At 46.0% G+C, this 140891-nt stretch overlaps 6 protein-coding genes, 3 long non-coding RNA genes and 7 other non-coding genes across 20 annotated transcripts; 5 read left to right on the plus strand and 11 right to left on the minus strand.

Moving 5' to 3' along the window:
- Positions 1–21896: 21896 nt before the first annotated feature.
- On the minus strand, positions 21897–23825 carry LOC148107080 (ribonuclease K3-like). The gene is made up of 2 exons (XM_087859083.1): positions 23669–23825; positions 21897–22681 (listed from the first exon to the last, which is right to left on the minus strand). Exon 2 carries the CDS (start codon positions 22679–22681, stop codon positions 22226–22228), a length of 456 nt encoding a protein of 151 aa, XP_087715209.1. The 5' UTR covers positions 23669–23825; the 3' UTR covers positions 21897–22225.
- A 3-nt stretch (positions 23826–23828) lies between these two features.
- Positions 23829–27439, minus strand: LOC148107081 (uncharacterized). The gene is made up of 3 exons (XR_015723094.1): positions 26987–27439; positions 24770–25034; positions 23829–23894 (listed from the first exon to the last, which is right to left on the minus strand). It is a non-coding gene; the product is annotated as an uncharacterized LOC148107081 (long non-coding RNA).
- Positions 27440–27771: 332 nt separating this feature from the next.
- Positions 27772–28512, minus strand: LOC123783928 (epididymal secretory protein E3-beta-like). The gene has a single exon (XM_045784926.2). The coding sequence runs from the start codon at positions 28422–28424 to the stop codon at positions 27936–27938; it is 489 nt and encodes a 162-aa protein (XP_045640882.1). The 5' UTR covers positions 28425–28512; the 3' UTR covers positions 27772–27935.
- An 11504-nt stretch (positions 28513–40016) lies between these two features.
- Positions 40017–54040, minus strand: LOC148107082 (uncharacterized). The gene is made up of 3 exons (XR_015722988.1): positions 53894–54040; positions 40865–41096; positions 40017–40481 (listed from the first exon to the last, which is right to left on the minus strand). It is a non-coding gene; the product is annotated as an uncharacterized LOC148107082 (long non-coding RNA).
- Positions 49384–50687, minus strand: LOC123783915 (ribonuclease K3-like). Its single transcript, XM_087858982.1, has 2 exons — positions 50553–50687; positions 49384–50170 (listed from the first exon to the last, which is right to left on the minus strand). Exon 2 carries the CDS (start codon positions 50163–50165, stop codon positions 49710–49712), a length of 456 nt encoding a protein of 151 aa, XP_087715108.1. The 5' UTR covers positions 50166–50170; positions 50553–50687; the 3' UTR covers positions 49384–49709.
- A 436-nt stretch (positions 54041–54476) lies between the features above and the next one.
- LOC148107083 (epididymal secretory protein E3-beta-like) lies at positions 54477–57991 on the minus strand. Its single transcript, XM_087858981.1, has 2 exons — positions 57661–57991; positions 54477–55298 (listed from the first exon to the last, which is right to left on the minus strand). Exon 2 carries the CDS (start codon positions 55278–55280, stop codon positions 54843–54845), a length of 438 nt encoding a protein of 145 aa, XP_087715107.1. The 5' UTR covers positions 55281–55298; positions 57661–57991; the 3' UTR covers positions 54477–54842.
- A 7575-nt stretch (positions 57992–65566) lies between these two features.
- Positions 65567–83733, minus strand: RNASE4 (ribonuclease A family member 4). Of its 3 annotated transcripts, none has more exons than XM_045784877.2 (2): positions 83597–83733; positions 65567–66813 (listed from the first exon to the last, which is right to left on the minus strand). In XM_045784877.2, the coding sequence occupies exon 2, from the start codon at positions 66794–66796 to the stop codon at positions 66353–66355; it is 444 nt and encodes a 147-aa protein (XP_045640833.1). In that variant the 5' UTR covers positions 66797–66813; positions 83597–83733; the 3' UTR covers positions 65567–66352. The 3 variants fall into 3 exon arrangements, with proteins under 3 accessions (XP_045640833.1, XP_045640835.1, XP_045640832.1); XM_045784879.2 differs by having other exon boundaries at positions 83539–83669; XM_045784876.2 differs by lacking the exon at positions 83597–83733 and adding an exon at positions 77458–77541.
- ANG (angiogenin) lies at positions 71375–83701 on the minus strand. 3 transcript variants are annotated; one of them, XM_087859036.1, is made up of 2 exons: positions 83597–83701; positions 71375–71992 (listed from the first exon to the last, which is right to left on the minus strand). In XM_087859036.1, exon 2 carries the CDS (start codon positions 71972–71974, stop codon positions 71534–71536), a length of 441 nt encoding a protein of 146 aa, XP_087715162.1. In that variant the 5' UTR covers positions 71975–71992; positions 83597–83701; the 3' UTR covers positions 71375–71533. The 3 variants fall into 3 exon arrangements, with proteins under 3 accessions (XP_087715162.1, XP_045640837.1, XP_045640836.1); XM_045784881.2 differs by having other exon boundaries at positions 83539–83672; XM_045784880.2 differs by lacking the exon at positions 83597–83701 and adding an exon at positions 77458–77591.
- Positions 80438–81428, plus strand: LOC123783900 (uncharacterized). The gene is made up of 2 exons (XR_006777319.2): positions 80438–80995; positions 81339–81428. It is a non-coding gene; the product is annotated as an uncharacterized LOC123783900 (long non-coding RNA).
- Positions 83734–84139: 406 nt separating the features above from the next.
- On the minus strand, positions 84140–84211 carry TRNAP-UGG (transfer RNA proline (anticodon UGG)). The gene has a single exon. It is a non-coding gene; the product is annotated as a tRNA-Pro (tRNA).
- A 1187-nt stretch (positions 84212–85398) lies between these two features.
- Positions 85399–85489, minus strand: TRNAY-GUA (transfer RNA tyrosine (anticodon GUA)). Its single transcript is given in 2 exon segments — positions 85399–85434; positions 85453–85489. It is a non-coding gene; the product is annotated as a tRNA-Tyr (tRNA).
- Positions 85490–86597: 1108 nt separating this feature from the next.
- TRNAT-UGU (transfer RNA threonine (anticodon UGU)) lies at positions 86598–86670 on the minus strand. The gene has a single exon. It is a non-coding gene; the product is annotated as a tRNA-Thr (tRNA).
- Positions 86671–92399: 5729 nt separating this feature from the next.
- TRNAL-UAG (transfer RNA leucine (anticodon UAG)) lies at positions 92400–92481 on the plus strand. Its single transcript has one exon. It is a non-coding gene; the product is annotated as a tRNA-Leu (tRNA).
- A 5386-nt stretch (positions 92482–97867) lies between these two features.
- TRNAL-AAG (transfer RNA leucine (anticodon AAG)) lies at positions 97868–97949 on the plus strand. Its single transcript has one exon. It is a non-coding gene; the product is annotated as a tRNA-Leu (tRNA).
- A 5892-nt stretch (positions 97950–103841) lies between these two features.
- Positions 103842–103931, plus strand: TRNAY-GUA (transfer RNA tyrosine (anticodon GUA)). Its single transcript is given in 2 exon segments — positions 103842–103878; positions 103896–103931. It is a non-coding gene; the product is annotated as a tRNA-Tyr (tRNA).
- Positions 103932–107040: 3109 nt separating this feature from the next.
- TRNAY-GUA (transfer RNA tyrosine (anticodon GUA)) lies at positions 107041–107130 on the plus strand. The gene is given in 2 exon segments: positions 107041–107077; positions 107095–107130. It is a non-coding gene; the product is annotated as a tRNA-Tyr (tRNA).
- The last annotated feature ends 33761 nt before the right edge of the window (positions 107131–140891 follow it).

Genomic DNA, 140891 nt, shown 5'->3' on the forward strand with positions numbered 1-140891 from the left:
ACAGCAGTTATGACAACAACTATCAGCCATATTGAGAGAACACTCCCTCTTTCCTGGTCACTGAGGTCTTCTGTGTCAGGCATCTGACGAGTGAGTGGTCAGAACAGGGAGTCAGAGACGGATGCTACGTGATGAGCTCCACGTTCCTTTGTGAGGTTTCGTTTCATTGTTTCTGCAGAGCTACTGACCTGCCTGTCAAAATGGCTCCCAACCATTGGTCAATTCGAGCATGCAATGTCTTTTTCTTTTTATCCAATTGCTCGGTCAGACTATATCTTATGACTTCCTTCTTCTTTCCACACCAGTCAAAAGAAACTCCAAATGTTTTCCTGTATGAGCAGTAAGTTTTCCATATCTACGGAGGGGAAAACTGTCCAAGACCTGGAAATGGACCAGAGATTATAGTGCGTCCCTTCACTGGGGTGCTGGGGTTGTTTAGCAGATCCCCGGGGGACGGACAGACACTACAGAAGTGTATACCTTGGCTTGACTTGCAAGATACAAAGGAAATTGTCCAAAACTGGTGATAAGGCCTATGTTTCCTCTTCACCGCAGTACAAATGAATTTTGTCCAGCAGAGAATAGAAATTTCTATAAACCAAGATCACATTTGAATTTTTCCCCATGTTCCTGATTTCCTCATTAATTAATGAGCCAAATAAAAGTGATTTATTTCTGAGGTTATTCAATTACATGGATTTATTTTATAAACTTTCATGATAGCCATGTTTTTTTTCCTTTTAGAAAAAATTTTATTTTAACCCTTCACACTTTTACAGGTCTTGTTTCTTTGCCCGGAATACTCTTTCTAAGCTCGTCTGCTTGCTTACTTAGCCGTCTTTCCAGGCTGTGCTCAGACGTCCCCTCCTCTGAGCTGTCCCCTCTCTAGGCTCAGAGCCCCTGTTTCAGCCTTCCTTTGTCCAGATCTTACTAGCTCCCGCTGCAGTCTGCTCTAATTATTACATTATCATATACCAAAGTATAATTGAAGGGTAAATTCAGCTAGAAAACTTCAGATCTGGAACGCCTTAAGTGACCAACTAACTCTTGGCTTGGGTTCAGGCCTTGATCTCAGGGTTGTGAGATCGAGTCCTGAGTGGGGCTCTGGGCTCAGTGTGGAGTCCGCTTGGAATTCTCCCTCCCTCTCCCTCTGCTCCTCTTGCTTGTACTCTCTCTCTCTCTCTCTAAAACAAAAAATAAATAACTCTTAAAAAGAAAAAGCAAAAAGTTCAGATCTGCCGTCTCCCGCTCTGCTCTGTTCTGCAGCCCCTCGAGGCGGCGTGGCTTTTACCACCCACACGTTCACACAGCGGCTCCCCTCCTTCTTCTGATTGGGCTCGAATTCCCCCAGTAAGCAGATTGACCTCTGACCTCGGCCCTCAGCTTTCCTATAGTCAGACTACTGGGGGAGACACGAGCGTGTGCCCCCGTGTCTGGAATGGAAATCGAGGAACGTGACAAGAGCACCAGAAGCCCCAGGTAGAGTCATTGTTGCTACGAGCGGTCACCGAGCTGGGGCTTCGCACCGACCAAGCTGCGCTTCGACCTCCCCGCGCAGTGTCGTCTCAGCCGATCGGTCAGGAAACGTCTGGTCAGCGCCAAGGAGATAATGTGCCACTTGCGTTCTTAACGTTCCTCAAAGGAAGAGGAGGTCAGCGGCATGATAAGCCCCCCAGTTCTTCCCCCTAAAGGAAGGTGACCTTGCCTCAAACAATCCTTTCTTTTGCTAAGATGTCCTTACCCCACAGCCCTGCCTATAGAAGCCTTCCCTTTTCTACAGCTCCTCTGAGCTCCTTTCCACCTGTTTGGTGGGATGCGGTCCCGTTCATGAATCACTGGATAAAGGGAATTAATCTTGAAATTTGCTCAGTTGAATTTTTGTTCTATAATTTTGAATTTTGATGAGGGAGTAGGACACTTGGTTCCTGGACCTGTTTTGAGAGCATAAGCAGCACTAAACTTAATTCGTTATATTACGAACTTACCTTCACATTCTGTTTTGGTCCCTGCTTAACTATGTTTTATGCACCTCTGAAGCCCTGTGCATGATTAATCATTAACTTTGCCCTTTTCACTCTACCCTTTGTTTGGACACTGATTGGAATCTGATGGGAGGGGCGCCTGGGTGGCTCAGCGGGTTAGGCGTCTGCCTTCAGCTCAGGTCATGATCCCAGGGTCCTGGGATGGAGCTCTGCATTGGTTTCCCTGCTCAGTGGGGACTTTGCTTCTTCCTGTCTCTCTGCTCCTCCCCCTGCTTGTGCTCGCTCTCTCTCACTCGCTCCATCTCTAATAAGTAAATACAAATCTTTAAAAAAAAAAAAAGATTTTTTTTGGTTGCAAGCACCACAAATTGAGCTACCACTATTTGAGTTATCCTAGGGAAAATTTTTTTTAAGTCGTGGTAGGAATGGACTAGGGATATTTTGAAGGAATCTGGGAGATATTACATTATGAAAAAATAGAGAAGGATCAGTCTTTGGAAATAGCTGGATCCTGGGTGAGCTGGAGTCCAGGGCCTAATGGGCATGAATCCATTTTAACTCTTTTTTTTTTTTTCGTAAAATCCTTGAGGTGTGGCAATTGGTTGGGGTTTGGGCCAACAGCCAAGAAACAATTCTCGAGGCGTCTTTGGTGTAAAAAGGTGGTTTTATGAAAGCAGGGGGACAGGACCCGTGGGCAGGAAGAGCTGCACTGGGGTCATGAGGGGTGGCCTATTACATACTTTCAGGTTGGGAGGAGGTTAGAGACAGTGTTCGTTCCTAGGGAATTTGGAAGCAAGGTTTCCAGGACTTTCAGAGGGCTAGCTATTGTTAGGAAAAGGTCATTTATTGTAAGAGTATCTCCCTTTTAGTACCAAAAAGAGAGATGACACTATAAATCACAAGAAACTGTTTTTTTTTTATTAAATTCAATTAGCCATCACATAGGACGTCTTTAGTTTTAGATGTAGAGTTCGCTAATTCATCAGTTGCCAATAACACCCAGTGCTCATCACATCACGTGCCCTCCTTAATGCCTGGCACCCTGTTACCCCGTACCCCCACCCACTTCCCTACCAGCAACCCTCAATTTGTTTCCTATAGTTAAAAGTCTTTTATGGTGTGTCTCCCTCTCTGCTTTCTTCATATTCAGTTTTCCCTCCCTTCCCCTATAATCCTCTGTGCTATTTCTTATACTCCACATATGAGGAAACCATTTGATAATTGTCTTCCTCTGATTGACTTATTTTGCTCAGCACAATATCCTCCAGTTCCATCTACGTCGATGTAAATGGTAAGATTTCATCCTTTATGATGCCTGAGTAATATTCTGTGTGTATGTGTGTGTGTGTGTGTGTGTGTGTGTGTATAAATACCATATCTTCTTTATCCATTCATCTGTCAATGGACATCTAGGCTCTTTCCATAGTTTGACAATTGGGGACATTGCTGGCATATGCATTGGGGTACAAGGGCTCCTTCAGGTCACTACAATTGCATCTTGGGGTAGATACCCAGTAGTGCAATTGCTGGGTCATAGGGTGGCGCTATTTTTAACTTCTTGAGGACCCTCCATCCTGTCTTCCAGAGCAGCTGCACCAGCTTGCATTCCCACCAACAGTGAGGAGGGTGCCCCCTTCTCCGCATCCTCGCCAACACCTGTTGTTTCCTGACTTGTTAATTTTAGCCATTCTGACAGGTGTGAGGTGGTATCTCATTGTGGTTTTGATTTGTATTTCCCTGATGCCAAATGATGTGGAGCATTTTTTCATGTGTCTGTTGGCCATTTGTATGTCTTCTTTGGAGAAATGTTCACAAGAAACTCGTATCAATGAAAAGAGAAAAAAATCCTCATTTCAATAGAGAAGACACAAACTTAAACATGCATAACAAACCTTACCATGTTTTAAAAGATAGTATTTATTTATTTGAGAGACAGAGTGAGAGCACGAGAGGGGGAAGGGGCAGAGGGAGAAGCAGACTCCCCTCTGAGCTGGGAGCCGGATGCAGAGCCCTATCCTGGGACTCCAGGTTCATGATCTCAGAGGTAGGCAGACACTTAACTGACTGAGCCACCCAGGCGCCCCAAACCTTACCATTGTTTGCTGGGCTTTTTTCTGGTAATGTCCCATAATTGGCCTTCCCACCCCCATTCCAACATCCTTCTTTTGTCCTTAGCTAAAGGTGGTCTTCAAGGGGGGTCCTGAACCATTCTGGGGCATTTGACTCAGTTTTCCTGGATATCTCCCACATATACAGGAGCTATACGTGCTGTTGAACTTCGGTTTGCTTTTCCTTGTCAATCTCTTTTTATTATAGAGATAATAAAAGAACCTAGAAGGTGTCCACCAAAAATTGTAATGAAGCAATAGTTAAGCAAAAGCGTTTATTTGGGATCAAGGTTTGTAATTTGGGGTATACTGATTACACAAGCCAGAGAGTGTCCCACCACACAGCAAAAATCAGGGGTTTTCAGACGCAAAAGGGGAATTTTTTTTTTTTTAAGATTTTATTTAACTATTTTAAGAGAGAGAAAGACAGGGCAAGCACGAGTGGGGGGAGGGGCAGAGGGAAAAGCAGACAAACCACTGAGCAGGGAGCCCGACTTCAGGCTCCATCCCAGGACCCAAAGGCAGACCCTTAACTGCGTGAGCCACCCAGGCGCCCCAAGGGGAATGCTTCTACACCTTGTTTACAGAGAAGTTTGACTGTGTTGGTGGCAGAAAACTAATCTGGTCTGCACATCACTGGTTGCTGCGGGGATCGCTGCGCAAAGGCCCGTAGCTACTGCAGCAAGTTGCGGGGGTTCCACAGTCGTTAGAGTCTTTTTGGTTTGGCCCAGTTCAGAATCCTGACTCCACCCAGTGAGGGTGTGCGGAAGGGCCACCTCCTCAATCGCCTCCCTGCTCCATTTTAAACCCCCTGGACATAAGTGACTTTATTTATTTTTCTTTTGGAGTAAACTCTGCCCCCAACGTGGGGCTCGAACTCATGACCCTGAGATCAGGAGTCACCTGCTCTACCAGCTGCGCCATCAGATGTCCCGTACGTGACTCCGTCTCACTACACCTTCACGGGGCGGGGGGAATTGTTCTTTTCTGTTTTATTCCGAATGTTCAGTTTACACCCAGAACTTCTCTTCAAATGTGTATTAGAGGCAATGCATCCTGGCGTCTAGTCTCCTGATTCTCTCGTTGATGGGAACTAGTCATCAGGATTAGATGGAGAAATACTGGCATTTATAGAAACTCGTTGGTGATTCTGTACAAAACTCTGGTGCTCCTCAAAGCCCAGCTCATGTCAAGCATTTCTTGAATAATAAGGAATCACATGCTGATGGACTGAAGGGGGTCGTGTCACGAGCCGGCTATGAAGGGGTCACATTAGTTGTGTCTTTCCACAACGTCAGCTTTAGTCATTCATAGAGCAAAGTTAAATCATAATTTTAAAGCAGGTTCAGGATTCCAAACTCAATAACATTTCACCATTGATTCAACTTGGCTTCTTACGCAGCACACAGAGCAGGACAGAAGAAAAGCCACACAACAACGCAGATAACAGACGGATGTAGCAAGTTAACGAACCAAACTTGAAGTGAATCTGTGGACACACAGTTGAGATAAGGTCCGGGTCGGCTCTTGGCAATGAATCAGTCTCCAGCCGCTGTAGACCTCCTCTGGTTCTGGTCGTTATGAGTTCTGGGGTGCCAGCTAACGTTGCTCCCGGCAATATCTCCCAGCTGCGGTACCTTTTTTTTTTTTTTTTTTTTTTAGAATTTATTTATTTGACAAAGAGAGAGACAGCCAGCGAGAGAGGGAACACAAGCAGGGGGAGTGGGAGAGGAAGAAGCAGGCTCACAGCGGAGGAGCCTGATGTGGGGCTCGATCCCATAACGCCGGGATCACGCCCTGAGCCGAAGGCAGACGCTTAACCGCTGTGCCACCCAGGCGCCCCCGCTGCGGTACCTTTACCTACAGTGTCACTCATGGCTTGACACAGGCCTCTGTTTGACGTAGGGTCCTACTTGACACAAGACACTCCATTTGGCTCTCTAATGGTTGTCTCAGATCGTGTTCTGTAAATTCAACTACTCTCTGGTATTTCGGGGTGAAGAAGGAAAGTAAAAAGACAGGAATGCTGGGCACCTGGGTCTGGACGACTTGAAAGGCGACTGGGAGAAAAATCAAGATGGCCGTCCCGTGGTCGTATATGCACAGCCCTTCCTAACAAGTTCACGTGACCCCCTGAAGACCTGAATCAGGTAGTGACTCAGTGAATGCAGAGAGAGGCGGCGGGGGAAGCTAGGAGGGCTGACAGGTGAAGGGACAAGCTCAGAGACAGAGCCACAGGTTTCCAAGGCACCCTGTCTTACAGAATAGTATAGGACTTCAGTGAGGAATTTTGAGAATGTAGGAAGCAATGCATGTGAAAGTAGTTTGTTAAACAATCAAGGGTTAATGTTGATCTGAATTGTTGACAATATCATCATCACGTTGTTCTACCCCAGTCATTGCCAGTTTTAACCAGTTAATCCAGTGTTTCTGAAAGAAATGTGATATTCCACTTTTGATATGGAAGAAAAATTATTGTGAAACCAAAGCATCCATACCCATACATTCAATCGTGAGCTAAGCCATAAGCTCTCAGGCTCCTCTGAAATGAAGCCGTTAGGAAGCACCCTAGACTGACCTGTGGGAACATATCCCTTCATATCCGCAGGAATCAGGCACCAAAGCAGCCCGGGCAAGTCCGGTAACCATTGCTTCTGAGAGCCGTTCAGTCGGTGTGCTTCCTCGAGCCCGTCTACCAGCTTCTGTAACAGAAGCCGCTTGGGTTGCGGCTTCTCATTTGAGTTCCTAAAGAGATAGTATCCCTTGAATATCCATTTAAAATCATGTGTTAATTATATTCTTTCTGTAAACATTTTCCTTGACTTTAACTCCTTTCTACTAATTCCTTGATATTGCCTTTTGTTCACCATCAATTTTTTCAGTGTTTTGGGACAACGGCTTCTCAAAACCACATCGGTGATGCATTTCCTCATGCAGATGACGATAATGTCTTAGGGTGTCTCAACCTGGAATCCATGGTCTCCCAAGGACTCCATGGATGGAATTTACAGGGTCATGGACTGGGATGGGCTGTTAACTTCAAAAAATGAAAAACTACCAGTTATTTTACCAGCAAAAAATGGAATATTCAGGAATAGCAGAGAATTGTAACCAGGGACAAGCAAGCTACAGCAAAACGATAGGCAACTCCCTGAGCAAAGGAGACAAGCACTTTCTTCTAGAAGAAAGGAAGTTTGGAAGGTGTTGTAAACAGAAAGTGCCCAACCTGGAAGCTGAAGTTTAGTAGCTTTGCTTGGCTGGGTTGTGACGGTCTAAACTGGCTGGACTGTTCAGGAGCAGAGTGGAGAAGCCCATCTTCTGCGGGGCTAGTGGAGCAGTTTGCCTTGCAAAGTAGTCCTTTCCTGTTGGAGCTGTAATGGGTGGGAGTGGTAGGGCACGAGCGCGCCCCCTGCTGGCCGCCACAGCCATTCTAAACCAGGTTTCCTTTTATTAATTTTCACAGGGGAAAAAATTAACATCTTTCTTTTCACTAACCTGCCACTGAAAATTAGCAATTCCTTCACTTCTGGGGGCACCTGGCTGGCTCAGTCGGAAGAGTATGAGACTCTTGATTGTGGGGTATGTGTTCATACTCCACATTGGGTATAGAGGTGACTTAAATAAATACAACTTTAAAAAAAAAAAAGATTTCTTTCTGTTGATGGTCTTTTTGGTTATTTCCCTATCTTGCTACTGTGAACGATGCTGCAATGAACGTAGGGGCGTGGATATCTCTTTGAGATCTTGACTTGAATTCCTTTGTATAAACACCCAGAAGTGGGATTCCTGGATCCTATGGTAGTTCAATTTTTTAAAAAGATTTATGTATTTATTTGGGGGATAGGGGCTGAGAGGGAGGGGGAGGGAGGGAGGGAGGGAGGGAGGGAGGGAGGGAGGGAGGGAGGGAATTGTGAGCAGACTCCCTGATGAGCAGGGAGTGCAATGTGGGGCTTGATCTCCCAACCTTGAGAACAGGACGTGAGCCAAAATCAAGAGTCAGACACTTAACCGACTGAGCCACCCAGGTGCCCCCCAGTAGTTCTCTTTTTAATTTTTGGAGGAATCTCCATACCGTTTTGCATAATGGCTGCACCAGTGTACATTCCCACCAAGAGTGTACCAGGGTCCCTTTTCTCCGTGTCCTCACTGTCTCGTGTTGGTCTCAGCTATTGGAGAGTCATGCCATCCACTAGGGATGCCTGGAGGCATGTACATTGCCCGCGCTATTTGAGGTCAGCCCCCACAGACATTTCCCATCCAGAGCCGATCTCTTGGCTGGACTGGCCCTTGTGGCTCTTATGATGATTGCAAGATACGCCTCAGCCACGACCATCAGGGGGCTTAGAAAAAACAAGAGTTACTACTCATATGTTCTGGAAGGTACTTGGTCCACCCAAAGCCACACAGCAAGGCCTTGTGTAGAGAAAGAGTGCACAGACTTGAGGCCCCGCTTTTATTGGAGTCAGGGGTGGGATGCTCAGCATTTTGAGGTTTCCCTTTTTATTGGTGAATTTGAAACATAAGAGTGGGGATGAAAGCATGGGAAAGGAGAAGCGGGGTCACACAAATGGTCAGTTATCTAGGGTCACCCAGGGCTAAAGGGGGAGCTTCACGGGTGGGATGGTGTGGCTGCTTATCTGGCTGTACAGCTGGCAATGTGTGTCTTTGAAACGGATGCCTTGGCAATCACAAGCTTATTGCCAGGCACTAACTCTAAGATCACACCACTTGGCTTGTTTTTGTTTTTGTTTGTTTGTTTTAATACTAGCCATCCTGTAACAGGTGCGTGGTGGGAACTCACTGCGGTCTGATTTGCGTTTCCCTGATGGCTAGTGATGGTGGGTGGATGAAGAAAACATGGTATAAACATGCAATGGGATGCTATTCAGACTTAAAAGGAGAGGAAATCCTGTGATATTTGACAACACGGTGGACCTGGTGGACATGTGTTGAGTGAAATAAAGCAGACACAGAGAGCCAAAGACTGTATGATCTCACTTCTGTGTGGGATCTACAACAGTCAGACTCCTAGAAGCCGAGTACAGTGGTGGTTACTAGGGGCTTGGGAGGTAGGGGGAATGGGGGGACATGTTGGTCAAATTTTTTTTTTAAGATTTTATTTATTTATTTGTCAGAGAGAGACAGCCAGCAAGAGAGGGAACACAAGCAGGGGGAGTGGGAGAGGAAGAAGCAGGTTCCTAGCGGGGGAGCCTGATGTGGGGCTCAATCCCAGAATGCCGGGATCACGCCCTGAGCCGAAGGCAGACGCTTAACGACTGTGCCACCCAGGCATCCCTGTTGGTCAAATTTCAGTTTTGCAACTGAATAAATCCTGGAGATGTGATGTATAGCATAGTGACTATAGGTATGTTAAAACTCAAAATGGAGTTGCTTCTGCCAAGCCCCACATCAGGAAATTGAGCCTTCACTACAGTTTTGATTCTTCCAGAAATCAGGACCTGCTTGTTCAGCACTAGTTAATGTGCGTGATAGATCCCTGCCATTCCCTAAAGGAAAGTAACTTTGCAATAACTGACCTGCTTTTTCGCCTGGTATGACATCCTTGTTCCTGCTTCCTCCTGCCTGTAAAAGTCTTTCGTTCTGTACAGCTCCTTCCCTCTGTTAGATTGGATGCTGCATGACCCCTGAATCATTGAATAAACCCAATAAGCTCTTAAAAATTTACTCAGTTAAGGGGTGCCTGGCTGGCTCAGTCAGAGGAGTGTGTGACCCTTGATCTCGGGTTGTGGGTTTGAGCCCCACGTTGGGTATAGAGATTACTAAAAATCAATAAGCTTAAAAAAAAAAGAAAGTTATTTTAAAAAAATTTACTCAGTTAAATTCTTTTAACAGGTGGCAATACAGTACTATAAACTTAGAAATGTGCTGACAGGGTAAATCCTAAGTGTTCTTACCACACACACAAAGGGATCCCTATGTGAGATAATAGATTTGTTAACTGGCCTGATTGTAGGGAGAATTTCACAATGTATATGTATACCAAATCAATTTTAAAACAGATTTCTTTCTGTCTCTGCTGTAACTCAACTGATTTCAGTTTGGTCCTTACACACACACACACACACACACACACACACACACACACACACACACGGCTCCTTTCCTTTGCAGCTAGTGTCTGCATACATCTCTGCTACCCAATTTGTTTAAAATAGTCAAAGGGTGAGGGAACATATTTTAATATCATAAAATCCATCTGCAAAAAGCCCACAGAGAATATCATTCTCTTGGGGAAAAACTGCGAGCTTTTCCCTTAAGGTCAGGAACACAACAGGGATGCCCGCTCTCACCACATTTGTTCAACATAGTACTAGAAGTCCTAGCCTCAGCAATCAGAAAATGAAAAGAAATAAAAAGCATTCCAATTGGCAAAGAAGAAGTCAAACTCTCTCTTTGCAGATGACATGATACTTTATGTGGAAAACCCAAAAAGACTCCACTCCCAAATTACTAGAACTCATACAGCAGTTCAGCAACATGGCAGGATATGAAATCAATGCACAGAAGCCAGTTGCATTTCTACACACTAACGATGTAACTGAAGAAAGAGAAATTAAGGAATCAATTCCATTTTCAATAGCACCAAAAACCGTAAGATACCTAGGAATAAACCTAACCAAAGAGGCAAAGGATCTATACTCTAGAAACTATAGAACACTTATGAAAGAAATTGAAGAAGACACAAAAAGATAGAAAAACAGTCCATGCTCATGGACTGGAAGAGTAAACTTTGTGAATATATCTATGCTGCCCAGAGCAATCTACACTTTCAACGCAATCCCTATCAAAATATCATCGACATTTTTCACAGAGCTAAAACAAACAACCCTAAAATTTGTATGGAACCAGAAAAGACCCCGAATCACCAGGGGATTGTTGGGAAAGAAAACCAAAGCTGGGGGCATCACGGTGCCTGACCTCAGGCTATATTACAAAGCTAAGATCATCAAGACAGCATGGTACTGGCACGAACACAGACCCATAGATCAGTAAATGGACCCTCAACTCTATGGTCAACTAATCTTCAGGAAAGAATATCCAATGGAAAAAAGACAGTCTCTTCAATAAATGGTGCTGGGAAAACTGGACAGCCACATGCACAAGAATGAACCCAGCCCATTCTCTTACACCATCCACAAAAATAGACTCAAAATGGATGAAAGACCTAAATGTGAGACAGAAATGCATCAAAATCTTAGAGGAGAACATAGGCAGTAACCTCTTCAACATTGACCACAATGACCTCTTTCAAGACATGTCTCTAAAGGCAAGGGAAACAAAAGCAAAAATGAACTTTTGGGACTTCAAAAGATAAAAAGCTTTTGCACAGCAAAGGAAGCAGTCAACAAAACTACAGGGAACCCACGGAATGGGAGAAGATATTTGCAAATGACAGTACAGATAAAGGGCTGGTATCCAAGATCTATAAGGAACTTATCAAACTCAACACCCAAGGAACAAATAATCCAGTCAATAAATGGGCAGAAGAAATAAACAGACATTTCTGCAAAGAAGATATCCAAAAACCAACAGACACGTGAAAAAGTGCTCAACACCCTTGGCATCAGGGAAATACAAATCAAAACCGCAATGAGATACCACCTCACACCAGTCAGAATGGCTGAAATTAACAAGTCAGGAAATGACAGATGTTGGCAAGGATGTGGAGAAAGGGGAACCCTCCTCACTGTTGGTGGGAATGCAAGCTGGTGCAGATGATCTGGAAGACGGTATGGAGGGTCCTCAAAAAGTCGAAAATAGAGCTACCCAGCAATTGCATTACTGGGTATTTACCCCAAAGATACAAATGTAGTGATCCGAAGGGGCACCTGCACCCCAACGTTTATAGCAGCAACGTCCACAATATCCAAACTATGGAGAGAGCCCAGATGTCCGTCGACAGATGAATGGATAAAGAAGAAGTGGTGTGTATATATTTATATATGTATATATATAAGCATATATAAACTATATTTTTATATATATTACATAAATTATATATGTTTATATATTATATATAATATATTATATATTTTATGATATATATAATTATATATAAAAATAATGGAATATTATTCAGCCATCAAAAAATGAAATCTTGCCATTTGCAACGATGTGGATGGAACTAGAGGGTATTATGTTAAGCAAACTAAGTAAATCAGAGAAAGACAATTATCGTATGATCTCACTCATAATGTGGAATTTAGGAAGCAAGGCAGAGGATCATAGGGGAAAAAGGAAAACATGAAACAAGACAAACCCAGAGAGGGAGAAAACCCATAAGAGACTCTTAATCTCGGGAAACAAACCAAGGGTTGCTGAAATGGAAGGGGGTGGGGGGATGGGGTGGCTGGGTGATAGACATTGGGGTGGGTATGTGTCTTGGAGAGTGCTGTGTATTGTGTAAGACTGATGAATCACAGACCTGCACCCCTGAAACAAATAATACATTATATGCTAATATATAATACATTATATGCTAATAATAATACATTATATGCTAATATAATAATTATATGCTAATAATAATTTAAAGAACCCAGAATGAATGAATGAATGAATGAATGAATAAATAAATAAATAAATAAATAGTCCAAGGGAGAAGGGACGGGTGTGAGCACTGAGAGCGTTCATTCCTCTGGAGTAAATGAGACAAGAGTTTCTGTGTCGTGGTCATGGACAGGTGGGCATTAGTCTCTGACCAGAGTGTATGGGGATATTCAGGTGTGTGCCTGCTTATAAAGTGAAGAATTGAAAGAGGGTAGGAGGAAAAAAATCGCCCCACAAGAACCATAGCACAGCCTTCTCCGATACCTGCAGTTTAAGTCCTTTATTAGAAGGAAAACATGGAAGATGTTTCCGTCAGGAAGAGTGACTGAGTCTTCAATGATCTAGAACAGTTTTAATATTCTGACTTACTAGTGTGATTCAAAAGTCTGGGAAGACAGAAAGAAAATCTCTTGGATCGTTGCTTGGACCCGTTAGACCCCAGCGCAACAAGGGAGCCAGATTGTCCAGATAGAGCTGTCATTTTGCCAGCATGCATTTCCAAATTCCTCATGCTTCTCCCAACGGCTGACTGATTTTGGGAATAACTAAAAGCAGTTACTTTCAAAACGCTGCTTGTGATGACGTGGGAAAAGGCCCGGATAGGATCCAGTTCAACTGGATTTTTGTCTCAGCTTTTCTGCTATTTATCCGACAGTCAGACAAATAGACAAATACGCTGTCCGTCACTAACTGCGAACAGCTGTCTGGCTGTGGTGGAGGAGACCCCGGGGCGGTGAGGCGCTGGGAGAGAGAAGGCCACACACCTGAACCGATTGTGAGGATTAATGAGAAGGCAGGCGAAGAGGATGGTAAGGTCACCCCAGAGAGGGAACTGTGTGTGAAGACAAGGCCGGACACATGCTTCCTGGACCTATTTTGAAAGCATAGGCAAAACCATTATTAACTTAGGTCTATGTTGTTTTGTTCCCTACTTTATTATGTTTTTATGTACCTCTTTTTTCTTCAAAAGATTTATTTATTTATTTATTTATTTATTTATTTATTTATTTATCTGAGAGAGAGAATGAGAGAGAGAGAGAGCACGAGTGGGTGGAGGGACATAGGGAGAGAATCCCCAGGCAGACTCCCCACCAAGCATGTAGCTGGTTTAGGGCTCCATCCCGCCACCCATGACATCATACCTGAGCTGAAAGCAAGAGGCCGGAGCTCCACTGACTAAGCCACAGGCGCCCCTGATTTACTTACCTCCAAACCTCATGCACGATCAATCGTTACTGTTGCCTTTTTACTCCTACTCCGAGTTTACCCACGGATCGTAAAAACGTAATGGAGACTGGACAGTAACATCTGTCTTGATGTATCTGATCCCAGGTCCCAAATGACACTTCATGGGCCACAAGAATGCAGACCTCCAGATTGTTTCAGGGTGCCCCCACCGCCATCGATATTTCAACATCGCGCTTACCCTCCTCTCGTGTGTTCATCTCCTTCTTCAAACCTGTGTAAGCTGTTCCAAGTCTCAACCGGGCAGAGCAACGTTGGGAGTGATCCCCTGCCTTTTGTTGGGCCGCCCTTCTGACGATAAAAAAGCTTTCTTTGCTTTCAAACCAGTGTCTCACACATGAGCTCACTGCACGTGGGGGCACAGACAAGTTTGAGCTCGGTACCGAAGGTTGACCTAGGAGCTACTGGTAAAACCAGGATTCTTCAAGATTTGAGAGGATGGATTCGAGGGTTATAAAATGCAGGGGCACCTGGACGGCTCAGCCAGGTAAGCATCTGAGTCTTGATCTCAGCTCAGGTCTTGATCTCAGGGTCATGAGTTCAAGCCCCTCTGGAAAAAAAAAATCTTAGAATTATGAAATGCAGAACGTTGAATGTGTAGGTGACCGCATGTCCGGCTTAGTTAGATGTGGTCACTGGACGCTTGGCTAAAGCCGCTATTTGGAATTTTACATCAATGGAGGTAAGACCTGTAACGAATATGGCTAAGGGAGAAGACCACCAGGAAGCCCTCCTTGTTTGAGATCTAGCTTTATTTTTTTTAAAGATTTTATTTACTTATTTGACAGAGACAGCCAGCGAGAGAGGGAACACAAGCAGGGGGAGTGGGAGAGGAAGAAGCAGGCTCCCAGCGGAGGAGCCTGATGTGGGGCTCGATCCCAGAATGCCGGGATCACGCCCTGAGCTGAAGGCAGACGCTTAACGACTGCGCCACCCAGGCGCCCCTGAGATCTAGCTTTAACAACATCCTCATTCCGAGGAATCACTGGCAAGTGGGACAAGCCTTGTCTCTGGAAATAAGGGCATTCCCAAGTGCATCATCTAATCCAGTCATAGAAAGGGGGGTCATCCGTTATCTCCACAGAATAACAAGCAGTGAGATTGCCTATACATGAGCTATTGTGGCAATTTCTCCGAAGTTTACCTCAAATCGTCTGTCTTACACAAACAACAAATACTCAAAGACAATCAGCAGCAGAATGTAACACCCATGAAGGAGGGTTAGTGAAACATAATTTTTCTCTCTAATATTGTTATTTCCAGAGATAGCCAGATCAAGACACATCCAGACTTGTTTGCAAAACAAGTCCAGTTCAACAAACTTGTCCTGAGTATTTACTTCTGCTCAGCAGGAGCAGTGATGAGCCATATAGATCTTTTAAAATCGGCTTTGCTGGAACTTTTCATAAGGAATCTAGATTGAACTTTTAGTAGCCTCTCTGGGCCAGAAGCCCCACCAAATTCTTCAAAACGGACATGCCTGCAAGACCTGTAGATTTGGGTTAATTCCTCTTCACGGGGTCCCCACAGTATCCGGAGGTTCCTGCACCTGGCCGGAAGTGACATTCTTCATTCACCTGGTAGGGCTACTGGGAACTGTGTGAGCAAGGTATCGGGCCAACATTCCTAAGGGGCTTTATGGCTCCGTGTTTCATGAAGTCCACCTCAGCTCCTTAAAACTGTTCAGTCGTATCTGAGTCTATGCATGTCTCTCTCAAATGGGACATTCCAGTCAAAGCCTTGGCAAAATAAGCAGTGTTTTTCATGGTGTCCTGTTAGAAGGAAAACAGATTCTTTTTTTTTTTTTTTTTTTTTTGGTGGGCAGCAAAGCAAAGTTTATTGGGCCATAGTACAAAGCACCCAAAAAGGGAGGGGACCCTGCCAGGGCTGCCCAGGAAAACAGATTCTTATTGAACTTACACAAATGACTTATTGCCTTGGACGAAAGCATACTTACTGAGACCTTTTGAATTTGAGGGTGCAGGTAGAGAGAGAAGTTAAATGCTTCAATTGGTTCACAAATGAATACTTTATTACATTTCTGTAGGTCATAGATTTCTTTTTTTAAGAGACAGAGAAAGTGAGAGTGTGTGATCAGTGGGGGAGGGGTAGAGGGAGATGAAGAGAGAGAATCCTAAGGAGATTCCATACTGAGCACAGAGCTTGACACGAGGCTCAAACTCACAACCTAAGAGCATGACCTGAGCCCATGTCAAGAGTTAGATGCTTAACCCAATGAGTCACCCAGGCACCCATAAATCATAGTTGTGTTATGAGAAAATTTCCTTAATCTGGAAGAGCAAACATTAGAGAACCAGCAACATTTCAAGTAAGAGTTATAAAAACTACAATCATTTTTCTCAATTCACTTAGTCCCACGTTACTAATTCTTGCTCAGTTTGAAGGCAGGTTTTTAGTCAGTTCAGGAAAGTCTTACCCATTTCGCGTTTATGATCTTAAAGATATTGAATACCTCTATTTGTCCTAAAAGTCCTTTTTATGAATCTCCATTTTGGAAGAACATCAGAACAAGTATAAATGACAAAAACTCAGAAGTGGACATTGTTAATAATCTGGTATGAGAGTTCATTTTGACACAACTGACAAGGAAATTTAGTTATTTCTGTGACTATAACACTTCAATAATCAGAATATCGAGTGATAACCTTACACCAGAAGGTAACATACCGCATAAACAAGCCGAGTTAGTCAAAGAGACTTTGTTTATGATTTAAACCTTGGGGAATAGTGAAAGTTTGAAACCACAGGCCTAAATAGGGTTACAGATCATTAAAGACCTGATAAAGACAAAACATAGAAACTGGTTTTTCTGGGCTAAGAAAAGAAAACAACATTGTTTACATATTCTTATCAAGAGCAGACCAACAATCCAAGAAAACTTTCTTTTGAACACACAGAGAGCAGAATACCAGTGTACTTTTTAAAATCCATTCATTGTAATCTTAGTCCCACCTGACCAAGAATAAAATTCTTTTCCAGGGGCAACTGGGCTGCGCAGTCTTTTAAGCGTCTGCCTTCAGCTTGGGTCATGATCCCAGGGTCCTGGGATCGAGTCCCCCATTAGGCTCCTTGCTCGGTGGGGAGTCTGCTTCTCCCTCTGTGTGCTGATCGCCCTGCTTGGGCTCTCTCTCTCTCTCTTTGACAAATGAATAAAATCTTAAAAAAAAAAATTGAGCTTTCCAAAGATTTCCCTTCACGAACCTTCTACAACTTTCCTTTGCATTCGGATTTTATCCCAAGCCATTTCTCTCCAGTTTCATTTAGAACAAAATTAATTCTTTTACCTTCAATAAAAGAGTATTTCCACTCCTTACATCTTTCTTACACAGAGTTGCTTCCCTTATTTCCATCAGTGGTAATTACATATAGCACAATTTTAACTCTTAGAAACCTTAGTCTCCAGTGAAAACTAAGTAGTAACCAAGTGTTACATCGGAAATCTTCAGATGGCAAAATTATGAATCAGTTAAGCACAAAGCAGTTTTCCAACAGACCCAAATATCTTTAGTTTGTCTGCAATAAAAAGTCAAAGGCGCAAACCTATAATCAGTAGCACTTTATCCTATTTTGAAAAGACCTAGATGCCCAATGAATTTGATCTGGTTTATATCCAAGCAAAGCTTTAAAGTTGCAAGCTACCAAAGACTTTGAAAGCTATTGTAACAATTACCCATGAAAACACTGAGACTGGCAAAATTAAACATCATTTTAAGTCATCTTTTTGCAAACAAATTCCAACAGAGATAACACGAGTGTATTTGACCTTCAGTAATCCTTGGTAGAATACAAGTTTCATATTTGATCCTATAACTCTAAAAACATGTCTATCTTAATTAAACTACCAAACTTAAATTAGTTTAAATGCTGAAATATGTTCTACCTGGTCCACTTAAAAGTCAATCAATTTGTTCCCCATTATCATTGCTTACCTGGGGCACTGGTGGAGAAATCTGAAGTGGGCAGTGTGAACTCCAAGAGAGTGTCTTTGCTCTTTGACAGGGGAGGAGGAAAAGCCATGGTAGGAGGAGGAGCCTGAGGCACTGAGGATGGTATAGGATGGTATAGGATCCAGTTATATAGGCAGCACGCAAGGTGGTGCAGAGGCAGGAGGACGGGGAGGCAGAAGAGGTGAGGTGCCTCCAGAAGGCAGAGAAAGAGGGTTCCCAGTTCTAAACCTTGTCAGCTTGGGCAGGTGAGCAGACACCATGGTTTTTTTTCCACCAAAGTAGAAATAAGCAGTCCATGATGGGCCAGAGAAGACAGGGAACTTCCTCAAAACAAAAGGAGTTTCGGCAGCTGCTTGGGAGGAATATTCCTTCAAGTCCCTGCCCCGAAGTAGACTAAACACAGTTGGCTCCAATTATAGACATTAACGTGGGATATGAGGGAGAAGTCCCACATTCTAGGAGGAGGAACCGTGTGAGAGATGGGGGGGTGTCAGTGTCCACTTCATTAGAGATGGCCTGTGCTTCCTCCAGCAACCTGAGTTCTATCAGGAGAAGGCCAATTCAGAGAATTATCATCCAACATGTCAGGAGGGAGTTTACTGGCCTGGTGAAGTGGCCAAACACATTCTGCAAGAGGCTCTTAGGTCAGGGTCCTGCTTTAGAGCCCCGAAGGCCTGGATCTAGGGTACCTCTCTGTCCATGTGCCCTGTTTCCTGCAGCAGAGATCTAATTGGTCGATCCTACGGAGGCCGTGCACTGTTGACAAGATCAGTCCTTTCTTAAATTTTGTGATCTGCATTGTTCCTGCTGCGTTAAAGGCATTCCAAGGGAGAGTCCTTGGGAACTGAAGAGAGAGAAGGCCCATTACCAAAACTCCCAACGCCCAGTGGCATCCCACACAGATATGTCAGAGGCTCCTGCTTTAGAAGCGACTGGATGCATCCCTCAAACAGAACATCGTTACTATTCACCATCTTGCCAGCCGTGAAGGCATTCCTGCCATAAAAGGCCCTGTAGGAGGGATGCTGACATTCCCCCCACCGCCCGTCCTCGTCGCATCCTAGGCTACAGACGGGGGTTGGCAAATGGACTGCAATATCGTGCCATGCCTTCCCGTGCCCTGAAGGCCGTGTTATTGCCCTGCCATGAAGGTTGTGCTGTGAAGAACTCACCATTTTTAACCATTGAAAACACTAGAAAGTTTTACTAGGGGAAATTACCCGATTGTGTGGTTTAAGTAATTAGTAGAGGGCATTGATTGAAAACAGTTAAGGTAGAAATCCATCATGGTCTAAGTGACATTCTAACCCATGTAGTTTTAAAGCCAACTTCTCTAGGAAACAGGCCCCAGTTGGGTTTTAATTCCATTGGTACTGGTTTCCGCGGGTCCAGTGGAGGTCTCGTGGCCAGAAGTGACTAGACCAGGGATGTTTAGGGAATCACCTTAGATCAATCAAGAGGTAACCACACAGGGGAGTCAAGATTGGCAGCTGTCCTCGTGACTTAGGTGGCTGTGCCAGGTCCCAAACAGACAACCTTGTATAAGGACAGGAATAAAGAGAGGGCATCAAGTTTCTGGTTTTTATTACTTTTCCAGCCAGTGTACTCTCTTCCAGCAAAAAGTCAGGCTTTCTCCTCTCTCTAGAGTAGCCACAGGCTAGAGGATTGCAGCCTGAGCTATAGGCATGAAAGTGTTCCAATAAGAGCCCCTGGAATGAAAGTAAAGGAAGAGAAGTAAAAGTACTCCCCAAGTTTGTACTGAAGCTCAGAGTCCAAAAAAGAAGATGAATCCCTTCATGGTCAAAAACTGGTGTAGGAATTGGTTGCGCTTCAGAGCCGATGGACAAAAAACAGTTTTTGAGACGTCTTCCATGCAAAAAGATGGCTTTATTCAAGCACAGGGACAGGATCCGTGAAAGAGCTGCCCTGGGGTCATGAGAAGTGGCCCAAGATATACCTTCAAGTTAGGAGGGGGTTAGAGATAGAGTAAGTCTCTAAGGAACTTTGGAAGGAAGGTTTCCAGGACCTTAAAGGGGCTAGATATTGTAAGGAAAAGGTCATTTATTACTGTCTAACAAAGCCCTAGTCATGAGACCCTTCAGATGTGTATCAGTGGGCCATATGTTCGGGGGATGATTGCCGTCATTTTTCTTGGGGGAGTGGGTAGAGATAAAGGAAGTTTCCAAAGGAATTTTTACAGGATCCTGGGGGGGTCTGGCTAAGATTGCCTTTTGCCCTTATCAAGGTATTAACACAAGACAGCTGAGTTCCCGACGAAGGTCACTCTGCCTCTCTCAAGGACTTGACAGTGGGCTGTAGGTAGTTCAGAAATTGTTCTTTTGCCTTTTTTCCCACATCATAGATGTGTTTGCCAACTTGGAAGTTCCTCAAACCCCATAACTTTGGGATTTTTATAGAGGCTGGATCAATTTTTACCTCCATTTCCAGCCCCTGTCCACTCTCTGGAGGATGGGGTGTGGCTGAAATTGCCAAACTTTTAATCTGGTGATCACCCCCTCCTCAGACCACCCAGGTTGTTTTCTTAGAACAAAAGATGTTTTCAGCTCTTATCACTTACGAATTTACAGGGGTTTCAGCAGCCTTATGCCAGGAATCAGAGGCAGAAATCAATATATATTTTCTACTATCTCACAAGGATCCAGTCACTGATTGATTAATAAAGGGTAACAGAATCTGCCACCCCAAACGATGCATTTTTGGCATAAGAATTATTTTCAGCTATTTATTTTGAGAAAGTGCAGACCAGGAGTTCTGAAAGCAGACTAGAAATCCGTAAGCCTCAGATGGCTAGCTGCCTTTAAGTCTCATATGTTTTTTACATACATACAGGGGCTACTGTATGTATGTACATAATTAAAATAGTTCTTGTCCTATTAATCCACCTTTTTCTAATGGGTTGGGGGAGTCTCAGCCAAGTTCCTAGAATGGTAGAGGGGAAATTATTTCTCCTACCTACACCTAGGACCTAAATTCTTAATCCCAGCCAAATTCTCTCTCTTTTTTTAAAGATTTTATTATTTACTTGAGAGAGACAGAGAAAGAGAGGGAGCAGGAAGGAGGAGGAGGGGCGGAGGGAGAAGGAAAAGCAGGCTGCCCTCTGAGCAGGGAGCCTAAAGGGGCTGGAACCCAGGACCCAGAGATCATGACCTGAGGCAAAGGCAGAGACTTAACAGCTAAACCCACTGGGCCACCCAGGCCCCAGTATTAACAAATACTTAATCCCTGTCCTGCAGTGTCTAAAACCACTACCTGTTCCGAAACACCATTACTTCAGTGATATTTCAGTATTTAGGTAAGGCAGGAATGTTTTTAGTTCCCCAGTGCTTTTTTTTCCCCCTTGATCTGCGCTTTCTCTTCCTGCATTCCAATAGATCATGGGAGAAGTGACTGTAAGGCTACAGTGGATTATTATCCCTACTACTCCTATATTTAAAACGTTATCTGGGGCACCTGGGTGGCTCAGTTGGTTAAGTGTCTGCCTCCGGCTTGGGTCATGATCCCAGGGTCCCGGGATCGAACTCTGCGTTGGGTTCCCTGCTCGGCGGGGAGCCTGCTTCTCTCTCCCTCTGCCTGCTGCTCCCCCTGCTTGTGCTCTCTTTCCCTCTCTGTCAAATAAATAAATAAAAATCATTTTTAAAAATCTGATGAAATACGGAATCCAATAGGAAAGGCATCGGTTGTCAGGGTTAGAACCTGTGTGTGAAAGTACTTTGCACACTCCATGAGCTCTCTGTGCCACCGCCAAATAAACATAGACCATGGTTTCAAGGGAGATATGTCGAAGCCATGAGCAGAGTTTGAAGGGACGGACACTCTTGCTCCAAAGTCCCAGGGACACCGTGAACCGTGAAGGGCAAGTGGCAGAAGACTTGGGTTGCTGAATAACCTCAAAGGTCACCTGGGCCCAACTAGTTCCCCTGAGAATGTCGGCAAATGCAGTGTAGATGGCCCCAGGCCGGCAAAGACATGCGAGCGATCCGAAACACACACACTCAAGGTCATTACGATGCAGCAGAAAGTGATTTTATTGCTGTGAACACAATGCAACAAAGCTTGGCAGAAGTTCCAAGGTTAACAATAGGGGGCTTGGGTCTTTCTTTGCCTCTTCCCTAGTGCCTTCCTTCAAAACGCGCAGAGCTCCAGAGCAGAAAAGAATCCTATTTGTTTTTGTGCCCAACTCTGGTCTTGCACCTTGGCCCTGTAATTCTCCCACTCCCCTCCTTCTTTCTTCTGTGGGAACCATGGAAGTCAACAAAGGAAAAAGAAAAGGCAGAAGAGATCATGAGAGAGCCTGCAGCGAGTAAGAAGGAACATAATGGAAACTTTAGTCTTAGTCTAAGTGTACAGGAAACAGACAATTGGGAGGGTAGCCTCGCTGACGGGGGTCACAGGCAACAATGTACAACCCGTGCTGGGGAGTAGTCCTGTAGCTGCAGTTGGGGAATCTCCCTCCAGTGAGATTGCAGTGAGTCTTGCCAACAGCGTATGTACTCTGGTGGCAGTTATTCTGGCCATTCCTGCAATTCCTATTGGGCCAACCACAGGTAACAGTCACATTTGGGAAGTTGTCGTGCAGAAATGTGTTTTGATCCTTACAGGTCTGGTTAAGATTATTGACAGCACGCATTGCAATGTTGCATTGGACAGGACCTGCACTTAAATGCTGAATTATAAACTTTTGAACCCTGGTGGGGGGTTGAGTCCAAGCACCAGGGGGAAGCAGTGCCGCCCATGATCCCAGCAGCAACAGGAGGACAGGAAAGGGTCCCAGAAGATCCAGCATCATCTGTGTAGGAAGAGGAAAGAAAATGAGAGAAGGGCAGTAGTAGAAACCATAAGAGCAAAATTATTCACACCTGATGAGGTTGTGGAATATAGGTGAGGTTCAGTGGGGTGGGGTCTGGAGCCGACGACCAAGAAAGAATTCTTGAGACGTCTTTGGTGCTAAATTGGTGGTTTATTAAAGCACGGGGACAGGACCCGTGGGCAGGAAGAGCTGCTGCCCCGGCTTGTGAGGGGTGGCTGATGAGAGACTATGGGGTTGGGGGAAGGGAAGGAAAAAGGGAGGTTGAGATAATACTTGCATATGTTAAAGAAGACTCCCAAGGTACAGAGGCCTTGCCATTGTCTAGGGAAGGTGGTTTTGACCTCTAGCAAGGCATGAACATTAAGACGGTTGGGAACTTCCTGGAGGCTGCAGATTAGAAGGATATTTCATTGTATCTACTTTCCCTTCAGGAAGCTAAGTAATTGATAGAAAGGCTTGGTTCTTGGAAAGTGCTAAGACATTGGGAAACTGAGGGAGACTTAAGTCTTGGCAGGATTGTGGTGTCTATAGGTGAACTATTTCTTTGCCCTTTAGGGCAGCCGGGACTGCCTGAGGAATGTCACGTCCACCCCATGGTGGGGGGTGGGTGTGGGGTGTCAGTTCCGGCTTTGTCCTCCTCAGCTAGCCTTCTCTTGCCTCATCAACAACCATTTAGATCTTTTAAGATTTCATTGGTCCTTTTCTACTTTTTCGCATCATCTTCTTTCTAACTTGAGTCTCACAATTCTCTGAAGGACCCGAAGCTCAGGGAGGAGGAATGTGAGGTAAGATGACTGTTCCTCCGACTGGCAGATCCCATTCTTCTCTTTGTCCTGTGCTTACTGGTCCAGAACCTCGTCTCTTCCCTCCTCCCTCCGGGAATATTTCTCCCCCGTCTATTTGACCTGGACCTTCTGGCCATCTTCACGGCTCTACCCTCCCCAGCCCCCAGGCTTCTGCTCTTACCAGGTCTCCTGCTGGGGCTCCCGCTGAGAACAGAGGCAGTGGTGAGTGCCAGGCTCAGAGGCTTTGGTCTGCTGTTCCTCTGCCAGGTAGGCCAGCGCCGCGTGCGGTGCGTGCAGCAGGGAAGGGTTCCAAGCCCCAGGACAGAGGACAGGGAACCTAGTGCACTGCTCGTGCCTGGTGTGGATGAGACCCACGCTCTCCAACTCACTGTTTAAAGCCAGTGTCCCTGCAGACACAGGAAGATCAAGTCTACTTATAGGCACAAAGAAGAAGCGATAACTTCCTCAAAGAAGTTGTGAGGAAATTATGACTTCCTGATACCCATTGAGTGCTTCCTTCCCTCAGGCTTTAGTGTTTCACGCTCCATGATTTCAGTTCTTTAGGAGAAAACACACCACAAACGCACAAGACTCCTCCAGTCCAGCTGCCAGTTGCAAGTCCAGCTGGTCCCCTGCGCTTCTGACTGCCTGGCTATGAATCTGACCTTCCGCCAACTCCCTTGCCCGCTCCATTACTTTGCTGGAGTGGCGCACAGAACTCAAGGAAACACTGATGGTTGACCAGTTTCCTACGGATATGATAAAGGAGACAGAGGAAGAGCCAGATAAGGAGCTCCCTAGGGTAAGGGGGTAGGCAAACTAGTGAAGGACCGTCTTTCTTCATGGTGTTGGGGTGCATCACCCTCCACGTAGATGACGTGGGAAAGATGTTAGTGTTTGAAACTGATGGCCAAGAAAGAAATCTTGAGACATGTTTGGTGCAAAAAGGTGGTTTTATGAAAGCAGGGGACAGGACCCGTGGGTAGAAAGAGCTGCACTGGGGTCATGAGGAGTGGCCCATGACCTACTTTCAAGTTGAGAGGGGGTTAGGGAGAGGGTAAGTCTCTAAGGAACTTTGGAAGGAAAGTTTCCAGGACCTTGAGGGGACTCACTAGTGTTATGAAAAGGTCATTTATTACTGTCTAATTGGTCCCTAGTCACGAGACCCTTCGGATGTACACCGGTGGGCCATATGCCTGGGGGATGATTGCCAATATATACCTTGGGGAGAAGAGACAAAGGAAGATTCCAAAGGAATTTTTGTATATGACGGTAGACTTACAGGATCCTGGGGGGTTGGGGTAATGTTGAGCTAAGATGGCCTTTTGTCCTTAACAAATTGTCAACATGGAGGCAGCTGAGATCCCACAGGAATGTCCCTCTAGCGGTTTCAAGCGCTGGTCAATGCACTGGAGGACGTACGGAAATTTAAGTTTTTCTTTGGCCTTGTTCCCACATCACTTGCATCACTGCTCGAGATTCAGACTCTAAGAAGAGTGAAGAGGAAGAAGCAATCTTTTTCTCTCTCCTTCCTTCTCAGCTATGGCCTTTACAACATAAGACAGATTAACAAGAGAAAAACCAACAGAAGTTTGTTAGCATGGATAGGTCATGTATGCATGGGAGCGATGCAGGGATTGGTGTGAAATGTGGGATGCTGGGGACCAGGACCGAACGGTCAAGAACGAATTCTAGAGTCGTCTTTGGTGCAAAAATGGTGATTTTATTAATATCCTGGGACAGGACCCGTGGGCAGAAAGAGCCGCAGTGCGGCTGTGAGGATTGGCTGATTCTACACTTTGAAGTTGGGGTGCGGTTAGGGATAGCCCAAGTCTCCAAGGAATTCGGAGGCAAGGGTTTTAGGACCTTGCAGGCCTAGCGGCGCTCAGATGAGCTCATTTACTACTGTCCAGTACAGCATGAGTCATGAGACCCTTCAGATGAATATCAGGGGGCCGCGGGCTTGGAGGATGCTTGCTAACCGATAACCTGGATGGGGCAGACATAAAGGAAGTGTCCAAAGGGATTTTTGTATGTTAAAGGGGACTGACAGGACCCTGGGGGTTGGGCTAATGTCAGGCTAAGGTTTCCTGTTTCCTCTAGCAAGATTTAACATTGAGGCAGCCGAGCTCTTAGAAGAAAGTCACTCTGCCTGTCCCAAGTGTTTGTCAGTGGGCTGCACGTCGTAAGGAAATTTAATTTTCTTTCTACATTACTTTTGATTTGTTCTTCACATCAGGAAGAGTCACTCAAAGAGATGGTGAGACCTTGGGCGAACAGACCATCCTCAGCTAAAGCAAAGGAAGGAGAGTGTGGGGAGGCAGGCTCCATCCTGGAAGGCGCGGTAAACAAAGGGAAGGTCCGTCATGCAGGGTTAGGGCTGTGCCTTCGCCATTGGTAAGAGTTTCTGGTGATTTACAGTCATCGTGATCTTGTCAGTAGACAGAGGGAAACACCCTTAGGAATAGAGATGTTCTCTATGATGATAAATGTCCCTTACTGGTAACTACGTAATTTATAGGCTGCTTTCAGAGCTTCTCCCTTGTCTTCTGTTTATCAAAATAATCACCCCAAAATCATGTTTGTGCCTAAGAGCCATCTTTTTAGGTAGTACATTCTGGTCTCCTACAGGAAAGAGTCTGGTTGGCCTAGCTTGAATCCCATGACCGTTAATTAACTTAGTAGAGGGGATTTGAAACCTTGATGGTTAATCCCACCAATACTGTACACAAGCGGGGAGGGATAGTTCCTGAAAGGAAAAGATCAGTCGCTATCCAAATGGGGAAAGTGGATGTGCGAAAACCCAAGCAGCACCACAAATCTATTCTATTCATTGTGCTTAAATCCATTTTCCTTCCCTATGGTATTCATACCATCTTTTAACCCTTTAATACAAGGAATTTTTAGACCGTTTAGAATGAAGTCGTTGTGAAAACTTACTGTGGGAGACCAGAATAGAGCACTCTGGAAAATAAGTATAGGCATCCACACTATGCTACCACAAGAGATGCCCCTACATTTTGGTTTTATTTGTTTGTTTGTTTTTGTTTTAATTGTTGTAGAGAGGGATAGACAGCATGTGAGAGTAGGGGGCAGGGGGCAGAGGGAGAAGCAAGCTCCACGCTCAGGACAGAGCGGGTTGTGGGCCTCGATCTCATGACCCTGAGATCATGACCTGAGCCAACATCCAGAGTCGACACTTAGACTGAGCCATCCAGGTGCCCCACGCCATACATTTTGAAGCAGCTTTTATGAACTGAGAAAAACAATCAGTATTGCTCATCTGTAAATTGATTAATGATACAGAACTGCTGGTTCAACACTAACCTCTTGTGTCTTTGGTTACTCACTATAGGTCCTCACCCCCCAGTGTCTGCTCGGCCCCAGGTGCACTGAGAAATTGCAAAGCTGAGCAGCTGCTCTTGGAACGTGCTGACCGACCCACATTCCTTGCTACTCTTTGGGCTAGACATCTGGGACTAGGAATGCAGCCACCTACCTGAAAATGTTGCGCCCTTGGACTTTTCTCCAACTGCTTCAAGACCGGAGTCATTCAACAGTGCAGGAGGCTAAAGAACACAAGGTACTTGAATGTTTCGCGTTCCTGCTCCCCATCCCTGCTCGAGGCGAAAGCCAAGGTTTATCTTTCTCTGTATCTCTCTTCCCCATTTAGCAAACCGAATTCTCATGGACGTTACTTACTTGTGTCCTCAACTTTTCCTTCTGCAATTTACTTCCTCTTTCCTCCAACAAAATATAAGTCTTTAGACCCATTCTTGAAGGTTCCATTTTAAAGCCCCATATCCCACTCTGTATCTCTGCCTAGTGAAAATTATTAATATCAGATAATCTCAGTTCTACCTTTATCTTGTACTTAGTTTATTATTCCTCGGGAAACATACTGCCTTCGCCTATCTAAAATGCGTGCGTTTGCTTAGAGACACGTTTAAGGAAGGAGACCAAGGACACGCACCTTAAACCTTACACTCTGCATACATCATATCCAAGCATAATCTGCATCACGCACCCTGGAACACCTGCACCAATCACACAACACATAACATACATGACTGTCATACACATTGGCATGATACCATTTATTTAGGGAAGCGGGGACCATTCTGCTCGGGTCGGTATAAGGAGAATGAATGTCAGGAACATCCCTGGTTCAGTAAACCAGAGAAGCCACAGAGAAGCCATAGAGCTTAATCTTACAAAACTGCAAGAGCAAATCAGATGAACGAGCGCACAAGGGAATTCGCGCAGAGAAACCATGCAGGTGGTTTTGACAGGAGGAAAGCGTGTGATGAGGCATGACTCTTACGTAGGCGGAAAACACGGGCACATCCATGCAAAGGAGAGAGTACAAGGGCTGTTGACGGAGGCAGGGGCTCCCACGTGGGCAGCACTGGACACCCTACTCGAGCCTGGGGGTGTGGGAAGACTTTCTATGTCTTGATGTCTAACACCTGGATGTCCTCTATGCCGTCCACGTGCCCGTCCCCGCCGCAGTGGAACTCCACGTAGCTGTAGCTGCTGTGCCCTCGGTAGCTCTTCCCGTTACCCTCCTGGTAGCACCGGAGTATTCTGAAGGGATGCTGGGCCCATACGTACACATTTCTGGAATGGTCTCTCCACTTCCTGAGGCAGATCTGCTCGATTTTGTGCCAAGAGGTATAGATGAAGACGTGGTGGTCCCTGTCTTGGGGAGCTTCTCTCTCCCGCATGAGCTCGTCGCATTTGTATTCGCTGAATTTCCAGCTTGCGCTCAGGAAGTGCTGTGTCCTGAATTCCCTCCAGGAAGGGCTGTGGCTGCGGACGAGCAGCCCGCCGAGGGGAACCAGCAGGGCCAAGAGAGGGCCTAGGACCTTTAGGGAGGACGCCATCTGAGTCAGCAGAGCCAGCTGCGGGGCCACGGGGAAGAGAGAGGAGAGCATTAGCTCGGCACTGCCTCGAGAGCTGACCTGCACCTTGAAATTCCTCTCCTGCCGACGTAGGCTCTTGGCCCAATTTGACCACTTTGTTCCCGGGCTCCAAGAGGCTTCCTATGTCGTTAGGAATCAGCTTTACAAGACCTGAAAACATGCTAGAGTCTGAGGGAGACAAACACAAAATGCCCCCAAATAGGTGAAGTTGATTTTGAGAAGTGGAGACAGCTGCCGCCTGCCCAATCTTCCACCCGCACTGAGGAGCCCGTCACCCTCTAGCTAACTGTTCAACAGTCCGGATCAAGTCTCCGAAGGCCGCGGCTCTAAAAGAAACTGGTAGGTCAAACTCTGTGGCCATGAAGTGGAAAGGGTTGGCCCCACGTAAGGGAATGAGGGTGTTAGGTGAAGACCTGGGTGATATTTTCCAAGCAAGAAGGCTTTGGTTCCCTCAAACCCCAGGCTACCGTTCCATTGATTCTGCAAAATGGTGTTTATCTGACCCTGATTTCCTTAGAACACTTCCCCAACGCCTGTGTGAAACCTGTTGTCACTTCTGACTACCCACATTCTTCTCAGCGGCCATTTACCTCATTCTCATAATCATAAATCATCTTGATTTGTGGTGCAGAATGCAGTCATACAGGATCTCCAGTTTTGAAATAGTGTTCTCTTCCATCAACAACAAGATTGAAACTACCCTCACAGCAGCTACTCTGGTCATAATGAGGGCATAGATCTGTTTGCAAAAGTCTCCCCTTAAACCAGCTCTCTGTCCTCATTGCACAAGGAGTGCAGCTGGTCCTATGGCATCTCTAACCTGGTTCTCAGCTCTCTGAGCACTGTGTTCACAAACGGGCCTGAGAATATCTGCCTCATGGACCCGTGACCATCTAATGAGAGATGTAAGTGAGAGCACTTCTGAGAATGTTGTAGGGACCCAGGACAGGCCGCCCCAAAAGGTGTCCCAGTGGCATATTTATTATGTTGAATTGAAGCTACTTGGAAAAGAGCCAGTGCGAGGACACCGAGACCCTCTTCTGTCCCCCAAAAGCAGAAATTGAGTCTCTCTTATGAATGATACCCTCCCTGCACTAAGAAATAAAAGACATCCTTATCACCAGAGATAGGGATTTTATTTTATTTTTTATCATTTTTAAGTAAGCTCTATGCCCAACATGGGGCTTGAACTCATAAACCAAGGATCAAGAGTTGCCTGTCCAGTAACGGAGTCAGCCAGGCACCCACAGGGATAGCGATTTTAAAGCCAGGAAAGCTGTATAAATTTTCTCTCATTTTTCTAATCTACTACTTCAGCCCAGATTCTGCTTGGAATTCCTTACTAATTAAAACACCCAGACATTTGTTTTCTCTGTCCTGTCAATTCCTCACAAATCTATTGTCTCATTGTTTAAAATGTATGAAAACTGCCTGCCTCGGTCACTTCTTTGGAACCTCAATTTTATGGTTGGGCCTCTATGTCCAGAAAACTTTGCTTATTTCCTCCTATTAAATCTGTCTTGTGTCACCTTTTTTTTTTTTTTAGATTAAATTTTTATTTTACAGAGAAAGAGATAGCCAGCGAGAGAGGGAACACAAGCAGGGGGAATGGGAGAGGAAGAAGCAGGCTCCCAGCAGAAGAGCCTGACATGGGGCTCGATCCCAGAACGCCGGGATCATGCCCTGAGCCGAAGGCAGACGCTTAGCTACTGAGCCACCCAGGCGCCCCTCTTGTGTCAACTTATATCTTAAACTAGGTGGAAGAATCCTGAAGGATAGAAGGAAATTTTTTCTGTCCTCTATCATGTCAGGTGCTCTATCAGTCACAGAAGACAGATAGGCACATTCACACCTGGGCCACCCTATACCTCACCCAAAGGTCCTAACCAGGATAGAAGACCAGGATTCAAGCTGCTTCAATGTATTATGCTTGTGAAGATGGGGAAGGAAGTGGGAGTAGGGGTGGAGGGGTTGTGGGGAGAGACTGTATCCCTGGTGTTAATCCACTGTTGAATTCAGGTCTTTGCTTCCTACAAATTGGTTCACTTTCCAGTCTTAACCCTGCCATCTAGAAATTCAGTGAGGCCCCTTCCAGTGTTTCTGGGCCTTTCCCCTCTAGCATCCTCAGCACCAACCCTGATTTGAACTCACCCCGTTCAGATCCAACACTCAGGTTTCACTGGTCGAGGACATCCGTATGTGGATCTGAAGAGCAGAGAGCCGGGCGGTCTGCGGCGGTGAAGAAGGGAAGAGTAGTGAGAGGTCCAGCACTCCAACTGATGCGGAGCCCGGGGGGTGGGGGACAGCCCTCCTACGTGAACCTGTTCCTGTGTCTTCTCATCCAGAACACCTAAAGTTCACTCTGAGAATAGCCCGGAGCAAAGGTGTCCTACATCAAAGACTCACTGCTGGGTACAGAGGAAAGTTAAGGCCCTGGGAGGGGTCACACTGGAGAAGGGTAATGTGAACTTACCAGGAGATGGTCAACTCTAGCCCCTAAATTCACCTTCTGAAAAACTTCCGGGACAAGTGCCCAGCCGGCTAGGCTATGCTCAATGAGAACTTCAGTGGAAAAAACAAAAAACACAACGACCCAGCTCTGGAGCTGTGGACTGTGGAATCTTCATGGAGAGGGGAGAGTGTGTTGTCAAAGGCGCAGGGTGTGGATAAAGTGAGAAGCTGAACGTGTTTCCATCAGCGCATTTCTTCAAAGCTGCTTCTAGCCAAGCCGCCTTGGGTGAGTCTCTCCCTGGGCCACCTTAGTATCGGAGAGGCAGGAAGGCGAGCAGAGTTTGCCACTGCAAATGTTACCTCTCAGGCAAAAGGATGATTTTGAAGAAACCACAAACACAGGAGAAGCTCTAAACCAGAGCGGAAGTTAGCCTCCTTAGAGGAACATTTACATTTATAAAGGAAATTTCCACTGGAAGTGTATCTCCCTCTTAGTGCCAGAAAGAGGAGGATGAGTCTACAAATCAGAAGAAACTCTTACCAAGGAAAGAAAGAAAGAAAGAAAGAAAGAAAGAAAGAAAGAAGAAAGAAAAAAAGAAAGAAAGAAAGAAAGAAAGAAAGAAAGAAAGAAAGAGAAAAAGAAACCCTTTTCAATGGGAAGGCATTGACTTAATTAGGGTATGCCTAACAAACCGAACCATCCTTTGCTGGGCTTTTCCTGGTAACCTCCCATAATTGGCCTCCCCACCCCCGTTCCAACACTTTACTTTTTCTTTAGCTGAAGATGGTATTCAAGATGGTGGCTTGAGCCATTTTGGGCCATTTGACTCAGTTTTTCTGTATATCTCCAAAATACCCGGGATATACGCTCTTAAACTTTTTTTTTTCTTTTCTCAAGCTCTTCTTTTACAGAGGTAATAAAAGAACCTAGAAGGTGTCAACCAAAAAGTGTAAGGAGACAATAATTAAGCAAATGCTTTTATTTGAGATCAAGAATTTTAATTTCCTGTATACCTATTACACAAGCCAAATAGTGTCCCACTAGAGACCAAAGAACAGGGTTTCTGGACAGAAAAGAGGAATGCTTTTTTCTTTCTTTCTTTCTTTCTTTCTTTCTTTCTTTCTTTCTTTCTTTCTTTTTTTTAGATTTTATTTATTTTAGAGAGAGAGAGAGCGCGCCAGTCTGACTGGGGGAGGGGCAGGGGGGAAGCAGACAAACCACTGAGCAGGGAGCCCGACTTCAGGCTCCATCCCAGGACCCAAAGGCAGACCCTTAACTGCGTGAGCCACCCAGGCGCCCCAAGGGGAATGCTTCTACACCTTGTTTACAGAGAAGTTTGATTGTGTTGGTGGCAGAAAACTAATCTGGTCTGCACATCACTGGTTGCTGTGGGGATCGCTGCGCAAAGGCCGGTAGTTAACGGCAGCAAGTTGCGGGGGTTCCGCAGTCGTTAGAGTCTTTTTGGTTTGGCCCAGTTCAGAATCCTGACTCCACCCAGTGAGGGTGTGCGGAAGGGCCACCTCCTCAATCGCCTCCCTGCTCCATTTTAAACCCCCTGGACATAAGTGACTTTATTTATTTTTCTTTTGGAGTAAACTCTGCCCCCAACGTGGGGCTCGAACTCATGACCCTTAGATCAGGATTCACCTGCTCTACCAGCTGCGCCATCAGATGCCCCGTACGTGACTCCGTCTCACTTCACCTTCACGGGGCGGGGGGGGGGGGGCGGGGGAATTGTTCTTTTCTGTTTTAGTCCGAATGTTCAGTTTACACCCAGAACTTCTCTTCAAACGTGTATTAGAGGCAGTGCATCCTGGCGTCTAGTCTCCTGATTCTCTCGTTGAATGGGAACTAGTCATCAGGATTAGATAGAGAAATACTGGCATTTATAGAAACTCGTTGGGATTTCCAAAAACTTTGGTGGTCCTCAAAGCTCAAGCTAAGAATTCCTGAATATCAAGGAATCATAGGCTGATGGACTGAAGGGCGGTTGTGTCATGAGCCTGCTATGAAGGGGTCACATTAGTTGTGTCTTTCCACAACGCCAGCTTTAGTCAATCATAGAGCAAAGTTAAAGCACAGTTATAAGCAGGTTCAGCATTCCAAACTCGATGACATTTCACCATGTGATTCAACTTGGCTTCTTACGCAGCACACAGAGCAGGACACCAGACAAACCACAGAACCACGCAGATAACAGAGGGTGTAGTAAGTTAACGACCAAACTTGAAGTCAGTCTGTGGGCGCACAGTTGAGATAAGGCCGCGGTCAGATCTGGGTCAGCTCTGGGCACTCACTTCTTATGTTCAAGCACGGAAGGATCTCGGTTCTGTTTGGAGATCAATGGGGCAGAGCCAATCGGGGGCAGTTGGCTTTTTAAGTGGTCCAACACAGAGGGTTAAGGTCTGAAGAGTCTGACAGTTTGCTGCCCAAGTCCTCCCCTTTCTAAAGGGAATGAGGGTCTCAGGCCCCTGCAGATCTCCCCTGGTTCTGCTCCTTCTCAGTTCTGGGGTGTCAGCTGACACTGGTCCCAGGGAATATCTCCTAGCTGCCGTGCCTTGAACTACTTGTCACGGCTTGACACAGGCCCCTGCTTGACACAGGGTCCCACTTGACGTGAGAGACTCCATTTTGCTCTCTACATTTCACCCCATGGTTCCTCATGGCAAATTCTGTGAGGGTCATGCAGGAATCGAATATGTCTTAGAGCAGGAGAGCTGTACTAGCTTGGGAACAGAAGAAGGACATCTTTAGGTAATTCAATCAAGTGTTCACTAGAAATCAAACACAAGCAATAAAATCCCAACCATGTAAGATAAAAATCACATCACAACAAGATGTGTGCATTAAACTGAATCAAGCAAACTTCAGTAAGGATTTAAGTACAGACTCCAACTCGAAGTCACATCTAATAAGAAGTCAATTAAGTCAAAAAGAAAGAAGATAAGTTAATAGGGTGTCTGACATCTTCTGAGGACTACCTTTTTCTAATCTGTCTCTTTGACTTTGCAAAAGTAAGCTACATCCAGGGCCTGTTGAAAACTTCCTTGCTTTTCTATCAGTCCTAATTCTCTTTCTAATGATCCATTCGCTCTCCCTATATATCCAGCGACTGTAGGGCTGTAAGCTAGATGGCGATTCCATCGTAAGTCCCATGGATCACAGAGCTTTGTAACCGAAGTGGCTGTAAAATGAGTTCCCGGATCACGTTCTGCTCTTCCTGGTGCTCCGAAGGGAGCTGCCCACGACTCGGGAGCCCCGATTGTTGCGTGAGCTGAAGGGCTAGAGGCAGCCAGCGCTATCCTAATGCTGTATGTATGTCTACCATGCTAGAGGCCTGTTTCTGTTGAGAGCTGTGATTTAGTAGTCCCACGACAGTCTCTTTGTACAGTGAAAGTGAACGTGGTGGGCTTGTGTGTCTGTTGGTGCTGTGTGCCTGCTTTTACCTACCATCTGTTTACGTGGGGGCATCCTGGGAACGCTCTTTTTATGTCCTGCCAACTGGCCCTACGATTTCTTTCAGGGAACCACTTATCTAAGGCATGTGTTCCTGTATGTGCTTTCTATGTATTCCCATAATTCTGTGTGTGGGGTTATTAGTCTTTCTGTTTTTTCCTTATTTCTGTGATATTGGTTTCCCTGCTTTTTTAATTTCAGTGGTGGTACTTTAGGTCCCTCTCATTTTCCATCCCTCTCTGTGTAATATTCTTGGTGGCCATGTGTGTCTCCATCCTTCCTTATCCCTTTTTAATTTTGATGACAATCCTTCCTTTTTTTCTATTGCCTTAGTATTTTCTGTCAATGCATCAACCTCATTATTATATTCTGAGACCTCTGTGTTATCTTTTATGTGCGAACAAGTGTGTAACACATGTTTCATTCTCACTGAGGCTGTATCTAATTGTTCCCATTATTCTCTTGACCATACTCTTTGCCATCTTTTTTAAATGGCAGAAGAAATTTCTTTCTTTAAAAAAAAAAGATATTTATTTGATGGGGCGGCAGATGGAGAGGAGAGAATCTCAAGCAGACTCCAGGTTAAGCACAGAGCCCCATGCAAGGCTCAGTTTCACGAACCTGGGATCATGGCTTGAGTTTACCCAACCACGAGTCCAACGCTTAGCCAACCAAGCCACCCAGGCACCCCTAAAATAATTTTTTTTCCATTTTCCAGACCCTAGGGCTATTCCATTTGTTACTGCCCAAGAGTCAGTAAGAATATATCTGGCGCCTGGTTCTCCTCTACTGCTTTTCTTACACCCAGTACTACTGGAAATAATTCCGCACGTTGTGTCCAATGAGTCTTACCTTTCTCTCTGAGGATCAGTTTGTCTCAGGGTCTCAACGCTGCAGCTGTCCATTCTGTTTTCCAGAGACTGTGGAGGCCAATCCGTTTGTAATCCAGGCATTTGATAGACCTTTAGAGCAGGGTGGGCCCCATTTCCCTAGGTTTCAAGTGTGCATTTGCCCTTCCCTCGGAATGAATTCCCACAAGTCTGTTTCAGTCTTACATATCTCCTTGGTGAGGTGTCCCTAGAAAGAGGCGTCCCTTCCTTGGATGTATCATTTCCAAGTTAGCAATTTCAAATCAATTTGAATTCCTGTCAATTCTTCCAGGCTCAGTTTTATCCAACGGAGCAAATGTATATGATTCTGCACTACTATTTTTGGTTTCCCATTAAAGCTTCATAGAGCAATCATATATATTTTTCAGGTATTGAATATTTAGGTTCTGAATATAGGAACGTTGTAGTCCAAAATCCTACCAGTAGAAAATTAGCCTTGTGTCTTTCTTTGTCTACGGGGACTGTGTACCGTATTCTCTACTCGTTGATATTTCTGTTCTTAATGGTGTTCCCGGTGCTGGGTAGCGTACGGTTTGAAATGTCTTAATGAAATCCTTTAACGTATTTAAAACCGGTTGTTGTTCTGTCCGTTCACAATCTGTGCTTTAGTAGTTATTTCGTATATGGGTTTAAAATCCCATTGAAGCACGGTACGTGCTTGCCTCCAAGATCCTAAATGGCTTATAAGTCTCTGTGCCTCTGCTTTATCTTTCGGTGGCCCTATTGCTTGTATTTCATCTCTTCCTTTATCTGGCACCTTCCTTCCTTCCGAAGACCACTGAATTCTTAGAAATTTGCAATGAGTGTTTGGGCCTGATGTTTTGCATCGTTAATAGTCCATCCCTGGTCCCTTAAATGCTGTATTAACTTTTCCTTTCCTTGTCTGAATTGCCCCTTATCATTATTTGTCGTTATTATATCATCGGTCCAGGATACTACTAGAGATTTGTACAATGACTGAGCTCCATGCATGGAGCAACCAGTCTACATCAGATAAATGTTTTTGACAGAAATGCGTTCTAACCTTCTGAAGCTCAGCACGAGTGTATTCTCTATCCTCTGCTACTTCCATGGGTTTTCCTTGTCCATTGCTATAATCAAATACTTTCGTCCTTATAATTATAGGTCTGCTGTGATAATCCCCCCCCAGGGGTTATCATATTCTCCTGAATCCTCAGGATGGGGATTCTGGGGTCTTAAGAGTTTGTTGTGTTTTAGACTTAAATTATTCATGGATTTGACCTTCCTTATTACTTTATTAGCTAGCCCTTTGCCTCTTGGCCTGTCCCGGTCTAGCTGCCAGATGGTTTCATCAGTAAGATGGGAACCTCTGTGATGGGCGCTCAGGTCGCTAAGGGCTTTCCATTTTTAAGATCCTCCAGATCCATGATTACATTTCCCAGGGTCCTGGTTGTGAACTTCTTTCTAACTTCAAACTCCAAGGGGTACCATGGGTCTTCTATATAAAGTATGGCGTCAGGACTGTGAGCCCTTTTCACCATCCTTTTGAGGCATTGACCTAGTGCCCATATCTTTCTTCCATTTTGGTAACCTACCAGCTGCTTTATACAATTCCTGAACTTTGTAGAGCTCTGTTTCTCACTTGCACCTGGGATATTTGTACAGATTTTCCCACAATTTTTGTTCACATCTTTCTGCCAAGTTAAGATTAGTTTGGTCAGTAGTGCGTGTATCATTGCAGTGTCCCCAGTGCTTTAATTTTTCTGAGCCTTCCAAGTACCTTTCTGAGGCGATCTTCCTTGGCGTCGGCTTTGGCTGGTTCCATCTCATGCCCCGCATGCAGAGGGGTAAGCCCCAGACGAGCTTCCACTGCCAACTGCCCCTTGCATAGAGCCGGTCTCGATGCACAGTACTGCCTGGCTGGAAGGGGATCAGGTCGAAGGCCTGCTATCCAGGCTGTTCCTTTCTCTAGACTTTTATATGCTTGCTGATTGCCAAAGGAATGGTGCCCAATTCATGTCACTGAAATAACAGAAGTTTAGTATCCTTACCCAAACGACAGTTATGACAACACTATCAACCATATTGAGAGAACAATCCTTCTTCCCTGGTTGCTGAGGTCTTTCTGTGTCAGGCATCTGACGAGTGAGTGGTCAGAACAGGGAGTCAGAGACAGCTGCTACGTGATGAGCTCCAAGTTTAGTTTTGTGACGTTTGTGAGGTTGCGTTTTATTGTTTCTACAGAGCTATGGACCTGGCTGTCAAAATGGCTCCCAACCCTTAGCCCATTGCTCAGTTCAAGCATGTAATGTCTTTTTCTTTTTGTCCAGTTGCTCGGTCAGACTATATCTTATGACTTCCTTCTTCTTTCCCTACTATTTATAAGGAACTCCAAATGTTTTCCTGTATGAGCAGTAAGTTTTCCATATCTGCTGAGGGGAAAACCATCCAAGACCTGGAAATGGACCAGAGATTATAGTGCGTCCCTTCACTGGGGTGCTGGGGTTGTTTAGCAGATCCCCGGGGGACGGACAGACACTACAGAGGTGTATACCTTTGCTTGACTTGCAGGATACAAAGGAAATTGTCCAAAACTGGTGATAATGCAGGTGTATCCTATTCACTGCACTGCAAATGAATATTGTCCAGCAGAGAATAGAATTTTCTATAAACCAAGATCATGTTTGAATTGTTTTTAACATGTTACCGATTTCCTCATTATTAACCAATGAGCTGAATAAAAGGGGTTTATTTATGAGTTTATTCAATGACATGGGTTTATTTTTTTTTATTTTTTATTTTTTTAAAGATTCTATTTATTCACTTGACACAGAGAGAGACAGCCAGTGAGAGAGGGAACACAGGCAGGGGGAGTGGGAGAGGAAGATGCAGGCTTCTAGCGGAGGAGCCTGATGTGGGGCTCGATCATAGAATGCTGGGATGACTCCCTGAGCCAAAGGCAGACGCTTAACGACTGCGCCACCCAGGCGCCCCATATTTTTTTAAGCTTTCATGATAGCCAGTTGTTTTAGTTTTAGAAAAATTATAATTTAACCCTTCACACTTTCAGGGTGTTGTTTCTTTGCCCGGAATACTCTTTCTAACTTCGTCTGCTTGCTTACTTAGCCATCTTTCCAGGCTGTGCTCAGATGTCCCCTCCTCTGAGCTGTCCCCTCTCTAGGCTCAGAGCTACTGCCTAAGCCTTCTTTTGTCCAGATCTTACTAGCACCCGCTGCATTCTGTTATAATTATTAATTACATTATCTTTATACCAAAGTGCACTTGAAGGGTAAATTCAGTTAGAAAACTTCAGATCTGGAGGCCTGGGTGGCACAGTCAGTGAAGCCACCAACTAACTCTTGGTTTCGGCTCAGGCCTTGATCTCAGGGTTGTGAGATCGAGTCCTGAGTGGGGCTCTGGGCTCAGCGTGGAGTCTGCTTGAAATTGTTCTTCCTCAGCCTCTGCCCCTCCTGCTCGTGCTCTCTCTCTCTCTCCCTCTAAAATAAAACTAAATCTTAAGTGAACAAAAAACTTCAGATCTGCTGTCTCACTGCTCTGCTCCTTACTGCAGCTTTTCAAGACAGCGTGGCTTTTACTAACCCCACCTGCCCACAGTGGCTTCCCTCCTTCCCTCTAACTCGGCTAGAATTCTTTCTTACGCAAACACAAGACCTAAATTCTTAATCCCAGCCAAATACCTTTTGTGTTAAGATTTTATTATTTATTTGAGAGATAGAGAGAGATGGAGCAGCAGGGAGGAGGAGGGGCAGAGGCAGAAGGAGAGGGAGAAGCAGGCTGCCCTCTGAGCAGGGACCCTAAAGGGGCGAGAACCCACGATCCAGAGATCATGACCTGAGTAAGGCAGAGGCCTAAGGGCTTAACCAATGAGCCATCCAGGTGCCCCCCAACTAAATACCCACTTCCTGTCCTTCAGGGTCTAAACCGACTGCCTGTTTCGAAACACGATTACTTCTGTATATTTTAATATTTAGGCAAGGCAGGAATGTTTTTAGTTCCCCAATGATTTTTTTTCCCCTTGATCTATGCCTTCTCTTCCTGTATTCCAATAGATCATGGGAGAACTGATTTTAAGGTGCAGTGGATTATTATCCCTACTATTACTTATATTTAAAACATTATCTGATGAAATACGGAATCCAATAGTAAAGATGTAGGAAGCATCGGTTGTCAGGCTTAGAACCCGTGTGTGAACGTACTATGCACACTCTGTGAGCTCTCCATGCCACCGCCAAATAAACAGAGACCATGGTTTCAAGGGAGGTATGTCAAAGCCTCAAGCAGAGTTTGAAGGACTGATGAACTCTCTTGATCCAACATCCCAAGGACGCAGGGGTGGGGGAAGTGGCAGAAGCCTTGGGTTACTGAATAACCTGTAAGGTCGCCTGGGCCCAACTAGTTCCCCTGAGAATGCTGGCAAATGCAATGTAGATGGCCCCAGGCCGGCAACGACCTGCAAGCGATCCCAAACGCACACACTCAAGGTCATTACGACGCAGCAGAAAGTGATTTTATTGCTGTGAACACAGTGCAACAAAGCTTGGCAGAAGTTCCAAGATTAACAATAGGGGGCCTGAGTCTTTCTTTGCCTCTTCCCTAGTGCCTTCCTTCAAAACGCGCAGAGCTCCAGAGCAGAAAAGAATCCTATTTGTTTTCATCCCCAACTCTGATCTCACATCTTGGCCCTGTAATTCTCCCACTCCCCTCCTTCTTTCTTCTATGGGAACCATGGAAGTCAACAAAGGAGAAGAAAGGCAGAAGAGATCATGAGAGAGCCTGCAGCGAGTGAACCTTGGTCTTAACCTAAGTGTAAGGGAACCACAGGAATGGTTAAATCTAAGTGGACAGGAACCAGAGGATAGGGAGGGTCCCGTGGCTGAGGAGGGTCGCAGGCAACAACGTAGAACCGGTGCTGGGGAGTGGTGCTGTAGCTGCAGTTGGGGAATCTCCCTCCAGTGAGATTGCAGTAGGTCATGCCGATAGGACTTGCACTCTGGTGACAGTTCGTCCGAGTACTATTCGTGCAGTTCATGCTGGGCAAAAGACAGGTAGCAGCCACATTGTTGAGAGAGTCATGCAGAAAGGTGTTTTGACCCTTACATCGCCGATTAAGAATGTTGACACGAGGCATTTCCCTGTTGCATTGGACAGGACCTGCTCTTAGATGCTTAATTATAAACGTTCGAAGAGTGGCGGAGGGTTGAGCCCTGTCACCCAATGGATGCACTGGCGCCCATGATCCCAGCAGCAACAGGAGGAGAGGAAAGGGTCCCAGAAGATCCAGCATCATGTCTTCTGTGCAGGAAGAGGGAAGAAAATGAGAGAAGGACAGTAATAGAAGCCATAAGAGCAAAATTATTACCCACAACCATATAGACCTTTAGTGTGTCTTTTAAGATTTCATTGGTCCTTTTTTTTGTTTTTTAAACCATCTTTCTGACTTGAGTCTCACAATTCTCTGAAGGACCCGAAGCCCAGGGAGGAGGAATGTGAGGTAAGATGACTGTTCCTCCGACTGGCAGATCCCATTCTTCTCTTTGTCCTGTACTTACTGGTCCAGAACCTCGTCTCTTCCCTCCTCCCTCCGGGAATATTTCTCCCCCATCTATTTGACCTGGACCTTCTGGCCATCTTCACAGCTCTACCCTCCCCAGTCCCCAGGCTTCTGCTTTTACCAGGTCTCCTGCTGGGGCTCCCGCTGAGAACAGAGGCAGTGGTGAGTGCCAGGCTCAGAGGCTTTGGTCTGCTGTTCCTCTGCCAGGTAGGCCAGCGCCGCGTGCGTGCAGCAGAGAAGGGTTCCGAGCCCTAGGAAAGAGGACAGGGAGCCTAGTGCTTGGAAGATGCACTGCTCGTGCCCGGTGTGGATGAGACCCACGCTCTCCAACTCACTGTTTAAAGCCCGTGTCCCTGCAGTTACAGGAAGATCAAGGCTACTTATAGGCACAAGGAAGTGATAACTTCCTCAAAGAAGTTGTGACAAAATGATTAATTTTCAGTATGGGTTGAGTGCTTCCTTCTCGATACGAAACTTCAGTGTTTTCAAGCTGTATGATTTCAATTCTTTAAGAAGAAACGCAGTATGTAAATGTGATATAATAGTAACCGTGTACGAGCTACTGTTGGGAGTCGCAACAGCGGACTTGAATGAATTATTCATTTACATGCACGTTTCTTGGGCCAGATACGGGGCTTCTCAGATTCAGAAGCTCATGATCTAATGAAAAAGACGGTGAGATAAATAGAGAATACACTGTATATTAATAACTGTAAACAACTCTTTCGGCTGTGGTAGGGGGCATACCAGGGTGTGTGAGGAGCTGGTGGAGAGAAGGCCACAACACCTGAACTGAAATCTGAGGAGCAATTAGAAGTTAGAGGATGGGAAGGGCATCCCAAGAGGGACCTGCGTGGGAGGAGGAGGCAAGACCCTTGCCTCCGGACTCATTTTGAAAGCATAAGCCAAACTATCGTGTATTAGTTGCACTATTAACTCAACTCTACGTTGTTTTGTCCCCTACTTAGTTATTTTATGTATCTCTGTTTTTCTTTGAAAGATTTATTTATTTATTTGGAGACAGAGAGAGAGCATGAGTGGGTGGAGGGGCAACGGGAGAGAATCCCCAGGCCGATTCCCCACCTACCACTTAGCCGGAAAGGGGCTCGGTCCCACCACCCATGAGATCAGGACCTGAGCTGAAACCAAGTGTCAGAGGTTCAATTGCCTGAGCCATCGATACCCTTGTTTTCCTTACCTCTTAACCTCATGCACGATCAATCATTAATGTTGCCTTTTTACTCCTACTCCCTGTTTACCCACTGATTGTAGAAACATAACGGGGACCAGACAGTAACATCTGTTTTCATGTATCTGATTCCAGGTCCCAGTAGCACCTCATTGTCCACAAGAATAATTACCTCTAGATTGTTTCAAGGACTCCCCAACGAGTTTCAGGAAACCCCTTACCTTCCTCTCAGGTGTATAAGTGGTCCCTGAGCTCACAGGGCAAGGCAGCTTTGGGAATGTTCCCCTGCTTTCTCCGTGGACTGCCCTCTTGGCTATAAAGCTTTCCTTGCTTTAAATGCAGTGTCTCAGAATTTGGCTTCCTGCACACTGGGTACGAGGACAAGTTGGAGTTTGGGAAGAAAGAGACCCAGAGGCGTGAAGGAGAAGGGCCACTTTAGGGTATTTGCCTCTTGAATCTGTCCTTACTCTTCCATTGGTGCGGTGATACACATATTTGGACTCTTACTGTCTCCTGGAGGGCTCACAGAAAAGCCTCCTACAGGGACTCCCTGCCTCTAGCCTCTTTTCCTTCTGCTCTGTCCTACATATCCCTTGCAGATTAGTACTCTTGAGCATAAATAGAATACTGGAACACTCTTGCTTTTAATGTCTTCAATTATCTACAGGATACAAATGATGTCTTTTTAGAGCAAAATCGCAAGATACAAGGTTAATATATGAAAATCAATTCCTTTCTTATATACCAGCAAGGAACAATTGATATTTGGGAAAAAATTACATTAGAACAAAGAAAAATGTGATACCTAGTTACGAATCTAATAAAAAATGAACAAGATCAATATAAAGAAAACTACAAAAGTCTGATGAAAGAAATTAAAGAAAATGTACAAAAAATGAGGAGGTATTCCTTGTTAGTGCTGAAGGAAACCAGACCATGTCACCCCAGACTATGGCTCTTTGACATAAAAATTATTTTGCACTAAAGGCAGTTAAGAATTAGTAAATGCAGGGGTGCCTGGGTGGCACAGTAGTTAAGCCTCTGCCTTCGGCTCAGGGCGTGATCCTGGAGTTCTGGGATCGGGCCCCGCGTCGGGCTCTTCCTCTGGGGGCCTGCTTGTGTTCCCTCTCTCGCTGGCTGTCTCTCTGTGTCAAATAAATAAATAAAATCTTTAAAAAAAAAAAAGAATTAGTAAATGCAGAAAAGTCTGTCCTTTTATGGACTAAAGGCAGGAAATAAATTTTTTTCCTGGTGACCATCTCTTACCAGCCAGAGGTGGTACCACAGGAATCTGCAAACAAACCTTGTTAAACTAACCCTTTTCTTTCTAGTTTCTTCTTCACCATTTACTACCCATAGACCAAACCTTTCTCTTGCCAGCTCTTCACAATACATTGTATCTTTGTCTAAAACGTATAAAAGCTTCCTGCTCTCGTCCCTTCTTCAGGTCTTCATTCTCTTGCAAAGGCTCCCTTGTACATGTAAAAAGTTAATCAAATTTGTATGCTTTTCTCCTACTCATCTCTGTCAGTTCCATTTTCAGACCCAGCCAGAGACCATAAGAGAGCTAAGGAAACCGTTTTCCTCTCCTACAATGCCATTATGCATTGTCAAAACCCCTAGAACCATTTAATGTGAAGAACTAATGCCAATTAAGTTGTGGACTTTAGGGGGCCTGGGTGGCTCAGTCAGTTAAGTGTCTGCCTCCCGTTCAGGTCATGATCTCAGAGCCCTGGGATTGAGCCCCACGTTGGGCTCCCTGCTCAGTGGAGAGCCTAATTCCCCCTCTTCCTCTGCCGTTCCCCCCGCTTGTGCTCTCTCACCTTCTTTCTCTGTCAAATAAACATATAAATCTTTAAAAAAAATTGTGGACTTTAGTTAATAATAATCAATATTGGCTCATCAGTTATACCAGAAGTCTCACACTAATGCAAGATGTTAATAACAGGAAAACTGTAGGCTGTGTGGGTAGGAAAGTGGGGAAGGGAGATGCCCATGAGAATTATCTATACATTCTTTTCTCTCTCTCTCTCTCTCTAGACTTCTGTATGCTTGCTGAGCCTGATGCAGAGCTCTGTCCTTGGACCCTGAGATCATGACCTGAGCCTTAGGCAGATGCTTAACCGACTGAGCCACCCAGGCGCCCCAAACCTTACCATCGTTTGCTGGGCTTTTTTCTGGTAACCTCCCATAATTGGCCTCCCCACCCCCATTTCAACATCCTTCTTTTGTCCATAGCTAAAGGTGGTCTTCAAGGGGGGGTCCTGAACCATTCTGGGGCATTTGACTCAGTTTTCCTGGATATCTCCCACATATACAGGAACTATACGTGCTGTTGAACTTCGGTTTGCTTTTCCTTGTCAATCTCTTTTTATTACAGAGATAATAAAAGAACCTAGAAGGTGTCCACCAAAAATTGTAAGGAGGCAATAATTAAGCAAAAGTGTTTATTTGAGATCAAGATTTGTAATTTGATGTAAACAGATTACACGAGGCAAATAGTGTCCCACTACAGAGCAAAGAATAGGGGTTTCCGGACAGAAAAGAGGAATGCTTTTATCTTTTTTTTTTTTAAGATTTTATTTATTTTAGAGAGAGAGAGAGAGAGAGCCAGTCTGACTGGGGGAGGGGCAGGGGGGAAGCAGACAAACCACTGAGCAGGGAGCCTGACTTCAGGCTCCATCCCAGGACCCAAAGGCAGACCCTTAACTGCGTGAGCCACCCAGGCGCCCCAAAGGGAATGCTTCTACACCTTGTTTACAGAGAAGTTTGACTGTGTTGGTGGCAGAAAACTAATCTGGCCTGCACATCACTGGTTGCTGCGGGGATCGCTGCGCAAAGGCCGGTAGCTACGGCAGCAAGTTCGGGGGTTCCGCAGTCGTTAGGGTCTTTTTGGTTTGGCCCAGTTCAGAATCCTGACTCCACCCAGTGAGGGTGTGCGGAAGGGCCACCTCCTCAATCGCCGCCATGCTCCATTTTATTTTTTATTTTATTTATTTATTTAGTCTTTTAGTTCCATTCTTTATTAATGTTTGAGGACTTCTTTTTTTTTTAATATTTTATTGTATTATGTTAGTCACCATACAGTACATCCCTAGTTTTTGATGTAAAGTTCCATGATTCATTACTTGCGTATAACACCCAGTGCACCATGCAATACGTGCCCTCCTTAATACCCATCACCGGTCTATCCCATTCCCCCACCCCCCTCCCCTCTGTAGCCCTCAGTTTGTTTCCCAGAGTCCACAGTCTCTCATGGTTCATTCCCCCTTCTGTTTACCCCCCCTTTCTTCTTCCCTTTCTTCTCCTACCGATCTTCCTAATTCTTATGTTCCATAAATGAGTGAAACCGTATGATAATTGTCTTTCTCTGCTTGACTTATTTCACTTAGCATTATCTCCTCCAGTGCCGTCCATGTTGTAGCAAATGTTGAGAACTCGTTCTTTCTGATAGCTAAGTAATATTCCGTTGTATATATGGACCACAGCTTCTTAATCCAGTCATCTGTTGAAGGGCATCTCGGCTCCTTCCACGATTTAGCTATTGTGGACAATACTGCTATGAACATTGGGGTGCATATGGCCCTTCTCTTCACTATGTCTGTATCTTTGGGGTAAACACCCAGTAGTGCAATGGCTGGATCATAGGGTAGCTCCATTTTTAACTTTTTAAGGGACCCCACACTGTTTTCCAGAGTGGCTGCACCAACCTGCATTCCCACCAACAATGTAGGAGGGATCCCCTTTCTCCACATCTTCTCCAGTAATTGCTGTTTCCTGCCTTGTTAATTTTTGCCATTCTAACTGGCGTAAGGTGGTATCTTAGTGTGGTTTCTATTTGAATTTCCCTGATGGCTAATGATTTTGAACATTTTTTCATGAGTCTGTTAGCCATTTGTATGTCTTTATTAGAAAAGTGTCTGTTCATATCTTCTGCCCATTCTGTGATTTGTTTATTTGTTTCTTGTGTATCGAGTTTGAGAAGTTCTTTGTAGATCTTGGATACCAGTCTTTTATATGTAGTGTCATTCGCAAATATCTTCTCCCATTCCGTGGCTCCCTGCTCCATGGACATAAGCGACTTTATTTATTTTTGTTTTGCAGTAAACTCTACCCTCAACGTGGGGTTCGAACTCATGACCCTAAGGTCAGGAGTGACCTGCTCTACCAGCTGCGCCATCAGATGCCCCGTACGTGACTCCGTCTCACTTCACCTTTCACGGGGGGGGGGGGGATTGATCTTTTGTTTTTTAGTCCGAATGTTCAGTTTACACCCAGAACTTCTCTTCAAACGTGTATTGGAAGCAATGCATCCTGGCGTCTAGTCTCCTGATTCTCTCCTTGAATGGGAACTAGTCATCAGGATTAGATGGAGAAATACTGGCATTTATAGAAACTCATTGGTGATTCTGTACAAAACTCTGGTGCTCCTCAAAGCCCAGCTCAAGCCAAGAATTCCTGAATATCAGGGCATCATAGGCTGAAGGACTGAAGGGCGGTGGTGTCGTGAGCCTGCTATGATGTTGTCTTTCCACAACGCCAGCTTTAGTCAATCATAGAGCAAAGTTAAAGCACAGTTATAAGCAGGTTCAGCATTCCAAACTCGATGACATTTCACCATGTCAGTCACTTGGCTTCTTACGCAGCACACAGAGCAGGACACCAGACAAACCACAGAACCACGCAGATAACAGAGGGTGTAGTAAGTTAACGACCAAACTTGAAATCAGTCTGTGGGCGCACAGTTGAGATAAGGCCGCGGTCAGATCTGGGTCAGCTCTGGGCACTCACTTCTTATGTTCAAGCACGGAAGGATCTCGGTTCTGTTTGGAGATCAATGGGGCAGAGCCATCGGGGGCTTTTTAAGTGGTCCGACATAGAGGATTAAGGTCTGAAGAGTCTGACAGTTTGCTGCCCAAGTCCTCCCCTTTCTAAAGGGATTGAATCAGTTTCAGGCCCCTGCAGATCTCCTCTGGTTCTGCTCCTTCTCAGTTCTGGGGTGTCAGCTGACACTGGTCCCGGGAAATATCTCCTAGCTGCCGTACCTTGAACTACTTGTCATGGCTTGACACAGGCCCCTGCTTGACACAGGGTCCCACTTGACATGATAGACTCCATTTTGCTCTCTACAGGTTGTCTCAGATCACACTGTGTAAACCCAACTACTGTCTAGCAATTTGGGATTAAAAAGGAAAGTAGAAACACAGGAATGCTGGGCACCTGGGTCTGGACGACTTGAAAGGCGACTGGGAGAAAAATCAAGATGGCCGTCCCGTGGCCGTATATGCACAGCCCTTCCTAACAAGTTCACGTGACCCCTGAAGACCTGAATCAGGTGACTCAGTGAATGCAGAGAGAGGCGGCGGGAGAAGCTAGGAGGGCTGACAGGTGAAGGGACAAGCTCAGAGACAGAGCCACAGGTTTCCAAGGCACCCTGTTTTACAGAATAGTATAGGACTTCAGTGAGGAATTTTGAGAATGTAGGAAGCAATGCATGTGAAAGTAGTTTGTTAAACAATTAAGGGTTAATGTTGATCTGAATTGTTGACAATATCATCATCACGTTGTTCTACTCCAGTCATTGCCAGTTTTAACCAGTTAATCCAGTGTTTCTGAAAGAAGTGTGATATTCCACTTTTGATATGGAAGAAAAATTATTGTGAAACCAAAGCATCCATACCCATACATTCAATCGTGAGCTAAGCCATAAGCTCTCAGGCGTCTCTGAAATGAAGCCGTTAGGAAGCACCCTAGACTGACCTGTGGGAACATATCCCTTCATATCCGCAGGAATCAAGCACCAAAGCAGCCCGGGCAAGTCCGGTAACCATTGCTTCTGAGAGCCGTTCAGTCGGTGTGCTTCCTCGAGCCCGTCTACCAGCTTCTGTAACAGAAGCCGCTTGGGTTGCGGCTTCTCATTTGAGTTCCTGAAGAGATAGTATCCCTTGAATATCCATTTAAAATCATGTGTTAATTATATTCTTTCTGTAAACATTTTCCTTGACTTTAACTCCTTTCTACTAATTCCTTGATATTGCCTTTTGTTCACCGTCAATTTTTTCAGTGTTTTGGGACAACGGCTTCTCAAAACCACATCGGTGATGCATTTCCTCATGCAGATGACGATAATGTCTTAGGGTGTCTCAACCTGGAATCCATGGTCTCCCAAGGACTCCATGGATGGAATTTACAGGGTCATGGACTGGGATGGGCTGTTAACTTCAAAAAATAAAAAACTATCAGTTATTTTACCAGCAAAAATGGAATATTCAGGAATAGCAGAGAATTGTAACCAGGGACAAGCAACCTGCACCAAAGCTATAGGCAACTCCCTGAGCAAAGGAGATGAGCACTTTCTTCTAGAAGAAAGGAAGTTTGGAAGGTGTTGTAAACAGAAAGTGCCCAGCCTGGGAGCTGGAAGTGTAGTAGCTTTGCTTGGCTAGGTTGTGACGGTCTAAACTGGCTGGACTGTTCAGGAGCAGAGTGGAGAAGCCCATCTTCTGCGGGGCTAGTGGAGCAGTTGGCCTTGCAAAGTAGTCCTTTCCCTTGGAGCTGTAATTGGTGAGAGTGGTAGGGCACGAGCGCGCCCCCTGCTGGCCGCCACAGCCATTCTAAACCAGGTTTCCTTTTATTAATTTTCACAGGGGAAAAAATTAACATCTTTCTTTTCACTAACCTGCCACTGAAAATTAACAATTCCTTCATTTCTGGGGGCACCTGGCTGGCTCAGTCGGAAGAGTATGAGACTCTTGATTTTGGGGTATGAGTTCATACTCCACATTGGGTGTAGAGGTGACTTAAATAAATACAACTTAAAAAAAAAAAAGATTTCTTTCTGTTGATGGTCTTTTTGGTTATTTCCCTATCTTGCTACTGTGAACGATGCTGCAATGAACGTAGGGGCGTGGATATCTCTTTTACATCTTGACTTGAATTCCTTTGTATAAACACCCAGAAGTGGGATTGCTGGATCCTATGGTAGTTCAATTTTTAAAAAGATTTATATATTTATTTGGGGGAGGGGAGAGGCAGAGGGAGACAGAGCGAATCCTGAGCACAGAATCTTGAGAGACCCCCGGCTATACCCTGTGCATTCACTGGGGTGCCCGGACCTATTTAGCAGATCCCCGGGTTGTCAGGGTTAGAACCGTGTGTGAACGTACTATGCACACTCCGTGAGCTCTCTGTGCCACCGCCAAATAAACAGAGACCATTTTTTCAAGGGAAATGTGTAAAAGCCTTGAGCAAAGTTTGAAGGACTGATGAACTTTCTTGCTCCTAAGTTCCAGAGACACCCTGAAGGGCAAGTGGCAGGAGCCTTGGGTTGCTGAATAACCTCAAAGGTCACCTGGGCCCAACTAGTTCCCCTGAGAATGTTGGCAAATGCAATGTAGATGGCCCCAGGCCGGCAACGACGTGCAAGCGATCCGAAACACACACACTCAAGGTCATTACGATGCAGCAGAAAGTGATTTTATTGCTGTGAACACAGTGCAACAAAGCTTGGCAGAAGTTCCAAGGTTAACAATAGGGGGCCTGGGTCTTTCTTTGCCTCTTCCCTAGTGCCTTCCTTCAAAACACGCAGAGCTCCAGAGCAGAAAAGAATCCTATTTGTTTTCATCCCCAACTCTGATCTCACATCTTGGCCCTGTAATTCTCCCACTCCCCTCCTTCTTTCTTCTATGGGAACCATGGAAGTCAACAAAGGAGAAGAAAGGCAGAAGAGATCATGAGAGAGCCTGCAGTGAGTGAGAGAGGAAGTAATGGAAACCTTAGTCTAATCTAAGTGGACAGGAACCAGAGGATAGGGAGGGTCCCCCGGCTGAGGACGGTTGCAGGCGACAGTGTAGAACTGGTTCTGGCGAGTGGTCCTGTAGCGGCAGTTGGGGAATCTCCCTCCAGTGAGATTGCAGAAGGTCATGCCGATAGGACGCGCACTCCGGTGACAGTTATTCTGACCATTCCTGCAGGGCCTGGTGGGCAAACGACAGGTAGCAGCCACGTTCCGGAAGGTGGTGTGCAAAAAGGTGTTCTGAGGTTTACAGCGCTGATTATTATTATTGACACGACGCATTGCATTGTTGCATTGGACAGGACCTCCACTTATATGCTGAATTGCAAACCATTGAGCCCTGGTGCGGGGTTGAGCCCAAGCACCAAGTGGATCCACCGGCCCCCATGATCCCAGCAGCAACAGGAGGAGAGGAAAGGGTCCGAGAAGATTCAGCATCATCTCTCCTGTGCAGGAAGAGGGAAGAAAATGAGAGAATGATAGTAGTAGAAGCCATAAGAGCAAAATTATTACCCACAACCATTTAGACCTTTAGTGTGCCTTTTAAGATTTCATTGGTCCTTTTCTAGTTTTTTGCATCATCTTCTTTTTGACTTGAGTCTCACAATTCTCTGAAGGACCCGAAGCTCAGGGAGGAGGAATGTGAGGTAAGATGACTGTTCCTCCGACTGGCAGATCCCATTCTTCTCTTTGTCCTGTACTTACTGGTCCAGAAACTTGTCTCTTCCCTCCTCCCTCCTGCAATATTTCTCCCCCATCTATTTGACCTGGACCTTCTGGCCATCTTCACGGCTCTACCCTCCCCAGCCCCCAGGCTTCCGCTCTTACCAGGTCTCCTGCTGGGGCTCCCGCTGAGAACAGAGGCAGTGGTGAGTGCCAGGCTCAGAGGCTTTGGTCTGCTGTTCCTCTGCCAGGTAGGCCAGTGCCGCGTGCGTGCAGCAGGGAAGGGTTCCAAGCCCCAGGACAGAGGACAGGGAACCTAGTGCTTGGAAGATGCACTGCTCGTGCCCGGTGTGGATGAGACCCACGCTCTCCAACTCACTGTTTAAAGCCAGTGTCCCTGCAGACACAGGAAGATCAAGTCTACTTATAGGCACAAAGAAGAAGCGATAACTTCCTCAAAGAAGTTGTGAGGAAATTATGACTTCCTGATACCCATTGAGTGCTTCCTTCCCTCAGGCTTTAGTGTTTCACGCTCCATGATTTCAGTTCTTTAGGAGAAAACACACCACAAACGCACAAGACTCCTCCAGTCCAGCTGCCAGTTGCAAGTCCAGCTGGTCCCCTGCGCTTCTGACTGCCTGGCTATGAATCTGACCTTCCGCCAACTCCCTTGCTCGCTCCATTACTTTGCTGGAGTGGTGCACAGAACTCAAGGAAACACTGATGGTTGACCAGTTTCCTACGGATATGATAAAGGAGACAGAGGAAGAGCCAGATAAGGAGCTCCCTAGGGTAAGGGGGTAGGCAAACTAGTGAAGGACCGTCTTGTTCATGGTGTTGGGGTGCATCACCCTCCACGTAGATGACGTGGGAAAGATGTTAGCATTTGAAACTGATAGCCAAGAAAGAAATCTTGACACATGTTTGGAGGAAAAAGGTGGTTTTATGAAAGCAGGGGACAGGACCCGTGGGTAGAAAGAGCTGCACTGGGGTCATGAGGAGTGGCCCATGACCTACTTTCAAGTTGAGAGGGGTTTAGGGAGAGGGTAAGTCTCTAAGGAACTTCGGAAGGAAAGTTTCCAGGACCTTGAGGGGACTCGCTAGTGTTAGGAAAAGGTCATTTATTCCTGTCTAATCGAACCCTAGTCACGAGACCCTTCGGATGTACATCGGTGGGCCATATGCCTGGGGGATGATTGCCAATATATACCTTGGGGAGAAGAGACAAAGGAAGATTCCAAAGGAATTTTTGTATATGACGGTAGACTTACAGGATCCTGGGGGCTTGGGGTAATGTTGAGCTAAGATGGCCTTTTGTCCTTAACAAATTGTCAACATGGAGGCAGCTGAGATCCCACAGGAATGTCCCTCTAGCGGTTTCAAGCGCTGGTCAATGCACTGGAGGACGTACGGAAATTTAAGTTTTTCTTAGGCCTTGTTCCCACATCACTGGCATCACTGCTCGAGATTCAGACTCTAAGAAGCGTGAAGAGGAAGAAGCAATCTTTTTCTCTCCCCTTCCTTCTCAGCTATGGCCTTTACAACATAAGACAGATTACCAAGAGAAAAACCAACAGAAGTTTGTTAGCATGGATATCTCATGTATGCATGGGAGTGATGCAGGGATTGGTGCGAAATGTGGGATGCTGGGGACCAGGACCGAACGGTCAAGAACAAATTCGTGAGTCGTCTTTGGTGCAAAAATGGTGATTTTATTAATGTCCTGGGACAGGACCCGTGGGCAGAAAGGGCCGCAGAGCGGTTGTGAGGATTGGCTGACTCTACACTTTGAAGTTGGGGTGCGGTTAGGGATAGCCCAAGTCTCCAAGGAATTCGGAGGCAAGAGTTTTAGGACCTTGCAGGCCTAGCGGCGCTCAGATGAGCTCATTTACTACTGTCTGATACAGCATGAGTCATGAGACTTTCAGATGAATATCAGGGGGCCGCGGGCTTGGAGGATGCTTGCTAACCGATAACCTGGATGGGGCAGACATAAAGGAAGTGTCCAAAGGGATTTTTGTATGTTAAAGGGGACTGACAGGACCCTGGGGGTTGGGCTAATGTCAGGCTAAGGTTTCCTGTTTCCTCTAGCAAATTTAACATTGAGGCAGCCGAGCTCTTAGAAGAAGGTCACTCTGCCTGTCCCAAGTGTTTGTCAGTGGGCTGCACGTCGTAAGGAAATTTAATTTTCTTTCTACATTACTTTTGATTTGTTCTTCACATCAGGAAGAGTCACTCAAAGAGGTGGTGAGACCGTGGGCGAACAGACCATCCTCAGCTAAAGCAAAGGAAGGAGAGTGTGGGGAGGCAGGCTCCATCCTGGAAGGTGCGGTAAACAAAGGGAAGGTCCGTCATGCAGGGTTAGGGCTGTGCCTTCACCATTGGTAAGAGTTTCTGGTGATTTACAGTCATCGTGATCTTGTCAGTAGACAGAGGGAAACACCCTTAGGAATAGAGATGTTCTCTATGATGATAAATGTCCCTTACTGGTAACTACGTAATTTATAGGCTGCTTTCAGAGCTTCTCCCTTGTCTTCTGTTTATCAAAATGATCACCCCAAAATCACGTTTGTGCCAAGGAGCCATCTTTTTAGGTAGTACATACTGGTCTCCTACAGGAAAGAGTCTGGTTGGCCTAGCTTGAATCCCATGACCATTAATTAACTTAGTAGAGGGGATTTGAAACCTCGATGGTTAATCCCACAAATACCGCACACCAGTGGGGGAGGGATAGTTATTGAAAGGAAAAGAATATTCACTACCCAAATGGGGAAAGTGGATGTGCGAAAACCCAAGCAGCACCACAAATCTATTCTATTCATTGTGCTTAAATCCATTTTCCTTCCCTATGGTATTCATACCATCTTTTAACCCTTTAATACAAGGAATTTTTAGAGCTTTTAGAATGAAGTAGTTGTGAAAACTTACTGTGGGAGACCAGAATAGAGCACTCTGGAAAATAAGTGTAGGCATCCACACTATGCTACCACAAAATAACCGCTACATTTTGGTTTTGTTTTGTTCGTTTGTTTTGTTTTCATTGTTGTAGAGAGGGATAGACAGCACGTGTGAGTAGGGGGCAGGTGGCAGAGGGAGAGGGAGAGAGAGAATCCCAAGCAGCTCCACGCTCAGGACAGAGCTGAATGTGGGCCTTGATCTCAATACCCTGAGATCATGACCTGAGTCAAAATCCAGGTCCAACACTTAAGAGACTGAGCCATCCAGGTGCCCCACGCCATACATTTTGAAGCAGCTTTTATGAACTGAGAAAAACAATCAGTATTGCTCATCTGTAAATTGGTTAATGATACAGAACTGCTGGTTCAACACTAAGCTCTTGTGTCTTTGGTTACTCACTATAGGTCCTCACCTCCCAGTGTCTGCTCGGCCCCAGGTGCACTGAGAAATTGCAAAGCTGAGCAGCTGCTCTTGGAACGTGCTGACCGACCCACATTCCTTGCTACTCATTGGGCTAGATATCTGGGACTAGGAATGCAGCCACCTACCTGAAAATGTTACGCCCTTGGACTTTTCTCCAACTGTTTCAAGACCGGAGTCATTCAACAGTGCAGGAGGCTAAAGAACAGAAGGTACTTGAATGTTTCGCGTTCCTGCTCCCCATCCCTGCTCGAGGCAAAAGCCAAGGTTTATCTTTCTGTGTATGTCTCTTCCCCATTTAGCAAACCGAATTCTCATGGACGTTACTTACTTGTGTCCTCAACTTTTCCTTCTGCAATTTACTTCCTCTTTCCTCCAACAAAATATAAGTCTTTAGACCCATTCTTGAAGGTTCCATTTTAAAGCCCCATATCCCACTCTGTATCTCTGCCTAGTGAAAATTATTAATATCAGATAACGTCAGTTCTACCTTTATCTTGTACTTAGTTTATTATTCCTCGGGAAACATACTGCCTTCGCCTATCTAAAATGCGTGCGTTTGCTTAGAGACACGTTTAAGGAAGGAGACCAAGGACACGCACCTTAAACCTTATACTCTGCACACATCATATCCAAGCATAACCTGCATCACACACCCTGGAACACCTGCACCAATCACACAACACGTAACATACATGACTGTCATACACATTGGCATGATACCATTTATTTAGGGAAGCGGGGACCATTCTGCTCGGGTCGGTATAAGGAGAATGAATGTCAGGAACATCCCTGGTTCAGTAAACCAGAGAAGCCACAGAGAAGCCATAGAGCTTAATCTTACAAAACTGCGAGAGCAAATCAGATGAACGAGCGCACAAGGGAATTCGCGCAGAGAAACCGTGCAGGTGGTTTTGACAGGAGGAAAGCGTGTGATGAGGCATGACTCTTACGTAGGCGGAAAACACGGGCACATCCATGCAAAGGAGAGAGTACAAGGGCTGTTGACGGAGGCAGGGGCTCCCACGTGGGCAGCACTGGACACCCTACTCGAGCCTGGGGGTGTGGGAAGACTTTCTATGTCTTGATGTCTAACACCTGGATGTCCTCTATGCCGTCCACGTGCCCGTCCCCGCCGCAGTGGAACTCCACGTAGCTGTAGCTGCCGTGCCCTCGGTAGCTCTTCCCGTTACCCTCCTGGTAGCACCGGAGTATTCTGAAGGGATGCTGGGCCCATACGTACACATTTCTGGAACGGTCTCTCCACTTCCTGAGGCAGATCTGCTCGATTTTGTGCCAAGAGGTATAGATGAAGACGTGGTGGTCCCTGTCTTGGGGAGCTTCTCTCTCCCGCATGAGCTCGTCGCATTTGTAGTCGCTGAATTTCCAGCTTGCGCTCAGGAAGTGCTGTGTCCTGAATTCCCTCCAGGAAGGGCTCTGGCTGCGGACGAGCAGGCCGCCGAGGGGAACCAGCAGGGCCAAGAGAGGGCCTAGGACCTTTAGGGAGGACGCCATCTGAGTCAGCAGAGCCAGCTGCGGGGCCACGGGGAAGAGAGAGGAGAGCATTAGCTCGGCACTGCCTCGAGAGCTGACCTGCACCTTGAAATTCCTCTCCTGCCGACGTAGGCTCTTGGCCCAATTTGACCACTTTGTTCCCGGGCTCCAAGAGGATCTATGTCGTTAGGAATCAGCTTTACCAGAACTGGAAACATGCTGGAGCCTGAGGGAGACAAACACAAAATGCCCCCAAATAGGTGAAGTTGATTTTGAGAAGTGGAGACAGCTGCCGCCTGCCCAATCTTCCACCCGCACTGAGGAGCCCGTCACCCTCTAGCTAACTGTTCAACAGTCCGGATCAAGTCTCCGAAGGCCGCGGCTCTAAAAGAAACTGGTAGGTCAAGCTCTGTGGCCGTGAAGTGGGAAGGGTTGGCCCCACGTAAGGGAATGAGGGTGTTAGGTGAAGACCTGGGTGATATTTTCCAAGCAAGAAGGCTTTGGTTTCCTCAAACCCCAGGCTACAGTTCCATTGATTCTGCAAAATGGTGTTTATCTGACCCTGATTTCCTTAGAACACTTCCCCAAAGCCTGTGTGAAACCTGTTGTCACTTCTGACTACCCACATACTTCTCAGCGGCCATTTACCTCATTCTCATAATCATAAATCATCTTGATTTGTGGTGCAGAATGCAGTCATACAGGATCTCCAGTTTTGAAATAGTGTTCTCATCCATCAACAACAAGATTGAAACTACCCTCACAGCAGCTACTCTGGTCATAATTAGGGCATAGATTTGTTTGCAAAAGTCTCCCCTTAAACCAGCTCTCTGTCCTCATTCCACAAGAAGTGCAGCTGGTCCTATGGCATCTCTAACCTGGTTCTCAGCTCTCTGAGCACTGTGTTCACAAACGGGCCTGAGAATATCTGCCTCATGGACCCGTGACCATCTAATGAGAGATGTAAGTGAGAGCACTTCTGAGAATGTTGTAGGGACCCAGGATAGGCCGCCCCAAAAGGTGTCCCAGTGGCATATTTATTATGTTGAATTGAAGCTACTTGGAAAACAGCCAGTGCGAGGACACCGAAACCCTCTTCTGTCCCCCAAAAGCAGAAATTGAGTCTGTCTTATGAATGATACCCGCCCTGCACTAAGAAATAAAAGACATTCTTATCACCAGAGATAGGGGTTTTTTTATTTTTTAAGTAAGCTCTATGACCAACATGGGGCTTGAACTCATAAACCTGATATCAAGAGTCACCTGTTCCAACATTTGCTGCAACATGGACGGACTGGAGGAAATAATGCTATGTGAAATAAGTCAAGCAGAGAAAGACAATTATCATATGGTTTCACTCATTTATGGAACATAAGAAATAGGAAGATTGGTAGGAGAAGAAAGGGAAGAAGAAAGAGGGGGTAAACAGAAGGGGGAATGAACCACGAGAGACTATGGACTCTGGGAAACAAACTGAGGGCCTCAGACGGGAGGGGGGTGGGGGAATGGGATAGGCTGGTGATGGTAGTAAGGAGGGCACGTATTGCATGGTGCACTGGGTGTCATATGCAACTAATGAATCATCGAGCCTTACATCAAAAACTAGGGATGTACTGTATGGTGACTAACATAATATAATAAAAAATATTATTTTAAAAAAAAGAAGAGTCGCCTGTTCCAGTAACTGATGTGACCAGGCACCCACAGGGATAGGGATTTTGAAGCCAGGAAAGCTGTATAAACAAACTTTCTTGCTTTTTTTTATCTACTACTTCAGCCCAGATTCTGCTTGGAATTCCTTACTAATTAAAACACCCAGACATTTGTTTTCTCTGTCCTGTCAATTCCTCACGAATCTATTGTCTCATTGTTTAAAATGTATGAAAACTGCCTGCCTCGGTCACTTCTTTGGGACCTCAACTTCATTGTTGGGCCTCTGTGAGCACAAAAAATCTTTGCCTTTTTCCTCCTATTAAATCTGTCTTGTGTCAACTTTAATCTGAAACTAGCTGGAAGAATCTGGAAGGATAGAAGGAAATTTTTTCGTCCTCTATCATGTCAAGTGCTTTGTCAGGCACAGAAGACAGATAGGCACATTCACACCTGGGCCACCCTATACCTCACCCAAAGGTCCTAACCAGGATAGAAGACCAGGATTCAAGCTGCTTCAATGTATTATGCTTGTGAAGATGGGGGAGGAAGTGGGAGTAGGGTGGAAGGGTTGTGGGGAGAGACTGTATCACTGGGATTAATCCTCTGTTGAATTCAGGTCTTTGCTTCTTACAGATTGGATCACTTTCCAGTCTTAACCCTTCCATGTAGAAATTCAGTGAGGCCCCTTCCAGTGTTTCTGGGCCTTTCCCCTCTAGCATCCTCAGCACCAACCCTGATTTGAACTCACCCCGTTCAGATCCAACACTCAGATGTCACTGGTCGAGGAAATCCATATGTGGACCTGAGGAGCAGAGAGCCGGGCGGTCTGCGGCGGTGAAGAAGGAAAGAGTAGTGAGAGGCCCAGCACTCCAACTGATGAGGAGCCCGGGGGGTGGGGGACAGCCCTCCTACGTGAACCTGTTCCTGTGTCTTCTCATCCAGAACACCTAAAGTTCACTCTGAGAATAGCCCAGAGCAAAGGTGTCCTACATCAAAGACTCACTGCTGGGTACAGAGGAAAGTTAAGGCCCTGGGAGGGGTCACACTGGAGAAAGGTAATGTGAACTTGCCAGGAGATGGTCGACTCTAGCCCCTAAATTCACCTTCTGAAAAACTTCCGGGACAAGTGCCCAGCCAGCTAGGCTATGCTCTATGAGAACTTCAGTGGAAAAAACAAAAAACACAACGACCCAGCTCTGGAGCTGTGGACTGTGGAATCTTCATGGAGAGGGGAGAGTGTGTTGTCAAAGGCGCAGGGTGTGGATAAAGTGAGAAGCTGAACGTGTTTCCATCAGCCCATTTCTTCAACAGCTGCTTCTAGCCAAGCCGCCTTGGGTGAGTCTCTCCCTGGGCCACCTTAGTATCGGAGAGGCAGGAAGGAGAGCAGAGTTTGCCACTGCAAATGTTACCTCTCGGGCAAAAGGATGAATTTGAAGAAACCAGAAACACAGGAGAAGCTCTAAACCAGAGCGGAAGTTAGCCTCCTTAGAGGAACATTTACATTTATAAAGGAAATTTCTACTGGAAGTGTATCTCCCTCTTAGTGCCAGAAAGAGGAGGATGAGTCTACAAATCAGAAGAAACTCTTACCAAGGAAAGAAAGAAAGAAAGAAAGAAAGAAAGAAAGAAAGAAAGAAAGAGAAAGAAAAGAAAGAAAGAAAGAAAGAAAGAAAGAAAGAAAGAAAGAAAGAAAGAAAGAAAGAAGAAAGAAAGAAAGGGAAAGAAAGTCATGGGGCGCCTGGGTGGCTCAGTCCTTAAGCGTCTGCCTTCATCTCAGGGCGTGATCCCAGCGTTATGGGATCGAGCCCCATATTGGGCTCCCTGCTCTGCTGGGAGCCTGCTTCTTCTTCTCCCACTCCCCCTGCTTGTGTTCTCTCTCTCTGGCTGTCTCTCTCTCTGTCAAATAAATAAATAAAATCTTTAAAAAAGAAAGAAAGAAACTCTTATCAATGGGGAAGGCACTGACTTAAATATGTCTAACAAACCCTACCATTGTTTGCTGGGCTTTTCCTGGTAACCTCCCATAATTGGCCTCCCCACCCCCATTCCAATATCTTTCCTTTTTCTTTAGCTGAAGATGGTATTCGAGGTGGTGGCTTGAGTCATTTTTGGCCATTTTACTCAGTTTTTCTGAATATCTCCAATATATCGGAGATATATGGTCTTAAACTTTGGTTTGTTTTTCTTTTCTCAACCTCTTTTTATTACAGAGATAATAAAAGAAACTAGAACGTGTACACCAAAAATTGTAAGGAAAAGAAAAGAGGAATGCTTTTCTTTTATCTTTTTTTAAAAGTATTTATTTATTTTAGACAAAGGGAGAGAGAGCCAGTCTGACTAGGGGAGGGGTAGAGGGAAAAGCAGACAAACCACTGAGCAGGGAGCAAGACTTGGGGCTCCATCCCAGTTAAGGCAGACCCTTAACTGCGTGAGCCACCCAGGCGCCCCAAGGGGAATGCTTCTACACATTGTTTACAGAGAAGTTTGACTGTGTTGGTGGCAGAAAACTAATCTGGTCTGCACATCACTGGTTGCTGCGGGGATCGCTGCGCAAAGGCCGGTAGTTACGGCGGCAAGTTGCGGGGGTTCCGCAGTCATTAGAGTCTTTATGGTTTGGCCCAGTTCAGAATCCTGACTCCACCCAGTGAGAGTGTGCGGAAGGGCCGCCTCCTCAATCACCTCCCTGCTCCATTTTATTTTTTATTTTATTTTATTTATTTATTTATTTATTTATTTAGTTTTTTAGTTCCATTCTTTATTAATGTTTGAGGACTTCTTTTTTTTTTAATTTTTTTTATTATATTATGTTAGTCACCATCCCTAGTTTTTGATGTAAAGTTCCATAATTCATTACTTGCATATAACACCCAGTGCACCATGCAATACATGCCCTCCTTAATACCCATCACCAGTCTATCCCATTCCCCCACCCCCCTCCCCTCTGAAGCCCTCAGTTTGTTTCCCAGAGTCCATAGTCTCTCATGGTTCATTCCCCCTTCTGTTTACCCCCCCTTTCTTCTTCCCTTTCTTCTCCTACTAATCTTCCTACTTCTTATGTTCCATAAATGAGTGAAACCATATGATAATTTTCCTTCTCTGCTTGACTTATTTCACTTAGCATTATCTCCTCCAGTGCCGTCCATGTTGCAGCAAATGTTGAGAACTCGTTCCTTCTGATAGCTTAGTAATAGTCCATTGTATATATGGACCACAGCTTCTTAATCCAGTCATCTGTTGAAGGGCATCTCAGCTCCTTCCATGATTTAGCTATTGTGGACAATGCTGCTATGAACATTGGGGTGCATATGGCCCTTCTCTTCACTACGTCTGTATCTTTGGGGTAAATACCCAGTAGTGCAATGGCTGGATCATAGGGTAGCTCCATTTTTAACTTTTTAAGGGACCTCCACACTGTTTTCCAGAGTGGCTGCACCAACCTGCATTCCCACCAACAATGTAGGAGGGATCCCCTTTCTCCACATCCTCTCCAGCAATTGCTGTTTCCTGCCTTGTCAATTTTTGCCATTCTAACTGGCGTAAGGTGGTATCTTAGTGTGGTTAATATTTGAATTTCCCTGATGGCTAAGGATTTTGAACATTTTTTCATGTGTCTGTTAGCCAGTTGTATGTCTTCATTAGAAAAGTGTCTGTTCATATCTTCTGCCCATTTTATGATTTGTTTATTTGTTTCTTGTGTATCGAGTTTGAGAAGTTCTTTGTAGATCTTGGATACCAGTCTTTTATATGCAGTGTCATTCGCAAATATCTTCTCCCATTCCGTGGCTCCCTGCTCCGTTTTAAACGCATTGACATAAGTGAACTTTATTTATTTTTGTTTTGGAGTAAACTCTACCCTCAACGTGGGGTTCGAACTCATGACCCTAAAATCAGGAGTCACCTGCTGTACTAGCTGCGCCATCAGATGCCCCGTACGTGACTCCGTCTCACTTCACCTTCACGGGGGGGGGGGGGGGGGCAAGGGAAATTGTTCTTTTCTGTTTTAGTCCGAATGTTCAGTTTACACCCAGAACTTCTCTTCAAACGTGTATTGGAAGCAATGCATCCTGGCGTCTAGTCTCCTGATTCTCTCCTTGAATGGGAACTAGTCATCAGGATTAGATGGAGAAATACTGGCATTTATAGAAACTCGTTGGTGATTCTGTACAAAACTCTGGTGCTCCTCAAAGCCCAGCTCAAGCCAAGAATTCCTGAATATCAGGGCATCATAGGCTGAAGGACTGAAGGGCGGTGGTGTCGTGAGCCTGCTATGATGTTGTCTTTCCACAACGCCAGCTTTAGTCAATCATAGAGCAAAGTTAAAGCACAGTTATAAGCAGGTTCAGCATTCCAAACTCGATGACATTTCACCATGTCAGTCACTTGACTTCTTACACAGCACACAGAGCAGGACACCAGACAAACCACAGAACCACGCAGATAACAGAGGGTGTAGTAAGTTAACGACCAAACTTGAAATCAGTCTGTGGGCGCACAGTTGAGATAAGGCCGCGGTCAGATCTGGGTCAGCTCTGGGCACTCACTTCTTATGTTCAAGCACGGAAGGATCTCAGTTCTGTTTGGAGATCAATGGGGCAGAGCCAATCGGGGGCAGTTGGCTTTTTAAGTGGTCCAACACAGAGGGTTAAGGTCTGAAGAGTCTGACAGTTTGCTGCCCAAGTCCTCCCCTTTCTAAAGGGATTGAATCGGTTTCAGGCCCCTGCAGATCTCCTCTGGTTCTGCTCCTTCTCAGTTCTGGGGTGTCAGCTGACACTGGTCCCAGGGAATAACTCCTAGCTGCCGTACCTTGAACTACTTGTCACGGCTTGACACAGGCCCCTGCTTGACACAGGCCCCTGAATGACACAGGGTCCCACTTGACTTGAGAGACTCCATTTTGCTCTCTACAGGTTGTCTCAGATCACACTGTGTAAACCCAACTACTGTCTAGCAATTTGGGATTAAAAAGGAAAGTAGAAACACAGGAATGCTGGGCACCTGGGTCTGGACGACTTGAAAGGCGACTGGGAGAAAAATCAAGATGGCCGTCCCGTGGCCGTATATGCACAGCCCTTCCTAACAAGTTCACGTGACCCCCTGAAGACCTGAATCAGGTGACTCAGTGAATGCAGAGAGAGGCGGCGGGAGAAGCTAGGAGGGCTGACAGGTGAAGGGACAAGCTCAGAGACAGAGCCACAGGTTTCCAAGGCACCCTGTTTTACAGAATAGTATAGGACTTCAGTGAGGAATTTTGAGAATGTAGGAAGCAATGCATGTGAAAGTAGTTTGTTAAACAATTAAGGGTTAATGTTGATCTGAATTGTTGACAATATCATCATCACGTTGTTCTACTCCAGTCATTGCCAGTTTTAACCAGTTAATCCAGTGTTTCTGAAAGAAGTGTGATATTCCACTTTTGATATGGAAGAAAAATTATTGTGAAACCAAAGCATCCATACCCATACATTCAATCGTGAGCTAAGCCATAAGCTCTCAGGCGTCTCTGAAATGAAGCCGTTAGGAAGCACCCTAGACTGACCTGTGGGAACATATCCCTTCATATCCGCAGGAATCAAGCACCAAAGCAGCCCGGGCAAGTCCGGTAACCATTGCTTCTGAGAGCCGTTCAGTCGGTGTGCTTCCTCGAGCCCGTCTACCAGCTTCTGTAACAGAAGCCGCTTGGGTTGCGGCTTCTCATTTGAGTTCCTGAAGAGATAGTATCCCTTGAATATCCATTAAAAATCATGTGTTAATTATATTCTTTCTGTAAACATTTTCCTTGACTTTAACTCCTTTCTACTAATTCCTTGATATTGCCTTTTGTTCACCGTCAATTTTTTCAGTGTTTTGGGACAACGGCTTCTCAAAACCACATCGGTGATGCATTTCCTCATGCAGATGACGATAATGTCTTAGGGTGTCTCAACCTGGAATCCATGGTCTCCCAAGGACTCCATGGATGGAATTTACAGGGTCATGGACTGGGATGGGCTGTTAACTTCAAAAAATAAAAAACTATCAGTTATTTTACCAGCAAAAATGGAATATTCAGGAATAGCAGAGAATTGTAACCAGGGACAAGCAACCTACACCAAAGCTATAGGCAACTCCCTGAGCAAAGGAGATGAGCACTTTCTTCTAGAAGAAAGGAAGTTTGGAAGGTGTTGTAAACAGAAAGTGCCCAGCCTGGGAGCTGGAAGTGTAGTAGCTTTGCTTGGCTAGGTTGTGACGGTCTAAACTGGCTGGACTGTTCAGGAGCAGAGTGGAGAAGCCCATCTTCTGCGGGGCTAGTGGAGCAGTTTGCCTTGCAAAGTAGTCCTTTCCCTTGGAGCTGTAATTGGTGAGAGTGGTAGGGCACGAGCGCGCCCCCTGCTGGCCGCCACAGCCATTCTAAACCAGGTTTCCTTTTATTAATTTTCACAGGGGAAAAAATTAACATCTTTCTTTTCACTAACCTGCCACTGAAAATTAACAATTCCTTCATTTCTGGGGGCACCTGGCTGGCTCAGTCGGAAGAGTATGAGACTCTTGATTTTGGGGTATGAGTTCATACTCCACATTGGGTGTAGAGGTGACATATAAATACAACTTAAAAAAAAAAGATTTCTTTCTGTTGATGATCTTTTTGGTTATTTCCTTATCTTGCTACTGTGAACGATGCTGCAATGAACGTAGGGGCGTGGATATCTCTTTGAGATCTTGACTTGAATTCCTTTGTATAAGCACCCAGAAGTGGGATTGCTGGATTCTATGGTAGTTCAATTTTTTAAAAAGATTTATGTATTTATTTGGGGGATAGGGGCTGAGAGGGAGGGAGGGAGGGAGAGAATTGTGAGCAGACTCCCTGATGAGCAGGGAGCGCAATGTGGGACTTGATCTCCCAATCTTGAGAACAGGACCTGAGCCAAAATCAAGAGTCAGACACTTAACCGACTGAGCCATCCAGCTGCCCCCCAGTAGTTCTCTTTTTAATTTTTGGAGGAATCTCCATACCGTTTTGCATAATGGCTGCACCAGTGTACATTCCCACCAAGAGTGTACCAGGGTCCCTTTTCTCCGTGTCCTCACTGTCTCGTGTTGGTCTCAGCTATTGGAGAGTCATGCCATCCACTAGGGATGCCTGGAGGCATGTACATTGCCCGCGCTATTTGAGGTCAGCCCCCACAGACATTTCCCATCCAGAGCCGATCTCTTGGCTGGACTGGCCCTTGTGGCTCTTATGATGATTGCAAGATACGCCTCAGCCACGACCATCAGGGGGCTTAGAAAAAATGAGAGTTACTACTCATATATTCTGGAAGGTACTTGTGGGAAAGGAGAAGCAGGGTCACACAAATGGTCATTTATCTAGGGTCACCCAGGGCTAAAGGGGGAGCTTCACCGGTGGGATGGCGTGGCTGCTTATCTGGCTGTACAGCTGGCAATGTGTGTCTTTGAAACGGATGCCTTGGCAATCACAAGCTTATTGCCAGGCACTAACTCTAAGATCACACCACTTGGCTTGTTTTTGTTTTTGTTTGTTTGTTTTAGTACTAGCCATCCTGTAACAGGTGCGTGGTGGGAACTCACTGCGGTCTGATTTGCGTTTCCCTGATGGCTAGTGATGGTGGGTGGATGAAGAAAACATGGTATAAACATGCAATGGGATGCTATTCAGACTTAAAAGGAGAGGAAATCCTGTGATATTTGACAACACGGTGGACCTGGTGGACATGTGTTGAGTGAAATAAAGCAGACACAGAGAGCCAAAGACTGTATGATCTCACTTCTGTGTGGGATCTACAACAGTCAGACTCCTAGAAGCCGAGTGCATCCTCTTCCTCCTGCCTATAAAAGTCTTTCATTCTGTACAGCTCCTTTCCTCTGCTAGACTGGATGCTGCCTGACCCATGAATCATTGAATAAACCCAATAAGCTCTTCAAAATTTACTCAGTTAAGGGGTGCCTGGCTGGCTCAGTCAGAGGAGTCTGTGACCCTTGATCTCAGGTTGTGGGTTTGAGCCCCACGTTGGGTATAGAGATTACTAAAAATCAATAAACTTAAAAAAAAAGAAAGTTATTTTTTTTAATTTACTCAGTTAAAATTTTTAACAGACAGCAATACGGTACTGTAAACTTGAAATATGCTGACAGGGTAAATCCTTAGTGTTCTTATGACACACACAAAGCGGTCCCTATGTGAGGTGATAGATTATTAGCCTGACTGTAGGGAGATTTTCACAATGTATATGTGTATACCAGATCAATGTTAAAACAGATTTCTTTCTGTATCTGTTGTAACTCAAATGATTTCAGTTTAGTCCTTACACACACACACACACACGCACACGCGCACACGCACACACGCGCGCACACACACACACACGCACACACACTTCCTTTCCTTAGCAGGCAGCATCTGCATACATTCTGTTCCCCAGTTTGTTTAAAATAGTCCAAGGGAGAAGGGACGGGTGTGAGCACTGAAAGCGTTCATTCCTCTGGAGTAAATGAGACAAGAGTTTCTGTGTCGTGGTCATGGACAGGTGGGCATTAGTCTCTGACCAGAGTGTATGGGGATATTCAGGTGTGTGCCTGCTTATAAAGTGAAGAATTGAAAGAGGGTAGGAGGAAAAAAATCGCCCCACAAGAACTATAGCACAGCCTTCTCCGATACCTGCAGTTTAAGTCCTTTATTAGAAGGAAAACATGGAAGATGTTTCCGTCAGGAAAAGTGACTGAGTCTTCAATGATCTAGAACATTTTTAATATTCTGACTTACTAGTGTGATTCAAAAGTCTGGGAAGACAGAAAGAAAATCTCTTGGATCGTTGCTTGGACCCGTTAGACCCCAGCGCAACAAGGGAGCCAGATTGTCCAGATAGAGCTGTCATTTTGCCAGCATGCATTTCCAAATTCCTCATGCTTCTCCCAACGGCTGACTCTTGGGAATAACCAAAAGCGGTTACTTTCAAAATGCTTCTTGTGATGAAGTGGGAAAAGGCCTGGATTAAGAGCCAGTTCAACTGGATTTTTGTCTCAGCTTTTCCACTAATGTCACGGTCTTAGCAAATCCATGAACTTTGGGCTCCTACATACAACAACAGCAGCATTCCATGAGTGCTGTGCTATTGAAATGGGACGATTTAGATGAAACACTTGAAATGCTTGAAATGCTATATAAATCCATATAATGACTAAATTCCAGAGGACAGGATCTGAGAGAGCTAAACTGACCGGTATTACAAAAGAAAGTCAAGAAGTTTACTACAGAAAGGCCCAGACTCATTATAAGTTTGTGTCTCCATTTCTCTTTGATACAATATACTTAACAGAATGGGTTATAAAAAGAGAAGGAGAAGCAGAGAAGACAGAGCCTGGGGCAGCTCAAATGCATTACTCACTGCTATTCGAGGAGTAAGTTAGAGGCCAACCGCCGGGCCGTAACCCCCGCAGGCTGGTGTCTATCTGTCAAAGTGCACAGGCAACTGTGGGTCACCCTCACAGGCAATGACCACATGCCTAGTGCTCGCCGATGCCCGATATCTGCAGTTGGGGGCCCTGGAACTTCCTGTCTCCCGGCAGTCTGTGACCTTCACGACACCCTCATGGCAGTTCATCTTGCCATTCTTGCACTGGATATTGGTGGTGCTGCAGATACTACGAATGTTCCAGATGTCTTCATGGACGAAGGTGTTGAAGCGCTTGCACTGACGCGTGGTCATCTTCCGTCTTTGCATCATCAAGTTGCAGTACGTGTCATTGCCACCTGTCCCCTCGGGGTCCACGTGCTGCCGCAGGAATCGTTGATACATGCGATCCTGGCCATAGGAGGGCTGCACCAGCCCCAGCCCCAGCAGGGTCAGCAGCAAGAGCAGAAGCAGTGAACGGGTCCTCTGGAGAGCCATCACTACTTTGGAGATGCCTACACGGAAACGCAAGGAGCAGAAGAAAGAAAGGTGAGATGCGGGCATTGGGGAGAGGTGCTGGGAATGGCAAATTGACACTGCCTCAACTCTAGTCTCCTCTCTCCTCCTTATCTGTACCAGTTCCCCACTCTTCTCTGCTCACAACTTTTCCCGTCTTGCTTTCCCTAGAGCACATCGTTTGCAAACATTCTTTTCCCTGAAAACAGGAGCCATTCTCTTTCATGGAGAGAGCTTGCTGTGGCGAGGACAGCGACCCAGGGCGGACACTGCCCGCGGGCCGTCCGGTGTATCTGGCCTCTGTGGTCAGACAGGGAATGGGAAGGAAAGGCAGATCTCAGTGAAACTGGAGTTGACCGTCTCTTGGGGTTATTCTCCGATCACAGGATCTTTGGAGATTTTAGTGCTCTGGACTCTGATTTCCAAAGATTTGGCTAGACTCATGATATGTCAGAGCAAGTTTATGAGCTGATTTTCATTCTTTACATCTGGAATTGAGGAAGGTGCAGAAAAGAGGCCACAGTAATGCTGCAGTTAGCCTTTCCTCTCCTGCAGCCATTCTTCCTGTCGTATTAAAATAAGGTCCTTTCGGGGGCGCCTGGGTGGCACAGCGGTTAAGCGTCTGCCTTCGGCTCAGGGCGTGATCCTGGCGTTATGGGATCGAGCCCCACATCAGGCTCTTCCGCTATGAGCCTGCTTCTTCCTCTCCCACTCCCCCTGCTTGTGTTCCCTCTCTCGCTGGCTGTCTCTCTCTCTGTCGAATAAATAAATAAAATCTTTAAAAAAAATAAAATAAAAAATAAAATAAAATCAGGTCCTTTCGGAAATCCTGTTCCTCCTCTATAAAGAAGCCCTATGAAGCAGAGTGCCCAGCCCCTGTGCTTTGAAGGTAGTGAATATTGGCCGAATAAAGAAATAAATGAGTGAGCTCATGAACACATGAGATGGAATGGAGGTACTGAGTGAAGGTGTTTTCCAGGCTCGTGGAACTGACCACTAAGCTAAGAAACGCTTAAAAAATAAATTTAAACAGCACAATCGCCACCAAAAAAAGGACGTGAATTGTGTCTTTTAGTTTGTTTGTTTGTTTCCTGTGTCTACGTACAACCCCCAAGACCCAGGCCCTGGTGAGCTAGTCTATTGTCATGCGTCCCCCCTGGACGCTCGGCCTGTCTTGTCCACAGCTGCTAGCAATCTCCATACTCTCTGGTGGCAAGACCTTTGTGTTGACCCCTTGAGGGTGGGAAATAAACACTTGTTTTACAGAGTTAAAAAACAAACAAACGGAGACCTCTGGAGCAACAGCAAAGAGAGCAGTTCCACGGATTGTAAAACACTGCCTTGGTTGACTAAAGAAAGAAACCCGGCTTACCTGGCTCTCATATCTGTACTCTTTCCACCGCCCCCTGACTGCTTCTTGCACCCCACTTCCTAAATACTCAAGATACCGACGATGGTGGTGCTCAGAGGTGCTTCTCTCTAGCAACGAAATTTCACCAGGGGTGGAAGAGGGTGGGAGCGGAGGCGGGACTCACTTAGCAACACTGACTAGCGGGATGCTCCTTCTGGCTGCCAGTCAGGGACCGACCTGGAGCCAAACCTTGAACTGCTTGACACTTGCCGTGGGGCAGGCAGGGCTGTCTCACTAAGGCAAAGAAAGGTCATCTCCCATTCAACAGGGAGTGAGCAACGCCAAGTAGCGAGGGCAACGTTTTGAGTCAGACAGGCCCACTGCTGCACGTACAGTCCACGTTCGGCCTCAGGGGACACCTGGGTTGCTATCTCTGGGTACTGCTGTCCTTTGTTTTCAGAGATGCCGCTTCATGGAGCCGGGTCACGCGTGTAAGGGACTGAAATGGCTGATGAGAGACCTGCAATCTGCTCCATCTAAGCCTACACTTCGGTTAGCGGTAAGGACCAGGATGAAACAGAACCATCACTCTTCTCCATGTCACCTCCTAGGTTCACAGCCGCCTCCCGCCTCTACGCAGAAAGTTACAAAGCTCTAGGCCATTTCTTGTGCCTGCAGCTGACAGGAGAAATGGAGTCAGGCAGAGAGGGATGCGAAGGAGCTGTGAGAGGAAGGGGTCAGGCAGAAACGGTGTTCAGTTTACTCCTCAGCCCAGCACTGAAGGCGCGCTTAGCACTTGGGTAATGGTTTCATCGCAAGGGTGTACTTTGGGTTGTTCTCCCCAGATCTAATCTTGGACCTCTCATCTTGCACAGTTCTGCCTACTTTCTCTCATCCTGCTTTTTTTGTGATTGAGATCATGGTTTAGCAAAATAACTGGCTAGAGAAAAGACTTTAACTATTCATGCAAGGGCAAACGCATGGCCTCAGCCACACCAACTGACTGATTTAACAAGACGGGGAAATCTTTGCCGACGGAAGTCCAATGTAAACATCGATGGGTACATCTCAAGGCTCTAGGTACAACAGAAAATCAAAAGATCCCCAAATCATCCCACCACGTACTTTTTGTTCAGAGCTTGCCTCAAAGGCTTTTTCTGCTGCACCAGATTAATTCTCACTAAGAACTAATTTTGATAGTGTGACCCCAAAGATCTGGCTTTGCCACATTGACTGTGTGAACTTGGGGAAATAACTCAAGCTCTCAGCATCTTTTCTCATAAGTAAAATGAGCATAATCACAATCCCTACGTCTTAGAGATGTTATGAAGAATAAATGATAAAATCAATGTAAAGTGCTTATCACAATGCCTAGCCCATGATACGTATTTAGTAAACGTTGGCAATGATTTTTTCACAATTTCCATTCTTCTTGGTTTCCTTTGCTTCCTTCAATCTGATAAAAAAAATAATGAATGGCTACAGCAAATTGCATATATTTTGGATCCCCTCTCCTTTATTTTGCAGAGTACTTATATTGCCAAGGAACTGTAAGGCTCTTTTTAAGGTGAACTATCTCACCTACTAGAATTTCTGCTGTGTCTCTAGAGAAATTTGTCCTCTCCAAATCGCATGGAATTCTCTTCCTTGAATGCCACCATTCCTTGAAGGACTTGACATTTTTGAGGTTTTTCTTCTCTTTCCCTTGCAAAGTCAATAAAGTACAGCTGACCAGCACTTTAATTCCTGAAATGATTCCCTTGAGATAAAATAGCCTGCCTGTGACTTGATATTTCATTCTAAACAGCTTTTGACGGTGCAAGAACAAGAGACCCAGCGCAGAAAGTGCTGGGATTGGTTCCATAGCCGCTAGCTGCACAGCAGGACAGGAAGCACCCCCAGCCCACTGCCACGCGATTCCCAGGAAACAGTCACGTGCCCTCACACTAGGGCAGAGCGTGCAGTGGTAATGCTCCAAGCAGATGTTTGGAGAAGACACCAGCTTTCACAAATATGGTGTGACCAATGTAATAACGGTCTATGCCTTTGACCTTCTCTACCGACAGCTCGAGTGGGGCAGTGATCTGTATGGAAGCCACTTTGTTTCATATCGGGGAGAGAGTACTGGTTGGAGAACCTGAGAAAGGGTCCAAATAGTCTACCAAAAACTGGAATTTTCTTACTCCTTATAAGGGTTTTTTGAGATTTTATAAGAAGGCAAATTTTCTAATAAGAAAGGTTTGGAAAACTCATCTCCCTAATTACAGACAGTGTTTTCAATTTTGAAATAGGTAACTCAAAGTGGACAGATTCAGGGGCTGAGTGTACACCAGTAACTTACTTCTCCACCACTTCTTTCCAAAATCTGAATATTTTCAGCAAGGCTGGGCTCTCCTGGGTGGCACCTAGGTACTGCTCTCTAACCTGAGTATTGCACAACCAGGGCCTTGGGCCCGTTTCAGGGCAATGTGGGCAGCAGGGGCGCCGCTGTTGGGAATACTGTGACCACAATAGTTATATATTCACAAGATAGCAAAACTGTGACTTATAACTGTAATTTATTAACTACTTTCCAAATAAAATATTGAGGCACCAGTTGATAGAAATTAGGCTAACAGGAAGTTAATCGCTAAACCTGTAGATCGATTAGTATATTTTACAAAGACGGTATCACCAACCTAAGTGTATGTTTACTTGAAAACCAAACGTAGTTGAAGAAGAATAAGGGATAATGTTTGGAATCTTTCTATGACTTCCCTAAGACCTCACAGTTGCCAGACATTGGTCGATAGAGTAAGAGATTAAGGAGAAAATAATGTAATAATGAATAAATAAGTAAATAATAAAATAATCACTTTTTGATCCTTATATAAAATAGCCATGAGAATATCCTAGGAACATTCCATTCAAAGCACAATATCAAAAAATTAACTTCTGCTTCAGACAAGGGGTGGCTGCCCTTTGGTATTCATGCAGGCGTACATGTACATGTGTGTAAAGGAGAGAAAGTGGAATGAATCTGTTGGTATTTAGTCCTACACTGTTCTCCTCAAGCTTTCACATTTGTAAAAGTAATATTGGCTAAGCTAAAGTCCACTTCCTTACTGACTGATAAGGAAAAGGGCATTTCTATTCTATCCAATCCTCTCAGGATCAGCTGAAGAGAGAAAATGGGGTACGATTAGTAGGCCAATAATTAGTGAGAAGACTTTGATTCTTACTGATTTCAGAGACATTTTTATTTATTAAACATGCTATAAAATGGAAAACGAGACCCAGGCATCTCATTCTCTGGGCCCCTGGCCATGAATGTCGGGGTGCGGAGGGAAATGCAAGGAAAGGAGAGCAGAGCCAGCTGAGGCCTCCGGTTACGGACGGAAAAAGGACTCATCAAAGTGGACAGGCAAGCCATGTTCACAGGCAACAACGATGTGCCTGAACCCTGGGGTAGCTCTGTACCGGCACGGAGGCCGCGGGGACCCTCCTACATGCCTGCAAGTGGTGACCTGGAAAGGAGACTTGCTTAGTCTTAAAGCTTCTCCGTAAGGGTTTCCATTCTTATTTCCACAGATGGCCTTGATGCTGCCCTTGTTGCCATGAATAAAGGTGTTGGTGTCTTTGCAGGGTGTGGTCAGGCCTCGTCTCTCCATCATGCTTTCACAGTATCTGTCATTCCGGCCCCTTGGTTTGGCGTCATAGTGCTGGGTCAGAAAGTGTTTGTACCTGGAGTCATCCTGAGCCCGGGCTGGTGGGGTCAGACCCAGAGCCAGCATGAAGACCAACAACAGCGGGCCCAGGCCCTTCACCATCTCTTCCAGCAAAGGCTCCTGCCAAGGGCAAAAGGAGGTGTGGTAGGGGCACAGAACAGCATTGCCCAATCAGGCTAAAAGGACAGGGACTTTCCTCTCTGACATGAATCGGGTATCTTCAGTCACCTAATTACATCTTTTCTTTTCCCTTCCTCATTAATCTCAAACTTTTCATCAATCCATTTATTTGAAAAGTCTATTTAAAAGTTTCCTGAGGGGCGCCTGGGTGCCTCAGTCGGTCAAGCGTCTGCCTTCGGCACAGGTCATGATCCCAGGGTCCCGCATCGGGCTCCTTGTTCAGCAAGGAGCCTGCTTCTCCCTCTGCCTCTGCCTGCCGCTCCCCCTGCTCCTGCTCTCTCTCCCTCTCTCTCCCCCTGTGTCTGAAAAATAAATAAATAAATAAATCTTAAAAAAAAAAAAGTTTCCTGAACACAACTTCCTGCCCCAACCACTCTTTCCTATCCCTCAGAATTGCTGACTATTTATTTACACTGCCATCAGTCATAGCATTACAGAATCCATTCACACTCTTTAATTCATTTATCAATTACTATAATAACAACCTTCGCACACGCCCCTGCAGGTATCAGACCACTGTGCTAGGTCCTGAACACGAAGACCATCAAGACACACCAAATGCCTCCCTAAGAGAGGATGTAGCATCATGGAGAAGGCACGGGGGCTCCCATTTCCTGAGATGAGACAGTAAGATAGGAGGTGAGAGTTATGAAGAAGGGGGACTTTCAGGGAACCCTGAGCCCAGGGAAGGGTCAATCGGAGGACAGTTGAAGACAGGATTCCAGGTACTCAAGTCAGTTAGTCGGCTGGCTGTAAGGAGAGCATTTGAGAGCAGTTTTATCCTCAGGCGAAGGGAGGCAGACCTAGTTCCCCAAGAGGTAGGTGTTTCACGGCCAAAGGTGGAATTATGATGTACCATTTAGAAAGAACAAGGAGCAACATGGAAGAACCCATGTAATGCTTGGAAGTGGTCTGGGGTCAACTCTTACAGAGAACTGGAAAAAGAAGAATAAAAGCTTATTCCTAGGTGCTTCTTGCATTGGAAACACTATGGATCGTTCTCAAAGAATATTGTCTAATTTTCCCCGCACGTAGACATACACTGTTACAGCACAGGTAAATGACCTTACCACGTGGTAAAAACAAAAACAAACCCCAAAACAACTCCTTAGGCCTTTTTTGTTTTGTTTTAAGTAAACTCCATGCACACATGGGGCTCAAACTCACAACCCTGAGATCAAGAGTCACGTGCTCTACCGACTGAGCCAGCCTGGCCCCCTCCTTAGATCTTTTCATCAAGTCAAAGGCCTCACAATTTGCTGCAATGAGTTCTCAAATCTTTCTCAAAAGAAGAAGAAAGAGAAGAGGATTGCTGCCATTATCTCTCAAGAACTGTCAGTCTCAAACTGTAGAACTCACACGTCCCAGGGGTGGTGTGTCAGACACTCAAACACACTCACAGGGTAAACACGGTACTTCTTCCCGGAGCATGATTTTAACTTAGTGATAGATAATTAAAAGTGGAATTAAACAAATATAGATTATAATGGAACAGAGAACAAATTTTTTATGAACTTTTAAGATTTTATTTCTCATGAAATTTGAAGATTTGAGAATTGAAAGATACTTGGTGTTTGAGCAGGTAGTTTCTGATTATACCTTTAGTGTTCTGGAGAAAATTTTAAAGAATATTCAGAGCCTTTAAAAACCACCATAGTCCATGCTCTCTTTGGCTGCACATATCCTAAAACTGGAATGATAAAAATCACCATAGTCCTACACATTATATCAAGTATATGTGAATACCCCACATCCAACAATAAAAATGATTTTCACTGTAAATTTGAAACTGATGTTATGGGTGCCTGGGTGGCTCAGTCAGTTCAGTGTCAGACTCTTGATTTTGGCTTAGGTCATGATCTCAGGGTTGTGAGATCAAGCCCCCATGTCACCTCAGCTCCAAGGTGAGTATGGAGTCTGCTTAAGATTTTCTCTCTCCTGGGGTGCCTGGGTGGCACAGCGGTTAAGCGTCTGCCTTTGGCTCAGGGCGAGATCCCGGCGTTGTGGGATCGAGCCCCATATCAGGCTCCTCTACTATGAGCCTGCTTCTTCCTCTCCCACTCCCCCTGCTTGTGTTCCCTCTCTCGCTGGCTGTCTCTATCTCTGTCGAATAAATAAATAAAATCTTAAAAAAAAAAAAAAAGATTTTCTCTCTCCCTCTGCCCCTAACCACCTAACTTTCAATAAATAAATAAATAAATAAATAAATAAAAACAAAGGAACTGATTTTTATAATTTTGTTTCTCAAATTGTGAGTAATTCATTTAATTTATAACTGGGTAGGGTGTTTCTTGGCAATCATCATACTTACTGAGAAATTCTTGCAATGGGAGAAAAATTTGACTTTCAAATTATTCTTACACATAATATGATTCCTATGAATACTAAATTTAAAAATAAATGGTACATTTTCATAGACATTAAATTATTAATATTTATTTTGTGCTTACTTGTGTGTAAGTCATAAACATGATTCTCATATCAAATAATTGTGTAGCCCTCACAGAGGCCATAGGTCCTAACACTAAGCCTGTAGTGTCCCTAAACAGCCCTGAGAGTATGACTGTGAATCCAGAAAAACAAGGGAGTCTGGGGTTTTGCTGGTTACATGGAAAGACATGTGACAAGAGGAAGCAAAGTGAACTCTCTCTCTCATCAACATTTGGCATTGATCCACCTTGTCTGTTTCATAATAACTAGAAACAAATTTGGTACACTGCTAAGAAATCTTTCGACTCGTCCACAATACTGATAGAAATAGCAGCTGAAAAGGTTTCCGTTAAGCACTTAGAGTATCATTTGTAACAGAATCAAGTGAAATTGCATTCTTGGGAGTTGAGCAAGAAGGTGGCACATAGGGGCACCTGGGTGGCTCAGTCGTTAAGCATCTGCCTTCAGCCCAGGGTGTGATCCCAGGGTCCTGGGATCGAGCCCCGCATTGGGCTCCCTGCTGTGTTGGGAGCCTGCTTCTTCCTCTCCCACTCCCCCTGCTTGTGTTCCCTCTCTCACTGGCTGTGTCTCTGTCTGTCAAATAAATAAATAAAATCTTAAAAAAAAAAAAAAAAGAATGTGACACATAGTTGCAGAGCGGAAAGTCTCCCCTAAGAGAATAACAAGTATTCCTACACGGCTGTTGCTCCGACACAGGGGCTCGGCTACCCGTTTGCCAAGCTCTGTACATTTATATTGTGCTTTTCAGTCTCCTGGGTGTGTCTTCTTTTTTTAGTTTTTTGGAGGACCTCATTCAAGTTTCATTGATTTGAAATCAACTAAGTTTCTTGCTCAGCGATGGACAAATATTGCCTTCTAAAGTCAGAGGTGGTTGTAGAATCATAGGAGCTCCAGAGAGGGGACCTTAGAGGTCACACAGTCAACACCTCTCTGGCAGAGTCAGAGTCCCAGAGTTAAAAAACCAGAGCTGGTAGTACCCAAAAGAGTCATTAGGGGGCAGTGGTGGATAGCATTCCAGGCTATGCAAGAGACCGCGGGTCCTTGCAGGAAGTGCCAGTATCGTACAGGTTGTGGGGATATTGCTACTCACAGAAGGAAGTGTGAGCCAGCAGGTTTGCCTAGGATCTCTGTCCAAACACTCTACGCTTTAGATATTAAGATCAAGGACACTTTACTAAATATAAGTGTCAAAGCAGAAGTCACAAAGCTGATCTGTCCACAAGGATATCATCAAATAAAGATTTACCTGTTGTCAGGTTTCATGGGTAACATTTCCAAGCCATTAGATCTATGCGGTCTTGGGCAAACAATGACCTATTTACTTGTCAGTGTTTCCCACTGGTGTGTAATCAATAGGAGGACAGAGCCCATGTTAGTCACCTTGAATCCCAGTGCCTGCCTCATGGTAGACCCTCAATAATTACGTTTTTAATGATTGACTTTACTTTCCTCCCCAGGCCTCAATCCGTTCATCTGTAAAAAGAGAGAGTTGCTAACTGTTAAGGCCTGAAGTTCTCATTAAGCATAAAAGAGGCTTTTCTTTTCCTTTCCTTTTCTTCCACTAGAATGGAATTGCAGAGACAAGTTCGTGTGTAAGTTTAGCTGGTGGCAAAAGGCATTAGCCGGAAGAAACAGCTAACAGGTTGACCGAGATGCATCACTCCTTAAGGCTCAGCAGGTAAGCCAAGCCCACAGAGCACCTCTAGTTAGGGCACTGGCCTGACACTACATAGGCACTTCACAGCCTAAAAAAGCATTTGCTTGTTGGAGGTTGAAGGTCCTCATGTCTATCTTAGAGCTCAAGGAATATCTTTGTTTCTGATTTGCAGAATTTACACATTCATTCTGTAACAACTCAGCTAGGTTTTCCCAGGCTTATTGTAATCTTAGTTCCCTAAAACATCCAGAAACCAAATCCCAGCAAGTATACACTAGGGTTACCAGTATCAACATCTGCTCTCCCACTCATAACTTCCTCACTTATATATTCCACACTAAATTTCCCCAAAATGGGGGTTGAAATGGAATTGGGAGAAAGCAAGTAAGAGATTATATGGGGTGCAGAAGTGAATCTGCCTAGGCCAAGTGTGCAGAGCCCCCCATCCGGTGGTCAAACTCATTCACACATATCCTTCTACACCCAAGCACATAACAGTCAACAGATTTTCGTCAGTGGAATTTGTCTCACAAATTGTTTTTTAGACTAACTTCACCTTCTGTCTCAAACTAATCCCTTAGTCTTCACAAAAATTAATATACTTCTCTCCCCACCGGCAATATTTTATATTCAAGAGCTCCACCAAACTTTATGCACCAGGGAGTTAACTTGACAGTTTATGATTGCAATTATGATTACAACTTCCATAAACATAGCCTCATGCTTTTATATGTTCTAGGGCAATAGTCTCCAAACTGGAAGCTTACCACCCAATGCGTATTCCTCTCTCTAGCTCCTTTCTTCTTTGTTCTCTTCAACCTGCCGGTATACCTTTTTCTGATCTTGGCATGTGTTGTTTAATTGTGCTTTCAGAGAGCATCCAAAACTTTCTTAAGACATTAGCAGGAAAGATTACAAGAAAACAGAGCTAAAAGTTTACTCATTCTCTGTTTCTTTCCTTGTTAAGCCACATATAATGTCGGGGCGGGGTGGAGTGGGGTGGGGGGCTCCAGATAATCCTTCAGCAGATGCTTTTCCTAGATCTTTGGGGACTTTATCACAATTTAGGAATCCCTTCTAAATCACCACTTGCTCCCAGTCTTACTAATTTCCCTTTATCCACATTTAGGCTATCCCAGAAGAAATCTGTTTGTATTTTAAACTTTAGAATCGAATTCATTTCCTTCTTAATTCATGAACTTGGGCCAAGAGTTTTTAAAAGGGAAAAAATGGTTTCATTGAAATGGATGGATGTCTAGAAATAGTATACATATAAACAAATAGAGAAATAGATTACCCAGGAGGAAGAGTCTCGCAAAAGTCTGGAAGTTTCCCTCCAACTGAAGATGGGTTCCAGCTGTTTGTTCCTGGAGATGGGTCCCAGTTGTGTGAACTTAGAGGCCCCTCTCGGTTCTGATTATATAGTGATCGGATGAACGGGGAGGGAAGACTAGGTCTAAAGATCCCGATCCTGGCAGAGACATGAAAACCAAGGACACTGCTCTTGGACAAACGAGGAGATTCACCTTTTCCCTGGGCATGACTGGGTCGAACATTAACCCACATGAATCAGAGATTTGTTCTGGGAGGCCAACTTTGATAAACATGGCCTTTTGTCCCGCAGTTGCGTTTTTCTGATGTTTGTGGTTCTGACTCTTGCCCACGACAGGACATGCAGTGCTCTCGATCTAGGAGGTGTTGCTTCTGATCTTATGGGCCATCTCCAAGAACCGTGTTGGAGGAGGCCTGCAGAGTAAAGGTGGCTTCTCAGCAGGATGCTGTCCCACTGTCCTTTGTTTTTACCCACATCATTTGTCTTCATGAAAAGATGAAAAGAGCTAAGTAGGCTCTTTCATAGATTCCACAGAACCAGGGAAGCATTCCTAGAGAAGGTTATGCGACAGCTCTTAGTACCTGCCCCTGACTTCAGCCTTCTAGCCGCTAACCCTCAGAAGTTTCCTTGTTGTATTTCCAGGGCTTCTCCTTCCTTTCATCCTTACCCGTTCACAAGAGATTAATCCTGAGCACTCAGTCTTCTGTTCTTTGTAGTGCAGTTGCAAAATTGATTATCCGCACCATCAATGCAACACTGAGACCGCGTCAACTCACAAAGTGGATTTGTCGCTTGAATAGAAACAAGCCAACTGGGTCAAAGTTTACTGGGATCTCTTTATAAAGATCCTATAGTCTCAAATATCAGGCAGCGCAGGATGCCAACTGTTTCGCAGACCCTCAGTAACCACCTCCACTGGCACTGAATCTCCAACAGTGCTATGTTTAAAAAGTCCTCAACCCTCGGTGGTCATCCCTCCACCTTCAAGTTTTCGGTCTGCCTGTCTCTGAGGTGTCAAGAAAGACAGGCTGCCTGCCGATAAAATTACTGCACTTGAAATCATCGTAATAATTGTAATCATAATAATAGTCCTTGCCTTTCATTTCACGAATCTCTCACACACATGATTATATTTGACTGTCACCAGGACTGTGTGAGGTAGGCATTACGTAAATCAGTTTTTCTTATGAAGGAAACTCCCAGATCAAACAGCAGAGGGATGGTGCAGTCAGACCTCAAACTCCTTATCTTCAGGGAAAGGATTTACTCGTCTTTCCAGACTTGGCATGAGCAATACCTCCTCCGAGTCTGACCGGCTCTCCTCAATCCCACCCCATCCCAGGAGAAGTTGCCCACATCTTCCTTTGGGGATTCTCTGTACCTGGTACACACCGTGCTCAGGCAAGCTTAGAGCGACAGTCCCAAGCTGACGGCTTAAGCTGCATTGACTCTAGACTTCGGATGTGTCCTGGTGTGTGTGAAAAGCTGAGTCAGCCTGGGTGAAGCCTATCTGTGTAAGAGTCTGTGATGTCCCAGGAAAGGATTCATCCATAGAGAAGAACATGATGAGAGAAGGGAGAAAGGTGCCAAGGCCATGGAGCAGTGCTGGGCAAGGCCTAGGTTGTGCTTCGTCCACACCCCCTCTGACCTGGCCTCCTGGGGCCGACAGCGAGGAGGGCACTGCAATACCAACTTTCATAAAAAGCAAGGTTGTTTCATTAAATCTCTCTAAGATTCAGAAAGCACACAGCAAGTCGGTGTGAAGAATTTCACTCCACGGCTGACCCGAGGTGGTATGGGGTGGGGTGGGAGGTAAAGTACCTTCCCCACCTGAGGATCCCATTGGGACAGATTCGAGGCAAGTCTGGACAAGAGCGAGAGCAACAGGCCAGACCATTTGCTCCATCAAAAAGGAAGAGGACACTGCATGTTGGCATCTTTAGACATTTTCAGCAGCATGGGCCCCTCTGTAGGGCTGGGATAGACCTCCCCCAGGGAGGTGGAGCAAGAAAGAAGTAAACTGGCAGCCTCACTGTCTAGGTTAAAGGGGCTAGTTTGCAAATACGGTCACACTCCCTGGGGACTCCAGGAACTCAGAGAAGAATGTGAGCTGATCTGGAGATCTCACAACATGGGGGGGGGGGGTGGATCTAGCTTTACTTTATGTAGGCAGACAGGCCATTAGCCATCATCCTTTGATGATTAACTAATCTTCTTGTGTCTCCATTCAATGGAACCCTTAGGAGAAGAATCATTGTGTCGTTCATCTCTGCATTCTTAGTATCTCAGAGAGTGACGGACTCCTAGGCCCCAAGTTCTTCTTGTTATCTCTCATTGCTTCTAGAAATGTACCATCTGATCTCACTTGGGAGATCCCAACCATACAAACTCTCGTGGCTTCTCTTCAGACTGACGGACACAACTGGGTTTGGCAACAGTTACCAAACAAGGTAGGCCCAGTTCCCAGGTAGAGCAGGAAGGCTTCCAAGTTCCCCAGAAAAACTCTGCAGGCATTACTGATAAATCCTGACCTTCATTTCTTAGGCATTGCTCCCTATTCTAATGCAAAAATCCCTAGGAGGATTAACTCCTCCAACAGCTGTCTGTGATGTGCAAGCATGTGTGCTTTAGAGGCTAGCTTGAGAACAGTTTTTGGTAGGGGGCGCCTGGGTGGCTTAGTTGGTTAAGCGGCTGCCTTAGCTCAGGTCATGATCCAGGGGTCTGGGGATCGAGCCCTGCATCAGGCTCCCTGCTTGGTGGGGAGTCTGCTTCTGCCCCTCCCTACTGACATACTCTCTCTCTCTCTAATAAGTAAATAAAATCCTAAAAAAAGAAGGCCTGAGGATTTGAGGAGGAAGAAAAGTGGGCAGCATGGTGAACCTGAAAAAGACAAACTTCACTGGCTTTTCAGCTATGGTGAGTCACAGTCCCACCTAAGCTTCACTTTTTTCCCCTGTCCTCCTCCCTTTTTCCTGCATCTCCACCCAAATTCCGAGCTAAAAGGAAAAAAGTCTGAGGAAGTGAGAAATGACCAAGCACACAGCCACCAACTGCGTCTCCCTCAGCACCTGGGGCCTCAGAGTTTCTGCAGTCTCTGGGAAGGAAGGGTTGGGCGTCCGCCCACACAACTGTTCCGCCAAATACCACCGTTCAAAGTCCTCCAGGTAGAGAGAGAATCGACAAGACATGGGGCTGGCAGAGTGGGGCCTCTGCTGGTATCTAACAGAGCGCCCTAATGCTGACTTTCCTTTTGTGGGCAAACCCACTACTTGAGTGGTACCTGTTTTAAATTAATCATATATCACTTTTTAAGTAGATGCTGAAGAACTGGGTTCTAAAGAGCTGTGAGCCAGTCATCTGGTGGGGACGACGCTGCCAGGCCCGTAAGGCTTCAGCAATCACGGACGACAGAAGCAGCAGCCAACTCCCACAGTCTGTGGGGGTCAAGATGACTTGATCGACAGGATCCTTCTCTGACAAATCACCTAAAGGAAGAGATAAGGTACGCCATTCCAACATCACTCACACTCACACACACACACACACACACACACACACACACACACACAGAGTCCCATGGCTTGAAACACCAGTTCAAACACCAACTCACACAAACAGATCAGCCTCTGATGGTAGCTTTGTGCTGTGGTGCCGGGGAGCAGCCTCTAGCCTCTGAACACAGCCAGGGCCCTTCCTCGGCTCTGGGATTTCACTTGACAACTTGGGGAGAATTCACAGCCTCCCCCCACATAGTTGACAAAGCAAAAAGCCAGTTAGGTGAATGGTGAGTGGTTGCTTTCATTTTAATAGTTGTTTTCTTTCTTTTTCTTTTCTTTTCTTTTCAGCTTGGCACAATGAGGTTTTGATGAAAGAGAAGATAAAGGTTTGGGGTAAAAAAAGTTTGACTATTTCATTAAAATGCATCTAAGTGCTTACTCATTTGTATTTTAAAATACCTATAGCAAGGAATTTTATATTTATATATATAGATATCTATCTATATCTATATCTCTCTCTATATATATATCTTTTCAGTAATTATAATAGGTGTGAAGCAATTGTCAACTGAAAAAGCCCAATCATATATTTTTTAAAAATGTTTTGACAGCTTCAACTTGAAAATTTTCCTGTGTCTCTTCTTCACACCTTGCACACAGACACAGGAAGCCCAGGGTTCTCCTTCTAAGGACTCAAGTGCTGGTGTCCTTTACCCTGCATACACAGTATATATGTTTAATTCAGTCCTTCAAATTATAAAATTAGGTCATGGAGAAAAGTGACTAATCTCTAAATTTGTTTTAACTCTAACATCTTTTTAAGTTTATAAGCACGAAACTAATTTACTAACAGAAGTAATGGTTAAAAGAGGATGAAGACGTGAAAAGAAGGATCACGTCTCCAGGAACGGGGGACACTATGACTGAGGGAGAATGGGCCAAAGTCTTGTTGACATGCCTGTGTATTTTCAAACAAAGACAAAAACTACACAGTCACTATTCAACACACTCTGGGCTTTGTGCCCATTCTCTTTCCCAGATATCTCAAGGTGTTCTTCTGAGAATAACTGTTAACAAAGATTGCTCTTTGCTCAAATACAGCTTAAATGAAAACCCCTAATGAGGGGTTTCATTGGCCTGCTTTGGTCCACTTTCCTAGCCATCTACTTTAATTTCTGAACGACACGGGCAAGTGCTTCCAACAATAACTAGACGAATCTCTTACCTTTGCCTGCTCGTAACCAGACATCTGCTCTTTCAACAAGGCCAGAGCCATTCTTCTTCTCCTGGAACGGTTTTCCCCATCCTTTCTGCCAAACTACAGAGCTCTTGTCCACATTACTACAGTCCCTTCTTTTCGAGAAGTTCCATCTTACTAATACCCTGCCACCCCGTGAAGTCATAGAATAAGAAAGAGGGAGGCCTGGAGGACTATCTCTCAAGCCCTTATTTTACAGATGAGGAAACTGAGGAACAGAGAAAGAAAACATGTACTGCCCCAGGAACATCTGGTGTTCCAAGGACGAGAAGCTTTCCAATGCACCACACGGCTTTCATATTCCACACTAGCAATTTCTAGAAAATTAAAGCTAATTTTAAAGGTGCCACTGGAAGTTGCTGTTTAAGGGAAACCTACTAAATGTTTCCATGAATTTCAAAAATATTTTATCTGTAAAAAGAGTTGCTTAAAATAAAGTGTGTGTCACAAAATTGTCCTTCTGCAGAAGCTAGCTAGTAACTGTGTAGTTAAGTAGTTCCTTGAATACCAGGCTCGGGAAGTTGGCCAGTGCTGTTTAGATAATTATGTCACTTGAGTTTCTAGTGATTACCTTTATGACTTGATTATAACGTTCTTAAGGACACAGAGGGCGGGTCTTGCCTCATTTGAGATTTCCCCAGTCCCCAGAATGACACTGAAACTATTTTACTGTCCTTCCTAAATAAAGATGCTCTGTTTTGCCCATGTGTTACCACATGACATGGCGTCTCAGAGTAAAAAAATTGAGGATCCCAACATTCTTGTAAGAAAGCTTAGAGAAGAGGCTGTTGGCAGTGTCTCCCAGAATTTTGCAACACTGGCTGCTGGTGGATTAAGGGTGAGGAGACAGAAGTGAGTCACCAGAAAACAAAAACGCAAGCCCCAAAAGGCAGTTATGCTGGCAAAAACTGGACAAGGTCTGCTTCATAAATCGGGCGATCAACCTGGGTACCAAGTAAAGAATCCTTAGGTTTGAGCAAGTAGGGGCCTTCCCGGGGTTCGCCAATTCTGCGCCCTCCTCGGAGCCTACATTCTAGGCACTAGACTTTCACGAAGCCGGCTCTGCTCAGCTGCGGGAAATAAATCTCAGGGTGGGAATGTAGGCTCACTAACTCATAAAAGAACAGGACTTTTACCTTCCTTCCCATGCCTCACCGGCTCCAACCCGGTTCTGCAAACGCCTACCCCGAGGAACCCCACACTGCCTCTGCTAAGAAAGGGGCTCCTCGGGCCAAAACGCTCTTGGTAAAACTACTGACGAGGAGGAGAGAGAGCAGGATGTGAACCCACCTCGGCCTCGAACAGGGCTGCAGAAACGCGCAGGACGGTAGAAAGAAGTTTTTCTCACCGGCTTCTCACCTCCCCTTGTACGACGATAGGAAGCTGGTAGAAGACGCAAAGACGTCCTGTTAAATCCTGCTTTGGATCCTGGGTGGGGTCGGAGTGCCTGCGTGTCCACGAACGGACGGGGGATGCAGCCGCGAGAGGAGGGCGGCGCCGGGGCCTCTGTGCGGCTGGGACCGCGCCCTGTTTCTCCCGGGAGGCCCCTCCCGCCTGGACTGCCTCTGGAGTGGGCGCCGCGGGCGGCCCTGCCTGGAAAGGAGAGGGCCTGCGGACCCGAGCCCCACGCGCAGCGGCCGCGAGGACATGGCCTCCGGGACAGCGGGACTTGGGACACCGGCCCCTGCTCCCGGGAGCGAGGCGGTCCCTCCGACGTGTCCGCTGGCGGAGAGTCCAGGAGACCAGGCACTTTCTCCCCGCACAGCTCATCAGCCCCCTCTCGCACGCGTTACAGCACACCTCTCTTGTGCAGAACAGACGGGAAGCGAGAAAGTTTGTACAGAACTGAACTTTTGCATAGTTTCGAAGGAAGGAGAAAAGCCAAAAGCTGGGGCTCGTCCGGGATTTGAACCCGGGACCTCTCGCACCCAAAGCGAGAATCATACCCCTAGACCAACGAGCCACGACTCTCAGCACCTCTCCATGTTTCCTCTGAACAGTACTTTCCCGTCTGCAGTTCGCCACGAGGCTGCTTCGGAGTTCCGTGCCACATTGTGACATTTACTTTTTGCTTTGATTCCCTTTCTCCCATCTTCATGAAGTCCCACTCTTTTGAAGCCAGACTCGGGTGCTAGCCTCGTTTATTCTCCCCGATCCAGAGGCCGGACGGGGTGAGGAGGGGCAGGTTCCAGACCGCAGGCCGCGTGGGTGAGCTCCACCGAGCACCTCCGGACGGCTCTAGGCGCGAGCTCCTGGCGGGAGCCTGGCGGCAACCTGGAAGAAAAGCGGCGGGAGTCCGAGGACCCGAGCGGAGCTCGCTTGCGAGGCTGGAGGGTCCTGAGCCCCAGGCTGGACGCGCGGGAAGCGAGTCAGGCTGCTACTACGTCGCGCCCCCTAACGTCCTAGGGGCGGGAAACGGTGGACATCAAAATACCAGGAGCCAGAATCGGTGGGAGGGCGCCAGCCTGGCGTGTGTTCGGATTGTCCAGGCCCCTGAAGGAGAATCAAGTGTTCCATCTCCCCACCTTTGTTTCACTCGTTTCCTCGGTCTGGAATTCTTTCTCCCAGTCTCAGCCCAACTCGCTTCAAATCCTGTTGCCCTTTCCGGCTCTGGCTCAAAATCTTTTTTGTACAACTATAAATATGTATAAAAAGACAAATAAACTAAAACTGCCGTGTAAGGGCCTCCCCCTGAATGGATGTGTGTATGGAGTGGGGCGCACACTCGGGACGACGGTCCCAGTTCAGGCGGTTTCTTCCGCAAACTGGAGCCGCTCAGGCCGCACGGCGCAGACATGCGCACACTGCGTTTATATATAACGTGCTGTTATCAACTAGAGGTTTTGGGTCTCCGAACCGTGGACTTCGGGCAGCAGTCGAGGATCAACTAGGAAGCCAAAAGAAACCTCTGAAGGAAGGTTAACTCAGAATTCTTGCAATTGGCTGACAAAGTTGGCGCACACTCGCCTCCTCGCTATATAAGAAACTGTGCCCGATGGGATCCATTTGTTCACGTGTGCTTGGCGAGCTCAAACTTCGTCTTTGGGACAGGAATAAGGCCTGGAGAAGTCGACTCCAGCAGACAAAGAGCCCCGGAGGAAACAAGAGAACGGCTCCCTGCAGGGCCGCAAACCCCAAAACTGCAGCTCCTCCTTCGAGCCGGAATCGAACCAGCGACCTAAGGATGCCTACACAGGAAGCGCACTACAGTCCTCCGCTCTACCAGCTGAGCTATCGAAGGGGGCACGGGAAGCGCCTCTCTAGAGGCACCTATTCAGGATACCTACAGAGGAACGATCTTCTGCCGGCGAGCGGCCATCGCAATCATAAAACCAGCTTGTGAGAAAGTCCCGCCCGCAGTTCTGGGGACAACCCTTCTACAGCTGGATTCCCCTGCTTCACGGAGGGGCTTCCAAAGCAGGACCACCCCGTGGGCTCCTCACAGGCACCCCCAGACTCCGTGCATCACGAGGGGGCATCTGCTCGCCCGGAGGCCGTTGGCTTCAGTGAGCGCGCGGCCCGGGACCTCCCGCCGTGATGTGTGTGGCGTGGAAGCCGCCACCCGGGCCTCGACAACTAGGGAGTGCGGCAGTGGGACACACAGTTCGGACCGCGCGGTCGGGCGCCAGGCAGAGGGCGCGCCTCCCGGCTCGCGCTCGCGCCTCCTCGCATTTCCTCACTTCCTGTGCTCGCCTCGGAATCCGGGCGCGTCTGCACAGGCGACCCGCAGCTCTCTATCGTTTACACGTCCACAGACTCGGGGAGGGAGGGGACGTGGAAGAGAGCACATAGGGGTAACCCCGATGTTTCTGCGAGAAAGGACTTCTGGAGAAAATATTGTAAGGTTTTTCAAAGAAGCAGCCGCAATTCCTTTGAGTCAATAACAAACTTAGTGACCTAAGTCTCGACCTCCGTTTTCCCACTGAAACAGGAAACCTTGCCTACTCTCTCCCGAACGCCTCCCGCGGACGGCTCCTCCCTTTCGGGGAGGGGAACTTGTTCTGGGCTCCAAGCCTGTGCAGGGCGGGGGACGTGGCTCGACTCCCACGGTCTTCTCCGGCCGCGCTCGGGAAGGGCTCTCGCGGCGGCTCAGCACAGCGCGGGCGTCCACGGAGGCAGGCGGCGCTTCCCGCGGCTTGTAATGCACTCCGCCGCGCTCCAGGCCGCAGAACCGCACTTGCGCAGTAGCGCGTGGGAGGCGGCGGAGCTGCTCAGCGTGGTTTATTCGGGTAGTCAGGGCTGCGGCGAGAAGAGAGCGGAACCGAATTTCCGCAGGGGTTAAAGTTACTGGGGCGGGGTGGGGGGGGTGGTGGTCCAGTAAGGATTTAAAATAATGATCAGCCTTCGGAAGGCCCCAGCGAGATTTGAACTCGCGACCCCTGGTTTACAAGACCAGTGCTCTAACCCCTGAGCTATAGGGCCTTGCGAGCAGTCGTTTTGGTTCTTTCTTTGAAAAGAGAAGTTTTTATCCTGGGCCTTTGTTAGAGGAATTAAGTGTAGGAAATAGACAAAAGCCGAACTTCGTTTCGATCTATTTACTATTGGAATTTGGTCTGCGGGCTCTTGCTAGGGATAACGGAATATGAGGGCCAGTGATAACAGCCACCTCTATTTTAAGATTGGAGAAATCTGCCTAACCCAGCACATTGTAACACAGTCCACGTCCCGCCGCCCCCCGCCCCCCGGCCGCAGTCTGAAAATTAAGAGAAATGCGGCGTAGAGGAAGTTGACTACCACAGGTCTCTCAGCTGAAAACTGGGCCTTCCCACTAATTTTCTCCTTGACTCAGGATAGCCACCGACTTTCAACCTCCTTCCTCAAGTTCCTTACGTATAGGGACCTTTCTTACAGTTCGAGTCTCCGCCAGAACAAGCTTTTGTTAATTCGTTATTTAATTCAACTCCCAATTCTGTGCTGGGCTGTGCACTAGGAATAAGGCTACAAAGTTAGCCTACAGAGCTACAAGGTCAGTGCTACCCTTATCTCTCAGATTCCATCTTCTGCTTAGATTCTGGCCTCGTAGTTTCTTGCTACCATTTTAGTACTTTGATGCTTTTGAGGAGATTTGGTAAAATCTTATCCAATATTTTAATCATTTTTCTTCAAGGAGTTTGGTCCAAATTACTTAGCCCACAATTCCTAGAAAGGAAGTTGGAGTGGTAGGAGCTGTAAGGTCAATCATATTCCACCACATGAACTGAGAAGCAGAGAAAGCATCACCATAGAAAGAGCACAACAGAGAGCGTGCCAAAGCACAAGGAGAGGGGATAGCAAGAAAGGGAGCCCGGACACCTTCTCAGTCTCTAGGTATGGCGCACTCCAGAGGCCTCAGTGGGTTCCACTCTTGGAATCTATGAGATTTTCCTGGATTATCACAGAAATCCTCCTTTTTTTTTTTTTATTTTAGCAAACATTGTTTTCAACTTAAAGACTCTCAACTACACTAAATTACTCTCCGTATGTGCCTCTCTACCTTACTGCTTTTACTTCTAATATTTAGATCGACATTTACCAAATGACAGCTGTATATTGCCAACAGATCTGAGTTCCAGTCAACTTGATCTGCTTATAATTCTCCAAATAGAACTCACACCTTTTTCAGTTGTGATCATTTGCTTCACCAGCTAGAATGATGTTTCATTTCACCATACCTATCAAACACCACTTACCCTGGAAAACCCATCTCAATGTTCTTATAATTCACAATGCCCTTGCTGTTTACAGAGTAGATGTCATCTCTTCTCTCCTCTGAAACCCGGGATACTTTTTTTATCCTTGCCATTCCTTCCTCTTCGCTCCCACTCTCAAGATACCAAACAGGACAGATACAATGCAGGTGATCCACGGCACCAAGAAGTAAGCATCCATATTGACATTACCCCTTCAACATACATTCAATTGTTTATGAAATTGCCAAATCGTTCTGTTCTCCTTCCCATACTTCTTCATCTTATATGAAAGATGTCAAAAATAGCACACATTTTAATTTTATTTTTTTAATTTTCCAGAACTACTTCTAAATTGTGGTTTCCCGTCTATTCCTATGTCCATCTTTTTTTTTTTTTAAAGATTTTATTTTTAAGAAATCTCTGCACCCAGTGTGGGGCTGGACTCCCAACCGTGAGGTCAAGCGTCACATGTTCCACCAACCTAGCCGGCCAGGCGCCCCACCTATGTCCATCTTTTGGAAAATGCCACAGAAGACAGAAAGAATAAATGAGAAGGCAAAGAAAAAGGGAAGGAGATTCAGTGCACTTAGCTATAGCCTACTAAGTTCATTTTGTTTTAAGAATCATATGCATTAGTGTAGTGTCCTCAGCTTCTCCCTCAGCTCCTTGAGGGGAAGCTTGTATGATTCATACTTCTAAGTCTCCAAATACCTAACAAAGTGATCAGCACATATCAGGGCATTAATAAGTACTTGAAATGGAGATGAAACAAATGCAGAGGTATGTGTAGAGGAAAACAGGAGATTACAACCCACAGAAATCGGGAATACCATGGAATCTTTTAGTTTCCTCTTCCTGGAATTCTTGGTAAACCAGCACTAAAATCTCCAAGAGCCTTCCAGCTCTCATTCAGTTTAAGTGTAAATTCTAGGAAACCAGACTGAATTCAGGTGCCAGTTCTCATTGGATGTGGTCACTAAATGGTGTGCCAGATACCAGCACACAGATTATCTATACAGAAAAGGGGAGGAGTTACCTAAACATAAACATATGGTTACCTGTTGAGAGTGAGAATCTCTCAGGCAATGTCCTCAGCCAAACACTAGGTAGAATCAGTTTGACATGGCATGTGCATTCGGCTCTGCTAGGGCAGGTTTCCTCCAGAAAATGTCCAACCTCCTTTCTCCAGCCAGCGCATGGTTTCAGACTCCCAAGGAAGCACACTTTCCATTCAGAGAAGTCTCATTCTGTCCTGCTAAGTGGACGACCAGTGCCACCCATCTTTTGGCTTTTCTTTAGACTGAGCAAGCCCTGGGTGTGGTCTGAGCTGTGTCTGGATGCTCTCAGGTCTTGGCAAGTAGGATAGGCTACGGGGATGCTAAAAGGGGATGCTAAAAGTCTATAAGACTCTGCTTTTCTAAGGCCGGGATGGAATGGCCTTCAGTCCCCAAGAGGCTGAGCTTAATTGCAGGATTTGAGCAAGAGATTTCATGTTTTTAACAGAATGTGAGGAAACTAAGACTGGGTAATAAGGAGATCAGAGTAATAAAAGTGTATAAAGAACATCGCAAGGCTTCTCAGAAACTGCCTGGGAGGGGTCGCATGTCTTTCAAAGGATGTGCTGTTCGGGCCTTTGGCTCACGTTAAGATTCTCGGCCCATGTGATTCCCACTTTGGGCACCAGAGGGCCAGGGTTCAAACCTGTAAGATCCAACCTTGTGACACTAAAAACCATAGTGACTCCCCAAGACTTCATTTCTGCATTTCATTAGTGCTACCTACCCCCATTTTGGACCCAAAATGTAGGCAATCCCTATCAAAATACCAACGTCATTCTTTACAGAGATAAAAATGAACAATCCTAAAATTCACATGAAACCACATGAGTCCCTAATGTAAACTATGGTTTTGTGTGAGAATGATGTGTGATGTCGGTTCATCTATTGTAACAAATACACCACTCTCATGTGGGATGTTAATAGCGGGGGAAGCTATGCATACGTGGGGGCAGGAGGTATATGGGAATTCTTTGTACTTAATACTCAGAAGATAGAACCATTCGAATCTGTTTTGTGTGGCTCATTTGAGACTTCTAGTGTCTCTAGAGGTGGGCAACATAGGTCGAAGTTTTATTGGCATCTCAAGGGTGGTAAAGTGGCCACTACCATTCTCCAATATTGGGAGAATGTCCTTAACATTAGGCTTCACTGTTTTGCCAGGCTTTTCTCCCTCACTTATAAATAAGACTTCTCATTTATTCCCACTGCTGTCACATCAAGCGCACGTCTTCCCTGGGCACTGCTCTCAAGATGTCTGCAAATCTTTGACTTCCTCAATTCTTTTTCCTCATTCTATCAGAATTCCAAAATACAAAAGTGGTATCTATGGCAGTGATTCTCAAAGCATGGTCCCTGGCTCAGTAACATCAGCATCACCCAGCAACCTATTTGAAAAGCAAGTTTCAGGACCCTGGTTTACCACTGCTCTATGCTTTAAACCCTGCCCCCCTCTCTTCAGTTATTTGTCTCCACACCAGTAGGGAACCTTGGCCCCAGCATGTCTACACCTATACCCTTCAAAATGCATTGCAGTTCTTTTTCTGAGAGTCCACAGAACATCTCAGAGTTAGCACTGCTCTCCCATTCCTCTCCCTTCTCTTATATGTTGAAATTTATGGGATTTGAGAAAGAAATCTCTGTCTCTATGCCCAAATTTCTCCTTTTTTAAAGGATAATAGTCCTATTGGATTAGGGCCCACACTAAAGACCTCATGTTAACTTGATTACCTCTATAAAGACCCTGTTTCCAAATAAGGTCACATTTTCTGTATATTTGGGGGGGTGCATAGGAGGCTCTGGGGGAGAATCCCTTTCACGTGTCCTGAGAACCTCCAACACCATCATGGGATTGTTTTTCCCCTTTCTTAGGAAGCATAATTGATTAAGAGACAATGGCTATTGTCTATTTTTAAGAAAGTAACCCAGGTCTGGGTGCTTCTTCCCTGCCATAGACTGGATATTTGTAAAAGAGAGGGAAACATAAAACATAAACATATACAACCTCCCTGTTCAAAGCTCTTTGTGTAAATTTGTCCCCAAATATCCCTAATTTTATCAAATAAATAATTTTATCTAAATGTGATTGGATGTCACCAGGGAGCCACAATCTCCACCTTCAGAAGGCTGAAACATACCCCAACCGCATCCCCCAGCCTTTTGCTGAGAAAGGCACCTGTTTTTCTCTGAAGTCTAGGCAGTCATTGTGAATTAATTCCTTTGCTACTGTCACACACTAGCAAAAGAGACACATCAGCACATTGGCGTTCTGTAATTTCCACTTGGTTGCAATCAAAAAGAGCAAGAATTCCTTTTCACATAAGGTGCATGGAAACCGAAGTTTGGTGGGTCCTAAGACAAAACGCTAAAGTATGGAGAACCGAGGTGTGGCTACTCTTCCCTGGATCAAGAGGAGAGCAGGTGAGAATCTATTTTTCTCTTCCATTCTGGCCTTGCTCCTATGCTCCTCACCCGAGTCCTGCAGGCTTGGGCTTCTGGGGAGGATGAGGAGCGGGGGAGCACGCTGAGTTCTCAGGAATTCCGGGTGCTAGGAGCACCAGTGTGGGCTCAGAATCTGGGCTCTGTCCCCAGATAAAGGCGTCTCCAGCCGTCTCCTTCCCCAGTCGCCAGTAGTTAACAGCAGCCACCCGGCTACAACTGCTCAGGGGAAAGGGGACCTCTCGCGAGACGAAGAGTTATAGGTTCTAAGGAAAGGTACAGAAGGCTTCCCAGCCGCAGGAATCCAGCCACTCTGAAGCAGAATTGGGGGAGGAAGCCTTTGCAGACCCTGCTCCGCCAAGACGAGGAAGCGTGCATAGACTGGCACCGCCTCTCTGCGCTCGGGTCTCAAGGAGCAAAAGGGAGCTAGGAGTCAAGCTTTGTTCTTGGTCCTTTTAACTCACGTTCCACGCTTCCTGGAGGCTTCAATACTTCTTTTCTGGCTTCAGAACTGAAAAGTATCAAACTCAAAATCTAGCAAAGACTGCAGCGTTGGTTTTCTTTACACCACCAGCACCACCCTTTACCCCCTAACCCCAACCCCAAAGCGGTCTGAAGTCAAAAAGAATTCATTCCTCCGTTCAGTAAATACTTTTTGAGCGCTCACTGGGGGGCAGGAGGAAGCTGACGCGACCCCTGTCTTCGGAGGGCTCTTACGCTCTAGTTCCCAAGAGCTTCGCTTCCGGAGCGGATGGTTTGTTTCAAAGATCTTTCCCTTCGGTTTCTGGAGTGAGAAGAGCTGTTCCGCGGGTGGGCGGATGCAGGTTGGGGTTCCAGTGGAGAGGAGGAGGAAGGGAAGAATTTCTTCCTTAGAGTCCTTTGGCAGTATCTCCAGTCTTGGTCTCAGGCTAGAGGTTCAGAGGACAATGCTGAATAAAGAGCAGAAAGATATAACTAGGAAGTGTAGGCAAAACTCCCTCGTGGGGTTGGTAGCGTGGCCGAGCGGTCTAAGGCGCTGGATTTAGGCTCCAGTCTCTTCGGGGGCGTGGGTTCGAATCCCACCGCTGCCAGGGTTTTGTTTCTAAACGTTAAGTAGTCACAGCCTTCATCTTCACTTCAAATAAAAGTGTAGATTCCTACGGGATTTGACCAATTCTTAAAAGCTAATATCTGAGTTTTCTAAATACTTGGCTCTAAACTGACGGAATGCGACTAGCGAATGAATGACTCAGTTTACCGGCAGGGAGCTCGTAAATCAAGCAGATCACTAAAAGACACACTCCTCCGGATCCTCGATCCCCCTTCTGTCCGGAAGGGAGGGAATAAGGCCTTGCTTGCTAAAGGGATGGCATTTAACCTGGGGCACTCTAGAGAGGGGAGATAGTTTTGGAATCTTGACAGAACCCTGAAAGTGCAGTAAACGGTAAGGTGGGGCATAGAGGGGAGCAGGGAGTGAAGTGAGCCTTTGTCTCAAGAGTTAACTCGAAAAAATTCGGCATTCCCACTCAGAGCTAAAGTAAAAACTTCAGACAGTTGCACACAGCTCCCGAAGTGTCTCTGTGGTCCCTGTTGCTGCCTGTCAGACCCCTAATGGGTTACTTAGAGGGTGTTCTGTCTTATTTCCCCTTCCACTTTCCTCTGGTGTTCGCACTACTTCGCCCCCCCCCCCCCGCCCTGTCCCTTTCCGTCTCCCCTTCCGAGTCCACCGTCAGGACAGCAAAGATGTGTTAAGCCGGAAGCTCATCACTGAGGAAGGCGCTGCTCGCCAGCTCAGGGAAGTGGTTCAACAACCGGGCTTAGCCAGGCAAGGAAGACCCGACTCCGCCTAGCCCGAAAAGAGTCCTAGGATGGGCTTGAAGTCGGAATTTGAGCTCTTTAAGAAACAGTCTCGCTTTCTGGCCTTCGAGGGCAATGCCTTTCCTGCCCCATGTACGTGTACAGCCCTTGGTACCCAGAGGTGCATTGGGCATGATTTGGATACCTACATACAGATTTGAATCCAGGCACTGTCCCCTCCTCCCGACTTCAAGGAGTTATGAGCTCATTCTAGTAGATGCTTGGAATCTGACTGGCCTGTGCCCTAAAGGAGGCAAGAATTAAGATTGTCCATGTGGCTTTTTACTCTAGTCAGCCTCAACAATAGTGATATTTCGGACTGGATAATTCTTTACTGTGGGGGTCATGTGTATTCTAGGATGTTTAGTACCATCACGGGTCTTTACCCACAGGATACCAGTGATACTGCCCCAGTTATGAAACTGAAGATGTCTCCGGACATTATCAACGTCCCCTGGGAGGCAAAATCATCCTTAAAGATTGAGGGTGCAACTATTATATCCCACTGTGTGGCTTGTCTACTCAATATCTCAACAGTAGCTTTTGAAGGGCGAAGTTTTCTAATTTTGATGTACAATTAATCACGTTTTTCTTTTATGGATCATGCTTGTGGTGTCACATCTAAAAAAATCTTTCCCCGATGCAAGGTGACAAAGATTTCATTCTAAATATTTTGTGGTTTGGGTTTATGATTCATTTTGAGTTAATTTTTTATGTGGTGTGAAGTAAGGATCAATTTTTTAACATTATTTGTTGTAAAGACTACCTTTCTAAAGAGTACATTTATCATGAGCACTCAGTAATATATAGAATTATTAAATCACTATATTGTACACCTGAAACTAATATAAAGCTGTATGCTAACTATACTGGAGTTAAAATAAAAAACTTAATAAGAAGTAAATTAAAAATGGCTACCTTTCTCTACTGAATTGCCTTTGAAACTTTGTCAACCATCAATTGATAATATTTTGTGTGGTTCTATCTCTGTACTCCTGTTACATAGACTATTTTTTTTTTATATTTTAATGCCAATACTATAGTCTTGATTATAGTAGCTTTTATACATCTTGATGTTAGGCAGAGTGAGTTTGCTTCAACTTTATTGTTCTTTTTAAAGTTGTTTTGAGCATGCTGTCTTTGAATTTCCATGTGAATTTTGGAATCAGCTGGTCAATTTCTAAAAGTAAAACAAAACAAAAGAAAGCCAGAGGTGCCTGGCTGGCTCAGCTGGAAGGCAAGTGACTCTTGACATGGGGGTTGTGAGTTCAAGCCCTGCATTGGGTGTAGAGATTACTAAAAATAAGTCTTAAAATTTTAAAAACTTGTCTTAAAAAATAAATAAAAGCCAAAATTTGCTGTTATTTTGATTAAGATTACATTGAATCTATAAATCAATTTAGGGATAATTTATATCTTAACAATATTGAGTCTCCTCATTCACAAATGTGAAATGATTTTCCTTGTATTTAGGTTTTCTTTCATCCATCTCAGCATTTGTGTGTGTGTGTGTGTGTGTGTGTGTGTACAAATCTTGGACATATTTTGTCCCTAAGTATTTCGTATTTAAAGATTCTGTTGTAAACTGAATTGCTTTTTAAATTTTCAATTTCTGATTGTTCATTGCTAGGTACAATTATACATGTGCAGATATAGTATAAACAGTAATATATGCAATTAATTTTAATATTTACCTTGTCTCCAACGACTTTGCTAGATTCACTTATTATAGCTTTGCAGATTCTGTAGGATTTTTACATAGCCTTTCACATTTTCTTGGAATAAAAAATAGATTTACTTGTTTAAATCTGGATGCCTTCTATTTCAATTTTTTCCCCATTATTGGTAGGACAAGGATCCCCAGTACAATGTTGAACAAAAGTGATGAAAGCAGATGTCTACATTTGCTCCCAATCTTACAGGGAAAACATTCAGTCTTGTATCACGAAGTGTGAAGTTCTTCATAGCTTCCCTTTATCAGGTTGAGGAAGTTTCCTTCTTTTCCTAATTTGCTGAGAGTTTATGTCAGGAATGAAAGTGGACTTTGTCAAATGCTTTGTCTGCATTTTTTGGTAAGATCATATGATTTTTTAGTCTGTTGAAATAATAAATCACATTGATTTTGAATATTAAATCAACTTTGTTTTTCTGGCATAAATACCACTGGATTCAGTTACATTGTTATTTTATGTGTTGTGGATTCAACCAGGTGGGGAGGAGACTGGATTTCACATTTTAGCCGCTGCCTGGTGGGCTACCCTGAGTTACGCTTCTTATTGTATTCTTCTAAGAGAGACCTTCATTTTGTTGATCCACAATCAACAAAAACCTCAGAAGGAAGAAGCAACAGATAGTTGTCCCCAGGCTCAAGTGATTACAATTCATCCTCCCCAGGCCATCACACTCGAAGACGAAGCCCTGGGCTCCGCCCGCCCCGCCCCCACCAGATAGGACCAGAATCCGCGAAAATGCAGCCCGCGCATCTGTGTCTGGAGGCAGCCCCCGCTACCACGCCCCTCTCTCCCTGCCCCGCACCTCGGATTTATCCAGCACAATACCCACTACGACCTTTAGACTCTCCTAACCTGGAAAATCTCTAAAGTGTCTGTGCAGATTGCTCTGAGTGGCTCCAGACTTCCCCCAAGGTTCCTGGCCTCAGACAGTCTCCCAGATTCCCGGGCTGAAGCTTTGGGAAGAGCACAGTGACATTGCGAGGGGCTTCTCTGTCCCACCTCTTCTATAACCTGTGCAAAAGGCCACGGAAAAGTCAATACTTTAGAATATATTGATAGCCTCCGAGGATTAAATGAACCTTTAAGATCCACGCAATCCAGTACTGGAAAGCCCGTTCTCAGGTGTCATTTAGGGATGTATTTGCTCCTAGAACTAAGGCGCTAATCCAGAGTTCACCCCGGGTGTGGGGGAGGAGATAAGAGAGTGAGGAGCCCTCGTTCATCCTGAGATGGATAAAAATACGACACTGAAAGACAAATAGAGGAACCTAGAGGGACTAGGGAAGAGTCCTTCCTATACGTGGCTTCTCATTGTAATCTGCGGTCCTTGGCAATCCACGGGCTGTGGTTTGTGGTCTGGTGATGGGAACCAAGCGGCAGCTGGCAACCGCCACCCAGGCATTGAACCTGGCGACGAGCTTTCCTGGCGGTGTCACAGCAGGTGTCCAAAGAAACAGTCTCTGGCTCCAGCCGGTCTGACGTGACCTGCAGGACAAAGTGAGATGTCCTTTAAGAAGGAATAGAACGGCGTGTTGAAATCTCATCAGGCACTGGTTTTCTCTGTTGGCCGCACTTGGGAAGCTGTAAAACCCCGGGGCCTGGATACCACCCCTAGAGATTAGGGTGTAATTGGTCTAGAGCGCGGCCTCCCTGTGAGGATTTTTTAAAATTCCGCATGTGCTCTCAGGAACGGACAGAGTTAAGAACTACCGCTCTAGGGAGATAGTGATTCTTTTGGATGTAATGTGTCGCGGCAAAACCGGGCGGAACCCGAATGCTCCTGAAAAATGTTGTCAGCTATCACATGAAGGCGACCTGTAAATAGGGGCAGAATATTCTGTGATTATGAAATCTGTCTGATAGGAGAGGGTAGCTGCGGGGATTGGAAGCCCCAGTCTAGCCTCTGTGCAGCTGCGGGACTTTCTCCTGTCACTTCTCACTAAAATGTCTTTCTCGGGAAGATGAGCACATTGTGTCACTGGGCTTGGAGGAAGGCCTCGAGAGGATGTTTCTTCCAGGGGCCTGGGCATGGCTTTGAGCGGTGCGTTGAGACAGGCAGAATTCGCCGGCAGAGAACTTGAGTGTTGCGGTCTCTGCTCACCTGGACCTTTCCCCGCACGAGCTCCGGAGCAGACAGAGCAGTGTCACAGGGTCGCTACTGCAATGCTGAGATGCCAGCGCGGGGATCTGCGAGACCCCTAAAGTCCTAAAACCGTCAAATTCGAAAGGAATGAGCATCTGCTCTCTCTCTGAGAGCAGAAAGGAGACATCTCCAAGTGTTTTAGGAATAAAGTGTAAACCATGTAAGGGCTTGGTGTTCTCTGAAGAAATAATTCAGCAGAGCCTCGAGTGCGAACCCTTCGCTACCTCGTCTGGTGAAAGGAAGGACTGTAGAGTTCCACCGGCATCTTTAGGTTGTTGGTCAGATTCCAGCTCTAAGTAGGTGTTCAGGCATTTGCAAATGCCCTAAATCTCCATTCGGTAAGTTACGCTCCCTGGAAGGTAGGATTTTGTGGCCTTAATTAGCTTGAATCTTCCTTTATCTTCCTAAGAAATTTGTAGCAAGACTGAGAGGAAGCCAACAAGAATGAAACATAGTCGGCACCTGCAAAAGGCCCACAGCCTTCTACTGTGTTACAAATTTCGTTCTCTCGGTAAAATACCCCCCTTGTAAACCCCGGGCAGGAGATGAACAATGCAGAGCCTGCGGGAGGTGGCGGGGGTGGGGGAGTAAGCTTCCTTGAGGAGCCCTGCTGTTCTCCGAACCCTTCCTCCACTTGCTCTTAAGGTTAGGACTTCAGAACACAAATCTGTGCGACCGAGCTGAGACATAAAGAAAGGTAGTTACTATCAGAAAAAAAAAAAGGAAGAGCCACCATCAGTGCATAGTAGCGTGGCCGAGCGGTCTAAGGCGCTGGATTAAGGCTCCAGTCTCTTCGGGGGCGTGGGTTCGAATCCCACCGCTGCCAAGCAAAACTTTTGCCAGTTGAGAAACAGAATAAAAGACGACGAATAATCACCCCAATGCCTTGGTAGGGTAGCACTGGATTGGATGTGGGGTGAGTGGGCGAGTAGTGCAGGAGGGTCGAGGGTGAGCTTTCATTTCAGACTGTTCTAGCTCAGAGGGCCCCTGTTTTCTGGCCAGGTAGTGCTCTGGAAAGTCTTGCCAGTTGGCAGTGTTTTGATATAAATCTCCAAAGACCCAGATCACCAGGAGGTTAGGGGTCAGGAAGAAACAAATTTTAAGACTTCACAGTGGCAGGTGTGTCCACAGAAGTAACTGCCACACGTGGATCGATAGGAGGATTGATAGAAGGGCTAGGAAAGGACAAGGAGTGCTTTTTCTTTTGTTTTACATTTCTCCCCTCATAAGCGGGAATGCGCAGAGGCTCTGCAGCCAGTCTGTGAGTGAACTTCAGGGGGCAACTCCTTTGGCAAGAGCACAGGGCTCAGACCTGTGGGTCTGTACTGTCGCCGGCACACACCAGCAACTTCAGAGCTGGCTCCTTGGTCCTCAGGTCCCCCTTGGCCTGTTAGCTCTAGGCCCCCCCTCCCGTTTCTGCCTCCCCACTCCCAGACCCCACTTCTGGTCTCTCGAAGCAGTGTCTCCCCTTCCCTCCAGGTCTTATTTCTGTTCTTGGAAATGAGAAGGAAGGAGAGGGTCTGAGTGAAACTGTCAGCAAGGAGGCAATACCCATGGGAGGAGGGAGGTGTTTCAATTCTTGCAGACTTGAGTCAGGGATCCTTGACAACCAACTTGGAATATTAGCTCATGCTTGCTCTCGAAGAGCTGGAGAAGGTTTAGACCCCAAATCCAAACTCATATTAGACATTTTTACCTCTTGAACTGTGAGAACTTCGTGATCTGTGCATGTGGTTAGGGAGCCCCGAAGAGTGGATGGGTGGAATTTGGTGTCCACTGCAACCCAAGTTCAATCTAAGAGTCGACCCTCTCTGTGTCTCTTTAGAGAGGTTGTGAAGAAGAGAGAGCCTTTGGGCAAAGAGGGAAACTTCATTTCAAGGAGGGGGTGAAGAAACGGAGGTGGCGCATGTCCTTAAAAGAATGATGAAGAGAAACTTCAAGTTTTCTGGGGGCTTCTCGATCTGGGACTTTGAGTATGGTTGTCCCCTCTTCTGCTTAGGCGTACTCACTTAACAAAAAATCAGAATCCTTATTTAAAGAAAGCATCCAGTCCCTGCACTCACTTAGCCGCACTAGAATGGAGAGAAAGTGATGCTAGACTGGCCTCAGTTTAAATTCATAGCAGTGATCTCAAGCATATCTTACTGTTTTTCACAAGCCCTTTACTATACATTCTTAAAGACTGTTCTTTCACCCCTCCTCCTGTGTCCTCAAAACAGCCAACACCTCCTCATACATTCTCATCCTCTGCCTTCCATTTCCCCGAGAAAACAGAAGCAGCCACACGAGAACTTCTACAAGGTCCCCATCGACCTGCGTCTGAGTGTCTCTTTGCCTCCAGTTGCTATGGATGACATATGCGAGATCCTAGCTGGGCCATCTCTGCCCTCTGTGCCCTAGATGCCATCCTTGATTGCTTACCGAGAATATTCTTTCAAACAGTTGTTTCTTCTTCATTCTTCAGGATCATACCCGACAGCGTACTGGTTCGCTGCTATTACGATCCCATTATCAGATAAAAACAGCACATTCTTCCAGCAATAAGGGGAGCAGATACTGGGCTCGCCTTACACCCACAGTCACTCTTAGTCTCCACGCACGGCTCTTCCTAGGTCTGTCGGTATCATGCTAATGAGTGGTGTAAAGAGCTGAAATTTGGGTGCATGGGTGGCGTGTGGGAGTGGACATTTCTCTTTCCTCCTTAGCTCCTCCCCTCCAGTGCTCCTGGGTGGTGACGTAGATCAAGTCGTGTGCGTCTTTAACAAATCGGTGAGTGGCTATTTTTTGCCCAGGATTGTGCTTGGCTCTAGGTTGGTCCTCAGGGATTTCACTTTCTAGAATGCAAATAATTATCTTCTCAAACAAATGGTGCCACTCAACTCAACCACCCTCGTCTAGACCAGAAAATGTGAAGGTAAGTGAAGAGGTTAAGTATGAGATAATGCGGCAGAGTGATTCAATGCCCAGGGTTTAGGCTACAGTCTCTTGGATTAATGAATTTGAATTCCACCACTGCCAATGTTTTGATGTTTTTTAAATTAAAAAATCCACCCTCTAAATTTCTCTTACATACTAAAAAGTACAAAAAATGCAATCTACAGCAGGTGTCGGATTCGTGAGGGACATCCTCACAACCCTGCTGGGTACATGTTACTGATTCCCCATTGAGAAGACAGATATATATATATGCCTCTTCTACAGTTTACAGAGAAAAGAGAATCGCTGCTCCATGAAATAACTGAAATATTGTGGTCTCTAAAAACCATTCTGATTAAAAAGAACTATGGCTTCTTAGAAGACTATCTGATTTCAGATTTGGAGCAGGAAACATACACGGAGACCTAGCAAGAAAGCAAGAATTTCTGAAAACTACTGGACCATATCAAAAGTTCTCAGGAGCCAACAAGTCTCCACTGGCCAAAGATGGAAAAAACTAATGACCAAAAGGAATACTTACCGCAATACATTGAATATAAAAACATATAATGTTCTCTCAAATGCAGAAAGAAGAACAACTCATTGATCACCAGTGGGGATAACTAGGGAGGGAGAAAATTATTTAATCTGGAATTTGGCAATTAATGGGTAAGAATCAAGCATCATCCTTACCTATTATATGTAAATTCTATGTAAGATAACTAAGTAGTTCTAGTTGGTGAATAAAAGTTCTATGAAGAGGAAATCTAGCCAGTAAATATGGAATAAATATAACATTGGAAGTCATGATTTAGCTGTGATGATATTAATATTTAACAATAAGTTGATGGAGGAATTTACAGTGGACAGATCAAGCTCTCTGCATGTGAACCCACTGACCAACATTAACATTTAAAATTGAATCATTATGTGCCTCTTGAGGTGACACTCAATACACGAAGTACACAGCATTGCTTCTGAAGTACTTTTGTAAAAATTCTGACCTGAACTTAATCAAGCATTAACAGTTAATTTTCTAGTTTCAAGAAATGGAAGAGCAGTATAAGTTACAACAAAAGAAAGCATTAGACTAAAAAAGAATGTACAGCATTGTCTGAAAGAACTAATTTAATCTCTTTAATATCTCATTGGTAGAGAGAAGAGAGAGGAGACAGAGAAAGACAGAGAGAGAATGATCTAAAAGAGAGGAGGCGGGGCGCCTGGGTGGAACAGCGGTTAAGCGTCTGCCTTCGGCTCAGGGCGTGATCTTCGGCGCAGGGCGTGATCCCGGTGTTCTGGGATCGAGCCCCACATCAGGCTCTTCCGCTATGAGCCTGCTTCTTCCTCTCCCACTCCCCCTGCTTGGGTTCCCTCTCTCGCTGGCTGTCTCTCTCTCTGTCAAATAAATAAATAAAATCTTAAAAAATAAAAAAAAAAATAAAAGAGAGGAGGCTTACAGACAAACCAACCAAATATATGTGTAAAATTTGTTTCACTCCTGATCAGATTGAAAACCTGTTTAAGTGCCATTTTGAGAAAATCAGAGAAATTTCAATATGCAGTATGTATTAAAGTACAAAAGAATGAATGTTAATTTTATTAGGTATAAATTTGTGGATATGCAATAAATGTTCATATGATTAGGAAATCATGCTGAAATATAAATAGTGGTGATACATGACATCTAGGTTTGCTTTATCATACTTCAGATAAAAGAAAATAGAAGAGGGGACCCTGGCTGGCTCAGTTGGTAGAGCACGGGACTCTTGATCTCAGGATTGTGAGTTCAAACCCCACATCTGGTATGGAGCCTACTTTTGAAAAGAAAATACAAAAGAAAGGGACAAATAAAGAAATCAGTAAAACCCTGAAGATTATTGAATCTGGATAATGATTATGATAATTGTATGTCACCATTTACTTTATATGAAAACTGATAAAAATGAAGATAAAAATGAAATCCCCTTAGACTTTTGAAAAATGTTCTATTTTTATACTTAATATTTACGAAGATCTGATGTGAAATATAAACTTCTACTTACATAGGTAAAAACATTCTCATTCTCTAGAACCAATTAACACGTGCTATTCTATTTTTAGTGTCCAGAATGGGTCCGGGTTGTTCTTTTTATATGCACCCTACTCAACTATGATTGGACTATTTCATTCTGTGGATTAGTTCCTATTAATTCAGACTACTGTTATTTTAGCTACCTTTACCAAGGTTTTCTTTGTACTCCCTAATGAAACTCCTGCAAGATTACGGTTAAATATTCGGGACTGAGCACTCATTATTTTAACATCTACATTTTATATTCTATACGTTGTTATTCTTCATGTTTTGGGGAATAGTTCTGTAAACTAAACAATAGATTAGTAAATCAGTATATACGTAAATAAATAAACACAAACCAAACGAATTTATTGATTTTTCAATTAATACACTTTATATTTGGGAAGAGTTTTATGTTAATTAAGAGTTTTATGTTAAATTAAGCAAAGTTCCCATATATACTTGAGCTGCCCTCCATCCACTCTTTCTCCTATAATGACAACGTGCACTGCTGTGGTATATTTGGCTGCAATCAATGAGACAATTTTGACGGTTTATTCGTAATTAAATTCCATAGACATATTTTCACTATAACAAAATACCGGTGCTCAAAATTGAAGCTTGCTTCCAACAAAATAAGTAAGAGAGGATTGCAGGAAAGCCTGAGAGGACCAGAGCATGCAAAACTACAAACCCTGCTGGGCTGACCCTAGCCGCCTGGTACCTAACAGAAGGAGCTGCCCCTCACCCTGTCCTCGCAGGTGCACACATCCCCGTCACCCCCTCAGGCGCTGACCACACACTGGCTCCAGGCAAGGGCGCTGGGTGTGGCTGGCCGTCCCTCTGGGGGACCTTCGCTGGATGGGTGAGGTGTTCTTGGGAAGGCGAGCTCACACACGTGGATCTGAAATGTCTGTGAAAGACGTGGAACCAGGGCAAAGGAGTCCCCCCCGGATCACACCGGTCATCTCCGCCCCTCTTGCCTTCGCTGCGTCTGCGGGAAGCCCACAGAACCATGAGCTACTTCGGGCAGCAGCCGCCTCTGCCAGAGGAATCCGGATCGCTGGGCACAGGAGGGGAGCCAAGGAGGGGAGCTCCAAGAGGAGGGGAGCCACGCTGGCCACGACTCCCGGCCCCGCCTAGCCCCGGAGGCCTTCCCCATCACTTCCCAGTAACGGGCCCCACTCCGCAAGTGAGCCGAGGTCCTGGAGGGCAGCAGGGCCGGGTGTGTGGTGGGTGAGGTGGGGATGGGGCGGGTGCGGGCACAGCAGAACCCGGGATGGGGGGCGAGGACGCTGAGAGACGGCGTTCCTGGGGGGCCTCCGCCTGAGCCTGAGGTCCTGCGGTTCGCGGCCGCCTACCCGGGGCCCACGGGGGTGGGGTCCCCTCTCCTTTGCTCCGCAAGCCCTGCCCCACCCGAACTCCCGCATCCCTTTCGCCAACGCCCCCTTCCCCTCCCCCTCTCTGGCTTTGTGGCCCCCCGACGGCCGCACTCGCCCCTCCCCGGCCCGCCCCACCGAAGAAGGGAACTCGGGGAGGGGAAGTGAGGCAACAGGTGAGAGCCCGGGCCCAGCTGTCCTGAAAATCAGGCGCCCCCGGGTGCCCGTCTACCGTCACGTCACAGCGTGTGTTTGGCCTTCTTCAAAGCGAGTTTCCGACCAATCCGAGGCCAAGTGGCCCTGAGGCGGGCGGGTGCCTTGGCCTCGTCATTTCCAGAAAGAGCAGTGACTCAGCCTCGGTATCGTGCTCCCTTCGATAGCTCAGCTGGTAGAGCGGAGGACTGTAGACTACACACGTGTGGACATCCTTAGGTCGCTGGTTCGACTCCGGCTCGAAGGAGGTGCCTGGTGCTTTTGCTGGCCATCGCGGAGGCCTCCACCCGCCAGTGTCAAAGGCTGAGCAACACAGGCCGAAGCCAGGAAAACACTTTCCGCAACTCCTAGGGCTAGGCGTCTTGCTATCGCCAGGGGACACACCTGCACCATCTTCCCGCGGTCACCAGACCCATGGCCCGCAGTGCAAGAACAGCCTGCTTGTTACTCCTGCCTAATCAAGCAGCCCTGGCCAACCAGCCCACTCACCCCATGCCCTTTCCCCTTTTATGTACCCAGTACTCCAGCTCCAGGATCCACCACCACTGTTTTGCTAGACAGATTCCTCCCAAACAAACAGGTGGTCCAACAGGCGCTGCCCAGGGCAAGCCCTGGAGACCGATAAGCACACAGGCCATCACCCAGGTTGTGGACAACCATGACATCGTTCTTGAAAACCCACCCCCTCAATCTCCGTCCCAGTCCCCCTCTCAGGTTGCACCTAGGATGGTTACTGTCTCGCTTCTGTCCAGCCCAACCTCAGACTGTCTCTCTCTGCCTGTCTGTGTGCTGGTACTTGAGGGACTCTCTCTTTCCCACTCTGTCTCCTTCCTAGTCACTCCAATGGTTTATAAATATAGAGACCTACAGAAATGGGAAACTGTCTTCCCACTGTGCTTTATCCACCTTTGGGACAGAACTGCCACCCTGAGCTTTTCCAAGCCAATGCCAACTGTACTACTGTACCAAGGGAGGCTGACATTGGCAGGAGCAAAAGACAGCAAGGCTCTCAGTGGGCCTTGACGGCCACCATGAGAACTTCAGTGGCCCATTCAGGTTTGCTGTCAGTGTGAGGACAAGGCTGTGGCCCCTGGTAAACTTCACTTTCACATGACTTCACACCAGTTCTTGCTGCAGGCGGGTTTTAGTTCCTTCAAAAGAGCAATGACTGCTCACCCTCTGTACCGTGGTGGGAAACACACCGTGCCCAGACCCCCCTGCTACTTCTGATGGAGGGAGATAGAAACAGACAGAGAGAAAGAGAGAGACCCACAGAAACAGGGAGAGAGAAAGGGAGTTTGAAAGCAAAAGGGCAGACATAGACCAAACCCAGAGAGAGCCCTGAGAATGAGGGCCCTAGGGGCTGAAGGCAGGGAGCAGAAGTGTGGAGGGAGTGGGGGTTGGGGCTGATAGCGTAGGTAGTAGCATCGGTCATCCATTTACCTCCTCGCATAGGCCGTTGTCTGTGGATTCCGGCCAGCTTGCTAAATTGGGTGCTGACCACTTGAGGCTAAATGGGCAGCACCCACCCCCCACTGGCCGCCTTATCCACCCCCAAGAAGCAAATGGGGTTACCCAGTCAGAAAGCACTCAGGAGGAAATGGGTTAAGCTTCCACAAGATCAGGGCTTTACCGAGGGGCAGAGCCAGGTTACAGGGGTGTGGGGCTAGTGATGGTGGGATGGGGAGTTTGGGCGCAGAGAAGAGTACCAGGCAGTGGCCCTTGCACTCTTCCTTCACGTGGAAGGACAGTCCAGAGACTTGACAGACAGTTGGGGTGCATCACAGAGAGGACTTGCCGTGGAACCGAGATTGGAGTGTGGCTCTCTGAAGCCCTGCCCTCCCCTGACCCCTGAGTCCACGAGTTCCTTTTTCGGTTCTGGCTCTGACTCTCTAACTGTGGACTGTGTATCCCCACTTGTCTTCCCTTCTTGGCAAGCTGCTCCCCGTCTCCCAGCCCCCCCTCCCCCCGCAATCTCAGCATGCCCCACTGTCCCACTGCTAACTTCAATTGAGCCTGAGTCTGTGGAGTCTACAACTGGTCCAGGAGGTGGTGTCCCTGGTGTCCCACAAGTGACTTCGGGGGGAGCCTATTGTTCTGCAGCCAGCCCTGGATGTCACCATCTGCAGACACCAGTGGAGGGGGAACAAAGATAAAAATGTAGGCCTTCTTGGATATGCCCCTGGCTGTCATGCAGAGGTGCCGAACCTTTGGGAACCTAGCTTTGGGGAAATAGCTGGTCGGAGGGTGTGGCCCGGGGGCAGTGGGCTCTGGTGAGCAACACACTGGAGGCTGAGCCCCCCTCTTTAGGCTGACACTGCCCACCTGGTACCTAACAGAAGGAGCTGCCCCTCACCCTGTCCTCGCAGGTGCACACATCCCCGTCACCCCCTCAGGCGCTGACCACACACTGGCTCCAGGCAAGGGCGCTGGGTGTGGCTGGCCGTCCCTCTGGGGGACCTTCGCTGGATGGGTGAGGTGTTCTTGGGAAGGCGAGCTCACACACGTGGATCTGAAATGTCTGTGAAAGACGTGGAACCAGGGCAAAGGAGTCCCCCCCCGGATCACACCGGTCATCTCCGCCCCTCTTGCCTTCGCTGCGTCTGCGGGAAGCCCACAGAACCATGAGCTACTTCGGGCAGCAGCCGCCTCTGCCAGAGGAATCCGGATCGCTGGGCACAGGAGGGGAGCCAAGGAGGGGAGCTCCAAGAGGAGGGGAGCCACGCTGGCCACGACTCCCGGCCCGCCTAGCCCCGGAGGCCTTCCCCATCACTTCCCAGTAACGGGCCCCACTCCGCAAGTGAGCCGAGGTCCTGGGGGGCAGCAGGGCGGGTGCGTGGTGGGTGAGGTGGGGACGGGGCGGGTGCGGGCACAGCAGAACCCGGGGTGGGGGGCGAGGACGCTGAGAGACGGCGTTCCTGGGGGGCCTCCGCCTGAGCCTGAGGTCCTGCGGTTCGCGGCCGCCTACCCGGGGCCCACGGGGGTGGGGTCCCCTCTCCTTTGCTCCGCAAGCCCTGCCCCACCCGAACTCCCGCATCCCTTTCGCCAACGCCCCCTTCCCCTCCCCCTCTCTGGCTTTGTGGCCCCCCGACGGCCGCACTCGCCCCTCCCCGGCCCGCCCCACCGAAGAAGGGAACTCGGGGAGGGGAAGTGAGGCAACAGGTGAGAGCCCGGGCCCAGCTGTCCTGAAAATCAGGCGCCCCCGGGTGCCCGTCTACCGTCACGTCACAGCGTGTGTTTGGCCTTCTTCAAAGCGAGCTTCCGACCAATCCGAGGCCAAGTGGCCCTGAGGCGGGCGGGTGCCTTGGCCTCGTCATTTCCAGAAAGAGCAGTGACTCAGCCTCGGTATCGTGCTCCCTTCGATAGCTCAGCTGGTAGAGCGGAGGACTGTAGACTACACACGTGTGGACATCCTTAGGTCGCTGGTTCGACTCCGGCTCGAAGGAGGTGCCTGGTGCTTTTGCTGGCCATCGCGGAGGCCTCCACCCGCCAGTGTCAAAGGCTGAGCAACACAGGCGGAAGCCAGGAAAATACTTTCCGCAACTTCTAGAGCTGGCGTCTTGCTATCGCCAGGGGACACACCTGCACCATCTTCCCGCGGTCACCAGACCCATGGCCCGCAGGGCAATACAGTCCACCCTGCTCCTGCTTTAGGGAGCAGCCCCGACCAGCCACTTTCCACATCCTCCTGGGCACTTTATAGTTTTGTGCACCCACCACTTGTGCTCTGGGCTCTGCCACCAGCACCAATTTGCCCTAATGGACAGATCCCTCCCAAACAGGTGGCCCAACAGGCGCTGCCCAGGGCAAGCCCTGGAGGCACGCAAGTATACAGGCCCACACCGGGTCACCAGCAGCATTGCATCCTTCTTGAAGATTTCCCTCTTTGACTCTGCATATGTCCTCCAGTTGTACTCTGTTCTCTTCTCTCTGTCTCTGTGTGTTTTTGTTTCCCGACTCTCGTACTGTATACGTATTTTGACCTAGAGAGACAGAAATTGCTCATTTTCCTGCTTCGCCTGGTATTTGTACAGAAATTGCCATTGGAGAACTTTCAAGTAATTGCCAATTGTCTACTGCACTTTAGCGGACATTTGTAGGATGAAAATGCAGTTTTGTTGCTGTGGTTTGAGAGGGCTGATTAGAACTGCCAGCGACCAGCTTAGGTGGCTGGTCTCGTGTCTCCACTGCGGCTCGTGGGAGACTCAGGTTTTATTTGTATTGCTCTTTTCGCCTCTGGAGGTTTGTGGCTCTTGTAAGTGCAATGATCCTACTCTGTTCACACTATTTGTCACACCCAGGTGATCTACACGAGGATTTTATAGCTCTTTCTCCACAAAGAGACCTGAGGTTTGAACGTCACCATATGCAAAAATTAGGGTCATGCAATCAAGGATGGAATCTTTGGCCTCTCTTCGACATTCTAGAATTCTACCTTTTCACGCACCACTACGTTTAGATTTTTTTTCTTATCTACTAAGAAATGTGCCCTGAGAATTATGAACTGAGACAGTATTCATCAATAAGGGTATAGTAAGTCCTGCATCCTCTCAACTCCGAATCTATGTCATATTGATTCAAAAAGCTGTCACTCCTCAGGACTGGTGTTCAGGTATGTTTCATTCACAGCCTTTTTTAATAAACACCTAACCTGCCTCAGGTACTGTAACTGTGCCAGGGAAATAGAGATTATAGATGTTGCCCTAAAACAGGTTCATGTCTGCAGGGGCACATAGATGGAAGCAGATAATTACAATATAATGTCCTGAAAACTGCAATAGAGGCAAATAGAACATTCCATGCAAATCTAAAACTAAAATCAACCTTGGAAAGTTTTAATTCAGGCTAGGGTAGAGGTCAGAGTAGGAAATGTGGGAGGTCTCCTGGTAGCCCCAAGTGCCCTGGACTCAGCTGAGTTTTAGAAAAGGAGAGTAGATCTGTGATCAGGTGAGTTCAGTGGACACAGAACAGTTTTAGGAAAAATAAACAGAAACTTGAAGAGTGTCGATGCTGTGTGTTACCATATATGGTATCACTGGAGCATACACACAATCCCAGGACTGGCAAGAAATGGAGATATCAATAATGATGCATGAAATTTTATCCAATCTCATCATGTCCCTAGGGTTCTAATTGCTGCTTAGCCCAGAAGGAGGGGAAGATTTCTTAACATCCCTTTTGAGTCTTCATAAAGAGGATACCATGGCTTTATCACTTGCTCTGTATATTATTCTACCAGAATGGCCAGCAGAAGGAAAATGGATAATGTCCGTGTACTTCAACATTCTCCTCCACTCATTAGCATTTTCTCTGCACATCCTTCTTTTTTTTTTTTTTTTTTGCCGCTGCCTGACTTGGGTCAGCTGACAGATAAAGGCAGAAATATTGCAGATGCCAAGAGAGAAAAATCTTATGTCGAATGAAGGGTTTGCTTCCGTTTAGATTGGACAAGAATAGGGAATTGGGACATTTCCATTCAAGATCTCTAGTGGGGCTTCTGGCTGGCTCAGTCAATAGAGCACGCGACTCTTGATCTCAGGGTCGTGAATTCAAGCCTCACGTTGGTTTGGGTGTAGAGATTGTTTAAAAACAATATCTTAAATTGTTGTTGTTGTTGTTGTTGTTGTTAAATAGGACACAGGGCTTGAACTTAGGACCTTGAGATCAAGAGTTGGCTGTTTAACTGACTGAGCCCCACAGGCAGGATCTCTTGAAATGACTGTCTTCTGTCCTTCTGAAACCTCACCATCTCTTCACCGCCTGGGGAGCCTTTCTCAGCAAGTACTGCCCCTATCTGGGTTCCTGATGCCTGGATGAATGTAACCCCCTAATGCAGGCCATTCCCTGTGGCAACTAATGCTCTAAACCCGTTACAAATAAAAATGTTTACCTTTCAATAATGGAATTAATTAGAAACCAAAGCTTTTGTCACTCTCCTCCATGTCTGCACGTATGCTCACACCAGCAATCCAGAAGTATATAGCCTGGGTTGCCTGGCTGGCTCAGCTGATAGAGTGTGTGACGCTTGATCTTAGGATCGTGAGTTTGAGCCCCACATGGGGCATGGAGCCTACATTAAAATAAGTTTTTTAAGAAAACCTGTAGTCCAAGACTGGTAAAAGAGTGACTATTGGCATGTAAAATCCATAAGTGAGGAAACATAAGACCCAGCCTCAAGTGAGATAGATTTTCAATCAGTACTGGTTAAAGGGAGAGTGGCAAAATGTCAGCATCTGTTCATGATGGGGGATGAGGGATATCTTCCTCTCAGGTGCACTTTTGCTGCTAAGTCCCATATTGTACACAGACTGAAATATCTTGGGGGCATTTTGTGGCCCAGTTCCCTTATTTAAGTACCAGGTGTCAGAGAGGGGCCTGACCGGCTCAGCTGATAGAATGTCCTGGAGGTACAGACTTGATCTCATGGTTGTGAGTTCAAGCCCCACCTTGGGGGTGAGATATCAGGTAAAATCAGAGCCTGCTCCACCTAAAATCACGGAGCATTTTCCAAGAAATAAAACTTTCTAAAATAGGGGAGAGTGAGGTCCCGGAGGCTGGTAGCCGTGAAAAATAGTATGGTGACTCAGGATCAGAAGGCACCCTCCCCTCTCTTTTTTGACCAGGCAGAGAACAGTTTCTGAGAAGTCACACCTGAGATGAAAGCCTAAGAAACAAGCAGTTTCTTCCTAAGCGGGGTTTGGTTTCCCGGTGCTTTTCCCATCCCTGCGGCCCCAATGTCCCCCTGGGAATGTCAGATAATAGAGCAAGAATCTGAGTCCCAAAAAGGGGGACCGAGTTCCCGCTTCTCTGTCCTGTAGCACGATGCACCCTCAGCGGCGGGCCAACACTGCCTCCGAAGATGGGAAGTATTGCTCTTTTACAGGTGGGTGTTTCTTCCTCTCACCTTAGTATTTTATTGAAAATATCGGAGGCCCCAAAAGGGCCACATCTGAAGTAACTAACTTTTTTTTTTTAAAGATTTTATTTGTTTATTTGAGATAGAGAGAGAGAGTGAGCACAGAAGCAAGGGGAACAGCAAAGGGAGAGGGAGAAGCAGGCTTCCCCCTGAGCAAGAAGCCCAACTCGGGGCTCGATTCCAGGACCCTGGGATCATGACCTGAGCCGAGGGCAGACGCTTAAGTGACTGAGCCACCCAGGCGCTCCCTAAGTAACTAACTTGATTAATTACATTTCCCCCCACTCCCACCTGCGCCCAAACTCTGTGACTCAGTCAAAATGTGCCAGGTTTCCTGGCTTACAAACACCAGGTGGGGGCGCCTGGGTGGCTCAGTCCATTAAGTGTCTGCCTTCTGCTCTGGTCATGATCTCAGGGTCCTGGGATCAAGCCTCAAGATGGGCTCCGGGGCTCCTTGCTCCGCGGGAAGTCTGCTTCTCCCTCTGCCCCCACCCTACTCGTGCTCTCTCTCTCTCAAATAAATAAATGAATAAAATCTTAAAAAAAAAAACACTAGGTGATGACAAGGTTTTCACTCTGTTTTCATCCCTCTGCCTGTCTTTTATCAAATTCCTCCCTATTCTCTCTTACTCGTTCGTTTCAGGATCATCTTTTACCAGAATCTTTTCCTAGCTCCCCAAGTCTCAATTTGGTTCTCCTCCTCTTTGTCTCTTTGGTACTCCTAGATCACTTTCGCCTTTCCACCTATCACACTATACTGATAGTATGCTTTCACATGTCTTTAGGAGCGAGCTCCTTGAAATCGGGGGCAATGCCGTATTCTTTCTAGTATCACTAGCCCCTGCCACAGTGCCTTGCACAGGACAGACACCCAGCGAATGTGAAATTATTAACTGGCCTAAGGCATTTTAATATCAGCTCCAGAAAAATTAGGGCTCTGAGTGAATCATTACATCTTGGAGTAATAACTAGAGACCTGCTTTATTGGAAGACAAAAAAAGCCCACAATTTCTTCTAAGATAACAAACAACCAGAGATGACACATATCCCATGTAAAGAGCCCAGGGTTTTCTGTGATGAAAAGCAAATGAGGAAGTGTCTGGGAATTACACAGTAATATATTCGAATTAACCCTACTGCTGAGGAAACCCGAAAGTTGAAAAAAAATGTGAAAACATCTGCTTGATGGCACTGGAGAAATAACAGAGATGAGAAGTGCTACTCAGCCAAAATATGAGAGGTAAAAATCCAGAGTGAAAATAACTAGAAAATCTCCACATTTAAGGAAATAATTCATATTATGAAGCCAGTGTGAATTGTATATGAGAGGAAGACAAGGACATGAGAGAATTACTATAGGCCAATTTCATTCATAAACACGGATATAAAAATTCTAAACAAAAAATTAGCAAACTAAATAGAGATATATATAAAGACAGAACGGAGCTATTAGATAAAAGTAGGATTGATTTAACATTAGAAAAATCAATGTACTTCACCAGACTAAAAGACCAAAGGAGAAAAATAACGACTATTTTAATAGATGCAGAAAATTCATTTAATAAAGTTCAATATCTGTCATGATACAAATGATTAGTAAACTAGGAATAGAAGACAACTTACTGGGGCGCCTGGGTGGCTCAGTCGTTAAGCGTCTGCCTTCGGCTCAGGGCGTGATCCTCCGCTGGGAGCTGGGAGCCTGCTTCTTCCTCTCCCACGCCCCCTGCTTGTGTTCCCTCTCTCTCTCTGTCAAATAAATAAATAAAATCTTAGAAGAAGAAGGAGGAGGAGGAGGAGGAGGAGGAGGAGGAGGAGGAGGAGGAGGAGAAGAAGAAGAAGAAGAAGAAGAAGAAGAAGAAGAAGAAGAAGAAAACGACAACTTAGTTTGATGAAGTGTATCTACAAAAAAAAAAGTCTCATTGTATCTTGTATCTAACAATATATTTAATGGTGAAATCATGTTAGATTTCTGTTTGAGACTGAAACAAGATTAGGATACCCACTAATCTCCTATTCAACATTATACTGAAAGTTTTCATTAGAAGAAATGAAAATGAAGAAATTCTTGTGTAAAAAGAAAATTTAAAGAAATTTACGAAGTAACAATTCTGTTGACACCATTTGTAGGATTCAAGATGTACCGACTGATGAATGAACACCGTCCTAGGTGTTTCTCCCTCTTGGTGGGTGGGATGGCTTTTAATGACAGTAGTCAGTCTCAAGCACCTTCTCTTCTCCCCTCCGTCTTCCCTCTACTGTCTCTGGTGAGGCTGTGAGTGTGAGGGCTCACATACACCTTCCCCCCACCCCCACCTTGCAGTGAAGCTGATCAGGTGAGCAGCCCTGGCCAGAGACGTGGGAGCACAAGTGACGTGAGTGCTCACCGTGCCAACCCCGTGCTCTCGTCCCGTCGCTGGTGACCGTGCGGGCCTCACGCTGCGGAGCCTGGATCTCTAAGCCGCCGCTGCAGCCCACAGGACTGTGATATGAGTGAGAAATAGATCTTCACTGTAGAAAGCCAAAAAAGAAAAAAAGAAGAAATCTACAGGTATATTATTAGACATAGTAGGCAATTTTAATCAACTTGGCCGTCTCAAAGGTCAATATTCAAAGATTACTTACATTCTTTTATACCATCATTGACTGGTTAGAATGTTACATTTTAAAAAGATTACTTTTATAACTACATCAAACAATGAAATACCTAGAAACACATCTTTTAAAATGTGCAAAAATCTCCAGGCACAAAATACAAAATATTACTGGAGAATAAAAGAAAAGCTACATAAACAGAAAGACAGTCCATGTTTACCAACTGGAAAACTCAATACGATAAAAATGCCAAATTTCTCAAAGTAATCTATGTTCTTGAAACCCAATAAAAATCCACAATTGGGCAGTGAAACTTGACAATTCTGAAGTATGTATGGGCCTGCTAGGGCCGAAACCAGTTCATAGACTCTTGGAGAAGAACAAATAGAGAAGATTGCTGTATCAGGTAATAAACAGAATTACTATGAAGATGCAATTTAGTCAGAGGGGTAGTGATAAAGGATAGGCAAATATACCAATGGAACAGTTCAGTTTAGAAATAGATGAAGAGTTGGGGCACCCGGGCAGCTCAGTCCGTTAAGTGTCCAAATCTTGATTTCGGCTCAGGTCATGGGAGCCCCATGTCGCCCTCCGCACTGGGCATGAAGCCTGCTTGAGATTCTCTTCCTCCCTCCCCCCCCCCCCCCGCTCCTCCCCCACTTGCCTCACTCACTCTATCTCTCTCTTTCTTAAAAAAAATTTTTTTTAAAATAGAAGAATGGTTGGCTGCTGATTTATGACAAAGCTTACACTGTTGTGAAGTGGGGGAGAGTACTGTCTTCAATAAATGGTGATGGATCTTTCACCTAACACTATGGGGGAATTAAATCTTGATTCAAAGCACATATCACGTGTAAAATGATAAATGATAAACCTAACTGTGAAATGGAAATCAGTAAAGCTATTTCAAAAAATGTAAGAGAAGGGGCGCCTGGGTGGCTCAGCCAGTTAAACATCTGCCTTTCGCTCAGGTCACGTTCCCAGGGTCCTGGGATCGAGCCCCTGGGATCTAGTCCCATATCGGGCCCCCTGCTCAGTGGGGAGCCTGCTTCTCCCTTTGCTACTCCCCCCTGCTTGTGCTCTCTCTATCTCTGTCAAAGAATTAAATAAAATCTTTAAAAAAAAAAGTAAGAGAATATCTTGATGACATTGAGATAGGCAAATATTTCTTTTTTTCTTAAGATTTTTTTTTTTTATTTATTCGACAGAGATAGAGACAGCCAGCGAGAGAGGGAACACAAGCAGGGGGAGTGGGAGAGGAAGAAGCAGGCCCACAGCAGAGGAGCCTGATGTGGGGCTCGATCCCAGAACGCCGGGATCACACCCTGAGCCGAAGGCAGAAGCTTAACTGCTGTGCCACCCAGGCGCCCCAAGATAGGCAAATATTTCTTAAACAAGTTATATAAAAACAAATATAAAGTGATAAAACTGATAAATCGGGCTGGATTAAAAATTAAGATCTTCTCATTTAAAAACTTTCATTGAAAAAAAAATTAAATAAAAGATTCCGTTGAGCAAAAGTCCTGCCACAGAGTGGAGAATGTATTTGTCTATCCAACAAAGGATTTACTTCCCAAGTATATGAAGAATGCCTACAAATTTGTAAGAAAAACAAGTGATACCCTGAAACAAATAATACATTATATGTTAATAATTTTTAAAAAAGAAAAACGTTTGATAACCGTCCCAAATGCTTCTTCTTTCATCAGTTTTTAAAGCAATGTCGTTCCTGAAATAATTTTTTGATGAGTTTTCATTTCTTCTAGAAAAAATGGATTCTCCTAAAACTTAGCAAATAATGTATATATGTTTCAAAGGTTTAAATAAAACATTTTAAAAGCCTTATAATTTTTCTTTGAGTTTTTATGTGAAATATTTAGCTTCTTCAGGAAAATAACTTGTAATATCTAAAGCAAAGGATATTAAAGTTAATCATTTTTAGGGGCGCCTGGGTGGCTCAGTCGTTAAGCGTCTGCCTTCGGCTCAGGGCGTGATCCTGGCATTCTGGGATCGAGCCCCACATCAGGCTCCTCCGCTGGGAGCCTGCTTCTTCCTCTCCCACTCCCCCTGCTTGTGTTCCCTCTCTCTCTCTGGCTGTCTCTCTCTCTGTCAAATAAATAAATAAAATCTTGAAAAAAAAAAGTTAATCATTTTTAAAGATAGATAAATGTTCATACAAAAAAACGCTTTTCTGTAACATCTTCTACCTAAGAGAAACAAAAACTATTTCATTATCTTTAATAAACTCTCAAACTACTTGTGTTTAAAAACTTGAAATCGCATGAATCACACTTTTCAACTATCATGGGGCCAATGGTGTTCGGATTTCACATATTAAAGAACTACCTTACAGCTTTTGATAGTTCAAAAAGCCAATAACACATAAGCGCTACTGTTTCTAGATTGTCAAAAGTCAGAAGGAATTGCATGGTTTGCAGAGCATTTTAAGATATGTGAAGTCATTGATATCCCATACGTAATTCAAGTATGATATCATAAAGATAGGCAATTAAAAAGTATCACTTTTAAAATCTAACACATAATAATAAAGTCTGGAAACTTAGTTTTCTCTCCACCTTTACTTTATGTTGTTAGATATCGGAGCCTTTAGAACCTCTTAAAAGTTCAATAGACTTTACCTTTTAAGCACTTTTAAGTTTACAGAAAAATTGCATATTAATTACAAGGAGTCACCATACTCCCCACAGTTTCCCCTGTTATTGAAATGTTGCATTTGCGTAATACATTTGTTATAACTGATGAACCAACATTGATACATTAATATATAACCAAAGTCTGTAGTTTAGAGTTTACTCTCTGTGTTGTTTAGTTTTACAGATTGGAGAAATGCATAATTTCATGTATCTATCACTATAGTAACATACAGAATAGTTTTACTGCCCCCCAAATGCCCTGTGCTCCACTATTCATTCCTCCCTCCCAAACTTCTGATCTTTTTTTTTTTTTAAGATTTTATTTTTAAGTAATCTCTACACACAACGTGGGGCTCAAACTTACAACCCTGAGATCAAGAGCCGCATGCTCCACTGACTGAGCCAGCCAGGCACCCCAACCACTGATCTTTTTATTTTCCCAACAGTTTTGCCTTTTCTAGAATATCACATATTGGAATCCCAAAGTATCCTTTTCAGGCTAGCTTCCTTTACTTAGCAATAGGCAATTAACTTTCCCTCCATGTCTTTTCAGGGCTTGATAGCTCATTTCTTCTTCTTAATTTTTTTTCAAGATTTTATTTTTAATCTCCACACCCAAGGTGGCGCTTGAACTCACAACTCCAAGATCAAGAGTCACACAGTCTACCAACTGAGCCAGTCAGGCGCTCTAGTTCATTTCTTTTTAGCACTGAATATGTCATCGTCTGGATGTACCAGTTTATTTATTTCTTCACCTACTGAAAGATGTCTTGGTTGATCCTAAGTTTTGGCAGTTATGAATAAAGCTTTTATAAATATTCATGTGCAGATTTTTGTGTAGTCATAGTTTTCAAATCGTTTGGGTAAATACATAGGAGCGTGATTGCTGGATCATATGGTAAGTCTATGTTGAGCTTTGTAAGAAACTGACAAGCTGTTTTCCAAAGTGGCTGTACCTTTTTTCATTCCTACCAGCAATGAATGAGAGTTCTTGTTACTGTACATTAAGTCAACATTTGGTGTTGTCAGTGTTTTGGACTTTAGCCATTCTAAAAAGTACGTCGTGGTATCTCATCGTTTTAATTTGCAATTCCTAATGATGTATGAGGCTTTTTTATATGCTTATTTGCCATCTGTATGTCTTCTTTGGTGAGATGTTTCTTCACATCTTTCACCCATTTTTTAAAAATTGGGCTGCTTGTTATTTTATTGTTGAGTTTTAAGAGTTCATTTTATATTTTGGACACAAGTTCTTTACTTTGGATACAAGTTATTTACCGCATACATGTTTTGCAAATATTTTCTCCCAGTGTGTGGCTTGTGTTTACATCCTTTTAACGGTGTATTTCACAGAGCTGAAACTTTCAGTTTTAATGAAGTTCAATGTAGCAATATTTTTTTTTAAGGATTGTGCTTTCAGTGTTATTCAAGAGTCAGTGCCAAATGCAAGGTAATTTAGATTTTCTCCTATGTTGCCTTCTGGAAATTTTATTTTGTGTTTTACATTTTTATCTATGATCTATTTTTAGTTAATTTTTGTGAAAGGTGTAAGGTCTGTGTCTAGATTCTTTTTTTCTTTTCTTTTTTTCTTTTTGGTATGTGGATGTCTACTATTTCAGCACCATTTGTCGAAAAGACTATCCTGTTTTTCCGTTGAATTGCACTTGCCACTTCTTCAAAGTCCACTATTTGTAGGTCTGTTTCTGAGTTTTCCATTCTATTCCTTTGATCTGTTTGTCTATTCTTTTGTCAATACCATTAGTGTTGATTACTGCAGCTGTACAGCAAGTCTCAGAATTGGATAGTGTCCGTCTTCCAACTTTGTCCTTCAGTATTTTGTGAATTGTGGGTCTGCCACATTTCCATACAAAGTTTACAGTTTGTCGACATCACAAAATTCGCTGGCGTTTTTATTGGGATTGTGTTCAATCTATAGATCAAGTGGGAAAGAACTGACATCTTAATAATATGGAGTCTTTCGACTCATGTACATAGAATATCTCTCCATTTATTTACTTCTTCTTTGATATCTTCCATCACCAATTTGTAGCTTTCCTCATATAGATCTTAGACATATTTTGTTAGAATTATACCTCAAGATTTCTCTTTTTTGTTGTGCTAATAGAAATGATACTGGGTTTTAAATTTCAAATTCCACCTGTTCCTATATACTAACTGGTATATAGGAAAGCAACTGACTTTTTAGTTATTAAATTTGGATCCTGCAACCTTGCTATAATTGCTTATGAGTTACGGGAGAGTTTTCTTATTTTTATTTATTTTTTGTCCATTTGCAATTTTCTATATAAACAATCATATCATCCGTGAACAAAGACAGTTTTATTTCTTCCTTCTGTATCTGTATACCTTTATTTTCTCATCTGATTGCATTAGCTAGGACTTCCACTCTGATGGTGAATAGGAGTGATGAAAGAGGCTATCACTGTTTTTTGCTCCTGATGTTAGGGGGAAGCATCTAGTTCCTCAGGATTAAGTACGATGTTAGCTGTAGGTTTTGTGGGTGTTCCTTATCAATTTGAGAATGTTCCCCTCTATTCCTGGTTTACTGGGTGTTTTTATCATGAATGAATGTTGGAGATGTCAGATGTTTTTCTGCATCAGTTGATATGATAATGCGATTTTCCCTCTCTAGCCTGCTGATGTAATGGATCACATTGTTTTTTGAATGCTGAACCTTCATATCCACAATAAATCCCACTTGGTCATGATGTATATAATACGTTTTTGGATTTGATTTGCTAATGTGTGTTGAATATTTTTGTATCTGTGTTCATGAGAGATATTCGTCTGTAATTTTCCTTTCTTGTAATGATTTGTTTGGTTTTCATATTAGAGTACTTTTGGCCTCATGGAATGAACTAGGAAGAAATCCTTCTGCTTCTATTTTTTATAAGAGGTCGTAGAGAACTGGTATCATTTCTTTCTTAAGTGTCTGGTAGAATGCACCAGTGAAACCATGGTGCTTCCTTTTTCAGAAGTTTATAAATCCTTGATTCAATTTCTTTAATATATAAAGGCATATTCACATGCCCTACTTCTCCTTGTGTGAGTTTTGGTAAAACATGTCTTTCAAGGATTTGGCCCATTTCACCTAAGCCATCAAATTTATAGGCATAGAGTTGTTCATGTTATCCTTTTAATGTCCATGAAATCAGTAGTGATACCTCTATTTGATTTCTGATATTAGTAATTTGTGTCTTTTCTATCTGTTTCTTGGTTAGCCTATTTAGAGGTTTATAAATGTTACTAATCCAATTTTATTTTTTGCTCTATTATTATTTCTTTTCTTCTCTTTGTTTGGATCTAATTTCCCTTCTTTTTCTAATTTCCTAAGGTAAAAGCCTAGATTATTTATTTTAGATCTTTCTTCTTGCCTAATACATGTATTCAATGTAATAAATTTTCCTCTAGGGGCGCCTGGGTGGTGCAGTCGTTAAGCATCTGCCTTCAGCTCAGGGCATGATCCCGGCGTTATGGGATCAAGCCCCACATCAGTCTTCTCTGCTAGGAGCCTGCTTCTTCCTCTCCCACTCCCCCTGCTTGTGTTCCCTCTCTTGCTGGCTGTCTCTTTCTGTCAAATAAATAAATAAAATCTTTAAAAAAATAAAAAAATAAAATTTCCCCTACTCACTACTTTTGTTGGATCCAACACATTGTGATAAGTTATGTTTTCATCTTAATTTAGTTCAAAATATTGTAAAATATCCTTTTATGTTTCTTTCTTGACCCGTTAGTTACTTAGAAGTGTATAGTTTAATCTTTAAGTATTTTGGTATTTTCCAACTTTTTTTTGTTACTGATTTCTGGTTTAATTCCATTGCGGTCTGAGAGAATTATATAGCCTCTATTCTTTTACATTGTTAACATGTGTTCTATGGCCCAGAATGTGGTCCACCAAAATCGACTTACATTAGTACAGCAAGGAGAGAGCACCAAAATGATTTCTTTTCTAGCTAAAATCCCAAATTGCAAAATCCTTTTCCGTGAGGAGGGAGCTTATGCCTTTCTGTCAAATACAGCTGGAGAGAGTTAAGAAGCTGCAAGTATCTGGCAGTTAATGCACAATTCAGCCCCCAAGCCCCTTGAGATTTGAACTTGCGAGCCCTGATTTACAGGGCCATCACTGACTTCTGAGCATACAGCCTCTTTACAAGCACCATTTGGGAGAGGTTCTAAATCGAGCTTCAGAACAAATTAGGATAAAGTAAACCCAATTGAATACTTGCCCACCACGTGCAAACAATTTCAATTCCTGATTTAGAGCACGGAGAGACAGCTGGGTCTGAAAGAAACCCTGGCCTGCCAGGCAAGACTCCCACATGACACTGGGAATCAGCAGGCCACAGTGATCGCTCTTCCCCTGGGAATGCAACCCTCCAAGGCGGCAGCCTTGGAAGTCTCATTGGGGTGGACCGCCTTGAGCCAACCAAACCTTCCCCTAGAATCCCTGCTGGGTACGCTCACCTGGATTCCTGTGTACTGGCTTGGGGATCGTACAGAAGAGTCTTCACTTCTCTATTATCGTTCTTATGAGGGAGACCAGGAGGCTGAACCTTGACTACAGAGACCACGTTGGCCTCTGGGGATCAAAGAGAGAGTCAACACATTCGTGAAAGAGATGACTCTCCCTCAGTGGAATATTCACAAACATCATTGCTTCTAGATGTGAAGGCTTCTGGTAAGAGATGGGGGCTTCTTGCTCCTGTCAGCTGTGATTGGGGGAGAACACGTGTCAGATATGGTCTTTGGAAGGAGCTGAGGCCTCAATGACCAGCAAAGTGGAGTCAAGAATAAATAATAGTGAAAGTGAGAGCAATACCAAAAAGTGGAAAAAAGGGTGGGTGGGGTACAGAGCACATGGACAGACGATCTGTGCCCAGGAGGAGCCGGCCTATTTCTGTCCTTATGGGTTTAAGGTCAGTAATCTTGGCATTGGCTATGAAAGGGCCCAAGTCAAATGCTGGGTCAGCATAGTTTTAAGACTAAAAGAAAACAGGAAGAGAAGGCAACACTAGAGAAACACCCTTATAGGCAACCTCAGAGCTCAGAGAGCTTTGACTTGTAGGTTCAGAGGGGCTGAGAGAGCCCACCATTGTCCTCCAGGAGGAGGCCACACTCGAGGTCCTAGAGAAACTACTGCTGGTCCGTGGGTTCCTGACGTGACTGGCAGGGTCCGTAGAAGCCCTTAAAAGTAATTAATGCAGCAGCTCTGTCAGGTGGTCATTGATCTGGTTATGTTTCTTGCTTGGAATGCCTCAAGACCCAGGGTTAAACACCAGAACACTCTGCAAAAGGTCATCTGGACCAAATCCTGCCACTGTTATCCTCTCCTCTTGGAAGTCCCAATTGCCATCTCGGTCATGGTATTAAACTTTGACCTGCCGCAAGAAGCAGACGCCTCCAGCAGAGAACTGAGTGACTGAGGAGGCTGCAGGGTAAGGGCAGGACTACAGTGGGGCTCTGACAAGGGCCTGGCCTTGGCAAACAGCTCCCCTGCTCCTTCAGAGCAGAGACTTCTTTTCTCGGTCATTTTCACCAAGTTGGAACAATACACTCGAAAGAGAGGAAGCAGCACTTGGTGGAGAAGGGATTGAAAAGGGATGACTGCAATTAAACACCCTTCCAGGGGACACTACTCTAGGCTAAGGTGACCTTAGCCTCGAGCTTACAGAATTTGGCCTCTCCTGGACCTTTCTCACCACTGTTGCTCTTCAAATCCAGAGTTGTTCTGAAAGAGTCATTCCTGGCCTCTCTGGGTGGCTGATGGTCATAACATTAAGCCAGGGACTGAGAGAAGTGGGCTGGTGGGACCCGAAGGGCACAGGTGACTGTGGCACTCTAGGAGGGTGTGTAGATCTTTCCAGGAGTCCTTTCCAAACTAGGTTCCTGCCTGTGGTGAACAAAGAGTTTTCCAAACACTCTCAGCTTGTGTCTTTGCTGGTAAGTGGAGGATGGAGGACTATAGTTTGATCTGTGCAGGAATCCTTAGGTCACTGGTTTGATTCCCACCAGAAGGAACTTACACAATCTTGTCTTTGCAAATGGAGCTACCCCACAGTTGGGCCTTTAAATGAGGACTGGAACCTGAGGGTGATGGACATTAAGGTGGCCACGTGGTGTAATGAGCACTGGGTATTATAGAAGACTGATGACTCCCTGAACTCTACCTCTGAAACTAATAATACACTATATGTTCATTAAATGTAATTTTAAAAATTTACCAAAACAAAACAAAACAAAAACTGGAACCTGACCTGATCCAATCAGCCTATTGGCAAATTTTTGCTAGTTCTCAGCAGCATGAAAGAGTGGGTTGGGGGTCTGGCTGGAAGCACAGACGACTATAAGCCAGGTGAGAACTGATGAGGGAGACGGAGAGGAAGGACTGGATCGGTACAGCAAAATTAATGTGCATGCCACTGGCTGGGGGTTGGGAGGAAGAGGAGAGAATCTGGGAGGAGGACCTGGTACAGCTGCATAAAATCATGTAGGCGGAAAAACTACCAAGAACAAGGGTAAGATAGACATCTTCTTTTTTTTTATTTTTTTAAAGATTTTATTTATTTATTCGACAGAGATAGAGACAGCCAGCGAGAGAGGGAACACAAGCAGGGGGAGTGGGAGAGGAAGAAGCAGGCTCCCAGCGGAGAAGCCTGATGTGGGGCTCGATCCCATGACGCCGGGATCACGCCCTGAGCCCAAGGCAGATGCTTAACGGCTGTGCCACCCAGGCGCCCCTAGATAGGCATTTTCTGATAAATAAAAACTGAAAGGGTTAATGATCAACAGATCTTTATTAAAGAAACATCCCAAAAATGTACCTTAAAAATGAAAACGAGGGGCGCCTGGGTGGCACAGCAGTTAAGCGTCTGCCTTCGGCTCAGGGCGTGATCCCGGCGTCATGGGATCGAGCCCCACATCAGGCTCCTCCGCTATGAGCCTGCTTCTTCCTCTCCCACTCCCCCTGCTTGTGTTCCCTCTCTCGCTGGCTGTCTCTATCTCTGTCGAATAAATAAATAAAATCTTAAAAAATAAAAATAAAAAATAAAAATGAAAACGAGCCTTGAAAGAGAGACTGAGATACAAAAAGGAAAGGTTAACAAAAAAATTGGTAAAAAAAATTTTTTTTTAAATGGGCGTTAATCTGGTAGATTGAATACACACATCTATATTCACTCCCTCCTGAAGCCGCACTAAAACTGTAGCATGGAAAAGGAAATGATAGCAACAAAATTTCAGAAGATGAAAAGTAGACAATTTACATGGAAAAATTGGCTGAAAAAGATGAATTCCACTCAAGCAGTGAGAAAAACCAAGAATCAGTTCAATTTGTTCCAGGGTCCCTCTGCATTTTTGGAAGTGGAGAGACTGGAAGGCTAAATTAAGAATTGGTTGAAAAATGTTTAAGAAGCAGTTTGATTCTCTATACCTTCTTTATTACCCAGGTGGACTGTTGTCCCTCTCCCAGCCCCAGCAAGAGGCTGGATGATTTGTCTCTGGAACAGGTAAAGCACAGGGTCTGTTACCTTTGAAACTAGGGGATTAAATAAATCCTGCCTGTTGGGTACTGTGTTGCCTACTTTGATGCCACGTATTTGGCAGCTTGATAGGAAACTGAAGAATTTTCTTTGCGATATGTGACAAGTCCAAAAGGAAAGATACGAAGATGCTGGCATTGGTGTTTCCTAAAATACAAGCCAGCCATATCACAGTAGAGTGAGACCCAGAGACACCAAGTTGCATCCATGTGATGTTGTTTGAAGGGTTCAGAGCTGACGGCCGAGAAAGAATTTTTGAGATGTCTTCAGCACAAAAAGGTGGTTTTATTAAAGCATGGAGACAGGAACTGTGGGCTGAAAGAGGTGCCCTGGGGTTTTGAGGGGTGACTGATTATATACCTTCAAGTTGGGAAGGGGTTACGGACAGCATAAGCCTCCCAGGTATTTTGGAAACAAGTTTCCAGGACCTCGAGGGAGCTAGCTGTTGCTAGGAGAAGTCATTTATTACTGTCTAGTAATCCCTCAGTCCTGACACCCTTCAGGTGCGCCGTATGCTTGGGGGAGGATGATTGCTAATGTGTATCTCGTGGGGTAGAGATAAAGGAAGTTTCCAAAGGAATTTTTATATGTTAAAGAAAACTTGCAGGATCCTGGAGGTCAGGCTAAGATTGCCTTTTGCCCTTAGCAAAGTGTCAACATGGAGGCAGCTGAGCTCCCAGAGGAAGGTCACTCTGCCTGTTTCAAGGATGTCAATGGACCGTAGGCAGTAAGGAAATTTAATTTTTTTCTTTTGCCTGTGTTTCCCACATCAGGTACACTCGGAACTTCTAAACGGCGGCTTAGTTTCTCTCTCTTAAATATAAATATTTAGCCAAGGATCAGCCAATTGATGGGGAAAAAATCATCAAATGTGATTTTATTTGTCTGAAGCAAGTAAGCAGGAGAAGGTAACTTGAAAGAAACAGTGACCATTATAGGGAGAAGATAATTCTACTTAAAAAAATTTTTTAAAGGCTTTATTTTTAAGTAATCTCTACACCCAACATGGGGCTCAAACTGAACCCCAAGATCAATAGTCACATGTTCTACCAACTAAGCCAGCCAGGCGCCCTGAAAATTTCATTTTTTAAAAATGTCATTAATGTTCTCAAAGATAATATGTTGCAATCATAAGACAAAAAGGGGTATTGCAAAACCAGCAAACAAACCCACTCAGAACAAAAAAGAGCTCTTATGAATTAAAAAATATGATAGATTTTTAATATGTGCCGTGACGTAAGGGCAAGCAAAGCAAATGATTACTAATAGAAAATAGAACAGAAAAGATAAGAACATTTGAGGATCAATAAAGGAAGTTGTATTTCCAAACAATAAAAGGGAGAGAGGAAAAAGTGGAAGCACAGAAATTGCCAAAATAATCCCTGAAAATTTACTATATTTTAAGGGCATTAGTTTCATGATGGTGTTAATATTCAAAAGTCTTTTTTTTTTTAAGATGTAATTTATTTATTTGACATAGAGAGACAGCCAGCGAGAGAGGGAACACAAGCAGAGGGAGTGGGAGAGGAAGAAGCAGGCTCATAGCGGAGAAGCCTGATGTGGGGCTCGATCCCACAACGCCGGGATCACGCCCTGAGCCGAAGGCAGACGCTTAACGACTACACTACCCAGGCGCCCCAATATTCAAAAGTCTTTATTTTGGACACCTGGCTGGTTCAGCTGGTGGAGCATGTGACTCAGGATCTCAGAGCTGTGAATTCAAGCCCCACATTGGGTGTTGAGATTACTTAAAAATAAAATCTAAAAAAAAAAAAAAAAGTCTTTATATTTGAACAAGTACAATAGATCTATTTTTCAAAATTTTTGATGCTGGTACTTGTTTTGTTTGTCTTAGAATCTATTGCCAAATCAAGGTCATGAAGATTTACCCTCATGCTTTCTTTTAACAGTTTTATAGTTTCAGCTCTTATATTTGAGTGTTTGTTCCATGTTGAGTTCATTTTTGTACATGGTGTGAGCTAAAAGTCCAACTTCATTCTTCATTCTTTTTTTTTTTTTTTTTTTTTAGGATTTTATTCATTTATTTGAGAGAGAGAGAGTGCATAAGCAGAGCAGGGGCAGAGGGAGAAGCAGACTCCCCTGCTGAGCAGAGGGCCTGATGCGGAGACTTGATCCCAGGCTCCTGGGATCATGATCTGAGCTGAAGGCAGAGGCTTAACCGACTGAGCCCCCCAGGCACCCCTGCATTCTTCATTCTTTTGCAACAATTGGATATCTGTTCCAGCACTGTTTGGTGAAAAGACTTTTCTTTCTTCATTAAGTAGTCTTGCCACTCTTGACTATAGATGTATGGATTCATTTTTAAACTCTCAATTCTATTTCATTGACCTATATATCTATGTTTATGCCAATACCACACTGTTTTGAGTACTATAGATTTGTAGATGATTTCAAAATCAGGAAATGTGAGGCCTCCAACTTTATTTTTATTTTTCAATACTAGTTTGGATAATTGGGGTCTTTGGCAACCCCATAAGAATTTTAAAATCAGCATGTCCATGAAAAAAAATGCAGTTGAGATTTTTATAAGGATTGCATTGAATCTGTAGATTACTTTGAGATTTTTAAAATTTATTTGACAGAGAGCCAGAGAGCACAAGGTGGGGGTTGGGGGGGGCGGGAATGGCAGTTTTTTAATTTCCCTTGTAGTAGCTAATTTTCCAAGTGGTGCTTAAGAGTGTGTTGTTTAGTTTCCACATATTTGTGAATTTTTCATATTTCCTTGTTATTGATTTGTAATTTTATTCCATTGTGATAAAAAAAGAAACTTTATATGATTTCAAGATTTTAATTCTTGGTGACTAGTTTTGTAGACTAACATATGGTCTGTTCTGGGGACTGTTCCATGCGTACGTCACACATGTAGTGTTCTGTATGTCTGCTAAGCCCAGTTGGTTTACAGTGCTGACTTCTATTCCTTTTTTTAAAAATGTTTTATTTATTTATTTATTTATTTATTTATTTATTTATTTATTTATTTGACAGAGATAGAGACAGCCAGCGAGAGAGGGAACACAAGCAGGGGGAGTGGGAGAGGAAGAAGCAGGCTCCCAGCGGAGGAGGGAGCCCGATGCGGGGCTCGATCCCGGAACGCCGGGATCACGCCCTGAGCCGAAGGCAGACGCTTTACCGCTTTACGACTGAGCCACCCAGGCGCCCCATGACATCTATTCCTTGTTTATCTTTTGTCTTACCGTTTTTAAGAGTGGGGTGTTGAAGTGTCCAACTATTATTGTAGAACTGCTCCAATATTTTTTCCATTTAAAAAATCGGTTGTTGGTTTTCTTATTAATGAGTTTTAAGAGCTCTTAAATATGGTCTAGATACAAGTTCCTTATCAGATATGTGATTCTGATATATTTTCCTCAACCTGTGGCTTGTTTACTCAATTGTCTCAGCAGCCTCTTCTGAGAAAGAAAACTTCGAACTTTGATGAAGTTCAGTTTGTCATTTTTTCTTTTATGGGCTGAGCATGGATTTAGTTTCTAAGAAATCGGACTAAATTAAAGTCACAGAGATTCCGTTCTACTCTGTATTTTTAGAAGTCTAAAATTTTTCAGTTTTACATTTAACTCTATGATCCATTTTGGCTTAATTTTTATGTATGGTCTAAGGTGTAGACCAAAGTCCATTTTATGTATATGGATATCCAAATATTTCTGCAATATTTGTTGAAAAGACTATACTTTTTGCACTGAATCTTTTTCTCTTACTGACAATGAAGTGGCTGTGTAAATGTGGGTCTACTTCTGTACCCTTTATTCTTTTTTTCTTTTAAGATTTATTTATTTATTTTGGGGGGGGCGAGAGTGAGCACATGCAAGTGGGGGGAGGGGCAGACAGAGAGGGAGAGGGAGAGAATCTCAAGCAGACTCCCTGCCGAGCACTGAGCTTGGAGCCGGACACCTGGGGCGGACCTCGCAACCAGGAGATCATGACCTGAGCAGAGATCAAGAGTCAGAAACTTCACTGACTGAGCCACCCAGGTGCCCTGTACCCTCTATTCTATTTCATAGATATTTGTCTACTTCTATGTCACTTAACATTTCCCTCATATTTCATCTTAATTCTATGTTCTAGAAAATTGTCTTCAGTCAAATCCCTTTTATAATTGATATATGTTTATATCATGTGAATTTTGATACTTTCATTACTAATTAAAGAAATCTTTGCTGCTTAGAATCTAATTTTTATAACAATTTATTCTTGATTTATGAAAATTTAAATTATATTATTAATCCAAATTTGAAAAGTTAAAGATTGTTTTCTTTTCTGCTTTTAAGTACCTGTTTCCTCTGAGGTCACTTGTCCTGTTTTATCCTTCTTTTGCCACTGTGGCTATATTCAAGGCCAGGTGATATTTGGGTATCAGTTAAAATGTATCAATTAAGGACTATGAGACAGAATCTCCTGTTTAGATTTCCATTGTATTTCTCTGTTCTTTTAAATTCAATGATCCGACTTTTTTTTTTCCGTCCTGGAAGTTCCTTTTATATAAAGATTTGGTGATGGCACTCCGCCTTGTTTTCTGGGTTGTCATGCAGTTATACCCTCTTAAAGAACGAAAAGGTAAGAAAAGGAGGAAGAAAAAAATAGTTTTTATTTTATTTTAAGGAAATTGTCATAGTGAAAAAGATAGATTTCTGTGCTCAGTGTATTATTCTAATCCGATCTTCCTATTCTGAACTATGATTCTATGCGTATGTATGTGTTTCTACATTGCCTCCGTTACTTTTGCTTCAGAAAACGGTGTGGCTGAGAGACGAGACAGTTGAATTCCTCTTGGAGTTGGTAGTTCATTATAGTTTTACATTTTCTGGCTCTGAGTAGCCCACATGACATTTGACATTCCCCGGTGGCTAGTTGGCTAATTCTGTGGAATTAGAGTTGGTGTCTTTAGGAAAATATTTCTGACACTCATTAATTTTTAGCTAATTTCTAAAAACTTTGAATTTTCTTTAGAGACTTGATTGTCATATTATTGAGGCTTTCTTATTATAAAATATTTCAAACATACTAAAAATAGAATAATATAATGAAATCACAGTGTAACCAGTGTATCGTTCCATGAATTACCACCAATTCATGGCCAAGCTAATTTTACTTATAACCCCAATCACTTCATTTTAAAGCAAATCCCGAATGTATTATTTTACTATAACTTATTGTTTTTGACCTATAACATTATATTAGTTCAGGTGTACAACATAATGAGTTGATATCTGTATATATTGCTGAAAGATCACTACAATAAGTCTAGTTAACATCTGTCAGCACACATAGTTACAAAAAAATTTTTTTCTTCTGATGCAGACTTTCAAGGTCTATTTTTTAAAGATTCCATTTATTTGAGAGAGAGAGAGAGAGCACATGTGTGCGCACAAGTGGGGGAGGGGCAGAGGGAGAGGGACAAGCAGACTCCACTCTGAGCAGGGAGCCCAATGTGGGACTTGATCCCAGGACCCTGGGATCACAACCTGAGCTGAAGGCAGAGGCTTAACCGACCGAGACAATGTTTGCGTTTGTGGGACGGTATATGCTACTAGCAGAGGATAAAGTACAAGGCTGAAGGAAGCAGAAGAAGGTAGAGATGGCTCAGGGAATCTCTCCCTATCTTATCATACCCTGGGGGCTCCCCTCACTTGCCACCCAGAAGCCAGGGTAGGGATTCCCAATATCATTTTAAGTCCTCACGGAGGAGACACAATGTCTGTGTTACCTGGGGAATAAACATTTCCCGATAACCCTCCGGTTCAGTTGTTGTGAGAGCAGTGCCTACGCTTCCTGCTCGAGACCCAAGTGAGGAGAAGGGAGAGATCCCTCTCCTCGCACCAAGTCACTTGACAGGGGAGTCCACTTGATCAGAAGCTCTCCGTCTGGGAGCCCTGCAAAGGACAGGAATGCTGTGACCCTCCGCCTTCCCCCAGGACCTTTGGTGTGGGGAGCACCGCAGACGTCTACACAACTTGGCGCACAACAGCATCACACCTCCGCGCCTACAGATGCGGGCGGCCGTTTTTATTCTCACCCTCTCAAGAGGCGGGGAAAGCCCTCTGGGAACGCAAGGCACACAGAGCAACCCGCTGACCCTGAGCCCCACCGGGCCCCCTGGCAAGGGGCAGTGCATCCCCGTCCAGGCAAAAACACCTGCGAAACAGGGCACTAGGCCCCTGCCCCCCGAAAACGAGGTGAAACAACAAGTGAACAGCAAGTTTACAGACCAAAGAGGACGGCCAAACTCCAGCGCTAGGGGAAAACAGCACCTAGAGCTCGAGGCTTTTTCTCATCATTCATTTCTCTCTCCATTCAACATTTTCCATTTCGTTTTTTTTTTTTCCCCTTTCCAACTACTTTTTCTTTTTCTTTTAGCAACTCTTCATTTTTCAATCTTTTCTTAACTTTCATTTTTTACATTGACATTTTATACACATATTCTTCATTTTTGGATTCCTGTTGCTATATTCAATTTGATTTCTGTGTATATATGAGTTTGGCTTTCTTTACCATTTTGGGATTTAGTGACTTCCAACACACAGACCAACAGACACTCGGGACCAAGTGGCTCACCCTGTTTTGTCCACCCTGTGAGATCCTAATCTCTCTCTCCCCCATCCATTCTTCTCTGGGAAAAGTGACTAGAGGGAGGGATTCACAGCAGAAGAAAGAGCCAGAGGTAACCCTCTCTGCCACTGATCTAATGCATACGGTTTTAAGTAAGATGTCAGAGCTGGAACTCAGGATGACAATTACAGAGTTGCTAGCTGGGCTTGAAAAAAGTCTAAATGACACGAGAGACTCTCATAGTGCAGAAATGAAATCGAATCAGGCCCAAATTCCAAAGGCTCTAACTGAGATGCAGTCTACATTGGATGTGGATGCTCTAACGGCCAGGGTCAATGAGGCAGAAGACAGAGTCAGTGACACCAAAGACAAGCTGACGGAAAGGAAGGAAGCCGAGGAAAAGAGAGAAAGCCAACGAATGGACCGTGGGTGGGGGAATCAAAAAATCAGTGATGCCACAAAAGGAAACAATATTGGAATTACTTCTGGCCCCGAGGGAGAAGACACAGAGGGACAGAAGATCTGTCTGTGTAGATCGTAGCTGAGAACTTCCCCAATCTGGGAGGGAAACGGGCATTCAAGTCCAAGAGGTAGAGAGGACTCTTCCCCAAATCCACAGGAATAGAGGAACACCCTAACATATACAGTGACGTTTGCAATTTCAGACACAAAGAGAAAATCCTGAAAGCAGCTTGAGACAAGAGGGTCTTCTAGCCACATACCTATCCACAGAGACCTGGCACACCAGAAAGGGCTGGCGTGATCGAGTCAGGGTACTAAATGAGAAAAACACGCAGCCAAGAATACTTTACCCAGCAAGGAGGCATTCCGAATAGGAGCAGAGATAAAGAGCTTCCAGGACAGAAAGGAACTCAAAGGATTTGGCCGCGAAACCACCCTGCAAGAAAAAGGAAGGGGGATCCTGTAAGTGAAGAGACACTCCAAGAGTACCACAGACCAGAAAGAAACAGAGACCATCTACAGAATTAGGGACGCGACAGGTAACGCAATGGACTCATCTCCATCTGCTTTTTAGATTTTTTCTTTATCATTGGTCTGAAGCAATTTTATTGGGATGTAGGTTGATAAGGAGGGTTTTTTTCATGATCCTTATGTTTGGGGGTTTTGTTGGCTGGATTCCTGAATTCTTGAATCTCTGGGTGTAGAGGGTTCATACAATTCAGATAATAATCAGACATTACTTCTTCAAACAGTTTTTTTCTGTACCTCAGCCAATTTCTTATCTACCAGGCCACGTGAAATTGCTACAAAGCTCACACATACTCTAGTGTTTGTGTGCAGGGCGTGGTTTGCACCCTTCCTTTTCTCTGCTTTATTCTGGACAACTGCAATGATCATACATTCACGTTCTCTCTCTCTCTCTCTCTCTCTCTCTCTCTCTCTCTCTCTCTCTTTGCTATTTAGTGTCTAACGTGAAAGAAAGGCCATCTACTACATTTTTCATCTTAGACGTGCTACTGTTCAGCTCCAGAAGTTGGGTTTTCCTTGTTTTCATATTTTCTATATCTCTGTTTCACTTCATCCTTTGTGTACATTCTTACGTATGTAAAACCTCTTTCTAACAGTGGTTTGAATGTCCATGTGCAATACTTCCATCGTCTTTTTCATTTCTGGGTAGGTTTCTATTGTTTAATCTTTCTCCTCAGTACGAGGTGAACTTTTCTCCCTCTTTGCATCCTGGTAATCTTTTGTTGGAAGGCAGGTATCGTGAATGTTAATTGTTAGATATTAACTATGGCTTCTATTTCTACACATACCCTTGAGGATTGTTCTGATGGGGAGGTTCCTGGAAAACTATTTTATCCTTCCAGACTAGCTTTCCAAAGGTTTGTTAGGTGGTATCACAGTGGTCTTCAATGTATTTTGCTACTGTTCTGTTGGTATTCTGAGCTCTCTTTGCAACGTCCCACGAATTACGAGGTTTTGCACTCTGCCTGCTGCCGGTAGCACAGACTTTTCCTGATTGTGTGTGAAGGCTAGTGACATTTTCCTCTCTGCTTCCCCTGCGCTATTATTTTCCCCTCACCACCTACGTTCCTCACACATGTGCCCTACTGCGGAATTCTATGAAAACTCAAAAGTGATCCTAGATGGCTTTCTGAGGTCCTCTTTCTCTGTGCAGCTCTCCTCAGTATTCTGTACTGTAAACCACAGCCATATTGACTTCTCCAAACTTCCACCTTGCTGTCTCCAACTCTATGGAAATGGCGGAGCTTCGCCTGTATTCTTCATTCCTGACCCGTAGACTAGAAATGAAATCTCTTTAGGCAGTAAGTTAGGGAAATACAGAGTCCCCCATGTTTGTCTTCCCTCTTGCACTACTCGCTTCCCTGCATTGCCTGGAAATACATCGACAGTGTTCTTTTGCCAGGGCGCCTGGGTGGCTCAGTTGCTTAAGCTTCCGACTCGTGATCTGGACTCAGGTCACGAATTCAGGGTCTTGGGATCAAGACCAGCATTGGGCATCACACTCAGCACAGAGTCAGCTTGAGATTCTGTCTCCCCTCTCCCTCTATCCTCCCCACCCCCCACACTCTGTCTCTCAAACCAACACAGAAAATCTTTCAAATAAAATAAAATCAGTTACGTAAGAGACAGCCTCTACAACAAGGGGAAGACCCCAGCAGGGTCCGTGCCTTGCCCAGAATCACAGACTGGTAAGAAGGCAGAACCAGGCCTGAACCCAGCTCTCCGAGTGTCCTCAACGGTGGGGCCGTGGCTGAACCTAGCTACTCACTGGGAGCTCGGGAAGAGGTTGTGTTTTGGAACTGGCCGTAGACCTGGAGATGGTGTGGGGGTGAGAAGAAGCATCGACATCCCAGGCAGGAGGCATCCCGGCACGTACCCGTCTGAGGAGGAGCCCAGGCCAGGGCAACCCACTGACGGCACCCCTGCCCGCATGACACCCAGAGGAAAGGAGGGATGGCTCGTGACACACGACTGGCAGTGCCTAGGGGTAAGGGTGGGCTCAGCCCCTCTAAGCCAAGGCTCCAATGCCTTCTGCAGGGTTTGCCTTGGAAATTAGAAAGCCTAAGGCCTGGGAAAGCTATTTCCCATCCACCCCTAGGTGGGACTCTCATCTTCTGGGCCTGCACAATAGGAGTACTGGGGCACGCACACGTGCACAGATACACACACAACACAATAGGGACTGTGGGTGGCATCGGAGGAGCTACAGACTCAGAGAAGGTGAGAAAGGAAGAAAATGTGGTGGCAGGTATTCCCTACGTGGGACACCACTCCCCCAGTTTCTTAGATGGTATCCCACCTATGCCTGTGGACTTCCGCAAGAAGTCCGCTGGAAAAATCCCTATCGCACAGGCAAGACACAGACCATCCCTGACGGGCACAACGGCTTCTCCGGGGTCCCCAACAGGGAAGATGGAGACTTGCGTCAGAGCCCGGGGTGTTTCTAAGCTGGGGCCCTGGCTGCACCCAGACCTTCCCTAGGGCCTGTGGAGAGGGTTGTGTTGGTGTCACCGGGTACGCATGTGGCATGGCACGCAGAAAGGGGATGAGCAGTCGGCAGCCCAGAGCACTGTTTGTGTAGGTGCTAGTCCAGGTGTGCACTCGGGGAGGGGATCTCAGGAAGTGAAGTCACTTCCCTGATAACCGACCCCCACAGAACTTGGAACCCCGGTCACCAGGCACCCACATTCTAGTGCGGTCCCGTATCAGGCTCACTTGGCCGGAGACATTCGATAGTGAAAGATGTTCTCTTGCTGCGTGCCCATTTTCCGGGGCTCTGGCTTCCAGAAACCCCGGGCTGAGGGACTTTTCACCTGCTGCAGACACTGGCTCAACCCGCGCCCCCGACGCCGCAGGGCCTTTGCCAGGAGGTGCCGGAAGGTAATACCGAGCGGCCTAGGCCAGGCCAGGCCAGGCCAGGCCAGGCCACCTCTCCGAGCCATCCCCGGGCAGCCCCATCCCCCCAGTTTCAGGGAAAGAGGGGTATGTGGGGGAGGTCCCGCCCTGGGCTGGAGGAGGTTGCAGGGCAGTGGATACCCTGGGGATGCCTTCATGGTCACACCGATGCCACGGTGGGCAGGGTGGAAAGAGGATTCCTGAGGTGCCTCTCACCAGGGCCAGAGTGAATCCAAGGCCCTCGAGCTGTGTCACTTTTCTCTCCATGGTGGAGCTGCGTGCATCCTGGGGTGTGGTGGGTCTGCAAGGGAGTCCCCTGGGTCTGAGGACCAGCAAAGGCAGCCAGACAGACCTCCGAGGCCTCCCGCCTGGCTGCCGGGCACTGTCTTTACAGAGCTCCACACAGGAGACAGGGCAGGAGCTGAACGATGGGATCCCCTGCCCCACCTCCTTGAAGGACAGGAAGGAGTCCCCTACTGCCAACAAAGTCCAGCGCTGGCTCAGGGTGAGTGGAGGTGCCGGAGGGACCCAGCACCCAGGGCACCGATGCGGCACAAAGGGACCCAGATCCCAGAAACCAGCCTCTGGGCTCCTCGGGGCTCCCTCCTGGACTCCTGCTCCCATGTGAACCTGGATCCCCATCTCCTCCCCAAACCTGCCCTCAGGGCCCTGCCAACGGCCTTGGCCCCATGCACAGTCCCTATCCACATATCTGTACGAATATCAGAAAAGCCACCTTAAACCACCTCTCATCCCTTGCTCGAGATCCTGCTGAGCTGGGAGACTTTTCCCCCAAGGGGCCTGGGGCTCATGGTACTATGCCTATTGCTCTGCCCTTTGGTTGTGAAGGAACCCATCCCTGGGGCCCCTCCAGGGTCCGGAGCAGGCGCCTCCTTGTGCTGCACAACATTCCAGAAGGCCCATCCGTTACCGCAGCCACTGAGCCCTTCACAGAGGCAGGACGTTCATGTGATTCCCTTCTGTTGCCAACTCACAGCGCTGCACGGAACATCCTACCTGCCCTAAAATCCCGAGCACCCCCACCCATGAAACAGTCTCTGTGTTCTCAAGCCTGACATACATCGTCAGAAATCACAGGGACGATGCCGTTAGTGCCGGGAGTGGCTGTCAATACTCAGCTAACGATCTGACCTGAGATACCGACGTCCATTCACACACCCCCCACCTCACATCCCCGTATTGTTGCCATTCTCCTTTTTCCCTAAAGAGATTGCACGAGTTATTTTTTTTGAGAGACAGACAGAGATAGAGACAGAGACAGAGACAGAGACAGAGACGGGGGTTGGAGACACAGAGGGAGAGACAGGATCCTCAAGCAGACCCTGCCCTAAGTGCAAAGCCTGACGACGGACTCGATCTCAGGACGCGCGCATCAGGAGCTCAGCCGAAACCAAGAGGCGGACCCTGAACCCACGGAACCAGCCAGGCACCTTGCTCCTTTTGTCTACTGTGGGCCCTCCTGTCCCACCTCTTTGCCTACGTCACCGAGAGCCTGGGGGTTTGCTCTGGGCTCCAACTCCCAACCCTCCTGGTGACCGCAGTGAAGACCGCATGTCTCCCCTGTCCCACCTCAGGCTAGAAAGGCCTCAACCGTGAAGAGCAATGGGACCCGTGTGGTGCGGCCCCAACGGGCAGAGCTGCTGAAGAAGCGAGTAGAACACCTGCTGACCGCCTTCCTAGACAGAGACCTCAGCTACGTCTCCATGTTCCTGGCCACATACAGAGCTTACGCTACCACCCAGGAGGTGCTGGACCAGCTGGTGACAAGGTGAGCACCCTGCCCCTCCACAGCCCAGTGGGATTTGCCCACCTCCTGCCTGGGAGTCTGGGGAATGCCACCCAACTTCGCGGAGCCTCAGTGGGCTCCTCGGACTGGGGCAGAGTTATTACAGGGACTCAGTGGGGTCCTGGAGGGTAAGGACACCTGGGCGCCTGGCCCTGTGGAAAGGTCCGCTACGGGGGCTGTGGTCGTGCTCGTGGATCATCGTCCCGCTCCCCATGAAGAAGCCTCTGCCTTAGCCCTCACCGTCACCACGGTCTTGAGCTGGGCTCTTTTCCCCTTGGAAAAGGACATCTGACACTCCATCTGGGGTCTGTGTCCTGAGTGAGACCAGAGCAGGCATGCCCGGGCATTAGCAGGGGGCCCCGGGCCCACTCAGCTCTCTGGGATGGGGCTGGTGGGGGCCCTTTCATTCATCGAGCATAAAGGATGGATGCCCTTCTGGGTGCAGACCTGCAGACGCTTCCCTGGGCGCTGACTGTGATCCCACGCACACAGCAGACAGCACCCGGGAGCACCCCAGGGCTCCATTCTAGTCGGCAGTAAGACAGTGACACTAGATATGATGAGAGGGAGGGTTCACAGGGCATTTCATGTGATCCCCCCACCACCCCTCCGGCCTCCTCTAGCTACAGATGCGTCCTCTCTTCCTGGGACAAGATCGGCGGAGCCCAGGAGCAGCGGGGCACGTGAGTGAGCTTTGGCTAATGCACAGGGCCCTTCCTTCTTCGAGAGGGCAGCGAGGGGACTGTGATCTGGGGGCTGCTGGACCCTCATCCCACACATCTGCCATTCCTGTGAGAGGGTCCAGGTCTGAGGGCTGCTTCTGCAGAAGAGGAAAGGGGGCCTGGAGAGCCCTGGGTGGGGTGTGGGCACTGTGGGAGAGCAGAGCGGGCTGGAGGGCAGCCTCAGCCCCTAACAGAGTCATTCCCCATCCCCGCCGCCTCTCAGCCCTGTCTCTACCCCAATCCTGGGACCCAGAACAAAGGGCATGGCTTCCACACATCTGGTGGAACGTCGACACTGGGTGCTCAGCAGGTACTCAGGAGACCCAGGGAGGCCTCGGGGACTGGACGTCCCCCAGCCAGTGGGAGATTAGTGTCCACGCAAGGACACCCTCTCCTGGCACCTACTGAACGAGGCAGCACGTAGGCACGGGAGGGGAAGTGGGCGGTATCGGGAGGGTCCTGGGAAGGCCAGGGATGGGACAGAGTCCCTTAGTTCCCTCCTTGGTTGGATAGTCACAGCAATGACCACGCCAGACACGCCACCCCTCCCTGCCCACATGCAGTGCAAGTCACGCGGCAAGTGGGCAGGGAGACTGAGCAGGGTGTCCAGCTTCCGCTTGGAGGACAGAAATGGTCACACCAGGGGTCAAGGGCTCCCACTCACAGAGGCTTTGGGCCAGCCCCTCCTCAGTGACCAGGCCTGCCTCAGGCAGCTCTGCCACATCACAGGTGGACATGGAGTAGGAATGGGCTCTGACAGCCAGGAGCCGGGGACCCAGGGGCCCAGGTTCCCACAGGGGCTCCCTGGGGCATCCGCGTGGGAGGTGCCCTGTCCTCTGACTCCTCTGCCCACCTGTCTGTCCCCAGGGCCATCTCCTCCATCCTGGGCACCTGGCTGGGCCGCTACCCTGAAGATTTCTTCCAGCCCCCAGAATTTCCCTGCCTAAAGACACTACTGGCATACGTAGGGCTCCTCGTGCCAGGCTCAGACCTGGAGCAACGTGCCTGGCTCCTCCTCTCTCGGCTGCGACACCTCGAGCCCGCTGAGCCAGAGGCTGGGGGTGAGGAGGACTGGGGGTGACTGATGGAGGCCTGTGGAGGGGAGAGAGTGGGCCACACAGAGCAAGCCTCCACAGACTGCAGTGTGGCTGGGAGCAAGGAGTGGTCTCAGATCACTGTCCCCATGGGCTACAGTTTGGGGAGACCACCCAGGGACGGGTTCTTAGACAGTACTGAGTGGTGGGCAAAGTTGCCTTCATTTGGAAGGGACATGGAAAGACAATCATGATGACCATACTTTCTCTTCTTGGAGCGACAGCAGCAGCCCCAGAGCGAGATCCGCAACCGCGCCGAAAGCTAGTCCCACCTCCCACTGTGGTGCCTGATGCAGCTTCAGAGCCTGAGCTGGAAAATCCCATCACTGCTGCTGGAGCTCAGCAACTCAAAAGAGCAGGGACGTCACCTGACATGTCGGGCCCAGTGCAGCTGGTGATCAGGGCTCTGATCCACCGTGAGGACGTGCAAGAGTCACCTGCACCCTTGGAAAGCCAGGAGCCTCAGCAGGCCCCAGCACCAGCCACGGAGGTCCCTGAAGAGCCCGAGATGACACCTCCCACGTCAGAGCCACGGCAGGACATACTCACTGCTCTGACTCCCTCTCAGGAGCTAGAAGAGTCACCTGCACCTTTGGAAAGCCTGGAGCCCGAGCAGGCTCCAGCACTACCTATGGAGGTCCCTGAGGGGACCCTGATGCCACCTGCCCTGTCGGAGCTGGCGCAGGACATACTCACTGCTCTGACTCCCTGTCAGAAGCTCCAAGAGCCACCACCGCCCTTGGCAGCGCCGGAGCCCGAGCAGGCTGCAGCACCAGCCACGGAGGTCCCTGAAGAGCCTGTGATGGCACCTCCCATGTCAGAGCCACGGCAGGACATACTCACTGCTCTGACTCCCTCTCAGGAGCTAGAAGAGTCACCTGCACCTTTGGAAAGCCAGGAGCCTCAGCAGGCCCCAGCACCAGCCACGGAGGTCCCTGAAGAGCCCGAGATGACACCTCCCACGTCAGAGCCATGGCAGGATATACTCACAGCTCTGACTCCCTCTCAGGAGCTAGAAGAGTCACCTGCACCTTTGGAAAGCCAGGAGCCTCAGCAGGCCCCAGCACCAGCCACGGAGGTCCCTGAAGAGCCCGAGATGACACCTCCCACGTCAGAGCCATGGCAGGATATACTCACAGCTCTGACTCTCTGTCGGGAGCTAGAAGAGTCACCTGTACCTTTGGAAAGCCTGGAGCCCGAGCAGGCTCCAGCACTAGCTATGGAGGTCCCTGAGGGGCCCCTGATGCCACCTGCCATTTCAGAGCCACGGCAGGACATACTCACTGCTCTGACTCCCTGTCAGGAGCTCCAAGAGCCACCACCGCCCTTGGCAGCGCCGGAGCCCGAGCAGCCTGCAGCACCAGCTACGGAGGTCCCTGAAGAGCCCCTTGGGCCACGTCTCATGTCACAGCCAACAGAGGATATACTCACAGCTCTGACTCCCTGTCAGGAGCTTGAGGACCGCCCTGCACTTTTCGCAGCCCCGGCGCCCGCACACGCTGCAGCAGTAGCTATGGAGGCCCCTGAAGGGCCACTGATGCCACTTGCCATGTCACAGGCAGCGGAGGATACACTCACAGCTCTGACGAACGGTCATGAGCTGCAAGAGCCACCGGCATCCTTGGCAGCCCCAGAGCCCGAGCAGGCTCCAGCTCCTGCTATGGAGGTCCCTGAAGGGCCCCTGATGCCACCTGCCCTGTCGGAGCCGCCGCAGGACATACTCACAGCTCTGACCGCCTGTCAGAAGCTCCAAGAGCCACCTCCGCCCTTGGCAGCCCCGGAGCCCGAGCCGGCTGCAGTCCTAGCTATGGAGGTCCTTGAAGAGCCCCTTAGGCCACGTCCCATGTCAGAGCCAACAGAGGATATACTCAGGGCGCTGACCCTCTCTCAGGTGCAAGAAGAGTCACCTGCACCTTTGACAGCGCGGGAGCCTGAGCAGGCTCCGGCACCAGCCATGGAGGTCCCTGAAGAGCCCGTGATGACACCTCCCATTTCAGAGCCACGGCAGGATATACTCAGCGCTCTGACTCTCTGTCGGGAGCTTGAAGACCCACCTGCACCTTTGGCAGCCCCGGCGCCCGCGCACGCTGCGGCACTAACTATGGAGGTCCCTGAAGGGCCCCTGATGTCACTTGCCTTGTCAGAGCCAGCGGAGGATATACACAGAGCTCTGACTCCCTGTCAGCAGCTACAAGAGCCACCCGCACCTTTGGCAGCCCCGGAGTCCAAGCAGGCTACAGCACCAGTTATCGGGCTTGCCGAAGGGCGCCGCCTGCCACCTCTCTCAGTGGAGCATCCAGCCTCGGCCCCGGAGCAGCAGTTCCTGCTCGCTGAATCCCCAAAGGATGGCTTCCCCTCCCCTGTCATTCCAGTGTTTCTAATTTTTGCGTTGTTCATGCACCTATTTCATAGCTTAATATATTCTGGTCTATAAATAAAGGATAAATTGAGTTTTTGTGGAATTTTACTCTGATCCTTTTAAATTGTACCTCCAGGTGTCATTAGGTACACAGTGTTTCACAACCTGTCCTTCTACAATATTTCCCTCCCAGACACTCCCGTGCCACTCGTCAGATACTGCTCATTCCCTCAGCCCAGTCCCTGCAGCCACGGCTCCCCTCTCGTCTCCGCCTCTGTGAGTTACTTCTTCTGGGTTTTCATGTGTGTGGGATCAGGCAGTGTGGCCTTTTTGTATCTAGCTACGTAACCTATGAGTGATTCATTTTTTTTTCAGGTTTTTTTCTCTTAAAAAACAAACAAACAGAAAAACAAAAACAGAAACAAACAAACAAAAAACCCATTTTACTACAAAGGAATATTGCTGATACAATACTGTGCATGTGAAGCCCCAAAATGAAATGTTTTCATGATCTGGGATAGGCTTCCCTTTTGTAAGTGTGACCCAGGAGCCAGAAATCTCTGGGTCCAGGAGACACCTTCAAAATCTTTCATTTTCCTGGATAGGCCAGGTTTCAATGATTCTAATGTGCATGTTATAAAAATATTAAGACTGCATATTAAATCTTCCTCTTTATTACAAACGTATCAGGTAATTTAAAAGTTCTCTAAGGTTTCAGCCAGATTACGTTTCGGTAGCAAAAGAGTGATGTAAATATGAAGAAAGGAAGACACATTCCTTCTACCTTCTACCACGATAGCCCATAACACATGGCGTCCCTCTTCCAGTCCTTTCCCTCGGAGTGTATGGGTGAGTGAGAGCGGGGGAGGGGGTTTGCCTGTGTGGGGGACAGGGTGGGGCAGGGAGGGTTCCACAGCTGGGCTCTTGTTCGGCCTGAGGTCCCCACAGTGGACAGGCACTGCTACTCCTCTCCTGTCCCCTTCTGCATTTTCAGGGGCTACACATCATTTACTCAGCAGCACCACCTGCCCAACAAC

Source organism: Ursus americanus, chromosome 35 (assembly GCF_024610735.1).
Source record: "Ursus americanus isolate L20-20 chromosome 35, mUrsAme1.1.p, whole genome shotgun sequence".
In the NCBI taxonomy this organism is placed as follows: domain Eukaryota; kingdom Metazoa; phylum Chordata; class Mammalia; order Carnivora; family Ursidae; genus Ursus; species Ursus americanus.

What these genes read in the sequence shown, in the direction of transcription:
- LOC148107080 (XM_087859083.1), bottom strand. Translation starts at nt 22,681, where the DNA reads ATGATGCTGGATCTTCTGGGACCCTTTCCTGTCCTCCTGTTGCTGCTG.
- LOC123783928 (XM_045784926.2), bottom strand. Translation starts at nt 28,424, where the DNA reads ATGCTCTCCTCTCTCTTCCCCGTGGCCCCGCAGCTGGCTCTGCTGACT.
- LOC123783915 (XM_087858982.1), bottom strand. Translation starts at nt 50,165, where the DNA reads ATGATGCTGAATCTTCTCGGACCCTTTCCTCTCCTCCTGTTGCTGCTG.
- LOC148107083 (XM_087858981.1), bottom strand. Translation starts at nt 55,280, where the DNA reads ATGGCGTCCTCCCTAAAGGTCCTAGGCCCTCTCTTGGCCCTGCTGGTT.
- RNASE4 (XM_045784877.2), bottom strand. Translation starts at nt 66,796, where the DNA reads ATGGCTCTCCAGAGGACCCGTTCACTGCTTCTGCTCTTGCTGCTGACC.
- ANG (XM_087859036.1), bottom strand. Translation starts at nt 71,974, where the DNA reads ATGGTGAAGGGCCTGGGCCCGCTGTTGTTGGTCTTCATGCTGGCTCTG.